This window comes from Thamnophis elegans, chromosome 7, assembly GCF_009769535.1.
Source record: "Thamnophis elegans isolate rThaEle1 chromosome 7, rThaEle1.pri, whole genome shotgun sequence".
NCBI lineage: Eukaryota > Metazoa > Chordata > Lepidosauria > Squamata > Colubridae > Thamnophis > Thamnophis elegans.
Window position 1 is genome coordinate 85,780,394 of NC_045547.1, and position 144,179 is coordinate 85,924,572.

The 144,179-nt window shown below is 46.1% G+C and overlaps 2 protein-coding genes across 2 annotated transcripts in view; both read left to right on the forward strand.

The window, feature by feature from the left end:
- Nucleotides 1-5,660: 5,660 nt before the first annotated feature.
- SEMA3E (semaphorin 3E) lies at nucleotides 5,661-101,085 on the forward strand. Its single transcript, XM_032220606.1, has 17 exons — nucleotides 5,661-6,037; nucleotides 56,208-56,368; nucleotides 61,075-61,134; nucleotides 62,514-62,633; nucleotides 81,763-81,856; nucleotides 86,915-87,034; nucleotides 87,524-87,666; nucleotides 88,572-88,686; nucleotides 89,290-89,359; nucleotides 90,592-90,736; nucleotides 94,157-94,379; nucleotides 94,875-94,966; nucleotides 95,695-95,736; nucleotides 97,585-97,751; nucleotides 98,047-98,114; nucleotides 98,672-98,811; nucleotides 99,774-101,085. The coding sequence occupies exons 1-17, from the start codon at nucleotides 5,824-5,826 to the stop codon at nucleotides 100,227-100,229; spliced, it is 2,430 nt and encodes an 809-aa protein (XP_032076497.1). The 5' UTR covers nucleotides 5,661-5,823; the 3' UTR covers nucleotides 100,230-101,085.
- Nucleotides 101,086-126,580: 25,495 nt separating this feature from the next.
- Nucleotides 126,581-144,179, forward strand: part of PCLO (piccolo presynaptic cytomatrix protein) — a gene marked incomplete at its 3' end in the record, with an annotated part of 80,047 nt that continues 62,448 nt past the window's right edge. The window contains 2 exon segments of the mRNA XM_032221901.1: nucleotides 126,581-126,786; nucleotides 136,845-137,988. Of these exon segments, the coding sequence (XP_032077792.1) occupies nucleotides 126,581-126,786; nucleotides 136,845-137,988 (1,350 nt within the window).

The window sequence follows — 144,179 nt, forward strand, 5'->3', positions numbered from 1 at the left end:
TCAGCCCTGGATGGCTGGGGGATCCTGGGAATTGAAGTCCACCCATCTCAGAATTGCCAGGAAAGGACAGACCCCCCTTCCTCCCCCCTGGCCTGACCGGGTGCAGGCTCTGCCAAAGCCTTTCGAAGAGGTGGAAGCCTCAGCCTGAAGACCTTCTGGGGGGGGGGGGCAACATGCCACGTCACGAAGCAGCAGCCAACTCTCCCTCCTCTCGGAGCCTGGCCCTGTGCTCCGGGCTCCCTTCAGGCCTCCTGGCGACGCTCTCCTTCCGCCTGGCCTTCCCAAGAGGTTCCTTCCTTCGGGAGTTCCTGCAGTTTCTCCACCAGAAGAGAGAATCGGTTAAGATCTCAGGGATAACATTCCAGGACAGCTGGTAACAGCCAGTATAGTTTTATGGGTAAAATAAGATGATGGATTACGATTTTTTTCCCCCTTTCAAAAAGAGGCACAAAATGGAAAGTGCAGCTCTAATGCTGTCTGGAGTTGGAAGTGGAGAAAAAAAAAATCACAATTCTGCCCCCAAACTCATGAAAGTATTTTTGCATGGCACGGACAATCGTAGGCCAGAGAGCATTGGGGGGAGGATAAGAATTCAGCCACTGAGATTATTAGGCACCTTCCGATGCTGTTTGACCAGGAGGGGTGGGGGAGGGTCTCAAAGTGGCCTGAGTTGGAACCAGGCTGGCCTGCCGATGACACTGAGATGCCCCAGGGGACCCTTCCCCATCAAGGGCACTTAGTGGCGGAGGCTCATCTAATGCTGGGAACTTTTAAATCTCCTGTTTACTGCTTTAACCGACTGGTTTGCATTGCTTCTGTTACGTTCAAATTCCTCAGCATTCTTTTACTCCAGCAATTAGAAGTGCTTATAAAAAAATAATTTAATATCCAATAATGTAAGTTATTCACAATCTGCCTCAAAGCAACAAAGCAATAAAACAAACCAATTATAACAGTTTCAAGGAACATTAAATTAAAAAATAATTAATGCTGCAGGGACAAATTCTTCCCCAGAGAGAGACTGTAAAATTGTAATGGCAGCCCCTGAAAAGCCACTTTTTCAAGCCAGCCAGTCTGTTCCGTGAGTCTTTTAAAGGGCAGAGAGGAAGGAGGGAGGGAGGGGGGGGTCATTGCCCGAGATCACCGCTTCTCAGAATCTCTTTCCGAAACAGGCCGCATCCCTCTTCCTGGCACTTAAACCCAAGGGGAGAGCAAAAGTTTTTCTGCAGGTGGGTCTCCCTCCAGCACCCCAAGGGGGACTGGCAGCACGGCTGATCAAAACACACAGGGCCACCACACAGCCTTACTTCCCTTTGGTTCATTAAGCAAAGGCAAGGTCGCTAAGCGAAAAATCACATAACCATGACCATGATGTTTCTTCTCTCCGTTAACTCTGCTGTGACTCAGTCGTATCTCTTGCCAGGAGTGCTGTGAATGGCGTCCACAGGATGCCGCGATGGTCATAAATGCAAGTCTCCAATGCTGTTTTTCTTTTGTGTGTGTGTACTTGTGAGTAGCAAGTGGGGAAGACTATGTTGTCCTTCTCACAAGGCTCTTCCGTTTACGAGAGCAGAAGGGGACTCGCTCCCACCGTCACAAAATGGATCCAGCCACAGGATTACCAACTTCTTAGGCCGGTTTCCTGCACGGTAGCAACTCCGGAGGAGCAGAAGGTCTGCCTGCCTGAAGGCTGCTAAGATTGAGAAGCTCCGACAGGCAAATCCTTGGTGGCTTCACAATTTCACGGTGGCCAATGCCTCCAATCTCCATTCTTTGGCCAAGACGTCACTGCTTTGCTCCATTGGACGCTGAGGACTCCCTACAGCTTGTCTTATATCCAGCTCTTGTATTTAGAGTTCTTGGGCCTCTTAAATTCACCTGGAGAGCAAACTGTATTTAGGCCGTTTGGATTCAGGATGAGAATCAAAACGAGGGAGCAGCTAATGATGACGATTGCCAGAGCAAAGCAGCTTTCCAGAGCCATAAAACAAAACGAATCATCGGTTTAGGAGTGACGCTTCCGATTCACATTGACAGCAAGGCGAGGAAAGTGTTGTTTTCATTCAAACCTTTTCATGTTTTGGAAGTCTCCTATAGGAGAAGATGGAATTTCCTAACGACAGGACCAGAACTGGGGATGATTTTCCAAGTGGCTTCTGCTACTATGAGATCAATATGTTTTCTTTCCCCTCCCTTGTGAGTCAGTTTGCATTTATGGGCCAATTAAAATTTAATAAGAGATGCAGGAAGGCTTAAACGTTTTACTGTCACGGAAAGTTGCCTTCTTTGTCTTGGGCTGAAGCCGCCCCTCCGGAGATCACTGTACCCGTGTTTCACCCATGTTCACGCAGTGGAGCAAGATTGGAACCCGGGTCTGGGGGCAGCCCATCCCTCCCTCCCTCCCTCCATGCAGCATGTGGGGGTTAGCAGAATATCTGGAGCGCAGCCCCTTTGGGCTCCAAAGAAATTTATGGCGATTCTCACCTAGAGAGCAGTTTGTTGTTGTTTTTAATTTGGGGCGGAGGAATGAATGAAGGGGGGGGAGGGAGACATCATCATACATCTTTCATCCAACATCAATGCCAAGGCTGAATTCAACAGGCCCATCCCAATCCACAGAGGTGCAGATGGAGGCAGGCGTCATGGCTGGGGGGGGGGGGCACAGACTCCCAACAATTCCTGGTGCTGCTCACAGTTTACAGAAATGGTTTCTTTGGGAACTTTTTCTTCAAACTCCCGAGCCTGGTGCAGCTGTGGCTGTCCATGGAGAAATCCCACCCAAATGCTAATTAGCACTGGCCCGTCTTAGCTCCCGGGGTGACAATTCCCTGATCGTATTAGCCCTCATCCGACTGTGCAATTTCACCTGGCTGGTTCACCTGGGCCAGACTCATCCGTCCATTCCAGAGGCTTTCTGCTATCCAGTTGCATAAATTGCTCAGGCCAAGGCACCAGACAATTAACCTGGGAATTAACATGAATATAACGCCAGCCTTTTAAAAAAATAACAACAACACAGGATGAGACCCACGCATACGAAGCAAGGGTCACTGTATGTGGGCACTTTGTCTCTCCCAGCGCCTACGATTGGTCTCATGTATGCTCGAGTATCAGCTGAGGAAAACACCCAGGAAGCACCGTGACTAAGTAGGAGAGGAATGCCGAAGACACCCTTCCTTCCTTCCATCCAGCCAGCCCACTTCTGCCAAGATTCCTTGCAATATTTTTTGGAAAGAACTGATCTAACTCTTCAAGTGGTGAGTTGCAAACTATAAATCAGCCCATGAGCGAAAATGAGTCAACAGAATTCGAACAGCCCTGGAATGACAGTAACCGAGGTCACATTGTCTTCAGTGGTGGGATTCAGCCAGTTCGCACCACTTCGGGAGACCCGGCTGTTAACTTTCTGAGCTGTCTGGTGAACTGGTGGTTGGAAGAAATCATTAGGGCAGAGAACCAGTTGCCAATCCCACTGCTGATGGTTTTGGCTCTGTGGAAAACAGGCGACTGTTGCGGCAAGCGTGATGCTTCACAGGGAGATCCTGAATTCACCGTCTCCTGAGAAGCGGACAGCAAGGAAAGGGGCAATTAGAAGACGGTCAATCTGAACAGCTGCTTCTTGAAGGGATCCGAGGCAAATCTGATGAGAGCCTAGGAAAGCGGAATTCAGATTTGCCCTCCTTAAGGCCGTCCACAGGTGCCTGAGACCAGCTAATGGAAGGCTGGCCAGTCCCCGTCCCCCGCCCCCAACTTCCTCTGGGCCCTTCCTCCCAGCCCCAAGGAAGTCTGACCCCCCGGAGCATGCTTGCATTTCAGCTGGGAAAGCCCTACTCATTATTAACTATTATCACTTTTTAAAGGAAGAAACTAATCAGCGGGAGAGGCCTCCACTCAGTCCCTCCTCAGAGTCCCCCCTCCTTTCCCATATTCCCCCTCCAGTTTCATTTCGTATGGAGAAACTAAACCAAGAGATGGGACACGCAGGTTGAAAAGTCGGTCACTGCTATTTGAAACCCAAAGGGCAAATAAAGCAGACACTGAAACTTCTAAGTGGATTGTAACCAGTTAGTAGTTACAAGTGGTAGCTGAAGTTAAAGAGTTTTAGCTCTCACTCCCATTGAGTTCCCAACTTCATGTAATGATTACGTTTCTATCACTTAAAGCAATAAATGAGGCATCTGTCAATCAGGGCTTCTTCCAATTCTCCCAATGGAATTTAGCTTGGGACCGAGGGACGGAATCGGAAAAAGCAAGAACGGTGAAAAATGATTTAAAATGATTCCCATGCATGTGCCAGTGTCTAGCTAGTTAGATGGTTCAGCTGTTATTCTTATAACTCCCTGCCTACTACATCTAGGGGGGCATAACTAAAATCTTAGAACAGGTTGAACACCTGGGTGGAGGAAACTGACGAAAAACTTCCAATATTCCTTCAGGTAGAGGTGATCTCTGGCAACCATTGCTGGGTTAAATTAAACCGAGGCTCACTTCTATTGCTTGGGCTAAATAATGTTTCAAGCTAGTTGTTCTGAAAATGTAAAACACAAATGTCCCGGTAAGTCAATCTCTTCAAAATCAAAAGAGGCTCAGCTGTTGGGTTATTACATTTCTCTTCTCCAGTTTAATTTTAAAAATAAGGCATTTTAGTGGGTGTTTTTAAGGCCTTACAGTGTATAAAAACTAAAATGAAAAATGGATATCATCTAAACTGACATGGTGAGGAAATAGCATCACAACTTAGAAATAAAATATTATCATTTGACCAATTAAAAAGATTATTCTCTAACTATTTATCCATCTAGGCCTGAGGAAATAATTTTAATGGCAGCTGCTTCTGGAGGGGTTTTGTGGGTGGGGGGGGGGTCTCCGCCCAGCCCACCTGGCTGGCATGAACGTCGTGGGCGCCGTCTGGAGTTACGCACAAATAGAGGCCCGGTAAAAGCCTAGGAAATGGCCGAAGCGGAGCCCTTCAGCTGCAGGCCAACCAGGGTCCGTTTTCACTGCCACTTCGGCCTCCAAGCTACCCTCCTGGGATCTCCAAGCGGATCGATTAGACGAAGGGCCCTCGAAGCGTCCTCTCCGTCCTCCCCCTGAAGGTCCCTCCTGGACCGGTGGGCGCCCCCGTCATCGCCCCCTTCGCTCTCCTGCCATTCGGATGAGGCTCGGTTGGATGTAACTGGGAAGACCAAAGCGGAGGGGCGCAGGGCAGGGGAAAGGACGGGCGCCTCTCCACCGCGCGCCACCCGGACCTGCCTCTCCGCCAGCCTTTTCCCAGCCAAGCCCTCCTCGCCACCCCGGGGAGGCTCCCTTCGCCGGGCTCCGTCCCGTCCCGCCAGCCTTTCTGCTGCGGGCGCGCAGAGGCGGGGGAAGGTCGGCGGGTCGGAGGCGCCGGTCCTCCTCCTCCTCCCCCTCCGCCTGCGGCGCCGTCCCCGGGGGAGAGCCGGGCAGGGAGGCTCCCGGGCCGGCCCTCGGGCGGGCGTCTCGGCACGTGGCTGCGAGGGCGGCCGCCCGGGCCAACTTCGGCGGGGAGGACGGCGCGGGGGGCGGGGAGAGCGGCGGGCAGCCCCCGGCAGGTCCCGGCGAGCGCCCGCGTCTTCTCTCCTCCTCCTCCCGCGGGCTCGGCTGCGCGGCGGAGGAGCTGCCGGAGCGAGCCGGGGATAAGCAGCGCCGGAGACGCCGGGCTTTGTCTCTCCAGACGGGGCTCGCACGCAAGGCGCCCCGCGCCCGCCCTCCTTCCCCTCTGCAGGAGGCGGCCAGAGGAGCCGGCAGGGATGCTGGCTGCGCGGCGCCCCCCCGACGTCCTCCGCCGGCCTCGCCCGCGCCATGCCTAGGAGTCCGGGCCGCCGCCAGCGGGACCTTGCCCTCCCTCCGCCGGCCGGAGAGCCCCCTTGGGCGGCCGGGCGGCCGGGCTGCTGCGGGGTCGGCATGGCCCGCCGAGACCTCCTCCTGCTGACCTTGGCCGGGCTGCTGCTGGAGGCCTGGAGTGGAGGCCACGCGGCGGGCACCAGGCAGCCCCGCTTGCGCCTGGCGCACAGAGGTAAGGCGGCGCGGCGCTTCCCGAGGGGGGCGAGGGGCGCTGGGCGCTCGGCAGAGCCGCTTCTCCAGGCTCCGTCCCGCCCGAGGGCGAAGGCGCCTCTCTGCGGGCTGCGCACCGTCGCTCCGGATGCCTCGGGAGACGCCGAGGGGGAAGCGCAGCGCTTCTTCCCCGCTTAGCGGGGCTCTTTCCACCGCCCGCCAACCTCGGCTGCTGTGCCGGAGGGGGGGCGCCGCTTGGGCCGAAGGAGCAGGTGCGGGGAGGGGGCCGGGACCCTTGGAGCGGAGGAGCGGGGGGCTCCGGGGACGAAGAAGCTGCCAGAGGGGAAACGGGGGACAGAGGGGGGAAGGAACGGAGCTCCCTGCCTCTACGGAGCTGGCGGTTTTCTCCTTTCCCCTTCTTGGGGGATTCGCCCTGCTCTTCTCCCCCGGCAGCTTCTTGCTGAGTCCGGGGCTTTGAAATCTCCCGGTGCCCAACCTCGATTTCATGCCAGGGATTTGACGTCATTTGACAAGGGGCTTCTCTGACCCCCCCCCCTTTGCTTATTTAGTCATCTTGGCTTCTAACCTCGCAGGTAACTGTGTCCCCCTTGCCCCTTGCGACGCTTCGCCTGTTTTAGCTTTACCTTTTTCATTCCTTGGAGTCCCATTGAAGCCCCCCACCCCCCCCTGGTGTTCTGGGGAGGGGGGAATTGCATGGATGTTGGTTCGGTCCGTGAGGACAACAGGTGGGACTCAAAGGTCCAAAGAGCAGAGCTTCATTGGGAAGCCCCCCCCTCCCATCCCCGTGAATATTGTCCTGGGAAGATGCAGACCAGGGAGGGGAGTTGGCTGCCGGAGGGGTCAGGAGGGGCGTCCACTGTCTTCAGGGTCCCAAAGAGAGAAGGCAGAGCCTGAGCCTCTTCAACGGCAGTGCTGGGTATATTATTTGAGGGCCTTGCCTGGTTCTTGGCTTTGCATCCAGAAGAGTTTCGGCTGTTCTGGCTGCAGTTCTTTGCGCATGAAGCGGGGGGGGGGGGGAGAGAGCTGGGGGCTTCAATCTGAGGATAAAATGGTGTGGGATGCATTCCAGGAAGGGCTGCCCCAGTGCGGTAGTTGGACGGTACTCGGTGCAGGTGGGACCCTTTGGGCATAATTGTTGATGATGGCAACGTGACCTTGGCTTGTTTTTCAGAGTTTGTCAGCAACTGGGAGGGAGGCGGCTGCGTTCACAATACGTCCGGCTTCTTTTGCCCCTCCCGGAGGGTCTTTTGGCCCTTGGCACCTGCCTGGGCAACTCCCTGCACTTTTGGAAGTGGTTTGCCCTTGCCGTTTTCCTGGGGCTGAGAGAGAACGGCTGGCCCAGGGCACCCGGCTGACTTTCTAAAATTGAGCTCATGGTCTCCCACTTTCTAACCTGATGCCTTAACAACTATGCCCAGCCCGTTCTATTACGGATGTTACCAAAGAGGAATAATATATTCTTTTATAAAGAGATAAAAAGTATTCTTCGCTTTATATCGCAGCCTTTACAATAAGATTGTCATCTGAAGACTGTAGAAACTGCTAAGCGTTCCCCATACAAATGTAGAGTAATTGCTATCTACTTTCGCTTCTCCACTAAGAAATTAAAAAAAACTTCACTTAGTAACTAGGCTGTGCCGTGGTTTTGTTGGAAGTGCTGTATGCACCAGTGTAGACTGGCTGTGACTGGCAAAGCCTTGGTGAGCTCCCTTGTATCCTGGTAGGCAGCCTGACTCCTCCAGATCAGAGGGGAGCCTGGGGCGGCCGGAGCAGCGTTCCTTTGGGGCTGATTCTGCCCTCCATGGCAGAGTTTGTCCCTGGGAAGAAGGCGGTCAGATTGACCCCCCTCCCTGCCTCTCTTCACCTCCATAACTCCTGATCTCTACATTCGCAGGGGCTCCAAAATACCCCAGCAGCCATTCAGAGCTTCCCACCCTTGCTGGGAATAATAGCTGCAATCAGATGATTCACAAAAACGATTGATTTCGACTCCGGTGCCGTCGTGATGTTCAACAATCAGTTCCAATTAGAGAGCTGAACGGACTCTATTTTCGCTCTTTTCTCCTTGGGCTGCAAATGGAGATGGAAACGGAATAAAATCTCTCTTAGCATTTTTGCATTCTGCCCGGTTGTCTGCCAGGCCTGGCTGGCTCCCTGTGAAGCACCCTTGACTAGCTGAACGGTTACACAACCGTGTGTGAGATGAGTTGGGGCGAGAAAGTTACCCAGATGGCTTTCATGGCTAAGGGGGGGCTAGAACTCCCACTCTCCCAGTTCATAGCCCGATGACGTCCTAACCACTCTAGCAGTGGCTCTCATTAGAGTTCGGCGCATGTCTTCGTGCCTAACATTAATAAAAGCTTGTAGATTAACAGTCATTAACCAAAGGAAAGGGAAGTTGACCCATTCCCAAGTTGGCTGTTCCTTCGTTCTGCATCAGGGAGGCAGAAGAAGAGGCTCCTTCAGGATAACCCCTGCTGGTTATCCACCCGGTGGCTACCTGACCACGGAGGCCAGGCCACCCCGGAAGCTGCCTGAAGGGTCCCATCCTTGTCCGGCTGCTGTGAAGACGGAGGGTGGGGGGGGTTAGGGCCACTTACGGTGGTGAGGGATTGGGCCCTGGTGGCTGAGCTGCTGCACCTGGCCAGGCCCCTGCCCGGCCCCAGGGAGGGTTGGCTCAGGGGGCTCGTCCTGCTTCTCAGGGCTGCCCAAGCTCTTCCTGTTGTCGAGGGCTGTGGAGAATCAGGATTCCACCTTCTTTTTTAATCGAGTGAGGGGGATTTTCTTCCTCACTGCAAAAAAAGGGGCTGGAGGGGAGGGGATGGAGAAGCCCTGGGGAAATGGAGAGTCTGAACCTCCCATTAAGGCCATCGGGGGTGGGGGGGGCTGGAGGAGTCACAGGAAGCCCCCAGCATCGACTGAGAGACCCTCCCAAGGCAGGAGGAGGGAGGCAATGCCTGGAGGCTGGCTTTGTTTATTGGGCTGTGTGGAAATATCCCTCCGGCCCACCCTTAAGCCTTGTGGGAAGCTTCTCTTGCCCAGGAAAATTCTCAGTTTCCTCCAAGGGATTCCCACTGCGGGAACTGGTTTGCCTAAGAGGCTTCCATAAATCTGCTTGATTGGAACTGCACATCTGCTCTGTCTTTCCAGGAGGAGAGAATAAAGGCGCATATTGACTTATCTTTTGGACGCAGCATTCAGACGAAGCGTCCGTGGTGCACTTCATTTCTCCAAAAGGTGCTTGAAGGGGCGTTCAGCTCCAGATGATTTCAGCTATGCATCTGGCTGATCTAACAAGGCCGGCTAGAGTTTGAATGGGAGACCACTCGGCAATCACAAGGTTGCTGATTGGATTGGCGGTGTTTTGTTTTTTTTAACAAACAAACATCTTGGGGGAAGCAGGCTCGCAGGAAGTGGGTTGTGCTGTTGTCACCAAAGCAACAAGGAATCTGGCAATCTGGCACCCGTTTAACACAGGGAGCCTCCGATATGGTGGCTGAATATTTCAGTCCGTGTGTTTTCAAAAACAGGGCAAGGAATGTAAAACAAAGTCTTCTGTTTGATGATAAAATGGTTCTTTTGCTTTGACTTTTTAACGTAATAGTTGATGTCCAGTCACCTATTACTGGAACTTGCTTCGTTGACAATGAATTGTAAAATGTGAGATACTCATTCCGAACTAAAGTACTTTTGTCACATGTAATTTTTTAAACTATTGTTTTAAATTTGTTTTATGTAGATATAAGGACTGTAGAGTGTTAACTGTGAGATGGGAAAAGGCCCATTAGCTGTCCAGCTATTGTTTCTCAGTTTCCTTGAGAGCTCTTGGCAATGAATTTGTAAATATTAGACGTTTTTGGAAATAACTTTAAGTTCCTTCTTGTCGCGACTCTTTCCCTAACCGTTGCCTTGGGCGATTATCTAGGATTAATGGGTGGTATTGAATTTACACGCCCGGACGTGTCAATGGCAGCATAACCCATGCAAACTGATCTAGGTGTAGCAGGAACCTCGGGGGGCTGATCTGCCTTCACCCGATCACCTTTTTAGAAAGACGGCATGCGAGGCCTCCGGGCTGAAGGCTCAGCTCCCGTAATTGGTCTGCAGTGAGGCTCTCGTGTTTTACGCACAACTCCGCTCATCCTAACATTCTTTGGCCATCACATGTATGCATGGAGGGATGCAGTGTGCTTGTTTTGATCTCTGCTGAGGCCGTAATAGTAAGCGGTGTTTACACTGACGTAAGGCTCAGGAGGACGTTGTTAGGGGAGGTGCCCTGTCATTTGCACCCAGGCCTCCTTACTCTTGCCCCGTCAAACAGCGGCATCTTCAGGCGAGGCCCTGTGGGCACTTTTTGAAGAGAAGGAGACGTGGAAACCGCATGGTTGGTTGGGATCTGCTGCATCAAACCAGAGGCCATTCTGACCCGGGGGGGGGGGTGTAGCCGCAGGGGCGAGGCAGTTTGGTGAAACTGATATATGGCCTTGACTTCGAAACTTAATGGGTCATATATGGGGCTCAGTAAAGACGAAGCCTGAGGCTAGTGTGTGTGTGTGTGTGTGTGTGCATATACACAACCCAGTTTTTTGGAGGGAACTGAGTAGGGTCTACGCGCAAGAAGGAATGCAGAGCCAAAGCAGCCAGTGGTGGCCCTGGAAGAGCAAGCTGAAGACCCTCCAGAGGGTCAGGAAAGGGGCTCCGGCTACAGAGGCAGCTCTGAATCCTGGGACACTGTGAACCAAATCACTCAGGCAAGGACTTACGACAGGAAAGCCGTAAATCAAATGCTGCACTGCCCTTAGGGGTTTGGAAACTCTTTCTGCATTTGAGTGTGTGAATGAGTGAGTGAGTGTGAGTGTGAGTGTGTGTGTGTGTAGCCTGTGTGAAAAAAGTCAAGATGGTGGCCAGAACCACGTGGCCAAAACCCTTAACTCTTAAGGAACGAAACGGAGGAGGGTTTAAAAGGGAAAAAAGGGCCTGGTTGGTGTGTGAGGTTCAGCCGTGCCTAAAAGGAGTTTCCCGGATTGTATATTTCAAGCAGCTGAAGAGCCGGGGCTGTTTTTCCCACTGCCGAATGGGCCAACTTCTGAATCAGCTCCTTGTGTGGGGCCTTGGCAGCTCCCTGTGCATTTAACACATCAGAAGCTCTGTGGGAGCAGCTCCGTTGCGTCTAATCGGTGGAAGAGGCCCAGAAGCGCCGGGCCAAGGACTCAGGGACTCGCGGATGGAGGGACTCTCTCTGCTTGTGCCAGGCTTTGGCCGGGGGTCCTTTTTCCCTGACTGCAGGGCACGTTTGACTCATGAGACCACCGAGAAGTTAAAGCTCTGGGACCACAGTCCTGGCAGACCCCTGCGCTCCCTGCGGACATTGGGGGAGTCGCCTTGACAACGTCGGACAAAAGGCAGGTAGGAGAAAAAGGGGGCTGCACTTCCCACACAATGGTTAACCTCGGACACTAAGCAGGTCGCCCCTGATTAAACCTCAAACGGGGATTACCTGGGAATTGGGCTGTTGGCTAAACAGAGAAGTTGGGGGAAAAAAAATACCAGAAAGCAAGAAAGCAGCAATAAACAAAGTCACCAACGCTGCTCACCAAAGTGCATGGATGCCGGAACCCAGGAACGGAGCCCGACCGGAGGGCGTCTCTGACGTTGTGTTGGAAGGGAGACCCGTGGCAGGCACCTCCCAGCCCCGTCCTTTGGGGTCTCCGGGCCATTGTTTCCTGGTTTCCCGAGAGAGAAAACCCTGGAATTCTCAGGCCTTTATAAGAGCCTGGAAGTGGCACAAAATGCTGGGTATTATGTTCGAGGAACCTGCTGTGACAAATTCTAATTCTACTTTGGCAGTTCAGTCAATTACTGATGGCTTCTACACATTATAATTATTCACACGGCTTATGCAGACAATTGCACATTTATTTACAGTATCCTAATTTACACTGAGTTGGTGGTTCACATGTGTGCCTGCAGATGTAGACTTCGTCTGCACACACACACACATGCACTCACACTCGCATGCATGCTACATACACACACACACAGACACAGACACAGGTGTTTGAGAATGGGACGTTTTATGACAATCTGCATGCAAACAAGAAAGACATTTAGAATCTTGAGAAGGATCCAAACAATTTTTCTTTCTAACATTTTAAAAAATCAACTGAGAAGACAAACTGTGTTCTTAACCTGGCTTACGATGGGATTTTCAAAAGGGAAAAGGGAATCTTTGCCACAGTTCATTGAACTTACAAAACGTTCTATGATTTTCTGGTTATAATCTGTTCCTTTGACTATGTAGGGAAATATAGGGGAGTTTTTCTCCAGGGAATTCCAGAAGAGACGTCCATATGGAATTTGGTCATAACAATTGTTAATAAGTTATCATCTTATTTTATCTACCGTTTCTTTTGTTCTAATGACAGATATGACAATGAAATATGGTCCTTGGTTTTATGGATCTGAAAACCAGCCCAGCTCCTACAGAGTCCTGCTTTTCAGACAATAAACCCACAGGCCGTTTGAGTGGGAAGGAGAGGTGGGTGAAGGAAAGACCTTCCCTCCCGCATGAATCAGTCCAATGGTTTTTCCTCTGTAATGGAAATGACTTTCGTGATATTCATAAGAGCCTCCCAAGCTCTCGAGAGGAGGAGAAGAAGAAGAAGAAGTTCTGTGCCAGTTCCTTCCAACTGCTAAAACATCCACCCACGGTCTTCCTGCAGCCCATCTGTCCCTTTGTCCTAGAGGACGACGCAGCAGGCAACCCCCCCCCACCAGAGGGTGTGTGTGCGTGTGCGTCCCCATGTGCTTTTCCTGCACCCTGTGGCATCTACTGGTTTTAACGAAGGAAGCTCCTCTGGAAATGGTGGAGATCTTCTCTGGCTCACAGTCCCAATCCAAACCAGTTGAAGCCTATGGGAGTTTTGCATCCCCACTGAAATCTGGTAGCTCCTGCAGTTAGGATCGTCTTTTCACTGGATTTTCAGAACTCCTGCATTTCTTCTATTATCTTTTTTGGGGGGGAATGTGAGTGGAGAATATTACACCTCCCTCACAGCCCTGTTTATGTCCTTAGCCCAGTTTTCCCTGGTGGTGAAGAGGAAGAAGGGCCGAACATCAATTGCAATTACACTTGGCCATATATATTGCCCCATAGTGCTTTTACAGCCCTCTCTAAGTGGTTTAGAGAGCATATACCCCCCCTCAAACAATCTGGACCCTCATTTAACCCACCTTGGAAGGGCGGAAGGCTGAGTCAACCTTGAGCCGGTCAGGATCAAACTGCTGGCAGGGGGCAGAGTCAGCCTGCAATGCTGCCCTCTCACCACTGGGCCACACCAGGGCTCCTGGTGGCCTGTCCACATCCTTAAAGTAGGAGAAGTGGAAAAGTAGCCAGGACCCATCAGCCATCAGGATGGGACGTTTTGTGCTGCAACATCGAGGCCAAAAGAGAAATAAATAGGTTATCTTTTGACTTGAAGACTTGGTCACAAATAATTCAAACAGCTGCTGGCTTGTAAGTTTGTGACATGGACTTCCAGCTGACGCTTCCAAGTTTGGGAATGTTATTTTTCCTGCTGATGAGGGATATTGGGACTATGTGGTCATTTTGGACAAAAATCTTCTTTAGCGCCTTTCTCCAGTTCATCTCTTCAGAAGATTCCTCCCTCCTTTTGGCAAATAGGACTCGAAATGGGTTGAAGGTGTTTGACTTACAGAACAGGGCATCAGGGTCTGATGATGGTGACGATGATGATGGTGACAATGACCATGATGGTGATGATGATGGTTTTAGAAGAAGTGAGCATTACACCTGAACCCTGAATCTTTTTCCCATTTTCCTTTCTCGCAGGTGGAACCACCTGGTGGAAACTTTTACTTGGCCTTTACTAGAAAGAACTCCTGCTAGCGAAGGCTTGATACTCTCAGCCTGAGTGACGATGAGCTCCTCCTCGGCCTCCGTCGGCTCCCTCCCTTCCCATGAGCCTGAGCTGGGCAGGGTCGTCGCAGAGAGCTCCCCCGGGGGCTGCTGTGAGGCCTGATTGAATCTGGGCTCCTGCTTCTCCTCATTCTGCAGGCAAAGGAGGCCGGGCAGCACTTTGCAGCCATTAAGGCATGCTGGGTTTTTTTAAGAAATGGGTTTCCCCGGGAGAAGGAAAGGATGGAAAACCACTTTGGCTCCCTTGAAGCATTTGCTCCCTTATTAGGGGCTCTTTTCCTTTCAGGGAGGAAAAATATTCCTTGGCCACATGGCCCGTTTTCTGCAAACCCCAGGAGTCAGACCTTTGGGCTGCAGAAACAACACGGAAGACAAAGAGGCCATGGAGCAGCTCCCTGCGTGACAGTTGTGACTTATTGCGCAGCTGCTGTGCAGCTCCTGATGTATTTATTCTGCTTGTACCAGTTCAGTGGGGAGAGTTGGCGCATCTGACCGAGAGCAGCTATGGAGAACGGGTTGCATTGGACGGTCCCCGCAGCTGCTAATTAAATCTTTCAAATATTTTTTAAATATCGGGATGAAATGTTGAAGCTTTGCACTGATGCCAAGGAACCAGTGGTAGTTGAAACAGAAGATCATCTCAGATTAAGTTTGAAATAGATACTTTGAACCGTATCGCACATATTATGTTATCAGCCCAAATTGATGTGTCTGCAGGATGAGGCCTCTTTATTGGAGGTTATGGGTCCTAAGCAACCTCAGGTCCATTGCGGGTTGGTGGAGGGATGGATTAGTTGTTACTTCACAGCGTAGGGCTGAAAGGAAGAAGGAGAGATGGAGACCCCCAACTGGCTTTGATGCCTAAGGAAGGACTAGAACTTCTAGGGTTCTCCTGACCCTCATCTTAATCCCCAACACACTGGCTCTCATTGCACACACAGCCTGATCAAACTCATGAAATCACAACTTCAAACTGCCTCTTGAGTGGTTTGCACACATACTTGTGAAGTGTGCGGGTGGATTGTCTAGATACACTTTCCTGAATGCTTGTCTCTTTGTAGGGTTCTGCCTAAATACTCCTGACTGGTTTTGCTCATCGTTGATAATAGCTGGAATATCAAACGTGGATACAGATTTCCGGTCTAATACGGCTTGTAGGGCTGTTCAGTCTGCCCTCTGAGAGCTCTTGACGAGTCCAGGGCCATCGTTCCACAGTACTTTTTGTTCCTCCTTTACAGAAATAAAGGCAGACTCTAATTATCTAATGTTCCAAATTGCCTTGTGGTGGAACTCAGGGGTGGATTCCGAGAGGCACTACTACCGGTTCACTCATGCGCGTGCTTTGCCTGCATACACGGGCTTGATGTGCACTGTGCACACATGCACAGTGGAATTAAAATTGTTCTGCACATGGGCAGAACTGAAAAACAAGATGGTGACGCCAATGGTGCCGACCAGAGAACCGGTTCGGGGCGTGGCAGGCCCGGATCACTGCCGGTTCCAGCCAAACCACTATCACTTCAGCCAAACCGGTCCAAACCGCTAAGAACCCACCACTGGTAGAACGGGGAGAAATCTACTCCTCCTTCTCTGGTGACTTGTGTGGCCGGAGCAGCCTTTGCAGAGAAGGGGTCTGCTGGGCGCCTGGGGGGCTTCTCTTCTGCAGATGGTGCCTGAAGCCCCCCGGAGGGCGGCCAGTCTCCAGGGGGCCTCTGCAGAATTTCCCTTCCGGCACCTTCGCTCACTTGTGGCTCAGAGGCTTCCCTGGGATCTCTGCGTCCTCCCTGGGCCTTTTACGGAGAGGCTCACGGGAAGAAGCTTCCCTAAGTCGGGTGTTTGTCAATATCAATAAGTTTGACAGATGTGCATGAAAGGCAGATGAGACATGCAGAGAGTTATCCAATTAGAGGACAGAAAAACCCCCCCTGGAGAATGGTAGCTAAAGAATTATAGACGCTTCCTCCAGATGCTGGTAGATTTAAAATAAAGATTTATCTGTTTGGTTACTGAGTTTATATGCCACATCAATTGAAAGTGGCTGTGAGCAATTTATATATTGTACATAAGTCAGGTTGAAAAGTGCAAGGGACAAATACAAATAACTGCATAATACAAATCGTAGCCCCAGAGAACAGAGATGCTCCTTATTACAAAGGAAGCCGTTTGCAAAAACCCCGCACACCCAACACAAATATACATGCGCATTATACTAGTCTAATATCTCTCTGTGTGTGTGTGTGACCGAGGCAATGCACCTTAGGATAGAACTGGTGCTCCCATCTTCTCTCTTGCTCCCATCCAGGTTTGCTTTCTTTGCCATGGTGGTTGTTCTGTCTTGTGTTGTTCTTTGTGGTTTTTAAGCTGTTCTCTATTCACACATGTTTTTAACCAGGGTCAATTGCCAGGGTTGCTGGGAGTTGGGTAGCGTATCAATTTAATAAATGATGTGATACAGGATTACTAAACTGACCCAAATTGTATGCCCTGTTTCAGAGCCTTTTCCCTTCCTCTGATCGGCTTTCATGGCGGAGGGGGGGGGGAGATGAGCCCGCATGCCTCCGGGTGGCTCCGATGTGCCCTACCTGCTTTGTAGTCCACCCTTGTTCCTTAATTTATTCTCCTCGCGAGTCTTTCTCAGTTAAGTCCATCTTGCAATTCTCACTTATTTCCGACCGAGACGCCTGCGGATGCCGGCAGCTTCCCAAATGGAACACAGTGTGAATTATTCGCCCTAAAAGCCGTGAGCAGCCGGAAACATGAGATAGGTGGAAATTGCAGTTTGTGTCAGGAAACAAGGATCATTCACTACATAATATATTGGCGTATATCCTTAGCCGATAAGTTTGGAGAGCCCCCTCCCCTCCCTCCCTCCCTCCCTCCCTCCCTGTAGGTCGGAGTATGTGATGCTGGAGGCTGGCCAATATCCGAGCAGGGAGGGGGGAGGGGGGGCGTGCAGCCCTGGCTTGAATTCTTGGGCTCCAGTAAATGGGCAGCTGTTGGGGAAAAGAAATTTCACAGTGAATATGTAAAACTTACAATTGGGTTGCTCGTTTTTCTTTTAAGGAGGGCTTGGGGATGATTAAGGCAGGAACAGCAAAATGTGCAGGCATTTCAAGTATCCTGAAAGTATTTAGCATTTGAACTTCTTTTATTTACCTCTTTTCCAAATTTCTCAGAAAATGAATACGTTTGCTACTTCAGCTATCAGGACTCTTTATATGGTGTGGATTAGGCTTGAGAAGCAGTTAATCTACCTCAGTCTCCTGTTCTTAAGGTTAATTATTCCTGATTCCTTCGATTTCTTCAACCTTGTTTCTAGGCCCCGACAATCCTCATGTTTTGAACTTATTTCCAGCATCTTCAAAGTTTTTTTAAAAAACGTGGTACCTAAATTGGACATAGTCCTTGAAGTGGGAACAACATTCCCGTTGGCCAATAGATGGCAGCAAAGCAACGCAGAATCCTCTGCTGACATCTGCTGGTCTCCTCTTGTTTGAAACCTACGGTAATAGTGGAAACTGAGCAATTTATAAATGGTAGAATTATTTACTTCCCATGAATGAGAAATTATATTTGTATTGATGTGGCCTGAAATTGTATTTAACTTTTTCATAGAGAGGGCTGCCTCATATTTAGCTTATGAACTCCATGGTCCCTTTCTTGGAATGATTAATGGTCACAAACGTAACAATACTGTGGGAGATGACCCGAGGGACGGGTCAAGCACGTCATCCGCCTTGAGTCCCTTCAGGGCCACGAGAATCTCACTCCAGCCCACCTTGAATTCCGTTGACTCTTATCTCTTGACCGTTAAAGGTTCAGATTCTTGTAGAGACTGTGAGCAAGCAATAAAGCTGGGGCCACTTGAACCCCCTTGGCTCCTGATCTGCTCTTCCTAGTGACAGATACAGGGCCACCGTCCGTCACCTTTGGAGATGGATAGTGACATGGGATTCTTTTTCTCCTGCCTGGACAACTGGGGGCTGAATGGGGAATAGACTGGAAGCCTTTTTCCTTTTTCCCCTGTCCCAGGCCCTGTAAAGTTTCTCCGCCTCTTTCTGCTACTTCAGAGGCCTCGGAGCCATTTGAGCAGGTCTTTGGGTTTGAGGGAGTGCTGTTGGCCGCCATTCAATTGGAAGTGGGAGTGGAAGAAGAAATGAATAAAAGCTAAAGGCCTGCATTTTCTCCCCCTTTCCTCCTCATTCCGAGGCAGCCATGATGTGGTTTGCCCCTGGTTTTTGAGAGAGAGAGACAAGGAAGCCGGGCTGCCCATCCCTCTCCTTCGGGTGAGACAACCACAGGGAGAGACCATTTCTGCCCATCCAGGGGCCTTGGAGGTCAAAGATCCACTAGAGGATGACGGGAGGGAATCTATCCATCTCATTCTCCAATTGGTGGGTCGGAAGAGAAAGGGCTGCCCGCTGAGCTCTGTGCACCAGGAAGGTCCTGGAACGTTCCCCAGTCTCAGAATAGAAGGTGGCTCTCGTAAGCACCAGGGCTGGGCAAGCTTAGAAGCAACGGGAGTGCTTTAGAGCTTGAGGGGAAGCACAGCCGCTTTCGAAAGGTGTGGAGTTTGGAATCCGAAGTGGGCAGAAGGTCTTCTTTTTCCTTGGAGTTCCCTGGCTCAGGAAAACATCTACTTAGGGGGGGGGAGGAGGAGGAGGAGGAGGAGGAGGCAGTGAAAGGCAACCGCCAGCCTTCCTCCTCCACCACTCCCCTCCGTGTATCCGTGTGAGCAACTTTCATGTTGAATTTTCAAATGTTTACGTCTCCATCTGCCATCCACCCATCGTTTTTGTTAGGATTGTTGATTATACTAGTAAATTCTCCAAAGTTGGTGGAGACAGCGGCCGTGCCTGGGTTACCTCAGCCAGCAACCCATAGAACTGGGTCTGCCAAAGTGATGTCATCGCCTCTGAGGAGGGTCCCCCCCCTGCTTTTTTAGACTCTGATAATTGCTCTTTCCTCAACTTATTTACTTAAAAATACTAATTGGCTACTCTAATTGGCTTTAATCGGACTTTTCTCTAAAATTTGAACTTCTGAATTACTGGAGGAAGACGGATGGCTCCCCTTGGAGCCAGGGCTCTCTCCTGGCCCCGGGGCTTCTTGAGAGGGACTGGCAGGGTTTCTTCGAGGCTTCAACCTTGTTGTCAGCTTATAGTGCCGTCCCGGATGCAGTGCTGCCCAGCACTAGCGGTTGGAGGCTCCGCTTAGCGCTGCCTAACACCGCTAAATGCTGCCCCCACCGCTATTTAGCACTCCCGCCGTCGTTTGTCTGCCGCAGCTGGCATTCACTTCCGCAGCCTCTCCTCAGGACCACCAACCTTCCGGGGCCTTTGGAGAATGGGGCCTTGGTTCTTACTTGATACGCCCCTTCTCTGGGCAGGCGGAGACAGCGGTCATCCCCACCCTTTCCGGTCCTGGCCTAATTCGCAGAAGGCGTTCTGGGAGGAATATTGGATCATCAAGGGAGCAATCGAATAGCGCAGAGCAGTCTACTTACCTCCTTCGCCAAGAAAAGCGGGGGGACCCTGCTCAGAGGCGATGACATCACTTTGTTTTCATTTTCATTTCATACAGTCACATATATACTGTGCATGACTGGGGCCATATAACATTGAACAATAAACACAACCATCCTTATCAAAAATACTCCCCAAAATACAAAACCAATATACCACTTCAACACTCCATACACCTTTTCTTTCACCCCCCTCCAACTTTCCTTTCTCCCCTCCAACATTCCCCCCTACCCTACTTCCCCTCCCCCTCTATCACTCCTCTCTCCCAATACACTCCCTCCCTTCCATCTCACCCTCCCTCCCATCCTCTCTCCCACCCTCTCTACCCCTCTTTCTTCTTTCCCTCTGCTCCTCCCTCCCCCTCTATCACTCCTTTCTCCCAATACACTCCCTCCCTTCCATACCCTCCTTCCGATCCTCTCTCCCACCCTCTCTACCCCTCTTTCTTCTTTCCCTCTGCTCCTCCCTTCGGTGTATTTCTGCTATCTATCAATATATTCAGTTTCTTATTTTTACACTAGAATTAAAAAGGCAACAGTATACAAGTGCAATCATGTTACTTTAAAATCTGGCACATACTATATTTCCCCCCTCCCCCCTCCCCCCTATGACCCCCCCGTACCCCCCCGACTTCCCAGAGCCCGTACACGGTATAGCTTTTTATCAAGCACAGTCTAAGATATATTAAAACCAAGGAGATTTAAAAAAAAAAAATAATCAGTAAAATCTCTGCGTTGAACTCGGCTTCTTACCATTACACAAACTTTGGTACATCACTTTGGTAGACTCAGTTCTATTGGTTACTGGCTGAGTTAACCCATGCATGACCGCTGTCTCCACCTGCCCAGAGAAGGGGTGTATCAGGTAAGAACCAACGCCTAATAGGAATTAAAGTTAAAGAAATAAAATAGAAAGGAGTAAAAATGCAAGGAAAAGGGGGGAAAAGAAGAAATATTTCAGGTCTATAGCAATAGCCATTAGACTTATATATACCACTTCACAGTTCTTTTCAGCCCTCTCTAAGTCGTTTACAGAGTCGGCCTGTTGTCCCCAAAAATCTGGGTCCTCATTTTACTGACCTCGGGAGGCTGAGTCAACCTTGAGCCTGGTGAGATTTGAACTGCCAACCTTCTGGCAGCCGGCAGGTCAGCAGAAGGAGCCTGCGCCACTGCATTCTAACCACTGCACCACCACAGCTCGTCTGTAGTAGCTTAGAGGTAGTTAACAAGCAATTTCCAAGAGGGATTAGAGTGTTACCTCGTTAGGTGCTGTTAATTGGTTCCAGGAGGAGCATCAAAAAGGGCCAGGAGTCCCAAGCAAACCAGGTGACCCAGGTACACCCCCCGGGGGGGGGGTTGTTTCAGCCGGGAAGAACTTCCTGTCCGTCCCTTCCCTTATGCTGGCACGGCTGACTTCCTGTCCTCCTTTCCTTGTGTAGTGACCTTCCCTGCAGATTCCCTGGCTGCTGCCCGTGAATTAGAATTCTGTCTCTTTTCCTCAGAAACCCTCTTGCCCTGCATTTCCACCTAGCCCCATTTTCCAGCAAAACCAAAGGACGGCTCGCTAGGTGTTGAAGAAGGCAAAACATCTGCATCCCAAATACCTGTGGGTGGGGAGAGGGGAGGGCTAGCTTGGCCCATTCTGGCGGTCCACCCACCCACTCCCCACGCACCACCTGGGGCCGGCGAGTCAAGCTGGCTTCCTTGGACCTCCACGCGTCCATTTGGTCTTGTGCCTCGGTAGCCCCGCCGTACTCGGGGCAGCCTCCCTTCCAGCCCTGGGTACCAGTGCAGCTGCCACACCAGTGCCCCATGGGTCACCGGAAAGGCCTTTGCTGTCCCCAGCACACTAGAGCAGGGTGACGAAGGCGGCCGGAGGGCTGTTAAGAGGAGAAATGGAGAAAAGTAGCTATTTCTAGAGAAGGGCAGGTCATTATTGCATCAAACCTTCTGCTGTAGCTGGTTCTACTATCTTGCTAGCAGGTTGCTGTGACTGTTTGTGTGTTTCCCAAGCAGCTGTGAGGTTAATTTCAAAGACAAATGATACAGCAAATAGTGAAATTTACGCATTTTGAATAAGTTGTTACTCTGAAAATGAGATCTCTTGAGTGCAAAAAATGTTCACGCTTGCAGTTGTTTGAACTGCTGATGATTTGACATGCAGCTGTCATTTAGAATTAAGCTGGTTGTTTCAATGTGGGTGGGGAGATTAAGCCAGGCTAAGAGAGTGTGTAAAAAGGCGTATATTTATTTCTCATGACTCAGCGCAGCTGGCAGAGGATGTCAGGGTGCTGAACACAGGGACAGGGAGCTTAGGACAGAACAAAACAAATGAGACCCATATTGACGCTGTCAGTTTAGGAATCCAGTTTAGTTCCTGTTAGACATTCCGGCTGCCTCTCTCTCTCTCCAGATTGTGCGTGGATGCTTAGTATCAATCGTGATTTCTGAGACTTTCGCTCCCATGTGTGGGTTTAACACGCTATATTACTTTTCATTCATAAAACATTGAAACTTTTAAAATACTGCTATAGCGATATTTAATGGTGCTTATGAATAAATTGCATGCATTTCCTTAGATAGCCAAAGGGTTGAAACTGCAAATCGGGTTAGATATGAGTGGCTTCCACAGGGTGGTCTTCTGCTGCTCCCATCTGCTCATAGGATTCGATTGAACAGGGTCACTTTCCCACCATCTATCTAAGCATGCCAACTCCCTGGCTGGGAATTCTGGGACTTGAAGTCCACACATTTTAAAGTTCCCAAGGTTGAGAAGTTCTGGGTTAGACTGACGGTCCATTCAAGTCCCTAGAAAGTGGTTGCTGATTGTATGATTTCTTTTGATTTGAAAATGTGCCTCCTCTCTGGAAAGAAAGGGGAGGGGTGGTCCTGGGGGAGACCTTCCCATCATTACTTAGCTACTCCTGTCCTGGGACCATTTGGAAGACGCGTCCCTTGGTGGCCACCATGCGCAGAGCACCCAGGACTCATCCCCAAAATTCAGCCCAGGAGTCTCTCCTATTGCCTCTCACCGTCATCCGTCAGTTTCAGGCAGGACAAAGGCCCCGGAGTATTTGCTTTTTGTGTAGAATGTCTGCTTATCCCTTTATCCCAAAGGGATAAAAAGTAAAGAGAGCTCATTAAAGTGATGCTGCCCGGGGGGGAGGGGGGGCTGGCAGAATGAGTGGGTGACTTGGCACTGAGGTGCTCTCGCTCGCACCCGGCTTCTTCCGATTGACCTCTCTGTCCTGGGGGCGAGAGGGGTGGGCCTGAACCGAAGGCAAAGCAGGACTCTTCCCAGATTGGACCCTGATTTTCCTCCGTCAATGTCAGGCCTTCAGAAATGGATCTCATGTGCAGCACATGGAACAAAATGTGAGGCAGGTCCCGATTTCTGAATCCATCTCTCTGCTAATAACTAGGATTCCCTCTCCTCTGGTCTCTGTTGGGAAGGCAGTGGATTCACAGAGGTAGGGATCTGATTTCTCAAATCCACCCTATAGTACATGGTATAGATGACATAGATTCAGCAAGTGAGCCTTCCCCCCCCCTGCATTCTGCTTTTATTAGCTTCTGTTCCCCTTTTGATCCCCCCCCTTTTCTCTCCAGTATCATTTTTCACTCCTGTAACTGTCCTGCCACAAGCCTCCTATTATTCTCTACCTTGGAATTTATATTCCGAGATTTGCCCCGCTTCGTCTTCCTGCCTCAAAGGGCTCCATTCATGATGTACACCAGGCCAGACTAAATATTGCTGGAGGCTCCCAAGGAAAGCGGAGAGAAATGCGTCACTCAGTAGCTGGAGGCCCATCAGGCACTCCGAGGGATCCCAGCTCTCTCTGGCCCACCTATTTCTGTTATTTCTTCTGGGGGTCTTACTTGGGTTTCCAGTAACAGTAATTCTCGGGGGAGGATTCATTGCTTCATCAGTTATTCTTGCATGGCAGACTTTATTTTAATGGCATTGTGAGCTGCGGTGGCGCAGTGGTTAAAGAGTGCAGTACTGCAGGCGGCTACTGCTGTTCACCGGCTGCCAGCAATTCGGCAGATCGAATCTCACCAGGCTCAAGGTTGACTCACAGCCTTCCATCCGTTCGAGATGGGTAAAATGAGGACCCAGATGGTTGGGGGCAAGAGGCTGACTCTATGAACTGCTTAGAGATCCATTATATTTGAATGGAAGCAGTAAAGCCCAGCCAAAACTCACTAATTCTTTGGCCTTCAGGATCTTGAGACACATTGAGTAGGCTGCAGGATTGGGTGTTGTGCTTGTCTTGTGGAGTTTGTCTGACCAAGAGGCTTCTTCACCTGGTGATGAATTCTTGGAGCAGCCCAGAGGAGGCCTGACTGCTCTCACCGTCACAAGAAAGGGTTGGGGGGTTTTCCCCTCATCCTCACTGGCAGAGTGCAGCGTTCCTTGATGCTTTGCCAAGGGCTATTGGTTTGGTGTGAAGGAAAAAATTATCTCTCTCTCTCTGTCTCTCTGTCTCTGTCTCTCTCTGTCTCTCTCTCTCTCTCTCATCTATCTCTCCATCCTGTCTGTCTGTCTATCTATCTATCTATCTATCTATCTATCTATCTATCTATCTATTCTATCATATCCCACATTTGCAGAGGAGCTTGTGGGGGAGGGGAGGTACGCAGTGCTTGGTCCTCTCTTATTCTCCCCCACGAAAGCAACCTGCACATCAAGTTGGGCTGAGAGAAAAGGCCTGGACCAGAATCACTGGATGGCGCTTCGTGACTGAAGGAGGGGATGAGAGCCCCCCCCCTCTCTCTTAGTCCAGGGCTTTAACCAGTCTAGGGAGTTTTAAAAAAAAATCAGTTGAGACATTCTTTATTCCTCGAGGCCTCTGGAGTGGCCAAAAAGCTGCTCTGCAGAGCCACAGTTTATTTAATTATGGTTCGTGCAGTTTATTTAAGCCACAGTTTGTTCATTTCATTTATTTATCAAAACATTGCGCAAGTTCGTCATTGAAAGCAATGCCAAAGTGGGATACAATGAATTAAAAATAAATAATACGTCGTATTAAATATTGAGAATAATTTTCTGTACTCGGGAGAAATTGAGCTCTCTTAGGCACCCAAGCCAGACCGGAAGCCAGACGGTTTAGTCCAAAGCGCACGGAAGAGGCCCTAGGCAGCCCTCCGCTTAAAGCCACAACTGGCACCAGAATTTCCATCATTAAGTTGGCACGGCCATAAAGAGAGCCACCATGTGAGCGAACCCAATTTGATGACCATTTTTATGGCTGTCGTTAAGTAAATCATGTGATTAAGTGAATCACAGTCATTGGATGAATCGGCCTTCCGCAATTGACTTATTGGAAAGGTCGCAATCATAGTCACATCACTGCAAGACGCAGCAGTTGTCACAGATGTGAATCAGTTGCTATGCATCCAGATGTGATCCCATGAGTGTGTGTGTGTGTGTGTGTGTGTGTGATGGCCATCACTTCAAGGACAGTCACTTTCCCCAAGGCGGCCATAAGAGCCACCTGCTTATTAAAGGAACAGGGTGTAAGACACCCCCCCCCCCGCTCCCTGTCTGTGGCCATGTTGAGGCCTTCAGCACTCACAGCCAGCGGGCAGAGAGAGAAGGGGGGGCGCTTGAGTTTGAGGGGGGGCCCTCCCTGTTTGCCACGTCTTGTCCGGTGGTGATTGCCCGGCTGACATGGTGGCAGGCCTCAGTCTCAGCTGGGAAGCCGGTGCCCCCGGGGGGGGGAGGCGGGGGGGTGAGGAATAAGCAGGTTTGCTGGGAAGGTTTCCTGGGGACCCAGGGGTGGAGGGAGGCTCCGTCCTGCTGCTCTATTTGCCTCTCCTCCTTTTTATTTCTTAAGGATTGCATTTCGGGGCCCGACTCCTTTGGGGTACGTACGACAGGGCCTGTTGCAAGCGACGCCTCCAGAGCCCCTGCGTAAAGTGGGGGTGCAACGACCCAGAAGGCCAGGTTTCAGTCGGACAAACGTTCAGCCTCCCAAAGGCAGTTTGGCTGTTTTGAAATCCTGAGAATGTGCTTTTATGTGACTCATGCGAGGAGGAGAAGCGAAAGGGGTGACGGGGGAAAACGTCATTGTGAATCACACCTCGGTATATTTATTATGTGCCCCACCCCCCCACCCCCACCCCCCCCCATATGACTGTACTTGTTTCCTTTCCTTAAAGGAGGCTTGGAGCCTGAGCCCTTCACAAAAGAGTTTCCATGGCGACTGATCCCACACCGTTTTGAGTACTTCTACTCTCACATCCAATAAATCTGTGTATACTTGGAAACAAAAAAGAAGAATCCCCCCCCGTGATGCAGGACTTTAAGGCGTCTCCCAAATTCCTGGTGGTTTCTGTCAAACGTGGGATCCGGTCTGAGAGTTTCGTGGTGCCCCAACAGTTGCCACTTGGAAGGGATTGACCAGATTTGGCCAAGACTGAGGATGATTGGATGACAAGATAGGGCGAGCGCAAATATGAAGCTAAACTTTTTTTATTTTCAATGTTTGCATCCATATATAAGTATGTGGGTAAAAAGGAAGCTGTTTCTTGCTATAGGCACGTGCGGCCATCCTTACGAAGAGGGGCTTCCAGGGGCCTCCATTTCTGAGAAGATGCTCCTCGGCCGACGCAGCAGGAACATTCACGCTGGGACCTGACCCGAAGCCTTCAGCCGAACTGGCCATAATCATCCCTCCCCACCACCTGAACCGGCTCCCACATTCTCTGCTCCGTAAATGCTGCTCAGGGCGGATTTAGGAGCCTTTCGCAAAAATCCTCATTGCCAAATGAGCAGAATCCATTCCTTCTCATTCGCACACCGGCTTGCGCCAAAAGGTTTTGTCTGCGAAGCAGAACCTCCTTTCAGTGGGAGTTGCTGAGCACCAGAGCACCAGTTGTCCACCCCGAGGATTGTCTCTCTGGGCAGAGGCTGGCTAGTGGGTCCTTTTCAGAAGGCTGCTCCTTTGCGGGGAGGCTTTCCTTAGCCACGTCCTCCGTGCAGGTTTTCCTCTGTCTTCGGCAAAAGGACTGGAGGGAATCCAACGCGCTCCGTGTGCGCGTTCCTTTATAGCATTTCATGGCCTCGGCTTTCTCCCTTTCCTCCTCCTGAGCAGAGGGCACACGGCCCCAGCTGGACAGCTCCGTCCCTGCTCCCTTTGGGCTGCCAAGGAGGGAAGAGAGACTCCAGATGTGGTCGCAGCCACCTGGATCAGCTTCAGAGTCACTTTATATTGGAATCCAAAGGGCTGGGAGGCGGAAAGGCTGGGAGTCTGGGAAGCAAATTGCGAGAGAGCTTCAGAGCAGGTGGCTTCTCCTCCCCCTCGATGGGTTTCAAGGGGTTTCGAGGGCCCCGTTTCGCTTCTAAATGAAAACTGAGCTTGGAAGTGTCTCCTGTGGGGAAGCCCCACCGTACGGATGAGTGGCCCTCTTGCCGCGAAGTACCTGGCTGAACGGACTCCGCAGCTTCCATCACAACCGGGAAAGGCCTTCCCTGCCCCCTTTCCCTCCTCTGCCATTGGGCTTAACGGCGGGAGTGGGTCTGCTCTCAGCTTCCCCGGCTTCCCCTTTCCTCATCCAGGCTCTGCAGTGACCAACCAAAGAGGCTTCCAACCTCTGGCAGCTGCAGAAGGAGAGCCGAGGGCAGCCTCCTGGCCCTTCAGCCGAGCGCCATCTTTCCCACTTCTCTGAGGATTCATGAGAGGCTCTCGTTTGCCCTGAACCCACGGGGGGAGGTGGAGTAAACCCTCTGCTGTTGGGGTTTCATTATGTGCTACAACTCCTGCTTAGAATCCGAGCATGGTTGACCATAAGAATTACCCTGAGAGTTTAGCACATGCAGGGCAATGAAGCATAGAAGGCAACGGCTCGGTCTCCTCATTCCATCCTGCTCCTTTTATTTGCCTACATTCACTGCATTCCAAAGGAGAAAATTAGGATGTTTTTCCTAACCAAGTATATGGAAATACTAATTCTAAAAATCTGATGCTCAGCAAATCCTTAAGGACTGTGTCAAATAAGCATTAAGGAGACCCAGTTTCGAAGTACTTGATATACCTATGTCCGTATCTACTCTAAACTGAACCAAAGTTACTTTTGCAGGTATAAAAAAACTGGTTTTCCAGATCTAATTTAATAAATAAAGAGCATGTAATCACATTGCAGAGTCGGAATTAAATTATGGAACGATCTTCCCGTGGAGATCCAGACCCTTACTACCCTCCCGGCCTTTCGCAAAGTGACCAAGACCTGGCTGTTCCGGCAGGCCTGGGGCTGTTGATTTATCCAGCCCCATCCTAAGCTATATGAATGTTGTGGAATTTTAATGTGGTCTTTAATTTTTGTATCCCTTTTTATCTGTAAGCCACCCTGAGTCTCTCGAGAGTGGGCGGCATACAAACCCAATAAATGAATGGAATGAAATGAATGTATTTGGACTAATAATGCAAGTAAGACAGTGTGAAGGCAAAATTTAAAAATACATTTGTTGCTATAATTCATAGATTGCCTATGTAATATCAGTATTATGTTGAAACCATGATAATGTTGATATTACCAACATTTTATTCCGAAGCTAAAATAGCAGGGTTTGAAGCTCATCTCTCTTTTTGAAAGGTTGGTGCTTAACAAGAGTGACACCAACAATGTGGAATAATAAAACTATGAAGAAATTAAGTTAAAATCAGGGAGGTTAAAATCCTTCTCAACATCTTGTAATGTGGATGAAAAGGCACCTCTACTACACCAGTGTACTATCCCAGTGACCGATGTTGATGTATAGCAGCTATTGTGGAATATAATATATTGTGTTCTTAGATCAGATATGTGTAGCAGTAACAAAAATAGAAAAAATGATTGACTTGATAGACTAAGGCGAGAATTTATTAAGAGGCCTCTGGCTTTTTATGATCCATAATTCCCAAATGAAGCATTCGTGATAACAATCTGCTTGTAACGTATGTACAATATGTTGAACTATGCCGTGATCCTTTATTGGATTCTCTAGGTAATGGTATGTGTGATAAAAATATAGAGTCTTACATCCTCTATATAAACAGGATGAAATGTTTCTGGTGGAAAAACAAACAATCTCTCATTCATCAAATTCTGCCCAGTTTAAAAGGTCTCCAGAGATCATCACAAACAAAATGAGGAACCTTGAAAGCATGATAAGAGCCCTGGTGGCCAAGGGTTGGAATGCAGCACTGCGGGCTGACTCTGCTCACTGCCAGCAGTTCGATCCTAAGTGGCTCAAGGATGACTCCGCCTTCTGCCCTCCTGAGGTCAGCAAAATGAGGACTCTGATTGTTGGTGTGGGCAGGAGGCTGATCCTGTAAACTGCTTAGAGAGGGCTGCAAAGCACCGTGAAGCGGGATACGAGTCTGAGGGCTGTGGCTATCTCTGGTGATGCAGAAGGTACAGAAGCACCCTCCCAATGAGGTCGATGGGCGGAATGTGCTCCATGGGGAACTGCAGTGTCGATGGACCCGAAATGGGATGGTTCTGATGTGGTCCAAATGCCTAATTAAATCAGTGGATGGGACCTTTCAGGCTATCCGGATTTTGCTTCAGGTCCCTCTTGTCTCCGTTAAAATCCATGGCAATCGGGGCAGAAATCTACAAGCTGGATTGGTGGCTTAGAACCACGAGAGCCTCAGTGGGTGGGAGGTCAATGTTTGGGGCTTTTGCACCCAGTCACCGCATTATGTGGGGCGTTTGAGGGACACGGAGGGACACAGGTGCCAGTTGGATTGTGTGTGGGGGGGGGGGGGGTAATTGCTTTTGTTCCTTTGGTTTTGGGGATGTTCTTGGTTTGTTAGAAGCATTGAGCCTGTTTGCTCCTCAGCACTTTCCGGCTCTGGAGAATCGCTTCCCATATAAAAGAATGCATAGTTGACAGCTGGGGCTTCATTCGAACAATTGAGCACCTCCACTTAAAATAACTTTCCCCCTCTTCTCACTAAAGTGTCTTCTTATCTTATAGAAATATTTAAGCAATTCCGTGCAGCTTTCTCTCTCCCATCTTGCCCCCCCCCAAAAAAAATAACCAGTGGCAGCAAACTATGCTCTGAACCCATGTGTCCTCTGTGCCGTGCAAACCCAGCGGGGGAGCCTCGTGGTCCGCCTGAGGAGGTCCAAGAAAGGCACCCATCTTCACATTCCTCTTCCGCCGTGAAGCTCTCTGGATGAGGGTGGCCAGCAGGGCCTTCAACCAGCTCCGGGCCGTGTGCTTGTTGCTCCTCCATCAGCGTCTGATTTGGGCACCTGCAATGCACCGAGCGAGAAGATGGTTTTTCCTCTAGTGCAGGGCTATGGGGAAACCTGTGCTGCGGTTTGGAAAGGGCCTTGTTGAGCAATCACAAAGGGTGGCAACTCTGGTGTGTTAAAGTCCCTTTCACAATGCTCTTCACCCGCTGCATTGCACAACAGAGAAGGAAACTGCATCTCCAAATGAACCATTAAAATATTTCTGTCATTTAGCAGCTTCTGGTCTGCAAAAACAAACTTTTACACCCATGAAAAGAATTCCACCTATTTTTAGTGCAGAGCACCTCCTTCATGGCCCAAATCATTCCATCCGCCTGAACAGGCTGGTTTACTGCTGGCAAGTCGGAGCCATCCAGCGCTTGGATTTGGCTGCGATCGTGCCTGAGACTTGGGCTGGGCTGGGATTGGGGAGCTGAACGTGAGTGGGGGGGGGCGGAGGATGCTGCTTTTCGGATTCCCATAAAAAGCGGGCCTGGCTTCAGCCTGAGGCCTCCGGTGAGGAGGCTCCTCCTGGGCCTTCTCTCCCCATGGACGTTGGCAACTGGTGTGCATTGGCCTTGGCTGCCATGTCCTGGGATCGTAGAGTTGCCATTTCCATGGATCACACAAGGATCCACTTCACAGCAGTGTGTGATTCACTTAATGACCAATGGCAAAAAAGGTCATAAAATCAGGCATGACTCACTTGGAAAAGCACCTTGCTTAGCAATGAACATTCTGGTCCCAGAATTATATGTGGTCATAATTGGTGGCCTGCCTGTGTACATTAGTGGGGAAAATTCTCTGAGCCTCCACTGACTGAGTTAAACCAAGTCCGGAAGGCCCATCGGTCGGTGCTCCCCATGGGATTCGGAATCCTCCGAGAGCCCTGGAGCTCCAAGGGGGTCTCTGTTCCCCCTGCCTCCCTCCCCCCCTGCGCCTCTCTCAAAGCCGTGTCCGAAAGGGAGGATTTCTAGCCGTTTCTTCCAGAGGCCTTGAGCTGGCTTGTCTGACCTCAAGAGAGCTAGGCAGAATCAGGCTCAGCTAGTTCTGGGCCAGATGCCCCCAAAGCCTCCAGGACTCATCAGGAAACACCCCACCAAAAGGCAACCAGCGGCTGCTTCCGGGTTGGGGCCCAAATACAGATGTGTTTGTGTAAACATCGGGACCTCACTTTGAACCTTGAGGCATCTTTCCAGGTGTTGCTGAAGCTAACCATGGGGGGGCTTCATACGGGGAGGGCAATCAGGGTTAGATGGTCCCTGAGGAAGCGGCTCAGTCTGGTACTTACAGGGCAAAGCAGGAGCGGCTGGTGAGGTTCCTTTGAGGAAGCCACCTTTGCTACACCTCGCCCTCAGCAGCGGAAGGGCTGCACGCTCTCACACAGGGAGAAGAACGAAATAAAGGCCAGGGAAAGGATTTAAAGGGGGCCTTTGACTAGTTGGAGCTGCCCTTTCATTTGAGATCTATATAAATATATTGAAGAACATACACAATTTATTTTGCCCAGATGTGCTCAATTATTATATATATATATAGAGAGAGAGAGGGAGGGAGGGAGGGAGGGAGAGAGAGAGAGACAGAGAGAGACAGAGAGAGAGGGAGGGAGGGAGAGAGAGAGAGAGAGAGAGAGAGAGAGAGAGAGAGAGAGAGAGAGAGAGAGAGAGAGAGACTGGTCTGATGGAGATGTTAGGGACTTTTTAGCCCAAACACTCTTCTTCTTTAGTTTATATCATTAGCATAACTTCACTTAAGTAAGTTGGGATGATTCCCGTTTCAGCTCTCCAACTTAGCTTCGGTTTCTTGCGGTGGAGAAAGCTTTGTGGCTATTTCAGCAGAAATGTGCAGTGTGGAACATTTTCCTCAACCTCTTGGCTTAGAATCATCTACTAACCTAATTGCCTCCAACTCAGCGCAGCTCCTTTCCAATCTCAGGTTCGCATGTTGAAACCTTTGCTCTCTCCAGAAATTGTAACTTCCATCTTAATAATTTAAATTTTAAATGCAGAACAAGAGATCAAAACAAAACGTTCTGGAACAATTAATAAAAAGACATGGATGCCACCCAACGTCTGCATGCCGTAGCTATTGCAAAAGAATTGGCAACTCTCTTAATTAACTAGTAGTGCATAAAAACATCTTGCAATTCGCCTATTGGACCTGATTTTTTGGTACACTATCTATACATGGATTATAAGTAACATTATGTATTGAGTTCTTATGCTATGTGATAGTGACATGCGCAGCATCAGAGTAAGATAATGTGCATAAAGAATAGCAATGATATCATAGTTTGTAGTGGCCCCTCTCTCGTGACGTTGTTTATTCAGCCTGAGAAATTTTATTGCAATCGTGACAGTTGAATTTATACAGAAGTTTCTTCTGTTTCTTTGCTAAATCTGCATTTGCTACTGTTTGAAACATCTTGAATCCTCTATTTCACTACATTTGGGGGGGGGGGGAGAGAAAAATCCTTCTGTTTCCTTCTTAATGGTGCCAACTTGTAACAATGGCCAATTCTTGGTATTGTCCACTTTATTTTCAGCTTATAGTATGCACAGTTAATCTTATACTAATGAACTGAAGATGAGAATGAGACGTTTCTAAATGTTATTGTGCAATAATTCAATTTTGTAGTCATTTTTTTCCCCCTTCTGCTGTTTTTAGGATGCTTTCTATACAAGCTGTGACAAGCGTTTCGTCTTTCCTTCCACATTTTTCTTGAATTTCCAACGTTTTGTGCTAAGGATAAGTCAGTCGGCATCACTTCACAGGTAGAATGCGTAATACATTACAATCAGTGGCGCAGTGGTTAGAGTGCAGCACTGCAGGCTGTTTCTGCTGACTGCTCCCTCTGTAAACCTCTTAGAGAGGCTGTAAAGCACTATAAAGCAGAATATAAGTCTAAGTGTTCTTGCTATAAATTTCCCAATTCAAGCTGCGTATATTTTACTATATTTTTTCACTGTTTTGACAGTTCATATCCAAGTTTTATTGTATTCAGGATATGAGTGAAAGATATGAGTGACGTGGTGAAAAGCCATGGAAACAGTGAATCCCACGGAAGAATTCCTTTCCTGGTTTTTGAGTTTTCAGCTTCTTCACCAGATAACGAGTGTTTGCCAATCTCTTGGTTGGCAGCATTGCTGGCAGAGCCATATTTTGCAATCTTGTCTGAAGTGGCCCTTGGACGATGCCAGAATAATGAGAGAAACAGTAAAAAGCAGAGCCTGTGTCCTGTCTGGTTGGTGGTGAAGAAAACCTGCCCCAATTATTATTATATACTTTATTCATTAAACATGAAACTCAGCCAACCGAACATTCAAAAATGCACTTCAAATACCAGTGACTGGTGCTAATGGTTGATACGGTTTGCTGCCAGCATCCTAGGTATCAAGCAAGGACCTTCTTCAAATATAAGGTGTTCCAAGTAGCGCAGTTTTTTGCAGTTCCGCTGGTGTCATTGCAGGAAGCTGCCATTTGTGGATGTACCTTGTATAATTCTTGGATATGGTGCCAAGTGCCCTGATGACAATGGGTATCACTGTTACATGCTTCATCCATAGCCGTGTGGTTTCGATGGCCAGGTCGCCATATTTCATTATTCTTTCTAGTTCTTTTTCTTCGACTCTGGCATCTCCAGGAACAGCGATATCAATAAACTGTACACTTCGGCCCTCTACAGCCGCGATATCTGGCGTGTTCTGCTCCAAATGACGATCTGTTTGTATTCGAAGGTCCCACAAGATCTTCACCTTCTCATTTTCGATAACTTTTTCCACTTTATGTTCCCATGACCTTCTGGATACAGGTAAATCATATTTTTTTACATAATGACCAGTGGATTAATTTAGCAACTCAGTCATGTCTAGCTTTGTAATCAGTTTGTGCGATTTTGCTGCATTCACATCTTAAGTGTGAAACAGTTTCGACTCTGTTATTGCAAAAGTCGGCAGTTTGGGTTGTCAGTGGATTTTTGTATCTTCGCTTTCATGGCCTTAGTTTGCAGTGCTTGTTCTTGAGCAGCCGGGATTAAACCTTCCGTTTCTTTCTTGATGGTTCCCATCTTAAAATCTGCCATTATTATTGTTGTTGTTGTTGTTGTTAATTAATACTATTATCCGTCTTTCCTGTTTCATCCCTCCAATGTTAGTTCTGCCTCTGGTCTGTGCCTGGCTAAAGGTCTGGAAAAGCAGAGAACTCCAAGGCAGAAGGAATGTTTGAAGGGGTCTCAAAGTTTCCCAACTGATCCCCGGAGCTGAATTAAGATGTAGTTCCATTTTCTCACCCAGGGGACCCTTTCTATAGATTATATTCTGCAAAAGAAACAGGGACAAAGTTATAAATAGCACATATGCCTTATGGAAGCCGGTTATAACTGCTGAGAAGATGGTTTTTAAAAAATGAGGATCCGTAGGCCTGAGCTATCATAATTGCATCACAAGCTGCGTTTGAACCTCCAAACAGATACAGATGAATGTCAGGACCTATTTTAATTTTGTAATCATCTTAATATTTTTGCATGTCAGTTCATTCCTGTCCTAAATCTTCTTTCCCATATTTTGCAAAAGAAGGGATTAAAACCGCAAGTTTAAAAATCAACCCGAATTACATTGTAACTTGTACACTACACTTTAAAATACGTGGCAGCTTAATCTGACATTCGAGGGGGGGGGGAATGCAGCCCCTTTAATTGCTTTCTTTCGCACTCTCAGCCCGATTTATCCGAGCGCTGCCTCCCCTTGGGGTTTAGGGATTTTTTCTGGGGAAAGCTGCTACTTTCCACACGGATGGACTCCGGGGCCGGCTGATCCGTTCTGAGTAGGGAGATGTTTTTGCCTCTGGACCCGTCTTCCCTAAGTGCCTCCCTCGTGTGTGTTAGACTAACACCCAGTGTTGTCACTGGGCACAACTTGGGGAAGAGAGACGCAGCCTAGGAAGGTCACTCAAGGCGGCCTTTCCCATGAGGAGAAGCTGGGCATCTTTTGCCTACCACCAGGACGAGGGCTTGAGGGGATGGGGCAGGAAATCTGCAGATGGCACAGAATCAGGAGGAGAGGATAATGCTTTAGAAAAAGAAGAGGAAGAGACCTGGAGTGGCTTGAACCGGGGACTGAAGTAAAACCACCTAATGTTTATCCGGATGAGCCACCAACAACAGGGTGACATGGTTGCTAAAGAGGCTAAGCCTCAAAATCCCTAGGAGCCATCGTCCCACTGCAGCCGTAGCCAGGACAGGCTTGGCATAGAGTGGGGCCCCTTTCATGGAAGAGCCAGAGGGAGGGGAGCTGGAAGGCGAATCCCACGGGGCCTGGTCCCTGCAGGAGAACCCCTGGCCCCCTTGGGTCCTCCTTGCAGAGACGCTTCCTTCTCTAAGCAGAAGGGCAGAATCAGCGCAGGCAGGTTGCTCCTGCGTTAACTCAGCCTCTCTCACCGTCCATCTCGGCAGCCGTGTCGACCGTGTATTGTGGGGAAAGACCTCTTCCTCCTACGAGGCTGTTCAGCCCTTCATTCGATGTGCATAGGGACGCCCGGCTCTTACTTTCCGGTTGTTCGTCGTGTGGGGCTGAGGGGAAGAAAAGAGCAGCCATCCAAATACCTTCCCCAGGTCCGGAGTTCACTCGCGCGGTCGGCTTAAGCAGGTTCTTGGGGGCAATGCTGACACGACGGGTGGAAGGCGGAGCGGTTGTGGGGCTGGTTGGAGGCCAGCTGAATGCAAAGGAGCAGATGGGGGGGGAGACGGATCAAACGACACCAGACAAACCCAGCGTGTCTGTTTTCAAGGAACTGTCTCTGTCTTCCATTTATAAGAACACAAAGTTTCACATCTGCCCGCTAAACGGTTTCATCAGTGGCTTGGTGGTTTACAACACATTATTGCAACAACAAAGAAACGAAACCTCCAATCAGTCTTTGCAGTGGATCATTACTGTAATTCAGAGCAAGCTTGCTATTTTTTTTGCGGGGGGGGGGGAGGGCACAGCACACCAACAACTGTGACAGAGAAGCCGGTGCTGAGTGCCAGGTCAGGCCGTTCTCTGCTCTGTGTCGCCTGGCTTCATGGCCTTCATGGCCCCAATTAGCCGAGTCTCTGGCTCTTGAAGGAGGGCCTCCAAGAGGCCGGTGCTGCCCTCGGACGTTGATCCGTGTCACTGCGAGGCAGGCAGCCCAGCTGGGCAAAGAAAGGGCTTCATGGACTCACAACGCTGGCGGCTCAGCCGTGGCTCTGATCTGGGTAACCCAACATACAGAAGAAAGTCAGCTGTGTTTATTCCGCCTCAGCTCCCTCTATTGACTCTCTAACCGCTAATTGTCCCCAAACTGTTGTGTTCCTGTTACTAAATTCTCTTGTTCTTCTTACGAACTAAGGAGTTGCTTTGTCTCCAGCTGAGCCCAGAACGTATGCTTATAATTAAAGCAAAACATTTTGGTCCTTGCGTTATAAGATTATTTCCCACAGAATGAACTGCAAACCCTAATAAAAGGCAGACTGGAACACAGACTCAGTTTTTTTGAAAAGTGGAAGGTGTTCAAGATTTCATAAAAAGTAAAATAAATGATTGTCGCTTAAGCAAATCTTCTCACCAGACAGGGGTGAACAGAAGTTAACGATTCCACTGAGACCTCAGTAATTTACTAGAATTTTTCCAAAGTTTGTCCCTCCTGCTGGGAGGAATTTAAAACGCCGGTCTCAGAAGTAGGTGCAACAAGCAAAAAAGTCCAGTCTCTTTGAGTGATGAGGAGGAGGAGGAGGAGGATGATGATGATGAGGATGTCCATTCTCTGGTGATTCCTTGGGCCTCTCCACCTCTTCCAATCTGACCCTGCTTGTTGGAGTTTTTCTGTGCCATCAGCTGTGGTGGTGTCCTCCCATTGATTCCTTTGGTTTCCTTTTACTGCTAGCTCTTCCCAATGAAGCACTTTCTCCGGGGAATTTCCCCACGTGACGTGGCCAAGAGAAGCAACTTTCGTGAGTCTTTAAATCTTTGAATGCTCCTCTCAATCGGCAATGGATGCGTTGCTGTTAGTAGATTGTGCAACCCACCATCCGATAAGTCGGCACTTGAGAGCAGGCGGGGGATGCTCTGAAGTGGAAGTGGACACATCGCACCCGGCTGAGTTCCTTCAACAACCTGCATCGTCTTTTGCCAGGATCGGCTGGGAAGAGCAGCTGCTCGCTTCCAGAAAAAGAGGCAGCTACTTGAAGGAGGTGGGGGGGGGTTGCTGCCTCTGCACCCCCGTGGGTCTCTCTCTTGCTTCTGAATGTGCAAGTAGATATGAAACAGTTTCATTTCCTGATGCCAAATGGCTTTATCGAGATTATTCAGCCCTTGATTGGAGAATAGGGGATGCGAGAGAGCCAAATGGCGGCAGAGACCATCAAGTTGAAAAGATACAGCAGGTGCAGTTCGAGTCAAACGCCGAAATTTGACCTAAAGCTGTACTACTATTTGATTTGGTCAAAAATGGATACCAAGGAGTTGTGTGCTGTTAATACATTTGACTTTGTTACTGGATCCTACGAGCTTCCCACACATGGAGCAAATTGTCTCTCTAAATGCCCCTTTTCCAGCTCATTAATGCCCCTGAATAAAATGAACAAAGCAGACCGCATTTTCTTTGTAATTATAGCGTTTATCTTTTCTAGAACATTGGAAAAAGCATGTGTTTATTTTCATCTCTATTCACTAGTCTCTTTATTCTGCTATAGTTTATAAGAAGGAAAGGTGGGCAGCTATTCAAAGAAGTAAAATATAAAATTCCCCCGTCAGGTCCTCGGTCCTCGGGGGTGTTTCAAGTAGCAGCCAAAAGCCAAACTTGACATTTGGGAAATTAAGTCAATCTAGGTCATTTTGATTGTCTTGGGATCTGAAGAGAGGCTGCAGCAGGTCTATAAATTCACCTGTTCCCCAAAGCAGCTGAGCTGTTGGCCCTTTCATGCCCAGGCTGAAGGGCATATGGGGGCCCCCAGCCACGCCGACTGATGGAGCTTCCTTCCTTCCGCCAATAGAAAGGTTTGCGTTGGCGGAATCATTTGGGAGAGAGCGACGCGGGACTCACCTGGGAGACGACCTGCAAACCACCAAAAACATTCAGGATAAGACATTAGCTAGCTGCTTCCATAATGTTGTCAGGAAAGCTACATGGACATATCCATCTAGTCACCAGGAGTTAAGTGTGTTTTGCAACCTCTCTTATCTTTTCTCCTTGCTTTCACAAAATACCCTCCTGTTCCCCCCCAAAGGCTGGGATCACCATCATCATCATCCCATCATACACGACTAATAAGAGGTTGGCCAGATGTGAACACCAGCCGAGGAAGCATTCAGTGTGTCATACCTTAGATATTCCTGACCCTGTGCCAAGATTCCTCCTCCAGTTTTCCAGGCCTTTCTTTTTCCTCTTCCTCTGGTTCATTCCCAGGGGGCCAGGTTGCGTTTCCTTCGGGCTTACTTTGTCTCCTGGAGGTGACAGAAGGCGCTGACAATCTCTGAGTGATTCCCAAGAATTTATGGTGCAGTTAAATCCTTCCCTATTAAGAACATCTTTTCTTAATTGCCCTTGTCCCATCAGTGCAATCAGTCATGACATCTTTCTCGGCTGTCCTTTCCAGATAATTCCCACCGTTTATGTTGGCACTAGATTAATATCCCAGCTCTGAAAAGCCACTCATGCACAGAGAGCGAGGAATTCTGTCTTTCTTTCACTCCTTCCCTTGCTTAACCCTTGCTAATTAAGCACCCCATAATCACCCATTTCACAACTGTCGTGAAAGGCAGGAGGTGGACATGAGCCTCAGGAAAACTCCCCCTTTTCAGAGAGAACAAAATCAGCTCCGTCAAAGGGAGAAAGAAGAGCCGAGAGCCATGCAGGCATTTTGGACTCACCACTGGATGCCCCCAATGATTCCTCCCTGCCACGTACTGGTCTCCCAGTTGGAGGGGGGGGCTTCTCTTCCCGACATGAATTGATCTCCCAAAGTCAGTGGGAAAGTTGCTCTTTCTGGCACTGGATGATCTCTGCTTTCTTGCTTTCTCCACCAGTCAAGGCCTTTAGCATGGGCCTCTTTTGGGGCTGGGGAACTGGGTTCTGCTCTGGGATGAGCCTGCTTTCGTGGCCCCAGACTGATGCCCTCCTAACCACCTTGGCACTTCTCAAAAGTATACCCCTTGGAAAGGGATAGTCTTAAGATTCTGCCAGTAAGTCAATTATAATCTGAGATAATTTCTCATTTTTAGGGGGGGTTCTCCGGTTGTTAAAAATGAGATTGGAGCACAGACCCAACTTGTGAACCGCAGACTGTGAATTGCAAGTATTTTAGATTGTTTCGCTAGATATCTTTTGCGGCAAAGAGGAAAAGCCTGTATTTGAGGCTGACGTTTAATGGCAACAAATGACCAATTTGTTGAAAAACAGCCTGGCTGTTTGATGTATTGATGCCAACTCGGTTGAAAACCAGTCAAATTTATGGGCCGTGTCACAATCCTAAATCTTATGGGAAGGGTATTAAAACCCATAGAATCCGCTGCTGTTTCCAAACTGCTTTAAAATTAGGAATATTTTCTCCTGCTCACATTGTAAAAAGTGAAACTTTGGGGAAAGATGGAACTCTGTCTAACCCTTTAAGTGTGTAGGTCATCTTTCTGACAGGGCTTTTGGGGAAGCAATAGCATTAAAAGCTTCGGCTTAGAAGCATTATTTCAGAACCTGTCAGCAAGAATTTTAACATGCCCTCAGGCAAAAGATCTTGCTAATGGAAAACAAGCTAATAATAATGGGCTGCAGCTTATCCGGTAAGCAAAATGGAGAAAAGTGGCTGAATTTGATGTTTTTGGAAATCCCACGTATTTCTTTAGGTCTATTTAGCCTTACAGAGTTGTGAAAAACTGTCACAAAGGAAAAGGACCTTTAAGAGTGTGCATGGTGTGGTGAGCTGCTTGGAGGAATGTGGCTGTTTGCAAAGGCAACAGCTGGAATAATGTCCCTTGGGGTCAAAATATCTTGAATAGACAGACATGATATTCTTTGAACTAAACTTCCTGTCATACCTATGGGCTTGTTTTGGGGTTTGGAGAATGCTGAGCCCCACTGAGCTCTGCTTATTGTTGCCTGCTCGTATGGTGATGGGATCTGTTTTGACAGATCCCATTGTGTCCCTTCCACTGAAATCCATGGTGGATTTATTTTGGGTTCCTGTTTTGTCCTGCATGGTTTATTCTGCTTCTGCTACCCCTAAGAGGGGACGGCCTTGGGCCCTCTTGGTGGGGAAAGAGGCTTCCCCAATGCAAGGAATCCTCATGCTGCAAAACGTTTCCCACCCCTCCATCTGTCTCTCTCTGGTCATACTCCGTGTAAACAAGAATAGGCACGTACAGGTGGTCCTCGTGTTATGACCACAACCGAGCTCTGCAATTGTGGCTATGATCAAATCGTGGTTATCAAAACAGTGAAAAGATAACAGGCTACCCCTCAAAAGAAGTGGGGGGGGGAAAGGGGGCTAGAATTTAGCCGGCCTCCTTGGAAGACTTTGCACTGCAACCTTCTCCTTCTCCTTACTGGCCAGCAGTATGAATTGGGAGTCTCGGTCCTGACTTAACTGTCTCCAATCGACATCAGGAGGTGTTTGATAGCTTTCTCATTTTGTTTAAATGTTTACAGATCGTTCTTTTACAGTTTCCTCTCTGGGACGGTGTAGATGGGACTGCAATTATTTATAGTCTTATTCCATCAGACTTGAGACATGAAAGGATGCCTGTAGTTTTTGCCTCATTTCTTTGGGTGGTCTGCAAAGGGTCCCTGCTCCTCCTCTCACTGCAGAGGCAGAGCACGCTTGCTCAAGGTTCAAGAGCCCTGCTTCCGGGTGGGTCTCCTTGGGGCAGCTCTCTCGCCTGGACCTCCAGGGCCCCTCCGGGGCTGCTCTGCTGTCCCCCTTGCCTCCCAGAGCCACTGACGGGCGCCACAAGCTGGGCGGGGCTCAGATTAAATTATCTCCCACCTTCATTCGGGATTCTGCAGTTGTCAGTTGTGAGAAGGTTTGAGAAGAGAAAGGATCGGCCCAGTCAGAAGGGCCAGGGGGTCATCGGAACAAGCCACCGGCAATCTGTCGGCTCCATCAGCATCGGTGGCCCAGGTGGTTGAAAGGAAAAAGATTGCAAGCAATATAGTCAGGCAGGGTTTGTTTGTCAGTTTTTGTTTTCAGTTCTACACACAGCATAATTTTTCAGAGCTCTTTTAACTATCCCTTTCATCCATCTTCCTCTTCTTGCTAAAATTAATACTGTTCTTTGTATTCTTTTTCAATTGTTAACTGGCTTTATATAAATCAGAACGTTAAAAGAATAGTCATTCAATTTACAAAACGGGTAGCTGTCTGGAACATAGTCTGTATTTTCCTTTGCAATGAAACGTGGTGTCTTGAACTTTAGGGATCAGTTTAGTAGGTGGTGGAAAAGAGATCAGCCCCCATTTCTAGAGAGCTGTTTGTAGCTAAGAAGGGTTGACGTTAAACTTTTAGACGTGATCTCCCTGGGCTGCTAACATCTGAACCCCATAAAGGTTTTCCAGGAGCTCTTTAGTTGTTAAATTAGTTGTTATATTTCCATGAGAAACAGTGGAAATATGAATCTGGGAAGTTCCTGGAGGTAACAGAAAATCTTCTCAGTGAAATATTCCCCAGAGAGGCAGGAATGAACAGAAACATTCAAGCACAAGTTACCCAAGGACCATTTTAACATGGGAGGAGAGAGTGAGATGTGTTGAGCTGTCAATCAATTTCCAACCCCAAACCACCCATTTCACCCTCTAGGTGAGCCTGGTTTTCAGATGGTTTGAGTGTCAAGTCTTTTGCCCAACTCTGATTACAGATAATGGCAATCTGAATACGGCAGTAATATTGCATCCCCAGTTGCCATGATGCAGCTTTAAAAGTATTTTGCCTTTGTCTGCTTTCAAAGTCAGCAAAAAAAAGATATTGCTAACCGGCGTGATTCTTCTGCAAAAATTGAATTGATCTGTCTGCATGATTATGGTGGAAAATCTGCCTGCTTTATTGCAAAGAGGATTGTTTGGGGGGTCCTTTGCTTAAACGTTGCCCTTCTGAAAAGAGACGGCTGAGCCCCTGAGCCTGGCTCCTGGGGTCTCTCGCTGCCCTCAGGCCTGAAGCCCACTTGAGGAAAGTCTGGGACTGACGGTTCAGATCAGGACTAATGGAAGGCGGTGAAATGCCCTTGTAAGTCGCACGGCTAATTTGCTCTTTTCCTGTTGCTGCCTGCAGCTCCCAGGATCAAAAGCCCTCCCATCCCCCCCCCACCCTCTCTGGATCTTGGTAAAATAATGAAAACCGACAAATTTCAGAGAATAAAAAGCTACTTCAAGCCTAACCTAGAACCTGAACTGAAAGAAAATGGGTTTTCCTCCTCCTCTATTTGCCTTTCCGTTGCTGTCAGCTTTGGGAAGGAAAGAGAGAGCAGGAGAGGAGTCGGCAGGGACTCTCTCCTTGCTGGGTTGGGTGGCTGTGATGGGGGATCCCAGGGAAGCGATTTGAGGTGCTGAGGTGGAATTCATGGGTGTTGGTGCTCTGCTGAAACTATTGATCACAGACATCGGCCCCTGCCCCCCCACAAAAAAAAATGTACAAGCAAAGTTTATTTATGCCTTTCCCCAGTTTGGTCCTAAATCCACAGCCTGGGATTTAATCTCCTTCAGGGTAGGTAAGGATGCTCTGGGCGAATGCCAGATTGCAAATAACCGAAGCACAAGGTCAGGAATAATTCTCAAAGAAATGTCTGTCTTCTTAGGATGCCTTTCAGGTCAGACAATCAGAAAGATACTTTATGCATGTCCTCTGGCCGGATTCTGTTTCCTTTCAAATTAACTTTTGTTTATTTAAAATCCTTTAATCAACCATATTGGCTTTCCCCCTCTTGTTTCCCATACAATGCCAGAGCCTTCTCTTAACACCACGGAAAGCACCATATATTTACCTGGGACCAAGGAGGCCCAGGTGCTGCTGGGTGAAACGAAGGCCTGTCATTTCTTTGGGATGATAACACTCGAAAGAGCAAAGGGACTGATGAGCTCAAATCTTTATTGCAGGAAGCAGACCTGGCCAGAAAGTCATCCTTAGCCATCCATTCTAATACACACACATAGGCACATTATAATTTAAATGCATGAAATAAACGGTAAAAAGATTCTTAAAACTCCAAGAGTAGTGAGACAGTTTCTAAAGAGGAAATGCATTTAAAGTTGTCTGCGTCGACTGAAATGTTCAGGAGAACTAAAACGTCTTGTCTGAAAGAGGCAAAATCTCTGTTGGGTCCAGAGGTGGGTTGCTCCCGGATCGGCCGTGGTGGTATTGGTGGCGTCGGGAGGCTCCGCCCACCCACCCGGGTGCTTCTGTGCAGGCACCTCTGGTTGGGTCACCATCTGGGTGCTTTAACGTCCTTCCGCCGTCCACCAGGGCAAGAGGAGGTGCATTTGGGCTGCTGAATGTCTCCATGCACCTTCTCCATCCAAGGTGGGGAAGAATCATCCAAGGTGCTCCTTCCAAAACAAGGCAGCTGGGCTGGGGCTGCTGCTTGGAGCCGGGCTGGCCAGGCACCTGCCCTCCCGGCCCCCACTGCAGTGAAGGGACTTTAAAGAGCTTCTGCAGATCCACCGCACTGGGCTTCAGCCCCTCCCCTGCCTCTTCCCCACAAGACTGGGGGGGGGGGGCGCTTTGGCCTAAGTAGCCGCCTCTTCCTTGTGCTCTTATCCACTTACACGGTTTTCTCTTCACTTAGCGGCTTCCATAATTCGATGCAGGCCTGGGGCCACTTATGGAAGGCCAGCTACCCTTGGAAGAAAAAAACCCCGATGCTTCTGGCTGCAAATCACTGAATCTGATCGGTGTTGAAAACCTCTGCAGTTGTGAGGCTGTTGTTAATTTTCCTTTGTGGCTATTGGGGAGTTTGAGCCGGGCCGGTGGAATCCCTATTTCGGAGAGTGTTAAATGAAGTGTTTGCGGCCTTTAAAATAACTACTTGCAGGAAGCCATCTGGGATTCATTTCAATTCATATTATCCAGGCTTTATTATTTTTAAGTACAGTTTGACATCCAAGGAAACACAGACATAAGAGACACCCCTGAACAGAAGGATGTAATTAAGGTTTTTTTGAAGAAGGGATTTCAAAACGTTATGCTCAGAGCTGCATCTTTTTAGCCTCTTGACACTGGAGGAGACGGACGAGCGAAAGGACAGAAGAAGCGGTCAAAGCTCCCTGGGACAGGTTATCCCCGAAAGAATTCCCAGGCAACAGCCAGGATCCCCGATTTTTATATGGGAAGGGTGAACCCTAGTAGCAGCAGCAGGGCAATATTTATGCAAGAAACAGGAACCACTGCATTTTATCATCCAGAACCATAGATTATTGTACTGTACTGTAACTTTAATTGTTGATTTTGAATTGTAAGTCGACCAGAATCACTCTTGCAAATTGGACAGCCAGAAAAATCTTCTTTTTAAATAACCGTAAAATGTGTCCTCTCTTGTACGTTGTTGCTCAAGGCAGTTTCAATGGCCAGACTCGGAGCAAGGACTGCAAAGTTTAGGCTGAGCTCTTCCGCCCTGTCCCAGTCTCACACCGAGGAAGGCTGGGGGAAGCAGGCAGCAGCGGCTGGACGGAGGCAGGGGATGGGGGTGGGGGGGGTTCGGCTGAGAAAGGGAGCCCTGCTTACAATCCCTTCATTTCCCTGAGTCCCAGCCGCATCTCCTTCACCACATTGGTGAAGTTTTCCAAAGTCCAGTGGGCCCTTTTGTGCTCTTGGGGGACGGAAGAGCAAAGTGCGTTTGTGTTTTGGGTGGCTGGGAGGTGGGAGCAGAGCGCAGCAGCCGGAAGACCCCCCAGGGGCTTCAGGGTGGCTGTGACCCAGACAGCGGATCCCAGCAGAAGCAGGTGGCAGCTCCTGAATAAGGTCGCTTCATTGTGGAAACTCTTTGAACGAAAGAGACTCTGGGTCTTTTCTCTGGTGCTGGAAAAGAGTTTTATGAGCAGTGTGGATGCCAGGGTCCCAATGCGTGCAATCCGGTGGGTAGGTAGGCAGGCAGGCAGGCAGGCAGGCAGGCAGGCAGGCAGACAGACAGACAGACAGACAGACAGATCTTTAAATCTGAGCTGAGGGACGCTGCCCTTTTGAGGACAGCCATGGCGAGGAACAGTCGGCCTCCTCCTGATAAATCATGTTTTAGTGCAAAGGAGGGATAGTCCTGGACAGCAGGGAGGATCATGTCCAGGTGTTTATTCAGGCCAGGAGGGGAGCTTCATGAAGGCCGCTAAAAGGAGCGTTGGGCTGCCCCGTTTGTTTTGCTTCCTATCTTCCTATCCCGTCCAGTTAACGCTGACAAATGTTTTCTTAGTTCCCGGCTGTTTTGAGCCAGGGAATTGAACGGTGCCTGCATTTTTCCCACTCGAGGCAGGGAGCGGCTGGTGTTTACGTCTCCTCCCGAGGGCCGCGATGATCCTCTTCGTGCTGGAGCAAGGATCCTTCTCCCAGGGCTGCAAGGGAGGCTTTTCCTACTCCGAGTTGAAGCACGAACGCTGTGGAAGACGCAGGGCCTGTAATGGAAACCAAAGCCTGAAGCAGACAGCGGGGGTGGGGGGGGGATAATTATTAGCAGTCATGCAAACAAAAATATACCCAAGACGTTTTAAATGTGGCAACGTGAAAGAAAAGTCGAGGAAAGTTTACCCCGTGCTTAATTTCTAACCTATTATTTTCTTTTAAGCCAACCAAATACAGGATTCCACCATCAGGTCTTTGAAAAAAAGGATTATTTTTCAATGCATATGAATATTTAATTAGATGCCTAATCAGCATTACTCATATTGATTATGGGCCAATATTCAGAGATTGTAGCATTTATCTGAGCATTTGAAACTCGGCAGTAGTTGCCTGTAATGGTAGTTATAGGAGTTGCCTATGTCTTTTTGCTAATAACAAAATGGCTCTTTCAAGAAGAGCCCAACTATATAAAACACTTCTCTTTCCTTCGCTCCATCCCATTCCTCCTTCTTTCCCTCCCTCCCTCCCTCCCTCCCTCCCTCTCTCTCTCTCTCTCTCTCTCTCTCTCTCTCCCCATCCTGATATTCCTAGTCTCCATCTCCAATGAGATTTGGCCCCCTCTTTATAGAACGCAACAGGCAAGGTAATAATATACTTCTTCAGTTCCAGCCTTAGGGATATTTTCATGAAAGATTCTGAACTTCATAGGTTTATTTAAAAAAACCTGTTTATAGGATTTCTGCTGTCCTTGATGCACCCATATCTTGAGATAGTTTAGTGATCTCCTTACATCAAATATAAAAAGTCTTAATAAGCAACGTAAGTAAACATGTGGGTAGAAGAGAATATTTGCAGCTCAAAGTTAAACTATGAGGTCCTTGGTCTTTGCTGACCTTGGTGGTTTTCTTGCAGACGTTTCATTACCCAACTAGGCAACATCATCCATGCTGGTAGGGAGTGGGGTTTGCTTTCTGCCTACCAGTGGCTTTCCCCATCGGTGTTCGTGGAAGCGTTCTTGGTGGTTCCTTGATTGGGCTGCTGTGAGCTTGTTGATCTGAATTGGTAGTTCCTTGATTGGAGTATTGTTTGCTTCTTGATTATTGGTCTAGTGTTAATCTTGGTTTAATCTTTGCTTATCTGGGTGTTGATTGCTGGAGAGGAAGTTTTTTTGGTCTTTTTGTTTCCTTTTCAGAGTTTGGATTGTCTCTTTTGAATGGTAGGCATAAACATGGAGATAAACAACATTCTTACTCTGAGGTCAGTTCACGTTATGTGAATCCTCTGTCTTATTCTTAATTTCTCCCTATTGCAAAGGAGGCAAGGAAACGAAATCAGATCAGATATTTGGACATTGATTCATAAGCCATGAGAGAGAGAGAGAGAGAGATGACCCCTTTCTTTGATTATCTCTGGTATAAAAGGGGAAAGAAGTTCCAATATCTAAAATCCATTTTGATTAGGCCAATTCAGTTAGAAGGTCATTTAGTCCTTTTTTCCAATATTGCCATGCAGACATCATAATTTATATTAAGTAACATAATAGGTCTATTTGGCTCTAGACAAGCCAAGTCTTTTTTATAAATCAAAGAAATTAAGGCTTCCTTCTAGGAAGAAGGAATTACCTGATGTTGTTGAATCTCATTCATTATTTGAGTTAATGAGTTAAACAGTTTCCTGGAAGGTCAGTTTGTGTGTCCGATGTGTCCAGGATAGTTGCTCAATTGCAATTTTTGTTATCGCTCCTTTTATTTCTTCTTTAGTTGGTTCGTGAAGAGCTACCTTTTTTTTAATCTGTGAGTTTTTACAACTTCCTGTGGTCAGCATCAATTCAAAGATCCTGGTCCATCACTTTTGCCCTCCCAAATAATCCGCCATCAAGGCTGCTTTGGTTTTTACTCTTATCCAAGGGCTCTCAACAAGGTTCCCGTGCAGCAATAAGACATGCTGTGACTTTTCTGTATTTACGTAGCCGTCATTTCTTGCCTTTCTGCCATGGCTCTTTCCAATCCATGGCCCAACCGTGTGTGCTGCCGCCAAATTCCACTGCTGTGATTTCAAGTTCTCCTTGTGTGTTTCGCACTCTCAGTTTGTTGTTGACGGAGAAATATCTGACCTTGTGAGTGGCACTCCCTTGCTGGCCAATCACTCCTTAGTGCAACCTCAACCGTTACCTTCCTCCACCCTCTTCCTCCTTACCTCCCAAACTAAATTTACACAATTTAGCTTACATGAATTTCCTAGATTGGTCAGTGTTGTATAGAATGAATATCATTTCAACTTTGTGAGCAGGGAGAGCTGATTTATCAAACTCTACCACTTTGGCTACAAATGAAAATTAATTTGGGATATCACTTCACAGCGAGCTATGGAAGAATAATGGGGGAGAATCCAAATTTATTAACCTCTGCATTATCTTTATTTAACTATATAATTTACTGAAGAAGAATATTACACAATAATTGCAGACACTTAACAGAAAAATAGAAGAAATAAAAAGTATAAAAAATTAAAAAGTGAAGGACAGCAAAACACAAAAAGAGAGGAAGGAAGGAAGGAAGGAAGGAAGGAAGTATTTAAAGATTCCTCTTCCCCCTTATGATAATTGGTGCGTAAAGTTGGATATCCTCTGTTTACCAATTGTGCTGATGGGCCAGAAACTGAATTAGCTAATTTTCTACTTTTAAACTTTTCACTGAAGATGTTCAGGCCCATTGCCAAGTTCTGCTCAGTTACTCCTGGCATTAGAGGAGTTGGGGCCATATGGATAGTTTCAACTAGATCATTTTCTTCAGGGTTGCTTCCATTGGATTCTTTCTTATATTGTAGTATTACGTTGTTTGTTTTCTTCTTATTTCCTTGGTCTTTGATGATAAATCAGTACAACAGAGTCCGAATGAAGTCCTGGTTCTGAGGGTGAAGGTGGCTGAGATCCCGGGGTGTGAGAGATTGTTAAGGAGTATTTTGTCATCATGAACACATCCAACACCAGATGAATCTCTCTCTGCCTTGCCTGGGATTTTTGAAACTGATGGAGGAGAACTGATGGAAGGCGCAAAGATGTGGAGACGGAGGCCACCACCAAGATACAGACATAGGTCGACAGGCTGAACAATGGGCAGAAGTCAAATTTCATTGTGAACATGTGAATTTTGGTAAAAAAAATAATCAAGGGCATTAATATGGAACAGGGAAAATCTTACAGAGCAACAGGACACACAACAGCCACAACAATCCTGGTGTCTTGACCTATCGCAAGCTGACCAAGAGGCAACCGGGCAATGCACTAGACTAGAGTAATGGGGACCTACCTGCCTCCGTGGAAGGGTCCAGATCAGAATAAGCCATTTTTCTTCTTCTCTGCCCTGCAGTGCTCAGAAGAGAAGAGCGCAACTTCTTCCCAGAGGGGGGCCAGAGGCCCTGCGTGCGCTTAGCCTGGAGAGGGGAGGGCTGTGGGCAGATACAATATTTGAAAGGCTGTGATGTAGAAGGAAAGGCATATTTTTTTCAGAGAAGAAACTTAAAATCACAATGAAGAACATTTGAACTGGATGTTTCCTAACACTAAGCATTGCTTAACAATTCACCAGGCTAATGTAAGGAGGTCTTGGAGGAAAACTATTTATGTGGTTGCTAAGAGTTGAAAATGATTTTGATGGCACATTGTCATCACCATAAAATTACTTAAAATCGTAATACTTCAAATCATCTACTTGATCTTATAGTTGTTTTGGTCTCCCGGATTATTTATTGCATATAGGATTGATAGATAATTTTCACATTTTGTACATCCACAGAACATTCCCAAGAAGTAGCCTCTGTCTCCACACATACAAAGTGCTTTGTAAAAACATAAATTAATTCATTTAAATTCACCCCAGCAAATAAAGTAAATATTTAATAGAAGTTACTTGTCACTAAGCTGCAGGGCTTAACTGAAATTTACCTCTAAATCTGGTATTTCAAGAAACATAAACAATATGGTTTCTGCTTATAGTAGAGAATGTGAATATATGCAATGAAACATCTGATATAGAGTCAGAATATGATAAAGAATTTGGACTAAGGAGAAAGGTTTAAAATGTTTTTCCCCCCCCAAAATATATCAGAATAACAGAGTTGGAAGGGATCTTGGAGACTTGTAGTCCAATCCTCTGCTCAAGAATTTCTGTTTTGAAAGTAATCTTTGAATTTTCCATAAATTGGAGTGTTACCAGTTTCTGTATATTTAATAGTTTCAACCACGGCATAAAAACCAATGCTCTACACAAAACTACACAAAACATACTTGGTAAGTTACTGCAGCTTCAAATCTATCACCCGATTGCTTTGCCTGCTAGAATTGATGGAGACAAATCCAAAGGCATCCATTCTGGATTTTTCTTGTGGGAAACTGCATTTGCTTTGAATTTGTTTAAAAAAAGGCTTTAGTAATCGGATAGTAGGGGAACTTTACAATGAAAGGAGAAAAATAGTCAAATTCTATTTACTAATACAGAAGGAAGCAAAGCATTTTAGACATATTGATGGATATTTTTGAACAATGGGCCCAGAGGTTAATTTAAGAGTGTTTGTCTATGCAGATAGACCTTGTTTAAAAGATGATGGAAAAGCAACAAGCATTGCCTGATGTGAGAGAGAATATTTTGAAAGTGGATTTAAGAATGACAAGCTAGGAGAATGACGTGCAAATATTGTTACCCAGTAAATGCAAAATGATGTGTCAATAATGAAAAGGAATTTACAAATAATAGACCAAGAGAGTGACTTGAAGAATTTTCCTCTATTGGATTTACATAAGAGGCTTGTTAACCATTTGAAGAATTTCGTGAGAAAGCACAAAGAAAAAAATGAAATCAACGTTTGGACCTTGTTTGAAGGGACTAAAGGCCGAGATTGTTAAAAGCAAAAGGGAAAGGATAAAAAAGTAAGTATCTCCATCTCTCTTGAGGGGCTGATTTACCTGAATGCCCGGCTTCCAGGATTACCTGGTGTTTTTAGATCTAGCTTAGTGTGGGATGCTCATTGTTTCGCAGCTGAAACTAGAGTTGTGCCTGTCCATGTATTCTGGGACGAAGAGGTTTCCATGGTGCCTTTGGACATCCTGTTGGTGTTGGTGGATGCGCTCAGCTAAACCAGAACTGGCCGACGTCTGGGCTTCCCATGTGGTGCCTGTGGGCTGGGCATTACAGCCTTGTATTTTGGTTGAAAGGCAGGTTCAGGTGACAGACAACGCCGTGCAAAGCTAAAGAGGGCAGAGGAAACCAACCTTACCAGTTTTGTCTGGTAAAAAGGTTTTTTTGGGGATCCCTCGTCTCTATTTCAACAGCTTTTCTATGAGATTCCCTCGAAGAGGATCTTAAAATTCCACGTGTTTAGCTGCCCAATATGGAGTGCAGCATTTTACAAAGCCACAATCTACGGAAGATGCTAGTTGTATCAAAAATGAAGAAGACACACAGAACGCATCGGTGCACTGACCTGGAAAGTCATATACGGAGCACAGAGCGGCAAAGCAGAATTTCCAGCTTCTGGTTTAATTTCAGCTTTGGAAAGTGACAGAACATGCCTCACCTTGGTTGACCTCTGAAAAAGTAATAAACAGGCTCCAACCTTGTCAGTACTTAGGTGGGAAGCAACTGGGGAATTGCCCAATTGGCTAAACCTACAAGCCAAACAGAAGAAAGGGGGGAAATAGCAAGGCACATCTGTACGGTTGCCCAGAGAACTTCATAAACGATGGTCACCAGGACCACAGCTGGAGAGAGACTATTCTCCTTGCTTAGATGGTTGTTCTGCAGTCTCACTGCAGATATATCCTTAAATTCCACTTTCCTAGCTGCAAGACGACATACCTGTATATAGCTGTAGTCAGATGACCTCACCATTGGAGACATTCTTCAGAGTTGTAATTTTCATGTCTTTTTCCAGCAATCCTTACTTAAGTTAAATTATAAGGTGATCTTACATTTTGAGAACGTTCAGGTGGTTTCACAACTGAGTCATCCTTAGCGATTCTATTATTAGAGTTGAGACCGAAGACATCTACACTTCCGCAAAGGCCACTGACACCCAGGCGTCCAACCTGGTGATTTTTGGAAAACCCCAAATGCAGCTCTCTTTCTTTTACTTCCCAATAGGGGCGAAGCGTGGAACGAAAGCTTCCTTCTTTCCTCGTGAAGTTGGCTCCACAGGGAAACTGCTCCGCTTCCTCCTCCTCCTCTTCCTCCTGCCTGCCTGCCTGCAAGTAAACAGAAGCTTTCAGAGGAAGGGAAAATGGCAGCAATCGAAGTCTTGGATCCCTCTCCTTCCTGGCAGGCCTCAAATATTGCAGGAATAAAGCCACTAAAAGTCGTTACAGTTAAATACTAAGTGGTTACATATTTCGTATGTTTGGCCAGTGGAGGAGGCTGCCTCACATGTCTCTCTTGCTTCTGATCTGTTATTAAATAAGAACAAGTCGCTTCCTTTCCGTATCTGCCGTGTGGTGTAATCTTGCTGCCTATAGAATGCAGATCTCCTTTGAACCTCTATGAAATTGAACCAACTTACCTTAAGGAAACAATAATTTCCAGCAAGCGATCAAAGTCTGCATCCAGACCAGTGGCGTTGTGTTCTGTGTTTCACATGTTTTTGGCAACACGGGGCAGAGAGGCAAGGATGCCAGTCTAGCCAGCTTTAAGTGGCATTTGGTTGCTCCTTTGGTGCCTGAGGTTCCAGCAGCCGTTCTCCAAGTCTTCCAGACAGGCCTAACCCGTCCATTAAGTTTAGGCACTTGCTCCGAACCATTTCAATGAATAAATATCTCAGTTCTCAATAAGACACATTCTGATTTCATTAGCACTCCTGAGAATATGCAAACCCCATGAAAGCATGTCTTAAATCAGGCAATAAAGCCACAAACTCTTTCATTTTAAGGCACAGTAGAGCATTAAAGAAAAAATTGGGGGAGGGGGGGAGGGGGCTGTGGACCTGGTACTGTCCTGTAACAGACGGGCAAACTCTGATGGCCCTTCGTCCACATCAGGGCAGATGTTCGTTCTTAATACCAACCAGGATACTCAAGATTGTAGGAGTCGCATTTTAAGGGATTAAAATAAGGGGTACAAATCTCAGATTCCTCGTGGTTAAGAGAAGGAGGCTAAATCTGAGATTTCCTTGGCATCTGTTAAGATACCTGGCACTGCGTGATTCTCTACAAATATGTGTCTCTACCTGGCCATGACTTGGGAATTTTGACCCAGTCAAATCACCTTCATCCTGCTCTTCTTTATAAAAAGGCAGGCGGAAAATAGACCCATCTAACCCTTTTAATAATGGGCTTCTCATTCTTAAAATGGAGCAATAGAGACATTGGTCTCATGGCCATTATTCCTACCAGCCCCAGTGGGGCATCGGCCTTTAAAAACAAGAACGTCTTTTCAAAAGATTCTCGGTAAGGGATGTTTTCAGAATATTCCATAGGCCACCTGTGAAGGTCTCTCTGTAAGTCATATTGGTCCCCTGTTATTTCTGCACCAGGGTGCTACCCACGATAGCAGCTTAAGTCCTTTTTCATAAGGAAAAGATGGTTACCACCTAGCAGCTGGATTATTCAAAGCATTTTGAGCATCGGGCAGTCAAAAGGACAACTGGTTTTCTTCCTTTAAAAAATGCAATCTTTGCTTAGCTTAATCTCCTGGTAAGACTCATTCTCACATCTCTGCTTATAGTTACCAGGATTGTGCCATGCATCGGATTTAAAGTGACAAATGTGTTTCTGAGTAAAACTGGGTACTGGTTTAACAAGGATGATCTACATCTCTGTAAAGCAGCTGCAATTTTCCCCAGGAATGTGCAGCTGCAATGAAATCCTGGGAAAATGTGACAATTGACAATTAAAGAAAGATTGCAAAAACAATGTACAAAGAACAAATGGATCCTGCGATGTGCAGCTCCTTCATGTACCCTGGGGAAAATGACAATTAAATTTTAATGGACTTTGGCAACGGGAGATTATTCTTTGGATGCAACTACAATTCCTGCTAATAATCTGCCGAATGTTTGCATATCCAAAGAAAGAAAGAAACTGCAATTTATGCCAACTGTTAAATTTTTGTTGGCTGTTTGAGATAAGAAACATGACCTTATCTATCACAAGTCAATACATTCCTGTATTTTGGAATAAGTGATATTTTTGTGGTGGTTACATCAATTGAAATCTCAGTCCGTGTCTGGTTTTTTTCTACAGATTACATATATCAAAAATTATTTTTTCTGCACGAAAGGCTGACCTTGGTTTGACAAGGTAAAAAGATAAAGATCCCCTTGAGTCAGGCTTGATTTCTGGCACACGCACACACACACACACACACACACACACACACATATATATATGCAGACACTCCCCAGTCCAAATAATAACCAAGCCCACACCTGCTTGGTTTGCCAGTCCAGACAAAGTCAGATGCTTGCAAAGAAATGACATTTTCACTCCTGATTTATGTGTTGTTTCTTTTTTATCCACTCTGGATTCAGTTTTTCAAAGTTGCTCTGCATTCGCCCTCCCACGTCTTGGGCTCCCTGCAGAGTGTATCCTTTGGGCTCCCTCAGTCCCACCCAGAACCTTCCTTCTGAAAGAAGAAGGAGCTTTGCTTGCTTGTCAAAATGCTGTGGAAAGGACGCCCCTCGGTCTCAGCTAGCAATAAGCATTTTCTGACTAAATCCTGACTGAATAAATCGTTTTCCCCAAGGATTTGTCTGCCTGCATAAGTAGAAGACTGAACTGCATTTTATGAACCACGTTTTTCCTAAAATTTAGTAAAATGCATAATGTGAGCTTTTACTACAATTGTATTTGATGTTTATTATATGTTCATTATATTATTGGCAAATAGTGGGAATGTTGTCCTTTTATTATATATTACAGAAAGCCAGTCTGGTTAAGGCATCAGGTTAGAAACCAGGAGACGTTGAATTCTAGTCCTGCTTTAGGTGTAAAATCAGCTGGGTCACCTTGGGCCAGTCACTTGTTTCGCTCAACCCCAAGGAAGAAGAGGCAGTGACAAAATCTTGCCAAGAAAACTCAGGGACTTTGTCCAGGCAGGCTCTGAGAATTTCACATGACTAAATGGAAGCAGAAGAAGAAAAAATAATATTACAGTACAAGGTTTCCTTTTTCCCACATGTCGATATTTATTTCATACAGCTAAATGTCCAGACGAAATAGATTTGACGATGGATGGATGTGGAGGTGTAAGTGAGCTCTCAGCTATTTTCAGAGGGTTAGGGGCGCATTGTGCAGTCATGAAGCAGAGCGACAAAAGATAAATGGTTCTGAAATAAAAGACTTTTTCTGCACATAAATTAGATACACAATGAACGCAATAGTATGTTGTATGCCGAGTAAAAACTGGGGATGGCAAAGTTGGTATTCCGTTAAAAAAGGCCTGTACATTCCAGGTGCCAATATTCCAGAAGGCGGAAATGCCCTTCAGGATCCAAAAAGTATTTCAGACGTATCTTCTTATCAGGAGTAGGTTTTCTGGATCTAGTGATGCAGTATGCCGAATGTTTTGCAATGCAGAGATTCCTGGAATCGTGAAACCAATTTGAGCGTCAACTCTAAACTGTTCCTCCTTGCAGGAATAGCTATGAAAGCCTCCTCTGTCTCTGCCTGGTGCCATCCAGCCCAGCAGTTTCCTGGGCAATTAGTCCCCTTGCCAAAATGTTCTGACATTTAACCAGAAATTCCCTTCCCAAACTACATCCATTATTCCTCCCCCCCCCCTTGCTCTGGAATAAGAGAGAAGAGGGTTTCTGTGTCCTTGAACTCGGAGATGACCAATTCCATCCACCTTGTTCCCTCCTGGGACTTCACTTCTTGACCCCCTGATTTCTTCCCTGGTGTTATAAGAGGGAAGCAGTGGTACAGGAAGAAGGTGGCAAGAGGATGATGCCAGGTTCATACGTTGAGGTACCCCAAACTAAGTACAATTCTGGTTTTAAAATCAAGAGGCTTTCAATGGTAGTTTTAAAATCAACTTTCAAAAGGTTGTAATTGATCATGGCAGAGCCAGGACAATCTGGCGAATGTTAAATCAGTTGTAAGTAATTGTTTTATTGACATGGATAAAATGAGATTTCGTTGCAATGACGCTTTAGAGATTAGAGTATTTCCCAAATCTTGTTTCCTTCCCCCCCCCCCCTCCTTTTTCTACCTGTTTATTTCTTTGGTAATAATATTCATTTTTAAAGGATTGTTAATTCCTTTTTTTTGTTCACTCCTCCATTAGGCATTTAAAAAATCCGGCTTTGCTAACATGAGGGCTGGCACAGTGGGAAAGGGATCTGGAAGGATGGGATGATGGAAAGGGGGATGGGCCCGCAGCGCCCAGCCGCAGCTTTAAAACTTCTCTCTCTCAAAGCCGAGCCTTTGGGTGACCATCCTCCTCCTCCTCTTGCAACCACAGCTGGCCAGAGAGAGACATAGGAAGACAGAGAGATACAGAGAGGGGGGGAGATAGAAGGCGGGGAGAGAGAGACACACACACAGAGGGAGAGGGGGAGAGAGAGACATGGACACAAAGAGATACAGAGAGGGGGAGAGAAATACACAGAGAGATACAGATACAGAGAGGGGGGAGAAAGAGACAGACAGAGGGGGGAGAGGGGAAAAGAGAGAGATGTCAAAAGGGTTTTGTGGTTCTGGATGTTTTTTAACAACGGTTCTCTGCCTTAATGACCAGCCTGGTAGGCGTGGCTAGAGTGTCATGTGACTGGGTGGGAGTGAGTGGTGTCGAGTTGGCCATGCCCACTCGGGTTTTGTGCCCCCCCCCGTGTTCTTTTCCGTGGGAAATGGGTCCAAATGGCTCTTGGGGTGTCTAAGGTTGCAGGGGGCTGCAGAGCCTTCCAAGAGCCCCCCAGTGTTCGTAACGCCCTGTTTGGTTCTGTTTCAGAGCTGTGGGATATGAACCGGACGTCGGTCTTTCATAGTCCGTCTGGATCGCTTGGCCTTCATGTGATGCTAGTGGACGAGTATCAAGATCGGCTCTTTATTGGAGGAAAAAACCTGATCTATTCCCTCAGCTTAGACCGAGTCAGTGAAAATTACAGAGAGGTACAGTACAATTTACCTATCCTACGCAAACCGAGGACCGGAGGAGGCTTTGAAGCGGGAGGAAAGGGGGGGGAGGGGGGGTTTCCGAGTGCTCAGAGGTGGCCTGTAAGGAGCAATGCCCTCGAGAGCGTTGGCTGAGTGGGGCCATTCCAAAATACTCATTTTATGGAGGCCCCTTACCCTGGCAGGTAACTTTTCCACTGAATTCCACTGTAGTTGAAAGAGGGGTGGCTGTTTTATTTTTTGTCTTTGGCATCATCTTGCTTGGCCTCCTCCATGGGCCCATTGTTGTGAGAGACAAGAGTGCCACTCCCTTCTGCAGAGCGGATCCCCACGTGCCAAGAGTCAAAGGCCCTTCTGCCCCAAACCAGGTACAGATAGGGGGCAGAGGTGGCCTAAGTTCAGCTACTTCGGAAGCAGCGCTTTACCCCATGGATTAGCCAACTAATTATTACTAAACTGAAGCTAGTTTATTAATTTGCATTGTGAATTGTTTAAAATTCCCAGTTTTTCCATTTACTATTAAAAAGTATGAAAGGCTTTAAAGAAAGATCTTTAACAGGTTTGCAGGAGACGTGGCTTCGAGATCAATGGGCAGCTGCAGCTGTAAACACTCGAATAAATAAATGAGATACAAAATCAATTTGCACACGGAGTTCACTTTGGTGGTGCCACTCAGCAGGACCCCAGTGTAATATTGAAGAAATAGGGAATAGTACAAAATCCTCCGAAATCCCACGTGGCCCGTGGGGCTCAGCCACTCAGTGGCACCTGAAAACAGGGGAGGTCACTGGAGTTCCCAAACTGCCGCCGACCCCTTTGATCTCCGTTGTAGCCACGAAGAGAAAGAGCCCGAGAACAGCAGCCGTTGCAAGCGGTTTCCACTGAGTGAATTGGAGTGAACTAAATAAGCAGGGGATGCATTAAATATTGTGGGATTAATCATGCTTAGTCTAGTTAATTGAATTAATAACGGTTAACTGATGGGAATGGGATGGGACAGAGCAGACGGAGGGGGAATTAAATGCATCAGAAATAATCATACCAAACCTATTTCATTAATGGAATGAGAGCAGGAGGAAGGGAGGAAGGAAGGAAGCACAGAGGGGAAATGGGCGCACGAGAACTTGCCTCATTAATGGGTCCTGATAAGGTTCAATTTGTTTGTTCAATGTGTTTTCTTTAGAACCTGCAGGCCTTTCCCCCTTTTCTGCTCCAATCCTGCCTCTTTTGTGGGGCTTGGGAATCCACACAGACACAGCTTGTGAATTGCCTGCTTCACTATCACCCAGCTCTGTTCTATGGGGCCTCAGATTTCCCTACTGGATCATTTTTAATTATTTGTATCCCACCTTTATTATTTTATAAGCAATAAATAATATTCAGGACAGTGAACATATCCAACACATCTTCCTCCTATTTTCCACACAACGACAGCTCTGTGAGGTGGGCTGGGCTGAGAGAGAGTGACTGGCCCAAAGTGGCCCAGCTGGCTTTCACGGTGAAGGCGGGACTAGAACTCACCACCTCCTAGTGGTTGGCCCAAAGTCCCCAGCTGTTTTTTTCATTCCTAAAGTGGGATTTGAACTCACCATCTCCCACTTTGTAGCCTTCACCACTAGACCAAACTGGCTGTCCTCATAAGATGGAGAGTTGGAAAGGAGTTGGACATCATTTGGCACAAAATCCGCAGCCTCTCCGGTAGAGAACCTGCCTCCTCCCCCAAGGTCCCCGGTTCCGCTGCTGAACAGCTTTAACCACTAGGCCAGCGTTCCTGATCCTTCTCCTTGGAGCAATGGAGCAATTCAGTTCTGTCCCATCATCTACCTGACCGCTGACCCGGTGTCCACGCAGTCTTTCCTTCCGTTAGCTAAAGAGACCTCTGTCTTCCTGGGCCAAGAATTAAAAGTTCCCTTCTGAAGTCTTCACCACCGGCCTTAATCTCAGGGTCGCCCAGCAGGAGTGTTGGGAGTCCAGGAAAAGCAAACTATCCGAGGTTCCATGCAGACAAATCCAAGATCCGGGAATCAGAGCGGAGACTCACACCAGGCCAACGGTCTGCCAGAGGATAAGGAGGAAGGAAGGCCCAAGGGTGGAGAGTGGGTTGCCCACCCAAGGTTGCCTCCCAAGCCCTGGGTTTGTAACCCTGACTCCAGCATGCCGGTTCCCCACGGAGGAGCCTCCGTGCTCATACGTTTCTCTTCGTGCAGAGGCTGCGGTGGGATTTCCTCCTCGGGCTCTGCATCGTCTTCTGCGACGGGAGACTTTTCATCCTTCAGGAAGCCCTCTTCCCTCTGACATCCCCTGGCCAGTATCTGAGAGCCCCTTGGATCCTCAGGTCACAACCCCCTCCCCCGTCCTGTGGTGTGACTCCTGACAACCTCCAGCTAAGTGTACCAAGAAAGATGCCCTCACGTATTTTGCCTTCATTATCACCCCGGTTCCTCTCCCTGGACCAGCCCCGTTTCCTAATATCCTTGTTCTAATGCAGCCCTCGGAATCAGAGACCATATTCTATTCCGATCAAAAGAAGACTAGGCAGGGATGATGACTTGTCTTGATTCTGACAGCCCAGCTCTCTCGATGGAGCCCAGGACTGTCCCCGGAGGGGGTTGCTTCTCCTTCTGTTGCATCAGGTTCAGGTTGTGGCCTGAAAGGAAACTCACTCCGTCCCCTTCCACCTCTGGCCCAGCCAGCAGACCAGGCAGCTCCCCTTGCTTCAACATACGTATATCAAAGCATACATTATTTATCTTCCTTTGTTCACTTCAAAATATAAACTATGGCGGATGCCACACAATCACTCATGGAATTTAGAAAGTACTTCAGACTGATTCTGTAAACTGTTATGATTGACAGCTAGCCAAAAGGTTTCTATCCTGGCAAGTACTCAATGCCAAGGCATGGATGTAGTCATTCTGAGTCATTTTCAAGAGTTAGTATGTCTTGCAGGGAAAATCATTGGCGGGAGGGGGACATTTATAATCAATTAGTTTCTGGCTTTATATGTAGTACGAACTCATCTTGCATTCTCTATGTGGAAAATATTTAGCAATTAAGCACCAGCAATCAAGAAAAAGCAATGCTTTATGGAAGAACTGTAAATTTATTTTTGGGCCGTCTGTATATTTGTGCAAAAGAAAGTTAGCCAAGTAACTTTCTTCAAGTAGAAGATGAATTTATCCTTGATAAAATACATTTGTTGGCTCCATATTTTGCTGGTGAGTTTGCAAGATATTTAACTCCATACTCTTTGGCAAAGAGAAAGTGAAGATTGGTGAATCTAGAATATGTGTCAGGCAGGACTATTAATAGATTGGTCTGATTCCCATCAGTAAAATAAAATCATGCACGTAGATAGAGTTATTTATAAATATATATTTTTCAAAACGTTTGCATATCACAAAAGCAATACACATCCAAATACATTTACATCAGATGCCTACCATAACAATACAAAATGATATTTTTTGCCCATCCCATGCCAAACCTCTGGAGGTGGGAATCTGGAGAAGATACTTCCAGATGTTCTCTATAAATCAACACACACATACACACACACGCATACACACACACACACACACACATTTCCAAGAAGAGCTGAGAAAACTGATTTTGTCACAACTGAAACTGATTAATCTAGCCCTGTGAACCTGGATTAAGATTTTCAGATTTTTAGAACACTCTAATGGGACATATAATTTGGCACTATTTTTCCTCTGTTAATATTTTGTATTTATTTTTTGTCTGTTAGTTCAGATTCTTCTTTGCTCAGTTTATTAGCAGATCCTACAAGAGTTCATTGGCTCCCGTTGCACTTAGAGTTCATCACTGTATGAAGGGGAAGCTACCATATTCCTCCCCTGCTTGCTGTATGCTCATTGGTTGAGTATCCAGGTGCAGAATTAGATAAATGCCCAAATGTACATTAATACTTATTCCTCTAAGCCATCCATGTAAAGAACATACATCCATGTAATATTTATTCCTCTAAGCCAAACCATGAGTGAGCTGGGAGACCATATAAATTGCGTAGATGGGAGTGGGGGGGGGGGAGAATGGGAGAGAGACTAGATTGGATGGATGGATGGATAATAGGAGTGATTAAATATTGCTTCTACTACATAGATATTTTTGTCATCCCATACTGGAGTCAAATGCTAGTTTCCAATGTTAGTTCTTGATCATCAAAAGAAACCCACCAACTGGGCTCATGTAACAAAGCAGAATTTTGCAGCTTAGTTGTGGCAACGTGGAAATGGTGCAGAAACCGAAGGCCGAACACTGCCACTGGGCAAGGGGGCATCTTGAATTATGAAATGAAAGGGAGGAGGGACTCCTGTTCCTCCCAGGGCAGCATAATCAAGCATTCCGGTGGGTATTATGAATGGATTTGCGTTTAGTGGCACTTATAACAAAGGAGAGAGGTTTGCTCCTTCATTACGCAAAGTGCTCCATGCAGGGAAGAAGGATGGTTTGGTGCATAATTTTGCCTTATTAATCCGTCCAGCATTCGACTGCAGTTGTCTAGAGCAGGGTGCTTATTTTTAACCTTAGCGAGTTTAAGATCTGCAGACTTCAACTCCAGCCTTCGCCAGTAACGCCAATAGCAATAACAACCCTTCGAAGTAGGAGAAGCCTTTTGAAAAGCAAGCATTGCATTTGATGAGAAACCAGCTTCTAAACGGAGCCCCGTTTTCTTGCAGATTCACTGGCCCAGCAGCTCCCAGCAGGTGGAAGAATGCACCATCAAAGGGAGATCTACGGTTTGTCTTCTCTTTGGATTTTTGCCTGCTAGTTAGAGTCCAACCTTTGAGCCACCTGCCCAGCCTCTGAGGCTGGGAAAGAGCTTCTGTCCGAGGTGGGGCGGAAGAGCCGGTTCTCCTTCCAGCTGAAGGTTTGGGTTATTTAACTGCTAAAAACAACATAGGGAAACGGCAGAGATTCGTCCCTAGGAAGCGTAACAAATGGGGTAATTGTGAATGTCCATTTGGGTCCTTTGCTCCCATCTCTGCATCGGTGATCTTGCACCGAGCGTCCGATAGAGATGCTGGCTCTCCTTCCTTTGGTGCCTATTCCCTACTCCCCCCCCCCCCCGTGAGACTCAGGGAAGGGATCCAGCTCCCCTTTCTCCATTGGCTGAGGGGTCACGAACAGACAATGACCTCCCACGGCTGAGGGTGGATTTCCGTCAGGGATTCCCCTTCAGCACCTGGATTGCTACAGCAACACATTGCTTTGTATCCCTTCTCTCCCCCCCCCCCCTTCTAATCCCCTGAAGCAGAGAGAAGCCGGATTGACAGCAGAGGGATTAAAAACAGGCAGAACAGCCTGGAATCGGTTCCTCTTCTTGACTAGCCAGCTCCAGATTACTCAGGAAGCCCCAGACCAGATCCATGAATCGCGTCCCTTAGCCAGCCAACTGACAAGGGGGGGACAGCAGCTGCCCTCCGCCTGTCTTGGGAGAGTTGCAAAGGGGTCTTGAAGACCCTCAAACCAGGCCAATATTGTCCCGGCAGTGGAGCAGTGTCGGCACTTCATTTCATTTCATTTATTAAAATTTATAGGCCGCCCTTTTCCCTGAGGGGACTCAGGGCGGCTTACAACCACAAGGGAGGGGGGTGCAGTATCAAAAAAACAAAACAAAATGTGAACAAAGAAAAATAATAAAACACAACTTTCGTTCAGCAATCAAACACTCGGGCGGGTGAATTGGGAGCCTATCCCCAGGCCTGCTGGGAGAGCCAGGTCTTGAGGGCTGCGCGGAAGGTCTGGATGGTGGTGAGGGTACGGATCTCGACGGGGAGGTCGTTCCATAGGGTCGGGGCAGCAACAGAAAAGGCTCTCCTCCGTGTGGTCGCCAGTCGGCATTGACTGGCAGATGGGATTCGGAGGAGGCCCAGTCTGTGCGATCTAATTGGTCGATTTAGGGAGGTAATCGGCAGAAGGCGTTCTCTCAAGCACTGACTCCTGCAGTTCTGCTGTTTGCCCCCGAGGGCTTTTAACGCAGGCTTTGACTCCGACTGGCATCGTGCCTTTCTATAAGCTTGGCCCAAACTGAAAACTTCACGGTATCACTGGAATAGAATTGCTTTAAAATACACCCGCCTACGTTTTACCTGGGTGTCTTTACTTCCCTCTGTAGGAGGAATGTGCAAATCACATCTGTGCTTTACACCGATACAACCGAACACACCTGCTGGCCTGTGGAACGGGAGCCTTCGACCCCGTCTGCGCCTTCGTCAGAGCCGGCCATCAGTCGGAGGTAAGGGATGCCCACACACACAGAGAGACACGGTGGGACCGTGTGTGGGCGATCTGTTTCCCTGCGGGATGGAAAACGTGGAAGGGATCCCCACTCAGCAAAGTGTCTCAGAAAACAGACCGGTTCCTGCAGGCTGGGTGTTTATGTCTGGGAAGAAAGCCCCGCAGGGGAAGGGTGGGGAGAGGTGGGGTGGGGCCTGAAATATCAGAAAAGTTGAAGAAAACCGATGGAGACCCCTGCTCTGCTTCAGTCGGAGGATATTAGATTTGTCTTGGCGTCCTTTACGTTTGGAAAGGCCGTTTCCTGCCACTGCCGTATTGCTGAATGGTTTCTATTCTGAGCCAGTTTTCACTGTGGTGCCTCCTGTTTTGCCATCCAACGGAAGAAAATTTTATTTATGGTTGCATTTTTTTTCCCTTGCGAGGGGGAAATGTAACCAGCCAGATGCATCGTTCAAGGGTGTCCTGGTGCTTAATTAAGAAAAAACAAAATTGTGAACGCCTTTTGACTTACTGTAGGTCTCGACAGTCATCTGATCATTATTACCGCTTACAAAAATAACCTGTGCAATAATTGTACAGGTCTGTATTTATTACGAGATCACATATGACGTATGGCTCAGAGCGAGATTGATATGGTTCTCATTTTAATGTAGCCTTCTCTAACTCATATCTACAAAGTAATACATGGGTTGGACTGCGATTCCCCTTCAGTTTCCACATTTTTCTTTAGGTGTGTCTTCTACAAAAGCTATTTATGATGCCTCGAAGCTAGCTGAGTTAAAATGCTTGCTAAATCCCTAACATTTATCCCGTGTGAGGACTGTCCCTCCCCTGCTTTCCAAACTGCCCTTCTAACCAGGGATTCCTTAGTTACCAACCACAGTGAATTCTACATGATTTGATTGTGTTATCACACTTTTCCTGATAATAAGCTAGAAGAAACAGATTTGGGGAAAGCATAACCAGAATTAGTTGGCATCCATGTTAAATTGCGCGAGAGAGACATAGGATTAACCCGCAACTAATTTTCCTTAGCCACAACTGCCAATGCAAAAAAGAGCATAATTCATGAATAATTTATCTGCGAAATATTTTGAAAAGGATCTTTTATTTTTTAAGGTTTTGGAAAAACTCCTAGTTGCTTGGAGCGCAACCCAGGGGTGATATTTAAATTAATGTAGAAATGCTTCATGCGGATCATGTATTTTTGTCAGCAGTTATTCCGTGGTTTGAAAGCCCGGTCTGAATTGGAGACATAATTGTAAAAATGCCATTTATGTTTATGCCTGCACCCTTAATCTGAATAGATCTTATTCCTAGGTTATGGATGCATGCTTACTCTTAAGTAAACTGTGAGAATGCCTTCCCCTGCCACTATAAGGCTGCCCTTGGCTCCTAGTTGTAGGTGGTCAGCAGTGATAAAGGCTTGTGTAGGTAAAACCCTGCACTCCCTCGTGTGGGGCAAAATTAAAGAAACGGTTCCATGGGTTAGCATTACGGGACTAATCCCTCAGGCAATCCAAGATAAACGTTACAGGTCCAAATCCTTGGGGGGGTCAAACGTGCGTGTCTGGGTATTAAAAGCTAAGAGAAAGCCGTCTTTGACTCAACCCCTGTGGGCAGCTGGGCAGTTTTCTTAGAACAGTGACGCAGAAATTGTCCACCGTGATTCTTCCACTTTCCATCTCGTCTCTTTCCTTGAGATGCCACTGAAGCTTTGACCAGGCCTGACCTTCGCCATTTCAAAGGCCCCGGAAGGCCTGCCAGGTGCTGCCCTCTGCTTCTCAGATCAGATGAATAAGTCAACACACAGAGAAGTATAGTGCAATTATCTCCTGTCCAGATAATATTTTGCTATTCTTCGGAATACGTTTTGCTTCTATAAAATTCCTGGTTTGCCAACTGGAACTTCCAGGTGTATTCGGCACAGTTATTCTCCGAGTAAAACTCCCTGGTAACGAGACACGCCTGCTTAATGGCGCTCGATGTCACCCACACTCTTTGTAACGTCACACCATGCCGCACCTCAGACATTGTGGCCCAGCAGTGCTTATTCTTATTTTGTAGGGAAGAAAAACATGAAGACACCCAGATAATAACCCTGGCTATATAATCAAATTAATGAGCGTGTGAGAGCAAATTTGAGTGGGAAGAACTGAGGCGGTGGCTGATCCCAGCCGAACAGAAGGATGGGCTGACGGTGTGCCAGCTCGGCTTTAAAGGCAGGCAGGTGGGACGAAGGTTGGAGGTCCAGCATTGGTCCCGCCTGCCCGCCTGTCTGTGTGAGCTGATACACTGGGAGCGCCAGATGTCTCCACTGTGCCTGGACGTACCGTATTTCTTCAGCTCTTCCCTTCTTGTTGTGCTTGGGCTTTGGCCTCAGGTGAGGCTCCTTAGGAGGAAACGGGTAGAGAAGAGGCTGGCGTCTTGCCCTGCTGTCCTTCGGCTGATCCAGGGACTCTGCTCGCTTTGCCCAGCCGGAGGGCCTTGGCCTTCAGGGCGAAAGCGGGCAGGGCTCCCCCTCTGGCGGCCGTTTCCTGCACTGCTCTCTTGCCCCTGTGCTCAGTCAAGGCCAGGCCCAAAGCCAGTCAGGTCATTTGGGGGTGGGGGGTGGGACCCGGAGCCCCCCTCCATGAAAGGGACTAACCTGCAGGCCTTCTTCCTCCCTGGTATCCCAAGGGGGCTGCCTGAGACTCTCGTAGGGGATGATGGGCTGGAGAGAGAGCCAACGCAGACCCTCTCCAGGTGACCTTCTGACCAAACACCTTCAGGGACCGTCTGTGTGTGGGGATTCACCGACAAAAGGGCAAACGACAAAACCGGGCCCGACTAAACCGCGTCGCTGATGTCATCAACAGGGCGACAACAGCGCGGAGACAGAAGCATGCTGTAAACCCTAAACCTAAACTTAATCCCTAAACCTAAACCTAACCCCCCTAAACCTAATCCTAAAGCTAATCCTAAAGCTAATCCTAAACCTAATCCTAAACCTAATCCTAAACCTAATCCTAAACCTAATCCTAACCCTAAACCTAACCCTTAATCTAACCCTAAACCTAACCCTAAACCTAACCCTTACCTTAAGTTGAATCGGCTTTCCCTCAAAGCGCTATTTAAAGCGCCCTTCTTTCTCCGCGCTGGTTGTTGTTGCCCTGTTGATGACGTCAGCGACGCGGTTTAGTCGGGCGCGGTTTTGTCATTCGCCCTTTTGACGGGTCACAATGTGTGTGGGGGGGTTGCTGCTCCTCGCCTGCCTTAATGCTCCGGCTAAGGAAGAAGCAGGGCCGGTGAGGGCCAGAATCTTCCCCAGGCCAGGAGCAGAGCAGACGGTTTCTGGGTGGGGACGGTGTGGTTAAAGGCCACCCTGGTCCTTCGGCCGAGGGGCCTTTAGACACCGGGCATCTTCTCAGTCCTTTCCACAGGATGATGGCTGCACGGGCAGATTTCCCCGGCTTCCTCAGGGGAACCGTGCAGTCAACTGATAACAGCTGTTGGAGGACCCATCTGTGTACTATGGGATGTCAGCGCCACATGTGCGTATGTGTGTATATAGAAAGGGAAATAAAACTGACAAGGTGGAAAGCTCCATATTAATTGTCCCCCTAAGCCATGTTGTTCCTCACTCGCTCCATCTGACGAAGAAAGGAGACGCAGATAAATGAACATGGCCGTATTAATAAGACATCTGTCACCTGTTGGGTGAGTCGTCAGCCGGAGGAATTGAGAAATGGGGTTTCCCTCCTAGAAGGGTGCAAAGCGATGGCACAGATCCATCAGCTGAGCATGGGAACGAAGGGTGGAGCCAGCCAGGGGCACCTGCCGCCTGAGGAGAGTTTCCTGAAGGAGGAGGAGGAGGAGCAGAGGAGAAATACTTGGCTTGCTCCCTTTTCACGAAAAAGGAAGCAAAAGGGGCCCAGAAAACGGCCTCCAGGTAAATGAGCATCAGATTGGGATCGTTGTCTCTTCCCTGCTAGGAGGAAAAAGCTACCGGAGGAGAAAGCGCAAGGCAAGACCCCCACGCATCGTCCCATTCAGAGGACGCTCCTAAACGGGGACCGTAACCCTCTCTCAACGCTTTGCTTTTTCTTTCCCTGTTTACAAAACGTCTCCTCTTTTAATTTCATCAGTGCCAAATCTGCAGTGTTTCATTTCTAAGGAATCCCAGCTCTGGATGCACCTGGGTGGGTCCTCCACCCCCCACCCCACCCCCCTTCCAAGAGATGCTTCCGAGCGCTTGGAGAAACGGAGGCTCTCCGTGCTGCCCTCCGGCTGCTGGGATTGACCTGAGGGAGGGTGGAATGGCTTCCTCTGTGGGCTCCGATCCCTCTTTTCTCTCCAGAGAAGCTCCCACAAACGCCAAACGTTTTATAATACGGAGGTGGAGGGTGTTGTAAGTCAAAAGGTAAACACAGTGGGCTTTCATTTGCTGATATTCATTTTTATTTAATAAAGGTTATTTGATTAAAATTTAATATAAGGTAGTTTTCTGATTAGACCCTTGTTCATTTTTACTCAGTTTTTGGCTTGATTTAAAGTATTACATTTAAAATTATTTACCTTCTTTCCAAAATTTATAAACAAAAGCGTTTGTGAAAAGCCATTTATCTGATACAGGGTCTATCTGAGTCCATATCAGTTAAACGGAGGGATCAAATTCGTCTTAATCAACCAGCCACCTCCAGGGCGAAGCTCCCCCACTGGGCCCCCAGGCCATGGGGCAGAGCCAGGGCAGGAGGGTGGGAGCTCATCTCACCTCGGGGGGGGGGGAGCCAAGGCCTCCTCCTCCCCCTCCCCCTCCTGGAACCCACCAGCCCAAATCCCCTGACTGACGGGGCCCACAGCAAGCCCCCTCTGCCAGAATGGGCGGGAGAGGCCGACCCCTTGGGGCTGAGAAATCAATTTGGTGTAAAAAAAAAAAAAAGATTTCCCTTTCCAGTCAAATTACATCTGCAGATAAGAATGAGCACCAGATACTGATGGCTGCAGACTCAAATGCTGGACAATCATGGTCTGGAGATGGTTCGACAGGCGGTCCCTTTGTTTCCCTCCCTCCCCTCCCTCCCGTCCTCCCCTCTTTTGCCTGTCTTGGCCTCCTGCCCCCCCCCCCTCCCCACTGCCTTTGACGCCACCTCCGACTTTGTGCTTTTTCTCCTTTTTTTGCAACTTTTCATCAACTCAATGGAAAAATAATAGGTCCAATTGGCAAATGACGCAAATCATGTTGTCATACAAATAGCTAATGTTAGAAGCAGCAATGAAATTTGAAATGATTTTGAGAGAGGAAATTGAATGGAACCAAGTAGAAAATAAATGCAGGTAACTCCTAAATTCCAAGGACAGGCCTCAAATGTTTTCCCGGCTTTTAAAAGAAGTCAGAAAAGATGCAGAGAAGGGCAGTGAGACTGGAAATTGAGCACTACAAGGAGAAGGTGAGGACAGAGAGATGTTTAGTTTGGAAAGAGAAATGGCAAAGAGAATATACGATAGCGTTCTTCGGTTACCTGATGAGAAGCCAGGCAGGAGAAAAGAGATTCCCTAATTCCCTCTGGTCCCAGCGTGCAGGATATGGAACAAGGCCTGGAGTTATAGGGAGGCCGACTGCCGTTGAACGGTAAAAGTATTTCCCAACAGAAAGAAGACCTGAAGAGCGGAGCCAAAGATTTAGGAAGGTTGTAGATGCAGGTTGGATTAATCGTCTTTATGCTTCTACTATTTTCATTGAAAATAAGTCAGGCTAAAGCAATGAATCAACAAGAGGCAGTTTTGGCTTTTAAGGATTTTGGTTTACTTACTAGTTTATTTACTTCCTATTTTCTTCTTTTATTTCTTTTCCATTTGCAGACCACTCGTTCCCTGGCAGCAAACTAGAGAAGGCCGGGAGTTATCGCTCCTTTGCTCCAAACATCATTATAAATACTTAGATAATGCCAAAATTTGACAGAAATGGGACTTTTTCTTTGCTGCTATTAATGTCTCTACAGTCATAGATTAGAAATTAAGATAAAAATCAGAACAAGATGCTTCAAGGCAAATTAATAGGTGGAAATATCATTAAAAATGGAGCAACATGCTTATCATCCAGCATCCTTTATCCAAACCTACTAACAATCATACAGAGAATCTTTTCGTAGCAGGAAATGTTGCAAATTTTTCCAGAGATTCTGATATAGCAACCCTTTAATTAAAAATCTTAAAATCCATGAGTGGAGTCGATTCACACAATTGCTAATATTGGGAAAAACTAATGCACTCTGCTAGATAAAGGACAGCCCTTTGCGCTTGTCTAGGTGCTCAAACAGACAGCTGTCACTTATGAGAGACGTTATTTGATTTCCCCTCCAAGACCTCGGCAGAGAAGGGCATCCCAGAACGTCCTTCTTGGGGGAGCAGGAAGGGTGTTATAAAAGTACTTTGGGACGGTCTAAGGGAGCCACTGATGTCATATTAATGATGATTGAATGTTTGAAATCTGTTGTCCTGTAAATTGAGACAATAATTTATCAATTTATAAATTATGTGCATGAATTCTAAACTGAGATGAATTCTCTAGCAAGTAAACAATTAAAATAGAAACTAGCCGTGCATATTTGATTATAAAACTGGAATTGTGTATCAAAATAGCTCAGAAAGTCTTAATTGGTAGTTTTCTGGTTGGCTGGCTTCTTGACCAGACACGACATACTTAAGCATGAATACACCCTGACTTTGGGCAAATGTTTCCAGGGAACAAATCGGTCACACTTTATGACGAGGGAGAGGGAGGGAGGGAGGGCTGACTCCCGTTTGATCAGCAAAACCAGATGTTCCCTCCCTTCCCTTGGACTGCAGCAGGGATGAGGTCACTGGGAAGCGGATCCAGGGGAAATAATTGCACAGGGCTGCGTTTGTTTGGACTGCAAGACGATACCTCCAAAAAGATAGTTTCAAATAGCAAAAATAAACATTTGTACGATCCTTGCCTTCAGTTGGATCGTGGCCTGGGTGGGTCACGTTGCTGAGAAGCCACTAGGGAAGCAGGCAGAGCCCGTTGAGAAAGAAGGGGGGAAACACCACCATTTCCATCTTGTCCAGACGGCAGCATCTAAACACGAAGGCCCCCTCCGTAGGCGACTGCGCCCCCCCACCCCCCAGGCATCTCGGGGGGGGGGGCTTCTTTGCAGGGCTTCTCTGAGTAAGTTTGCTCACTGGAATTGCAACCTGACGGTTCCTTCCAAGGCCTTCCGACGGGCGGCCCAGAGGGGGCTCCGGTTCTCCTGACTCCGTTGGCAAAAACCAAAAAAATGCTGTAGAAGGTCCCCACCGAATCCCCCGCTGGTTGTTCATCAGCTCCAAAATAGGCTGATCCCAAATAGCTGAAAGGTTGTTTTCTTACAGTGGGTTCATCCATACAAATCTTTTTTAAAACAGAACTTTTTTATTTTTCTTTAAAAAAAACACAAATATGTCATTTGTCAATCATTAAAACATTGAAGTACAATTTTTTTGTGTGTGTGTGTGCCCCTCCCTCCCTCCACCCCCCCACCCCCCCTCCTCCTTCCCCCCCCCCCCCCGACTTCCCAGAACCCGTACCCGGTATGGATTTTTAACTAACACAGTCTAAAATCTATTGAGAAAAAGGAAATAAAGAAATTAATGACATTCTAGATTGACCTTAGCTTCTTCTTACTGAACTGACTTTTAACAGTTTAAATCATTTCTGATCTTAAGCATAGGCTAACTGGAATTTCTTAGTCCCGTATTTATTTTGTATATAGTCAATCCATTTTTTCCAGTCTCGTTTATATCTCTCATTTGAATGATCTTTGAGATATGCCGATATTTTAGCCATTTCAGCTAAGTTTGTTACTTTCAATGTCCATTCTTGGATTGTAGGCAAGTCTTCCTTCTTCCAATATTGCGCCACCAACAGTCTTGCTGCAGTTATCAGGTGCAGAGTCAAATTGGTCTCTACCACTGTAAAGTCAGTACATATACCTAGTAAAAATAACTGAGGACTAAACTTTATCCTTCTTTTAAAAACATTTTGCATGACCCACCATATTTTTATCCAAAATGCCTTAACCTTTTGGCAAGTCCACCATATATGATAATATGTAGCATCGAGAGAACCACACCTCCAACATTTAGGCTGTACATTCGGATACATAGAAGCCAACTTTTTAGGATCTAAATGCCATCTATAGAACATCTTGTAAAAATTTTCTCTCAGATTTTGAGCTTGTGTAAATTTCACATTTCTTACCCAGATTCTTTCCCATGTATCCAACATTATTGGTTCCTCAATATTTTGAGCCCATTTTATCATACAATCTTTAACTAATTCTGTTTCTGAATCCATCTGTATTAATACATTATATATCCTCTTTATATGCATTAAGCTTTGATCTCTTATTTGTTTAAACAGATTATCCTCAACTTGAATAAAACCAATTTTTTGATCTATTTTCCACCTAGCCTGTAATTGCCCATACTGGAACCATGTTTGAACTACCTTCTCCTCTTTTAATACCTCTAAAGATTTTAATTGTAATACCCCCCTTTCCGAGGTAAGAAGCTGTCTGTAAGTAATTCTGTCCTGTTTTTGTGCTGTATTCATATTTTCAATTGCGTGTCTAGGAATTGCCCACATGGGTATCTTGTCATTTAATTTATATTGGTATTTCTTCCAGACCCGCAATAAAGCATTTCTTAAAATATGACTTTTAAAGTTCTTATCCAATTTTTTGTTGAATGACAGGTAAGCATGCCAACCAAATAGCAGATCGTGTCCCTCAATGTTCAATATTCTATCATTGGTTAAGTGAATCCAATCACTAATTACAGATAATGCCACTGCATCATAATATAGTTTTAAATTAGGTAGTTTCAATCCTCCTCTCTCACGTGCATCTTGCATTATTTTCATCTTTACCCTCGGCTTCTTTCCTGCCCACACAAATTTGTTAATACCCTTCTGCCATTCTAAAAGGTTCGCATCTTTTTTTAGTATAGGTAACATTTGGAAGAGAAATAAAAATTTTGGTAGAATGTTCATTTTCACTGCCGCTATCCTACCCAGCAAAGATAGGTGCAATTTCTCCCATTTTTTCATCTCTGTCTGTATGCTATGCCAAAGTGGTTCATAATTATGCTTATATAATTTCCCATTTGAAGTTAAAATGTTAACTCCAAGATATTTGACTTTTTTAACTACCTCACATCCTAGCATCACTCCTAATTCTTCCTTTTGTTTAATATTCATATTTATAGCTAATATTTTGGTTTTTCCTAAGTTTATTTTAAAGCCCGACACTTGACCATATTGATTAATCATATTCATTAAAACCATACTGGATTCCTGCGGTTGTTCCAATATTATAACCAAATCATCCGCAAAAGCGCGGACTCTATATTCTTGCTGCCTAATCTTGATCCCTTTTAAACCATCCAAGCCCCGTATTTTATTCAACAATACTTCCAAAGTTATAATAAACAATAATGGGGACAAAGGACAGCCCTGTCTTGTACCTTTTCCAATTTGAAAAGAGTCTGTTAGACTTCCATTGACTATGATTTGTGCTGTTTGCTGTTGGTATATTGCTTTAATTGACTGTAAAAAATTATCTCCTATCTGCATTTTTTGCAATATCATCAACAGAAATTGCCAGTTAACTCGATCAAAGGCCTTCTCAGCATCCAAAAATATAAACGCAGCAGGGATCTGGTTGTTCTTTCCCAAATATTCTAATGCATTAATAATTAATCTAACATTACTTTTCATCTGTCTCCCTTGTATAAAACCTGTTTGGTCCGTATGTATCAATTGTTGAGTGACCAACATTAACCTATTTGCTAATATTTTAGTAAAAATTTTATAATCTACATTCAGTAATGAAATAGGTCTATAATTTTTGGGTTGAGTAGTATCCTGATCTTCTTTGGGTATCAAAGATATAAACGCTGTCTTCCAAGATGGAGGGACTTTACCTTCCGTTTGAATCATATTAAATAATTCTCTAAGAGGTTCTACCATTTCTAACTGTAAGTTTTTATAGTAAACCGCTGTCAAGCCATCTGTACCTGGTGCTTTCCCTGACTTTAATTGCTTAATTACCTGCAGGATTTCCCCCGAGGTTATTGGTTGATTCAATTTTTGCCTGTGTTCTTCTCTAACTGAAGGTATTTTCTCTTTGTCTAAATATTTATCTATGTCTAAACCATTAATTTTATCCCCTTTATACAGTTCTGTAAAAAATTCCCAGAAAGCCTTTTGAATCTCTTCCTGTTGAAACACCTCCTTCCCTCTGTAAATCAGTTTAGATATATTTCGAGTTTTCCTTTTTTTCCTAATCTGATAAGCTAACCATCTGCCAGGTTTGTTTGCATTACAAAAAGTATTGTGTTTTGCATATAATAGATTAGTAGCCACCTGGTCAGAGATCAACATGTCAAATTGAGATTTTAATATGTTAATAGCTTCCTTAACCTTTGTATCATCTGGGTTCATTGTTAACTCCAGCTCTTTTCTCTTAATTTCCTCTTCCAGTTCTGTTCGTTTTAACCCTTGCTTATTTCTATGTGTTTTATTTATATTCATCAAAACTCCTCTCATATACGCTTTGCTTGCGTCCCATACAAATTCCATAGATGTACCCTTATTCATATTCAAAACAAAATATTCAGATAGTAATTTTTTACAATCATTAATATACTTTTCATATCTAAATAAGTTTTCATTCAATCTCCAAGACCTTCTTGCCTGCACTACCCTTCCCAACTCCATCCAAACTGGGTTGTGGTCCGAAAGGACCCTAGCTGCAATCTTTGTTTTCTTGACCCTAGAAAGCAAATCATTAGTGGTTAGGATAAAATCAATCCTTGAAAGGGATTGATGCCTGTCCGAGAAGAAAGTGAAGTCATATTCCTCTGCATTTCTTTCTCGCCAAATGTCTCTCAATTCAAAATCATCCATAATGTCAAAGAAAGATTTGGGTAACTTTGCTCGCATCTTGGTATTTAGGCGGGAAATCTTCTTATCTCTCTTAGTGTCTATCACTCCATTCCAGTCACCCAATAGTATACAGGAACTATAGTCCCACTGTACTAATTTAGCATGAAGATTTCTATAGAATCTATCTTGCTGTTGATTGGGAGCATAAATTCCCAAAAGTAATGTCTTTTTCCCTTCTAAGATTAAGTCTAAAGCAATATATCTTCCGAAGGGATCTGCTTCTATTAATTCAGCTTTCATATCTTTTCTTAAGTATACAACTATACCATTCTTCTTTTCCATAGCAGAAGCTGCAAAATGTTGACCAAGTTTTGAGTTGATCAAATATTTTTGATCAGTTGACTTGATATGAGTTTCTTGCAAACAAATTACATCGTTCTTAAACTGTTTGAGATAATGAAATATTTTCTTCCTCTTCTGTGGAGAGTTCAGTCCGTTGACATTCCATGTTAAAATCTTAGTTGTCATCTTTGGTTGGTTGAAGCATTTTTAGAGCTTCCTGCACAGCCTGTTTAACCTTAGGTCTAGCTCCTCCCATTGCTTCCAGATTTGTTGTTGTAGATCCTTGATCGATGGCCGATGATTGTTGATGCTGTTGCTTTTTAGCTTGTTTCTCCATACGTCTAGTAGTCATGCGGCTAGGTCTTGGTTCCATAGCACCTTGCACTTCTAGAGAAGAGAGATGCTCCATCTTGTCTGGTGGTTGTGTAGTTTGCTGTCTATCCTGTCCTTCTTGTGGTCTTTCTCTAGGTCCAGATGGTGCAGGGTGTCCGGCCTTCAATATATTATAATAAAAATCTTGGGCTTTCCATACAGAGTTGAGGCGGTATCTTTGCTTATCAAATGTAAATATGATGCCAAATGGTGCATCCCATCTATACTGTATCTGACGATTTCTGAGTTCTTCGACCAAAAAAGTGTAGTCCCTCCTGGCTCTTAACATTTGAGGTGGTATCTCTTTCAAAACAGCCAGGTCTTGACCGCCAATTTGAAGCTTAGTATTATAAGATGCTTGCAGTACCATATTTCTAAACTCTCTTGTAGTAAAATATATAACGATGTCTCGAGGAAGCTGCTTCTGCTTTGCCAGCCAGGAGTTAACGCGGTAAGCTTTGTCAATTCGCCAGTCTTGATTGGTCCCTGGTCTTCCCATCAGGCGGTCAAAGGCTTCCGATAGGATCTGTTTCAGGTTCTCCTGTTTCTCCTCACGCAGCCCCCTTACTCTTAATGCGAACTCCATTTGTCGGTACTGTATCATAATAATTTCTTTTTCAGCTTTTTCCACTTTTTGTTCCACCACCTCTGTTTTCAATGTCAAGTTAGCATTGGCATCATTAAGAACCTCTAGAGTATCTTCCACTCCAGAAATATGTTCTGTTAATACAGTTACAAGACTCAGCACGTCATCTCTAATTTTATCAACCTTAGCATCAAATTTCTCATACAGCTCCTGTTTAAGTCCTTTTATTTCACTTTTAATTTCTTCTTTCATTTCTTTCATTTCCTCTTTTCTCTCCTGCTTTACCACCTCTCTATTATCTCTAAACTTATCTTCCATTTTAATTGTCTGTGCATTGAGAGCCTCGCTTAGATTACTCAGGAAAAATTCTTTCGTTAACACATCCCCAGCAGGGGGTGTAGGAAGCGGAGGCTGCAGCTTTGTGCCAGGCACTGAGGATGTGCCCCTGGAAGTAGAGGGTGACGACTTCAAGTTAATATTTGGTTTTGAAGCCATTTCAAAATTTATCTGCCTGCAGTTAATAAAACTCTATTGCCTGAGTTTGCAGCTTTAAGTAAAGAGGCTTTTATTTTGAAGTTTAAGGCTTGGCAAAACTTTCAGTGAGTAAACATTGTAACAAGACCATTCAACAGATTCATCACCATTTAACTTCCAAATAAGCAAGGTTAATGAAGGAGTAAAATTCTTCTATTGTGAAACCAAAACAAATGATAAGCAATCTCTTTTGTTTTGAATTTTTGTGAGAGTTAGCAAAAAGTGTTCGTTATTACCGGAGAGGCCAGCCTGCTCGGCGCCATTTTAGAAGCCTCTGAGTAAATAATTTTTCGGAGGAGAAAAAGAAAAGAAGCTAAAATGTTGATAAGCAATTATTGTCCACAGTAAACGGATCCAGCTCGTGATAAGAATAAATCAAACAAAGCTTAGAGCAGAGTGGGAGAGACCTACTTTGTCCTGCACAAGGCAGTTTGAAGTTCCCAGCACGGACAGCCGTTCTGCCTTGGGCTAGCCCCCCTTTCCTGCAAGCACAAAAGCTGCAAAAATCGAAGAGCATTTGCCAGCAAAATAGCAGTAGACTTATATACCGCTTCATAGGCCTTTCAGGCCTCTCTAAGCGGTTTACAGAGAGTCAGCATATTGCCCCCAACAATCTGGGTCCTCATTTTACCCACCTCGGAAGGATGGAAGGCTGAGTCAACCCTGAGCCGGTGAGATTTGAACCGCTGACCTGCTGATCTAGCAGTAGCCTGCAGTGCTGCATTTAACCACTGCGCCACCTTGGCCCTTCTTGCCTGAAGGATAAGAAAACCTGATAAGACGTCAGATGGAAGATCCTCTAAACAGGTACGTAGCCAGGAATTCGGAGGCAGCTGATTTTTTGCTGCCCCCACCAGTAGGCTCCTCCCAGGAAGCCTCCATCCATACAAATCTTTACAGGGGTTTTTTTTTTTTAAATCCTTAAACAACTTTCTGTTAAGTCCTCGACCTGCGACCGGCCACAGGTCCTCGACTCACGACTGACAGCCGGCTACTGCCAAGCCGGGCCTGATTGGCTAAGGCGCGGCTGGCTGAGGCTGTTCTACTGTCCCTACTGGCCGCCCTGCTTGATGGCTCCTCAATATAAATAGCTGCCAGGCAGGGCCAAGGGGTTCGATTCCACGGTTCCTAGTTGCCGTTTGCCTTGCTAAGGTCAATAACTCCGTTCTGCATTTACCTCAGCTGCCTGGGCCTCTTCCCTGCCGCCTCAGAATCCAATGCTTCCTTATCCAGATCTGTATAAATACAAATACGGATATTTATACAGATATAGATACAGATATTTATGTGTCTGTTCCTTCCAAATCCCTCCCTGTGGGCAGTTGTTATGGGCCCCGGAGGAAATCCTATTCCCCATCATCCCCACTCAGACACAAAGCAGGAGGATCCCCCTTTTCCCACAGCGAGAAGCCCTGGGAGAGGGCTGTCCCTCTCTCTGGCTGGGAAGAGAGGCAGCGGCGTCCCTCGCCATCCCGAGGGTATCCAAATGGATTTGGATTTGGATTTGGATTTATTAAATTTATAGGCCGCCCAATCCCAAAGGACTCCGGGCGGCTTACAATGGATGTGATGCCCCAGGCCGCCTCCCTGATGCCTCCTTTTCTCCCTGGCCCTCTGGCATCCTTGGGGGTGTGTGTGCAATATGGGCACTTCCATTATTGGGTGGTCTCGAGGGGATACCCTCAATTACTTCAGAGCACAACGTTGCCATTAACATGATTATAATTTCATTCAACAATTATGAAATGTTTCATTAGAAGCTCTGTGTGTTTGGGGTATAATGATGATAATCCAGATCTCCTCTTAAAAAAATGTAATTGAGAAATACAACCGAGTTAAGGTGGTGACGTGTTTATGAAACCCTGTTGCTTTAAAAGCTTCATGGTATTAAACAGAGGATTACAGCCAACGCCTCCTTGGGCTCAGTTGCAAATATATTGTATCTCATGCTGCAGGACAGTTAGCCCCATTCCCCTTATCTCCAGGGACCATCTTCAATAGGCTTGGTGGAAGCTTTACTGCACAAGGGCTCATCCCTTGGACTTTGACTTGAGCTTGGCGTTTATGAGCCTGAAACACCACCACACACCCCACACCCCCTGTCCTGTCCATAAGTCACCCTAACCCTTTCAGGGTTGGCTTTTAATGCCCACTCTGGCTCTCCTACTGAAGGACCCTGGGAAGCGGAATATTCTAGCCCTTTCAGGTGAAACCAACGGAGGGTGCCTGTTGATCCAGGATGAATCTTTCCAATGAAAGAAAACTCAAAAGTCATCCAATAGGGGGGAAAGTCCTTCAGGAGAGAATTGACTTGGGAGAATCTCTGCAGATGTAAAACAGGCTAGCAGGAATGTGGTCCAGGGGGCTTTGAGGTCAACAAGGAAGATCTGCAGGATGAAACCCAAAATATCTGTAGCTGAATGGAATATTTTACACTTCCATGATATTTGTGATAATGAGGGGTGTTTTTTTAAAATAAGTATTGGCAGTCTATGCCGATACTTCTCTGCATAAGACAATGGAAATATTTGGATGCTAAAACTTAGTAAAATAGTCCCAGTTAGAGTAAAGCTTCAATTAAGTGAACCATCTGAGAAGATTTGTCACTTTAAATATTTTTTTTATGATTTCTTGATTATGCAAATGACTTGATCCGGAAATACTACTGTAATTGGCCTAAATTTGCACTAATTCTTCTAGTATTGTGTTCTGAGCATTTTTGGGGCCTGCTCAGTTGCTAAGTAACAAAAGAAACAAGAATAACTTTAAAAACCATGAAGGACCTGGCAGTTTCCATACACAACTTATTCCTCTTAATTTAGAGGTACCATAAATCTCTATCTCTGTCTCTGCCTCTCTAGGGAAGACAGAGGGAGAGGGAGGGAGATGGGGCGGGGAGACTCAACATGACTAATGGCACTAGGAATGGGTCAATTTTCCTTCCACATTTCCTTCTAAATGGCCAAGAAGGGCTAAATCACAGCATGAAGCAGATCTGGACTGCAAAAATTCAGCCGGGCAGGAGATGGCGAAGAAACTCCGCAAACTTTCAACATTTTGCTGTCCCCTTGTAGTCATTTTACAGTAGTCACCCAGCGTTTTGCAGTTCAGATCTGATACCCCTGATATTGAGAGAACATCAACACAGATAAATCATCCGTCCTTGGGGGGGTGGGGGGGTGGAGAACAGCAACCCCACTGTGGATTGTATCACAGCCATCCAATGCTGTTTCTCACCCTGTTCTGGAAGGCCAGTATGGAAAATCTCTAAAAAGAGGAAAAACTGTTGAAATTTTGCAGACGGCTTCCCTGATGAATGTCTACATCTGCAAATGGTTATGAAGTAGATGCTTTGCTCTCTTGTCCAATTGGGGAAAAATTCTGCCAAAGAAACATCTCACAATTTTAGAGAAATGTAAATTTGTGGTCCACCTTAACTTCGAAGGGTTCCTTGAAAATGTAAGCCGTGTTATTCAATTAGTAATTGCAGCTGTGCAAACACCCTGTAGATAACAAAAGATGGCAAAACTGCTGCTGGCTTGTCTTTTAGGTCTGAGCCAAACGCAACAGGTATTTTGCATACAGCAGGCGTAAATTGGACAAAGGGTGAGAGTTTTATTGAATAGGAGTGAAACTTAAAGAAAACTCTTCTCTATAGGAAAATCACTGAATCAGTTTTTGGGCTTTATTAAGTGAAAATATCACTATATTTTGGGGAAAATAAAATCTCTGCTCCAGAATATCTGTCTTCTCCTCAAATTGTTTTTCTAAAATCCAATCTTTGGCATAACCACATAGTTCACCCTTCCATATGCTAACTGGGAGACGGATACTACAGTAGAACGTAGAATAAGAGAGTTCGAAGGGACCTTGAAGGTCTTCTAGTTCAAACCCCGGCCAAGCAGAAGACCCTGAACCATTCTGGCTGTCCAGTCTCTTCTTAAAAGCCTCCACAACCCCTGGAGGGAAGCCCTTCTACGGCCAAGGAATTTCTCCTTGGAAGGAAGGAAGTTCTAGGTTGCTGCTGTCCTTGATGCGGAGCCTCCACCTGTTACTTCCAGTCCTGCCTTCAGGTGCTTTGGAGAACAGGTTGAACCCCCCCCCCTCTTCTCTGTGAAAAGGGCTATCAAACATATTTGAGTCAAACATTTCTCAGGGGTGCTTCATTGGAGCAAATCTGCTTTGATCTATTACACCACCATTCTTTATTTCCATCCCATCCTCTTTGTGTGGCTTCTGCATCCTTTAACATTTAACACACCAAGACACTGGAAAATGACAACAGCAGACATGGGAACTCCGGCTTCCTTACAAGCTGGGGTAAGACACACGCTCCCCTTGACACAGTCTCGGTCTTTCTCCTTTCCTATTGACTTTACGACTATTTATTAACAATAAGATCTAAGAAAGAGAATGCATTTCTCTCCTGGTCTTTGTTCTTTGTGACAAGGAAAAGAAACTATCCAATTAGAGTTATAATTAAAAATCCCAAGTGTTTCTAACAGGCAATAATCACTTTGTACCAAAACAAAATAACCAAACAGATTCTTAAGCACAAGCTTAAAAATAAACAAGGATTTTACATCTCCAGACAACTTGCCTGTCATTACCTTGACTTAATTTATAGGTTTGCTTTGTTTTTTAAAAGTAATGCTATTTTCTGACACAGGGAGTGAGTGTGCTTTGTGCTTTACAGCTCAGCTAGTGATATTTCAAAATTAAAGATGGGAATCTGTGATAGCTTCCTTCCTGGAGATGGAGAAGTGAAGGGCACCTATTAAAAATTGGCCTCCCTTTCATTCCCTTTGAGATAGACACGGCTTCATTCATTAGAGAGATCAAAGCAAATTCATCCAACTTTGATCCCGATTTATATAAACTCCCGGCTGGGTCATTGCAAACAGTGATACGGCTGGAAACGAAGAGCAATGCCACAAGGCAATTGTTATACACTATGGCTTTGTGCCACTTGGGTTGTTGTTTCCAAATTTGTGTGATGTCACAGCGTGGGCTGTTTAGGGAGGCTCCTGACTGTCTTCTGTTTTCTCCGGATTTGGAAATTGCAAAAAAAATTCCCCTTCCCCTTTGAATGGTTGAATCTGCAGCCCTTCTGAGTAGCTGATTCCCCCATCAGTGGAAACGTGGTCTCTCTGGGCCTCCATCTGCTGAGCTCCTAAAGCGCTCCGTGTGTCCCACCGTGTGTCCTTCTTATATATCAGGTTGACCACGGCTGCCTCTTTCTGCCTTACTCCGTTCCTTGAAAGTTTTCCTGCATTCTCAAGGGATAAAAATGTTTCAAAGTTACTAGAAAGTTTAATATTTTATGTTTCTTTAGTGGGGCGAAATGATAATAGGACCCACTTAGAACAGGCCCTTTAGTTTGGCTGGTTGTGGGTTCCCCGCCCGAGACAGCCTCCCCTTATGATGAGGGGAGGCTTCCAGAGGCTCAGGCAGTTCGTTTCCTTTCCCAAGGAAACGATGGATTTTGTACTGCAGGGCAAGTCTGTTGCTTCTTTTAGCCAAGGTGGGCTGTGCAGTTGCAATTGCAGAGATAACATCAGTGATTAACTTTTGCTGATTAAAGGATGCTGATGAGATAGTTTAGGCGTTTCTTGGGGACATAATCCTTGGTTGTAGCCTGTGCAGTTTGCAGATAGTTCAGTTTCATATTTACAAGAATATAATATAAATATTATTATATATGAATTATATACTCAAACTTTGGAAATTATCATAACAGGAAGTGGATTTATCGATCACTTGCAAAGGAATGTCTAATAGTCACTAAATCTATCGTTTGCGATAAATCATGGACTACAAGAGAAATTCCACTCCATCCCAGAGTTACCATCTTAGATTAATGGTGTGTCTTCATTTCCCCTTTAGGGAAGAAAAACCTGAGCAATCTTATTCTGTGAAGTCAAACTTTAATACTGTATTTTAAGATTGAGACTTTTTACATTTCTTTCTTTCTTTTCCTTTTTTCTTTCTCCCTTTTTTCCCCTGATCTGTTCCTTTTCATAGGAAATGAGCAAAGGTGGACTTAACATTATGTGTTTAACTACTAAATGATTTCCCTTAACAATGACATTTTTTTTTAAAAAAGTGGTGGTAATTTTTATAAAATTATTACATAATAAACTGGGCTTTCTGATTTTCTTTTTCTGCACGGGTGGAAATTAAGGCAAGAGATTTAATTCTCTACTTAAAATATCTGGATGACACATTTCAAGGCAATGGAGGGGGTGTAGATGCTTGATTATATTGTTCTGAATAGAAACCATTGACACATCTATTGCCTTTGATAGTTTTTTTTTAAATCTGCCTTTATCTCTTCTAATGATTTCTCTACTTTTTTTAAAGGGTCATCTCTTTCACCTGGAAGCTCACCGATTAGAGAAAGGAAGAGGCAGATGTCCATACGCGCCAAGTTCTTCCTTCATGTCCACTTTATATGGTAATATCCTAAGAACTCCTTTCCAGTTCGCGCCAACTATCTATTCCATCGACATCTGCATCAGTTTTCTTCCTGTTTACTTACGTCGGGTTCTGTCGGATTGACTCCTAGAGTCTCAGGGTTGGTCTGCCATCCGTCTTGCCTGTTGCCTCACACTGGGGAAACGTCAGGGGCTCTTCAGGCATTGTTATCCTCACTGACTGTGTTTTTGCCATCCATTATTGTTATCTGGCATGTAATCTGTTCTGAATGTGGGAGAAATCCCAGTTGTGCCAGCTCCTGCTGCCCCAGTTTCAAGAGTTATTCTCTTCTGGATATTCAGCCCAAAGCCTACAGAAAGGGACGCTACAGAGCTAAAGATGCTTCTCCATTCCTGCATTTTATGAGAGCTCATGCAGAACTCATTCACAGATCCATTCAGCAGACACAAACTGTAGTTTGGAAATGTTGATATGATCTCCATCCTATATTATACTGTATTAATATTGTCCAGGGCAAAAGCCATCTTTGGAACCTTGTTAGCTAAGATAAGATTTGTCCCATGCTATCAGAACAGGCAGGGCAGTGAACAGGCCTCCACTGATGGCCCATGTGCTAGAATCTAAACCAAGCTCAGAAAAAACATGGCCCAGTGAAAGCGGGATGTAGCCATGGTTGGGGCCGGGTGGCCTTCAGCCAGCATGGAATCCCCATCTCCAGGGGAGACCCCCAACTGCAGGAGACAGGAGAGCGGGCTTGAGCTAGACTTGCACAGGCTTTGTGATACCAAGTTCAAAATGGCTGTTCTTTTCGTGCTAGTCTAATTCCAGTACAAACAATTTAGAGCTTATCATGTTGTTTTCTCACAGAGAAGAACAGGGAGGAAAATGTGTCTTCACAGATGCTCCTAGAAATGGCTTCTCTTTTTTCATCCTAGTTTAGCACAGAAAGTCAACTCATAGAAGAGGGAACAGTTTTGTTTAATCTCATCTATCAGATTTTGTCCATTCAAGCCATCCATCCACACATCTGGATTCATTTCAGACCCTCGGAGCACACAGAAGCTGAATGCGGAGCCTCTGTGAAGCTCCTTCAAGCTTTTCCTGGGTTTTCACAATGTTTTCCAAATCGTAGTTGTTTCAAAGAGCTCCAGTCAGGTCCGTGTGTCCCAAGATATCATTTTGGAATTGAGTTCAAAGTACTCAACAGCATGACCATCCAAAGCCTCGTGGCACACTTTGGCAATTTAAAGTACATTGCATGTATTTATCATTTTTTCAGAACCCTCGTGATTCAGAGTAACTTTTACTGAAATGTCTGCATTGCAGCAGGAAAAATGCAGTATAATCTTTTGTGGTTTTGTGTGCATTAAATTAAAATATTGGGCAAACTCCAATCAAACTTAAGTTTTTCTAAAATGAAATTATTTTAATGGATGGAATTTAAGCACAAATTTTCCTCATTAACAGAGAAGACTTAAATTGTGCTCCTTCCCTGCCACTTTTTACTTTGTTTGGTTGCTCCTTTAAACATTTTCTTGTGAATCAGCTTCAGTTTTGGGAGAGATTATTTGATACTAAAGAAAAACAGTAAGGAACAATTCTACTTTTGAATGAATAAATTCCGAATGACAATCAGAAAACAGAATAAGCTTTCAACCATGGCTAATGCTATATAAAAATGTTAAATGATTGGGCATATTCCATAAATAATTTTATGAGTCAAATGTCTAAAATAAATGAATTCTCCCGCATGCTTTCAATAAAACAACTTCCCTCATTTTGGAAGTTTAACGTTACTTTGTAATGGAGCTGACTGGCGAGTTAACAAAGACCACACAGATTCTTGAAAGGAAGCCTGTTTTCTTTAGGCGTGTGGCTTTTGACAAATGCTGGGCCTCTCAACTGCCTCCTTTCTGCTCCAGAACGCTTCAGCCGATGTGCCTGGGGAGTAAGGGGGATCCTCCGGACCCTTCCTTTTCTCGGTTGACTCCCATTATTTCCAGTTACTCTGGGTGGGTGGGTGGGTGGGTGGGTGGGTGTTGATGGGGTGGGGGATGTTCTGGGGAGGGAGGAGCAAAGAGGTTGGGAGCATACATTCCTAGGGGGGTCGCTGAAGGCTTGAACCCCAATGCCCAGCTAAACCAACCAGGCACCCAGAGGAAGCACCCTCCATGCGGGAAGATGCTGGAGGGGGAATGTCACTCTAGCAACAACGCCAAAGGGCCCATTTCATGCTGGGAGGGAGGAGGCACTTCTGTATTTTCCCAGGGGGGGAGGCTGTATAAATTGACAGTCAGTCTAGTGCCAGGCAGTGTCGCCCATCAGTCAGATGTCGCTCAATCAGCGACCAAGAAAGAACCAAGGATCTCCCAGGGCCCTGAGGGGACTGGGATGCAGCTACATTCAAGTCTTCAAGTCAGCCGGGTCCTCCTCCTGTTGAAAGGCTGGGAAGGTGTAGCAAAGACCTATGGACTTTGAGAAGAGATCATCTCTTTTTGGCAAACGTTGCTGAATGAATCAGAGGCTGTGATCGCTACATCAAGATGTCATCGTTGAAGGGAGATCTAGTCGTGTACGAGGATTGTATTCCAGTGTTTTCTAGAAAATGCTGGATCAGACCATTCTAGCTGAGCACAAACATTCTCACTGAAAGTAGATTTACAGCCAAGTAAATCCAACATTATTAATGATAGACTTCTAAAAATCCTACTACTGAAAAAAAGCCGAGACTGCCTTGCAAGAAGGAAATTGTCAGTAAAAATGAGTTTGGAATACAGTTGCATCTTCTCTAAAGGGCTGATCTGCAGTTAAATTTCCCAATCGATCATTTAACACCATAGGTGTACAGTTATACAAATTCTCCAGCACATTTGCCAAGTTAATTCCACGCTTGAAATTAGTTATATTTTTATTAGCCAGCTATTTGTGGAAATGGATGCAGTTACTGAAAGGTTTCCAGAGATATTTGGTTTGTTGTCTTTGGGTTTCCCATCCCAGAAAGAAAAGGCAGATTCCTCCAGAAAACTCAGAATAAAGGTGGCCGCTTGTCAACCACAAAGGCCTTGAGGCCCTTTGAAGACACGGGGGCTGAAGCTCCTGAAAGGGGCCGGGGGGGGGGGCACGGAGAGCTCCCACCCCCAGGGAAGGCCAGGAACGTCAGATCAGACTCAAGAAGCCCCAAACTATGGAAGAGGAAAATCACAGCTATGCCACAGGGTAGATAATATAGATATCCAGAAAATTTTATTTTACAAACACACACCCACACAACCACAAAGACAAGTCTGGGCAGCAATACTGTAAGAAGGTAAGAATCTAGAACAGAGATAAAATGCAGAGACTGAAATAATGACAAGCACTTTCTGAATCTGTGGAAGCCTCGGAAAGACGCGGCTGCTTTCATGAGTCATAGAGAGAAGCTCCCGGCTCCTATGGAAACCAAGGTTTTTCTCTTACGTGGGCCTGTTTTCAAATGCCATGAAAAGCTGAGTCTGGGCGAGTCCAATGATTGGAGTCCTGCTGGCTAAACAATCTGGGTCATAAGGCTAAACACACACACACACACACACACACACGACTTCTGTATTTCTGTAGATGTCAAGGTTGTATCTTCTAAAGCTGAGAATTAGAGAATGTGATGACGTAATTATTTTGTAGATTCTGCCATGAAGTACCACATCAGTACGAGCTGCTAAAATTGATTTTATATGCTAATATTTTACTTAGCTTCAGGACATCATGAGTTTGAAATCAATATTTATTCAGTATTAAGCAAAATCTAAGAAATAATAACACTTCTCTTGTTGGAAACAGATTTCAGAGTTTACCTAGAAGAGAGTGTACATTATTCAAGTCAGTATTTAAAATCATAGCATAATTGTTTTCAAATGGATATAAACCAAAATTAAATCCATCCTTCTTGGCAAGTAAAAATTGTAAATCCTTGAGAAAATATACTAATAATCAAAATAATAGTATTACTCATGTTAATGGTGAAATATAAATTAGAAAACATGTTTGTTTTCTTTCAAGTTTAAAAAAGGAAGAAAATAAATATATTATTATGAGAGAAGACCATAATATGTTCTTTCCACTATTTTGTGGCTTGGCTGCCATCTCGTGGTGAATATATGCAAGTTGTTTTGATTCCACTGATATCTATATTTTAAGAAGTGAATTAGTGATATATGATCCTAATTGCCCTAACTTCTGTAAGGGAAAATATAGAGTCTAAATATTAGGTTACTGAATCTCTGCCTTATCTTTTGTAGAAGAGATAGAATACTCACTTGTATAATAATATCCCACTATTATATATTATATTATGTATTTGTTTGAAGCTCATACATACAGTATTTATATCAAAATCAAACAGGCTTTTCCACATCTGTAAAGTTTAGAATTACAAGATGGGCTTGACTCCTGTTCTCTGTTAAGAGAACCTGAAAACATAGAAGTAGAGTAGCAGGGAGGGAGAGGGAGGGAGGGAGGGAGGGAGGGAGAGAGGGTGGGGGAGTGTCTGTGATACAGGATTCCTAAATGTGAGTGTACCCTGCAAGCCACAGAAGTGCACACCGTCAGTGGCCAACTTCCTCTGAGGACGTCACTGCCACGCTGTGGTCAAGGAAAACGGCATAGCTGTGGTCATGTGAACCCACAGGCTAGGCTTCCTCCGGGTGCCGTCGACCGGACAATGCTGACTGGCGACCACTCGGGGGAGAGCCTTCTCTGTAGCTTCTCCGGCTCTGTGGAACGAGCTACCAGCAGAGATCTGGACCCTTCCCACCCTCGTGGCCTTCCAAAAAGCCACCAAAACCTGGCTGTTCCGACAGGCCTGGGGTTGCTGATTTTCAAATCAGGTTCAACCCCCAGTTAAACCGAATGTATGTTGTGCTTTTTTTAAATTGTTCGTATTCTCCCCCTGTGTGTATTTTATTTCATTTCGTATTTGTAAGCCGCCCGGAGGTCCCCCAGGATTGGGTGGCATATAAACCCATTAAATTGCGAATTAGGAATTGAGTTGGCCTTGCTGGAGGCTTTCCTTAACTCACTGTCCCTTTGTCCCTTTGGCCTTCAGGAAGCGAACTGTTTACTGGGCTGTACAGTGACTACTGGGGGAGAGACGCTGCCATCTTCCGCCTGATGGGCCGCCTGGCTCACATCCGGACCGAGCCTGACGATGAACGGCTGCTGAAAGGTACAAATGGCTCTAAGTAATAATGTCAACACTGATGAGGACCACGGTGGCAATCGCCAGCATGAAGCATCAGAAAGACCATTTCAGGGTCCTTGGCTAGCCTCCGCCGTAGGCCTTCCCCCACAAAGCATCGCCATGGAAGTGGGCCATGGTGCAAGTTGTTTTAGAGAGGTTCATCATCTCCTATGTGACAATGCAAATAAAAGTTACGCTTTGCAAAGTTTTGGTTAGGCGAGAAGTTATGCCCTTCCATAGTCCACCTAGCCAAACATCCTTTCCTGCCATGCTAGCTAGTTCTACAACAGAAGAAGACAGAAGAACAGAAGAGCTTTGAACTGGAAACGTTGCCTTAGAATCCGGAATTATTGTTTCGTATCCAAAATGAGCTCTTCTGATCTTCTTCAGACCTTGTTGTATGTCTTGAATGCAATTTTGCTGACATTGGAATTAATCAGTTTTATCAATGCCGTATCTCACTGTCTCTTTAAGAACCCAAATTTGTTAGTTCCCACGTGATTCCTGACAACGAAGACCGGGAAGATAACAAGGTGTATTTCTTCTTCACCGAGAAAGCCTTGGAGGCAGAAGCAGGGGCCCATGCGCTCTATGCCAGGGTGGGCCGGGTCTGTGCGGTAAGAAACACTTTTATTACCGTCTTCTGGGGATTGACTGCTTTTTTCTCCCTTTCTTCCTTTTTCTTCTGTGCATTTAATTCAGCTTTTGCCAACTGGACTCCCATCGGATGTGTTGGGCATCTTCATTCTAGAACTGATGAGCCTCCGTCCCAGAAGGTTTATGGGCGTGAGCCTGGAGGAGGCAGTTTTAGGAGAACTGGAATAAAATAAAATAAAACACACTCTCCCTCTCTCACAAGCCAAGCTTGAACTGGGAGTCCGGCCCCAGTCTCTGGATCCCCAGCCGCCCCTACGGCCGCCCACCTCAGTGTGACTCTGCCCCACTTAGGCTCGGAGGGGCAGAGGGAGGCCCCGAAGAAGACCCGAAGGGCAGCCTAAAAGGGAGCCCAGGGAAAGAGAGTGGAAAGAAAAAGCCACCCCCCTTGTGGGTAGATCTGAATACAAAGTTCGGGGCTGCTCCTTATTTTAATTCCAAAGCTCCATTTTGTATTGCGATGGTCCCACCACACGGGGCCCCTCCAGCGTCCCCTTAGTCCCACGAGAGATTAGAGGCTCCCCCTTTAGCTTTGAAGGTTCTAGAGCAGCACAAGCAGGGAACTCCTTCGCCTTGACCTGGGATCCTGCCGCGGGTCAGTCAAAATCCTTTGCCTGCAGGGCCTCCGCTCGGCTGTGATCAGGTGAGAGGTCGTCCGGGGGGGCTGGCCTCTCCTTTCATACAAGGCACTGACGGGAGGGCTGGTTTCCAACCTTCCTACAGGTGTGCAGCTTGGGTTAGTGTGTGGTCAGGTGCTTTGCGCTGAGCCGGAAGGCGGGTGGAGGGAGTCATGTTGTGTGAATGCACAGCTTAGCAGAGTCTAGCCTCCCTGGCTCTGAGAGAGGACCTTCTTGTCCCTTCTTCTCAGAACGACATGGGAGGGCAAAGGATGCTGGTGAATAAGTGGACCACGTTCCTCAAAGCCAGACTGGCGTGTTCTGTACCCGGGGTGAATGGCATCGACACGCATTTTGACGAGTTGGGTGAGTTACGTGGCTGCAAAGAGTTTGGAGGCAGAGCCCTCAGAAGGGCTCAGAGGGGGAAATAGTTGCATAGCTGCATTTAAATCTTCCATAGCAGGAAGGTCCTGTTAACAATAAACAATACACCATGATTTCATGCAGCCCCCACAGAGGCACGTTTCACACGTTGGGCGAGAATGTCACCTGCTTGGTTTTGTCTTGGCGTTCTGTGTGAATGGGGCCAGTGTGGCTTGTTCAACAAATATTTGTTGAAATAAATCCCAGTTTAGAATAATGTGCAAACCCGTTTCAATTTGCACATTTTCTTTTCATTTCTTCTTCCAGTTCAGTATCACAGAAGATTCAGGAAACTCTCACTTCTGTTTTTACTTAGCCACAGCAATAATAAATCCGTTCTCCTTGCAGTTCCAACAGAACAGGAGTCCGATACAGCATGAGGCCCAAACTGGCCCTTTGGGTCAGTAAGAACTCCACAGAATTAAGCATGCGAAATTATATTTCTTGGCTAGGTGGTATAAACAAGCCTATTTATCTATTTATGGATAATGTTAAAATATCTAATTGTAGTGCAAGTTAAACTGCCTCATGTTTCCATTTTTTCAGAGGACATATTTTTGCTCCAGACTCGGGATAACAAAAACCCGGTGATATTTGGACTCTTCAACACCACCAGGTAGGCAGGCATGATGTGGGAAGGTCATGGACACCCTGATGTACAGGCCACAAGTCCCCGTCCCACCCCCCACCCCCACCCCCCACGCCCTGTGAGCAAACCCGCGGGACAGTTGGGTGATCATGATGCAAAAATGAGCTGATATAATAAGCCAGCTTTTATTCCTAGAGGATAAAATGGTAGACATTGCGTTAACTGCTTCTAGTCCCTAGGCTGACTTCCATCTCCCCCCTGAAGGGGCTCAGGGAGGTCCAGATTGGATTCTCTATGTAGGCGATCACAGGTCCCTACAGATCCCTACAGATCAGCCAGCCCCACTCTGGTGCTTACCTTTCACATCAAAAGAAGGGAGCAGACCACTGGATTTAGGTGACTACATTGGATAGGATCAGGGCTGGGATTCTACCGGCCGGGGGAAGTTTGGGCGAACTGGTAGCGCCAAAGATTTGTGTTTTAGCCCAGCTGATAGGCGCCTCAGCCGGGCCTCAGCTGTTTTTTCCTGTGAACTGCCCACACGCACGTCAGGCACGCCCGCACACACACATACACATACACACACAGACACAAACACACTCAGCGAACCGGTTGTTAAACCAGTAGGATCCCACCCCTGGATGGGATGCACTGCAAAGCAATCTGCCGATTTGTCCCTGCTTCTCTTCTCTCCCTTCCTTCTTCTCAAGAATAAGACCAAGAGGCAAGAACTCGTCCCTTTGAGACCCTAAACAATTTTCATCGCAACCCAACATTGTTGCCTGAGAATTAACTGCCGACCGCCTGAGGAAGCCCTCGGGGCTGCCCCACTCACCGAGAGGGGAATCCTGGGACTAGGGACACTGTTGTCCTTGGTCGCCGCTTCTGGCCTCCCTCTCTTCCAGGAATGGAGGCTGCGTGCAAGAAGCAGCCCTGGGCACCGCGGAAGGGACGGGCATCCAGCAGCCTTCGCTTCCGAGAAGGCCTGAGCCCTGAGTCCTGAGCAAGGGGTCCCCGGGGTGGGGGTGGGGGGTGAAAACAAGAGTGACCCTGTTGTAACACCAACTGTTCTGCTCAGGTATTACAGGAGCAGCAGCTCCTTAAATGACGGGGGCACAAGGAGACTCGGGAATGGTGAAGGAGAGAGAGGGGGGGGGGAGAGCAAGGGCCGAAGCCTCCGGATCTACAAAGGGGTTTCGTAATGACAAGCTTTCCACGAAGAACTTTCACGGACTCCCTCTACCCTTTTTCTCTTGCAGCAACATATTCCACGGGTACGCCGTCTGTGTCTATCATATGGCCAGCATTCGGGCGGCTTTCAACGGGCCGTACGCTCACAAGGAAGGGCCCGAATACCACTGGTCTGTGTATGAAGGCAAAGTGCCTTACCCGAGGCCTGGATCGGTGAGCTTTACCCTTGGGGTCAGGCATTCGGTCCTGCTTTAAATGGCGGGGAGGGAAGCGCATCACGTGGCATTTCTGTGTCTCTTCCGTGCTTTGCTGACTGCGCTGAGATTGTCACGGTGCTTTTGAACAACGTGGCCCTAATCAGCGCAGCCTTTGCTGACCTTGCAAGCCAAGGTTTATTACAGGAGAAAGAAGCCACAGTGGCCGGTTGTACAATCGTAGGTTTGGTTAATTTTTTTTATTTTAAAAGATGTGTGAAACTACATTATATTTTATTCAACAAAGCACCATTTTAAATGAAATTGGAAGATTTATTTATCTCCTCGTTTTCCTAGTTTACGTACAAGAAAGCAGTGGGATGCATTTTCATCATCTTCTTTGAATTAAGGACCACTATTTTTCCTACTTTTTAATCGCATCCTTGCAGAAATACAGAGAAATTTTGCAACAGAAGGACTGTTTGCCCTGTCATTGTAGGTTCCACAAATCTTCTTTCTAAATCTTCTATCTAAATATCCCGTTCTTAGTTAAGAATTTCAATCACACCCTGACATTCACGTGAGACACGGGCCTCGGCCCAGTGAAGTTGAACAATGTTGGACCGAGGTGCGTAAGTGAGCAGAAACATTGGCAGTCCTGCAACTGATTCTAAGCATTGATCCCTTATTGAATAGAATCCTCACCAGAGCAGTTGTTGAAATCACTCAAACCCATCAGCATAATCATTTGAAGCCCAGAGTGGAGCTTTTGAAATTGCCTTAATGAATAATGTGAGAGCACTACCTATGTGGCATATGATGACCTAGTTATATTTTATAAAATATAGGCTATGTTTCTATCTATCTATCTATCTATCTATCTATCTATCTATCTATCTATCTATCTATCTATCTATCTATCTATCTATCTATCTATCTATCATATCTTTATATCTATCATCTCTCTCTCTCTCATCCTCTCCACACACACATATACACGCATCCCCAGCTCAATGCTACATGCTCCAATCTTGCTGGAGACAGACTTTTCCAGCAGGATTTGGCCTTCAACTGTCACTGACTGAGTCGATCTGCAGAAAACCAGGCCTTTGAACATCTGCTGAGAGCCACAACTTCTGCCTTTTGTGACAAGCAGCTGATGAAAATTCTGCTGCTGTCTGGTGAGAAAATGAATTTCCAAAGCATCATGGAGCAAATAGTTCAGAAGAGCCAAGTCCCAAGAAAAGAAAAATATCGTATTTTTCAGAATATAAGACGCATCTTTTTTCCTCAAAAAAGAGGCTGAAAATCTGGGTGCGTCTTTTACATTGAACACAGCATTTTTTGCCTCCCGAAGCACCTCCGCTTCACCAAAATGGCCATGCATACCCTTATGGAGACTTTCAGAGAGCTCCTGGGGGCTGGGGAGGGCAGAAATGAGCAAACAAAATAGTCCGTTTCTTCCCCCCACCCCCAGCCCCCAGCAGCACACTATAAGCCTCCATAAGGCTATGCATGCAATTTTTTTGACAAAAAACAGGCCCATTTTCGTGAAAAATGGGCCATTCCCCCCCCCCAGGAGCACTCTGCAAGTCCCCCAAGACTATTCATGCCTTTTAAAAAAATAAAATAAAACAAGCCCGTTTTCGCAAAAAATGGGCCATTTTTGGGAGGTTTGCAGAGTGCAAAAACTTTTTTTCCCCCTTTCGGAAAGCTCTTTAGTTAAAATGATTGATGAGAATTAGATTGATCAAGTGCTCTGCCAGCAGAAACAAGTCTTAGGTGCTGCAGATTGTCAGTGATTTCGTCCTCCAGCACATGGATAAATACACCTGGAAACATCTACCTACCTACTCTCTCTCTCTCCCTACTTACCTACTGTATTTCTCTCTCTCTCTATCTATCTATCTATCTACTTACCTACCCTCTCTCTCTTCCTCCCTCCCTTCCTACCTACCTACTGTATTTCTCTCTCTCTCCCCCTCTATCTACCTACCTACCTACCCTCTCTCTCCCTACCTATATATTGTATTTCTTTCTCTCTCTTTCTATTTCTCTCTCTCTATCCCTCTACCTACCTACCTACACCCTCTCTCTCTCTCTCCCTACCTATCTACTGTATTTCTTTCTCTCTTTCTCTTTCTACCTACCTATTCTCTCTACCTACCTACCTACTATATTTCTCTCTCTTTCTCTCCCTTTCTATCCCTCTATCTACCTACCTACTCTTTTTAAAATTTGCCTCTTCAAAACCTTGGTGCGTCTTATATTCCGGTGCATCTTATACTCCAAAAAATACTGCCCTGTTGGACAAGCATTGGCGTTTATGATTGTAGTCTTGCCGCAAGTTAAAAACGAATGTTTCCAGTAAACATAAAGAGTGTTTGATTTCACCGTATTGATTGAGAATCTAAATGGGGAGAGTCTGTGACTGTGGCTGGGCTTGGGAGGTTTCTGAAAACCTTCCCTGTTCTCAAGATCTGCGGAAGGAGCAAATGACCGCTCGGACGTTTCTAGCAGGATCTTAAACGGTTCCAATGAAAGGGCACGAGGCCACTTTGGAACGGGAGGCTCCAGAACCAGTTGGAGCCCATGATCCTCTCCGGTTGCTGAAGCAGTTAAAAGCTTCCTGTTCGGAAGAGCCCCTGATTTAGCTGCTCAGGAGGCCGGCATGCAAACAGACCTACTTGGGAGTCGGCCCCCAACACCCCCCCCCAACTGAATTATCTTTTAAGTCGACACACAAAAGACTGCAGTGCAAACTGATTTGATTTCGTCCCTCAGCTTCCTTGCTTGTTTATTATTTACTCATTAAATTCATGCCCACAGACTCCCAGTGGTCGACAGCAATTCAGAGCATCAAAGAAAGACAAGGGGAAGCCAATGAAAACACAAATTTCGTAAAAATGCAAAACCCCAAAGGAACCTCAGTCGTCCAGGGGGTCTTGTCGCCCCTGACTGCACCCTGAAACAGTTTCCTCAGGAAGCCTGGCCTGTGGGCCGGTCTGGTTTCTAAGGGGACTCCATCCCATAATAGAGGGGCAGAAAGGAAAGGATCCTTGCTTCAGGCCCGTAGGGGTACGAGCTCCTCAGGCTGCCTTTCTGTCTGAGTATCCCCAGGGGCCTAGAGTGGCTATTGCAGGTGACAGGTGCCTCTTTCCCCAACCTTGGCAAGCTTGACAGCCCGGCTGGCTACACCTTGAGGTGGAAGGGGTTGCTGAGAGTGGGGGGGGCTAACCCTGAGATTGTGGCCATGGGGGGGCTCCAGCACGGGAGCTGCAATCCAAACAGTTCGGCCAAAATGAAAGAACTCTTGCCTGGCCTGGGCCTCCCAGGAATGCCTTGATGCGGTACGCACCACTGCTTGATGGCAGGTGCAGTGCACACCTGGCAGAGAGAGCCCTCGGGGCACTCACCTCCCCTCCTTTTTGTTTGGCAGTGTGCCAGCAAAGTGAACGGGGGTCTGCACGGGAGCACCAAAGACTATCCGGACGAGGCCATCCGCTTCGCTCGAACCCACCCGCTGATGTATCAGACGGTCCGGCCGGTGCACAAGAGGCCAATCCTTGTGAAGACAAATGGGAAGTACAGACTCAAGCAGATAGCAGTGGACAGGGTGGAAGCAGAAGACGGCCAATACGACGTCTTGTTTATCGGGACAGGTAAGAGGGGAAGCGGGAGATTTAGGCCTCTCTCTCTCTCTCTCTCTGTGTCTGTGTCAGGGGGTGTCGGACTGGCTCCATTCGCCACCTGCCTGCCCTCCAACCCATCCGTGCTGTTTCGGGCCCCGTCCGACTCCTTGCTTGCTATTCCTAGCCAGGGAATTCTTCTTCCTGCTTTCCTCCTTCCCAACCGCTGTGCCTGGTAAGAGGAGAGAATCTTGACTCGATGCATATGGCGAGCAGGGAGGAATATACTATTCCGTTCCGTTCCCTTCTGTGGCTGTTAAACTTCGAACATTTGAAATTATCTAGATGTGGTTCCTGTTTCTGATGATTTGAATTTATGTACACTTACTTTTGAATGACTTGCACATTTAAATGTTGGCATGTTAGTTTCAAACATTTTTCTCTTAAATGATTGACATGGTTGCTTTTTTTTTTTTTTTTTACCAATTCCTAATTATCTGATAGACGTCTTTTCATGTTCACCCACAGATACTGGAATTGTCTTGAAAGTTATCACCATTTACAACCAAGAGACAGAATCTATGGAGGAGGTGATTCTTGAGGAGCTGCAGGTGTTCAAAGTAAGTGAGCCTTCGACCCCTGGCTTTTACCACCGACGCTTCCACACAGGGCACACATCACACCCGTGCTCTTCCTGACGTGGGACCATCTCCGCCACATCACTCACTGGCCTACCTGTGTAGACTGCTTGTCATCCATACTTATTTAGGCTCCCCTAATTAACCCTACATGGGGCTGCCCTTGAAGACTATCCAGGCTCTGTGTCCGTGCGTGTGTGTGTGTGTGTTGGATTTTGCTTCCTACAATGATGCCCAGGATGCCTTGGGAAATATGGCAGGCAGGAAAGGCTTGTTTAAATCTTATTCTCAGAACAAACTGTGCAGCCTCTCTTAATTCCTTGACGAAACGGCTCATTTCTTTGAGGCCGGAAGAGGCAAATAGAGGCCATTTCCAGCAGTTACGAAGCTCTTTGGGTCCTGGCTGCTGTTTTTCCTCTGCCTATTCATTCATGTTATTGGAAGGTGGGCCAAGAAGCTGGCAGGAGATGGGGTGGCAGGGGAGGGGCACAGGGCAAAACATTGGCCAGGGGTAAAGCTGCTCCCTGCTCATCCCAGAAGGCTTTGGGGGGGCCTGAAGGAAGGCCGAGAGGCAGAAGGAATCTACCTTTGCAGGAGATTGCTAAGTGATCTTGGCACAGAATGTGCAATTCTTGCGATCAGCAAGATTCGGCTGTCTTAACTGCCTGGATGGCCTCTTTCCTAATTAAGAAAAATGTTTTCCCTTTCAGGTGCCAGCTTCCATTATTTTTATGGAAATTTCTTCCAAAAGAGTAAGTGTTATTCCTTTTTTAAAGAAAATTATTTCATTATTCTTAGCTGCCTGTGAATATATCGAACATGTGGACACTCAGAGATCATAAAGTAGTTCTTCTAAACTCTTATCCCTCCCCCCCCACCCCCAATGGTCCCATCAGGATCCATGGCCCAAGAAAGAGGGAACTAAGGCACCCATTTTAAATCCTTTTCCTGGCAAGATGTCCAGGTTCTCCTCTGCTAGGAGAGCTTTGCAAACCAAGGGGCTCCTATCAGGCTTTAGGTTTTCAGGTCAGCCCCTGGCTTAAAAAAAACAACGAAGCAGCCAGGCAGACATTCCACAGGTGCAGATTCCCAGTATAGGCAGAGGTATCCCAAAGGATACATGGTGCATCTCTTCAGGGCATCCTATGTCTTAAAACATCTTGATTCATCCAACAGGAAGCAGCCCATAATCTTCCCACAAAGACTCTACGTTCTAGTCCCGCCTTAGGCGCCAAACCAGCTGGGTGACCCTGGGCCAGTCACTCTCCCTCAGCCCTAGAAAGTGGGCAAGGGTCAGCCACTTGTGGAAAAATCTGCAGCCAAGAAAACTGTCGGAGCTTCTCCAGGCAGCTGCGAGGAGTCAAGACTAACTCAGAGGCACCAAAAGCTAAAGCTTAGAAACACCCACCTTTTATTCGTAGCGTTTTTAGGTAGAACTGGTTTATATATCAGTTCAGTTCAGTCAAATAATATCCAGTTCAGGGCATTTACGTGAAATGGGGGGGCTGCTTCTACGTTTCCCTCTGCAAGGTCAGATTTGCTGCTTTCTTACCCCTCCTCGCCTTCCACTTCAAGAGAGCCTCGGCCTTAAAGCTCTTTGGCTACTGCAGTGCAACAAAATATGCGATATAAAATGAATTTTCAGGGAGTGGTCGAGAATGTTAAATATTAATGTACAGCCGTGCTCTACTTTCCAGAGAAGCGTTCAGAGACATACTTGCCTCTCTCCCTGTGTGTGTGTGTGTGTGTGTGCGTACACATACAGTAGATACATGTGTGACTGTGTATATTCCGCTCGATACAAGCTGTGTCGAATTTCCTTCAACTGCTACGTATCCGATCCCTTTTTCCTGATTCATAAAATGTGAAATGAGATCTTGCCGCAGCTATTGATAAATAGAGCCTGGTTCTGCTAAGAATAGCAGAATATTTGGAGGCATCTTAAGCGATTTAATACCAAATTCAGTTGATGCTCTGATTTTTATTTCTCTGAGCAGTGAAGAGATGGGTGAACCCTTTCACACCCGCTTGCCTCGTAAAGAAGTAAGGCTAGCTCAGCCTTGTTTAGCAAATTTTGTCCAGGATTCTACAATAATGTATCTTTGGCCAAGTCACGTCAAATCAACAAGTGCCCACCGTCCACCACAGGCCATAAAGGAGGTTCAAATTCATTATAACCTGTTGCAACATTGCAGCTTCATTGCAGAAGCAGGGAGTTCGATGAAGAGAGAGAGAGAGGGGCAGGCCGAGAGGTCTCAGGCCTCCCTTTGGCCGAAAGCTCCCTCCCGTCCTCCTCCACTGCACGAGGGAGGCTGAAGGGAGCCAGCCGGCGGTTCCCCTCAGAGGTCGGGCTGCAAGGCTAAAGGCCAGAGAGGGAAGCGGCCGCCCTCTTCCTTCACTTCCATGCTGAGTGGCGGCTTGAGGGGAGGCCATGCGTCTCCCAACCCAGCCTTGATCGTGTTCTTTCAGCCACAACAATGTGGGCCTTTCTTTCCACTGCATGTTTGTCGTGTACCTTCTCCCGCCCCCCCCCCCTTTGGACGCCACGGATCGTCCGCCCGAAGGAGGCCTTCACGGGAGATTTTGTGCTTTCCTTGCAGCAACAAATCTACGTTGGGTCGGAGTCTGCGGTTGCACAGGTGAAGTTCCACCAGTGTGACATGTATGGGTCGGCTTGCGCCGATTGCTGCCTGGCAAGAGATCCCTACTGTGCCTGGGATGGGATCTCCTGTTCCAGATATTATCCCACAGGGACACAGACGAAAAGGTAGGAATCTTACTTGGCCCGTGAAAGGGCCCGTCTGGTTGGCAGGAGGTCTTCATCGGAGGGGGCTCCACTGGCCCGCTTTCTTTGAGGACGGCCAGCCTCGATCCAATGACTGTGAGTCCCCCCTTGGGGGCCGGATTGACCGATGGAGGTGAACCAGATAATCCTCTAGTGACCCCCTTTCTGGCCAAAGTCTGGGGTCATGAAACCGGTGTACCCTGGTAATTGAAGGAGCCCATTTTCCAAATTCACAACACGTGGAAGCAAATTGCAAATTGTTTTTCCTTTTGCTCAGACGCTTCCGTAGACAAGATATCCGTCACGGAAACGCAGCTCAGCAGTGCTTCGGCCAGCAGTTGCTAGGTAATTGCTTCTCTTCTCTTCTGTGCCCAAGAGGAACGTGGGAAAGATGGTGGGGATGGAAGTTGGCAAGAGGCTGAGGGCAGCCCCGGGTTGCATCAGCAGAGGGAGGGAGTCCATTGTGGGTGGGTGGAGGAGCGGGGGGACCTTAGAAGCACCTGCAGTCATATATTTCCTACTTTGGGTCCCGGTTTCAGGCAGGGAAAACCAAGGCCTCGTCCTAATGTTGCTAACAGGAGGAGCTGCGCAGATTGTAACCTGGCTTGCCCCAACTCAGAGGTTATGTGCGGAGGGGGGGGGGAGGCGGGGCAATGTCTGCCTATAGGATTTTCTGTTAATTCTGTGATAGGAGAGAGGCGTGTAGTCGAAGTACCTGTGCAAAGGTGCTCACTGTTCATAAAGAAAACACCATGTGTAGAATCTATATTGGTCCTCCTGGTTGCATGCTTAGCGGCTGCCTAATGCGGGTGGGGGGGGGGTGTTGCTGTTCTCCTTTGCGTATTAAAAGCAAAGTTCCCCTTTGGAGGAGGGTGCTGATGGGTGCCTCCTCCCGTCTGCAGGAGACGCCTCGGGCAAAGCAGAGGAGCGGCTGGTGTACGGCATAGAGCACAACAGCACCCTCCTGGAGTGCGTCCCCAGGACCCTGCAGGCCAAAGTGATGTGGCTTGTGCAGAGAGCGCACGAAGCCCGGAAGGAAGAGGTAACTGGCCCTGCTCTGGCCTCCATGGGGTCTCCCTCTGCAGACCGCCTGGTGTCCAAGGGCAGCGCGGGGTTTGGGGTACAGGGGTACCAGGTGCAGGGGGGTTCCTGTCGGCAAGCATCTTCCTGAAGGACTTTTCTGGGAGATCCAGGGGTTCCCGACAGCTCCTCTGCTCTCCCACCCCCCTCCCCACTTTGCCCTTTGAAACAGAATCCCTGCACACCCCTAAGTCCTTCTATGCCCCCCCCCCTCACTACGTTCAGTGTTCTGTCGGTTTGTTTAGGTTCAAAGACACACACATAAACACAACACACACACACACACACCCCAAGCCCTGCTTCTGTTTCATGGAATATGGTTAGCGAAAGAAGCATTGCATGCCTTCCATTAGTCCCACTGAGTTGGTGATTCCACGCTTCCACTAATACTCCTCCCCAAATAGCATCATTCAAGGTCGCTAACTGAACCTAAGGAGCAACATATGTGTAGGAAGCCTTCTGCACGGACCGAAGATCGTCCAGGTCCCTCAGCCTCTCTGGAGAATTGGGTGCTGCTGCGGACTCCCAGATCCACTGTGATCGCATCTACTTTAAACAAGGAAGTTACATTCTCCCCGTTTTTCCCATGTTGAGGGCAACCTCAAGACCAAAAGGATAATCGGGGGGAAAAAACGACATACAAATAAATCAGTAAAACTAGCGATGCCTTCAAAAACTTAACTTTGGGGTATATTGTGCTTCAAGTTATTTGAATTTAACATCCCTGAATTTTATTCCAAATTTTCTAAATTTTACTAATACATTTATTAGACTCTTCCTCTAAACCCAATTCAGTTACACAAGTCTGCGATTATATCAGGAAATGTAATCATTTACTGCTAGTCGATCTTAGTTCTGCATGAGTCTGATTTTTGTTTTAACCTTCTTATGGATGAAACAGTTTCCTCTTTGACCCGCCCGCAGGTGAAGGCTGATGAGAGAATCCTTAAAATGGACATCGGGCTCTTGTTTTTAAGACTGCACCGGATGGATGCTGGGACGTATTTTTGCCAGACGGTGGAGCACAGCATTGTTCACACGGTGAGAAAAATCACCCTGGAAGTGGTGGAAGAGGAACGTGTAGATTACATGTTCAGCAAGGACTACGAAGAGGAGCTGGCTCAGAAAATGCCCTGCCCTGCCCAGAGCAGCATCTCCCACAGATCGAAGCCCTGGTACAAGGAGTTCCTGCAACTCATAGGATACAGCAATTTTCAGAGAGTGGAGGAATATTGCGAAAAAGTCTGGTGCACAGACAAGAAGAGGAAAAAGCTGAAAATGACTCCATCCAAGTGGAAGTATGCCAATCCACCAGAGAAAAAGGCGCGTGTCAAATCGGAGCATTTCCGAGTTCCCAGGCACACCCAGGCTGACTCCTGATGGGGGAGATCCCGTAATATCGTTCAGCCCCTCCCCCAAAACAAATCCATCCGGGAGACCTTTGTGGTGTTTGGACCCAGTGTGGGGTAGGGGATGTTGAGACTGGAAATGAGCTAAAGTGCTTTTAGTAAGTTATATACTTGATGTCTATTTAGATGCATTTTTTAAAAAGAAAACCTACTTAATTGTTGAATTTTAATTGTAGCATTATGAATCAAGCTTCAATTGAAAGACAATCTGACAATCTTCATATTCAGCATTTAGTCCAATTAATCACGGACTTGCTTGCACTGTATATTTTAGTGTACTTCGGGGTATTTAAGTGAGTTCAGATTGCTGATGTTTTGATAAGCAAAGCAACAGGGAATTGTATCGTTTGGGGATTTTTTATTTAAAACATAGCTATAATTGATTTCCATGTGGCGGATCCTAAAGCCTCGTTCTAAATTCTAGAAATTTTACAGTTTTACCTTCCGAAAAGCATGTTTCTAATTCTTGCTCGGTTTGCCTATGTGAGTTCATGGGAGGAGTGGAGAGCAGGAAGAAGGTAATCATAAATAAAAGCGGAAAAACAAAGGAAAAGCAAAACTATCTGGGCAGTGCAGCGGAGCACATCTGCGGAAGCCATGAGGAGGCGTCTTCCTTGCCATGGACACATTAGCAGGCGCGAAGAAAGCATTGCTGTCGAGCTTTCCTGAACTGAGCCCAACTATTCCACTGATGGCTTCCGGTGCCTTGTGCCAAGAAGGGGAGCAGACGATCCCAGGTCCACCCTGTGGGGACCATTTAAGAGCTCGAGAGGATCAGGATACAGGCTGACAAAACAAGGTTTAAAGTCAGCCATGTGTGTGAATATGATGGGTATATTAAAGAGAACATCTTGCCAGAAGCTACCACTTCTATCTTCTGTCCCTTCTAGGCCTGTTCTTACCATAAAGTCCTAAGAAAATTTGTACTAAGCAGAACGCCCTATTGCAGGGGTGTCCAAACTTGGGAACTTTAAGATTTGTGGACTTCAACTCCCAGAATTCCCCAGCCAGCCTGGACACCCCTGCCCTATTGGAATGCTTAATATTGGTCAAAGGTTAGCGAGTGCCTGCGATTTATTGCCACACTTGATATTATTCCCACCTGCTTCTCAACTACAGCCAAGGTGTGTCTTCCTTTTAAGAGGCTGAGATCTGCATCTGCACTGGGAGGAAGCCCCCCACCCCCGGTTAACCCCCACCCCCCTTGCAGCAAGAAGGCTCACAGCCCCCCCCCTCAGGCCCTCTCTGCAGGCGCCAACCTTGAACGGGAGATTGGAATGAGTGGACTTTCCAAACTTCATGAGTAAGTCCCGTTACACCTGGTGCTCCCAACAGCCGTCTCCTAACCGATTCGGTGATTTAGAAATACTTTTTTCTCACATTCCTTTCAATCGTTGGATTGGGGTGTCCATATTTGAAACTGAACTGGCTGTTTCAATGAAGTAATATATTCCTAATATGCATTTTAAATATCCGTAAAAGCTAAAAATAGGCAGGGCTGCACTAATGATGTTAAGGGATGATATGAAAAACCCTCCATTAAATGAGCACCCCTCAGTCGGGCTCTCCGAAGCTCCGCCTGTGGGTGAGAAGGACTCCCGCCCCATGGATTATTTCTCAGCATCTCCATGCTGGCCTGACGTTTCTTACAGCGTTGACTGTTAACTGCTGCGCCGACACTTCCTTCCACTTCGGCTCCCTGGCTTCAGTGTCCCCTCCCTGATTTGCCCCGACCGGCCCCGACCTCCCTCTTTCTGGCCTTGGGATTCTTCTGCAAAGGTGCCTCCTGTTGCATTGCCTCCTCTGGAGAGGCTTTAGCTCTTCCGAAGCCCAGGAGGCCAGGCTTGGTCCTCTGCTTTCTGAAGCTGAAACTAAAATTGCAAAGACGGACCCCGTGGCACCTGAGCTCGGAGGTCCAGATAGCCCCCCCCCCACCCCCCGTAGAGAACAAGAGAACAATGCAGGGAAGACCCTCAGGGACTCTGCCTGCTCTGTGCCCGGTGGCCGCTTTGGGCTCACTTTGCTGCGTGCGGTGTGGAGTGCAGGGCGTTAGACTCTCTTCCAAGGGAAGCGCCAGAGGCCGAGGTCTTGAATTGATTTCAAAGGAATAAATCCCTTTTCTGCTATAGTTATAAAAAGTGCTTCAGGGCTCAGAATTCCACTCTCAGCCATGCTTCTCCCACTCTCAGGGAGAAAGGATGCTACAGCCACCACGGGGTTAAACATCCCTATCTTCCAATGGTAAAAGCAAGAAGAATGGGAGTCCACAAAATGGAAAGTACAGTAGCTTTTCTTTGCTTTTCTTCTTCCAAACAGCATTTTTTGGGAACTGAAAATGCTTCTAGGTCAGAAAGAGGTGCTAATTTATTTTAGGAGCATTGGCAGGAAGGAAACAGTTATTGCAATTAATTAATTATGGAAGAAAAAAGTCTCACAAAGGCAGCGTTTGTAGCTGACCTAAATATAGAACCTGGAAGGCTTCTTATGCAAGGGAAGAGCTCCTTTGGTTTAAGCAACTGACACCCCCCCCCACCAGCCAAACTGTTTTAGGAGGCCGCAGAGTCTGGGGATCACAAAACCCTTCCTTCGTCCTGCGAACCCCCAACTTCAAGACTTAGCCTCCATCCTGCGGTGCCTCTTTAGAGATGATACACAAAAAGGGGGCGATCCAATATTGGGCCCCCGGGGAGATTGGAAGCCACGGCACTAACTGCTGCACCTTTCCTCCTGTGGCTCCAGTCCCACCGTCTTCATGGAAGAGCTGAACTACTTCGTGTCTGGATCCCCTTGGGAATCCGGCTTCCATTGGCAGGAGCTCCTGGGGCTCTAGTCGTCGTCCCCCCCCCCCCCCCGGCCCCAGCCCCTTGGCTCCTCTTGCCTGCCGTAGTGGCTACATCACCGGCAGGCTAACTTCCCCTTTTGGCAGACTTTCTACCTGAGCTTAAGGCAACCATTGTATTTATTTTATTTATTTGCCTTTATTTATGGAGATGAATTTGGAAAACTTCAAGAAGATGGCAGCACCTGCGTGGTTTCTAATATGTGTGGCGTGTTCAACTGCACAGCCGCAGCTGCCCTCTTGTGAAACCCCCTGCAGACCCTCCTCCTCCTCCCCATTCCAAAACATTTGTCAGAGCTTGAAGTATGCTGTCTCTCACATCTTCAGTCGGTTCTTCCAGAACTGCCTCAACCTCTGGCAAAACTCCTCCTCTCTTGCTTCCAGGAGTGCCAAAGGATCTCCAATAAGCAAGCATCTCTTTGATGGCCTCCTGCATCGTGGATCAACTGTGAAATTCCCCAGGATAAGAAATGCTCTAATTTAAAAAATAAACCTAATTTTAGAAAACCCTGTGCAGTTGTTCCTGCCTAAAACTAATGGTTTTACACCTGGCCTCTCAGATGTTGCAAGAAGATGGTGAGCACCTGACTTCTGCTTCCAAAGCTCACATGGAGCAAGGATGGCAGCTTTCTCGGGGACCAAAATGTCCTAGGAACTCCTCTCCCCTTAATTAATGTCTGGATCTTTTCAGTCTGGTTAAAAAGAGAGAATCCACTCATTCATTCCAAATTGAAACCAAGACTGTAAATTTAAAATGTAATGTCTCCTTCAGGTTGAGCTCAATTCCTATTCGGGTCTTTTCCCATGTAAGATTGAGATTGTCTTGGCAGTCCCACTGGCCATCCTCAGGCTGGTGTCTTCTTTTGTGTTGTAACGGCCTGGGTGGTGGGTGAGGCTCATTTCTTGACGAGGGCTGGTTTCCAGATGTCTGGTAGGCGGGAGGTATCGTCACGTTTATTCATGTTGTGGGGGTGTTTCTCTATTTCGATGGCTTCCATAATTATTCTCTTGTTGAAATGTTCTGTTTTGGAGATTAATTTGGTTCCTTCAAAATCATTTTCATGTCCTGTTGCTTTGAGGTGCTGGAAAAAAGAGGAAGTTTTTTTCTTTTTTTTCTGACTGCATTCTTGTGTTCTGCGATGTGTGCATTTATTCTCCTATTAGTTTGTCCAATGTATGCTGCAGGGCAGATTTTGCATGGTATTTCGTAGACTCCTTGGTTTTCTAGCTGGATCTTGTCTTTGGGGTTTCTTAAGATGTTGGCTGTTTTTTGGTCAGTGCTGAAGGCTGTCTTGCTATTCTGCTTGTGGAGAATTTTGCTGATTTTATCTGTGGTGCCTTTGATGTAAGGGAGGAGGGCGATGCCGTTGTCCTGTTCTGTGTCTCAGTTCTTGGCGGGAGTCTCCCTTTGGATTAGGTTGGTAATTGTGTTTTTTTGGAATCCGTTGGAGATTAATATGTTTGTGAGAGAGTGTAATTCAGTTTTCAGGTGGTCTTTGTCGGCCAGGCGTTTGGTTCTGGAGATGAGGGTCTTGGCTACAGAGTTGATCTGTGCAGGGGGATGATGGGATTGTGCGTTTAAGTAATGGTTGGTGTGTGTTTTTTTCTGGTAGATGGTGTGTCCTAGGGAGCCATTGGGATTTTTTGTAGATTAGGACGTCCAGAAAGGGAAGTTGGTTGTTTGCTTCTATTTCCATAGTGAATTGTATTTTGGGATGTAGGCTGTTGAGATGTGTGAGGAATATATGAAACAAACAAACAAACACACACACACACACACACACACACACACACACACACACATCTATATAATTAACATTGCTGGAAAAGAAAAATGCGATCTTCTTTGCATATGATGGATTTTATTGAATTCTGAGTTTATGGCTGAACTCGGATTATTGCCGCCGTTTCTGGGCGATGCGTTTTAGGAAGGGCCCTGGTGAAGAAGGCCATGTCGAGAGGAAAGGAAGGAAGCCAGGAAGGCAGACATAGGTGAAAGAATTGGAAATATTGGATGGATTTAACTTAGGCAAGAGGAGACACACAGAGAAACGTGACTTAAGTATTCAAGTACCTGGATGTCTCTCTTGTAGAAAATGGAGTAGGGTTATTCCGAATCGTTCCTCAATACTCTGTATTCTTTTCAATTGATCAAACTCATTTCCTCTAAAGTTCTTCTGGAACACAGGACAAGGCGGAAGGGATTAGATTTTGGATGGACACTTTTTAAAAAAATGTCTTGCTAAGAGCCTTTGAGAAATGGAGACGGCTCAGAGCCTGAATTTCCTCAGGAGGTCCTGAGCTCTGCTCCCTGGTGGGCTTCTGCCGGGATGCTGCTGTGGCGGGCAGAAGGGCAGACTAGATGGCCTCCAAAGTCCCTTTAGAGCTGGGAGAGGATTGTTGGCGTGCAAATAAAGAAGTGAAGCAGCAACGATGCCTGCTTCAGGTTCAGCTCTACTTCAAAACCAGAAATAAATTTGAAATCCTTTCTAATTGCTTGACTATGTTAGCTAGCACTAGCATTTTGAAATGATTGCATTTCAGCATAATTGATCTAATGATTAAATTTTTATTATAGCTAATAAAAATTCCCTTCTCCTTCTCCCCCCCCCTTCTCGGTGGGGGTGGGGGTGGGGTTTCCTTTAATCCTGGAAGACTAGATTCCCTTTTACGTAATAAATTCATTCCTCCTTTATTTTTACAGCCAGTAATGAAGGCAGAGATATTTCTGCCCCCGAGTCTCAAGGCTCATAAAGCCAGAGATGCTTTAGAAAGCTGCACTGTTCAGATAAGAGTTATCAAAAGGGAGGTTTTTTTTACAGTGGGCACCTGGAAGGCTCTGCAATTTCTATCAATCTTCTCAATTTACTTTAGTGCAAATGGCTGTGTTATTTGAGGCTTCAAAAGTATTGCGGAATGGAATCCAGTGACAAATTATTGGTGACCATGAAAATGGGTTTCTTAGCTTTTAGCTGACTGGTTCATAACTATATAGACACCATATTTTTCAGAGTATAAGACGCACCGAAAAAAGTTTTTGCACTCTGAAAACCTTCCCAAAACAGCCCGTTTTTCACAAAAACAGGCCCATTTTTTTTTTCAAAAAAGGCATGAATAACCCTTAGGAGGCTTGTAGAGTGTTCCTGGGGGGGCGGTAGGGGGGGGGCAAAGACAAGCAAAAAACATCCCATTTTTTGCAAAAACGGGTCCATTTCTTGTAAAAAAAAAAGGACATTAGGAAGCTTATAGTGGCAAAATTGAGCAAAAAAACGGCCCATTTTTCACTCATTTCTGCCCTCCCCAGCTCCCAGAAGCTCTCTAAAAACTTTCCTAGAGGCTATGCACGTCCATATTAGTGAAGGGGCGGGGTTTCAGGAGGCAAAAAATGCTGTATTCAGTGTATAAGACGCACCCAGATTTTCAGCCTCTTTTTTGAGGGGAAAAAGGTGCGTCTTATACTTTGGAAAATACGGTACTTGGTGTTTTCTCTCTCTCTCTCTCTCTCTCTCTCTCCCTCTCCCTCTCCCTCTCCCTCTCCCTCTCCCTCTCCCTCTCTGGGCAGGAGTGAGAATGTGGATGGGATCATCCCTCTCCTTCCAGTTGCTTGGGAGCATCTGCTGGGCTTTGATGGAAAGTGATGCTGGGCTGCAAGGCACAATTTCTCCATTCGGATTTGTGGGGGTGTCCATTCAGGCGTGTGTTTCGTCACGTGCACTCGGTTCATTGCATTAGGGGCTCCTCTAGTGAAGGGGCTTTAGCTGTAACAGGGTGGAGGAACTGTTGTCTGAAGGAGGAGGTGAAATGGCTCATATCTAACTTCCTCCATGCGATGCTAACTGAATCCTTTCCTCCAGGTATCCCATGTAAGTATATGCCAATTTGGCTTTTATCTAATGGGAAACACTCATGTGTGAACCGTTTCTTGATGAGGTGATATGGAAAACCTGTATTATTTTGTATTTTATTCAGCAGAAAGGACAGATGTTGAAATCTAAATGTTGCTTAGCATCACCCGAGAACAGGCCCGTCTTCTTCCTCCTCTCCTGCTGCCCTACAGCTAAAGTCTCAGCATTCAGGGCTGGTCCCAGCCTGGAGCAAAATGGAGCAGTCAGTTGAGACCTGCATTTCAAGCTGTTTGTAGAGCTGTGCAAAACATTCAAAAGAGCCGGTTGTGTGAACTGTTGAGATTTTATAAGTAAGGCTCTGCAGGGTTGGGGGCTGGGCTCCTCCAGGTTCAGAGCCTGCAGGTGCACATGCAGCCCCTAGCAATCACAGCAAGATGGGGGGGGGGGTGTCTCCCCCCATCCAGCTCCAGAGACGGCCTGGGAGGAGCCCGCGCCCTGCTGGCAGAAAAGAGATTTGGTCAGGCAAGGAGCACAATGAAAGACACCCAGTCTTGTCAACAACAGCCCTGCAAGCTGAACGAGTAGAAGCCAAACAGAGGAAAGCAGCCCATAATCTCATTGCATTGCACTTGAGTCAGAAGCCCCGAGGTTGGAAGGATTAGCCAGTGGCATTGCTGTTGCCCTGCGGACACCCAGTTAGGAGCAGCGTCCGTGTCCCTGAAGCTGAAGCAAAGGACGGGAGCTTACCCTGCCCCACGGCAGCACTCAGGTCTCGAACGCGGGCTTGCTGCTGGTCAACCAAGTGCCCTAAACATGGAGCAGGCCAAGGTGCTCCTTGTGAGGTTATCATAGGCTCTTAGGTTCCCATGGAAGCAGCACCCAATATTGGGTGGGCCTCTTCCTTATCTGTGTGTATTGCAACCAAATTATACCTCACCCAATGAGTAGCCTTTTCCAAGAGATGGAGAGATGATGGGCCCAGCTGCACTTCAATAAATCTCAATCCAACCCAATGGATTTGTAATCCTCCGCTCTCTCGGATTCCAAAACATACACTACCTATTTTGATATTGATTTGACACTTGGTAGCCTGATTCTAATAAAAACTGATATTTCGAAATTTAGCTCTTCTCTTAATACTGAATGGAAATCAGTTTGACTGAAGAAGTATTTCCCTGTAGGTCTGGCTTTGCCTTTCAAGTAGAAAGTCGGTTTAGTTCAAAGAGAAAAATCTTTAAGTGAAGCTACACATACAGTGTCTTGTTCTTAATCCTTTGAATATAAATTGCAGACAAAGCATTAGATATTTACATCCATTAACATCTGTGACCTTAAAGTATTTTTCCCACAAAAATACACCAAGTTTAGATCTTACTGGAGGAGTAATGCAGAATTTTCTACTTTTCATAGCATATCCAAGGAAATGCACTCGTCTAACAGAATATTTGGCTTTCAGATGTGCTTATGGGGTTAAGGAGACCCTCGTCACGGGTGCTGTGATTGTGCTCCCCCATGATTGTGTCCTAGAAGCATTTTGTCCTAACTGAGCAATGTAGAAACATTCCCGGTGTGGTACATGGGCACCAGGCCCTCCGCTCTGGATGGGTTCTGGATCATTTCCCTCTAGAGGAAATGTAGAGCCATAAGAACATATGACTATCCTGGGTGCATTGCAAAATGCTCTGGGTGGAGATCACCGCCCTTAATGAGAATCCACCCACTAAAATAGCCAATATTTTTGTGACAGTTGCCTTGGTCTAATTGATAGGCTCTTCGGACACAGCTTGTAGTCAGAAAGCAAACGGGGGACTCCATGGGGGGACTGGAAGGATCACCAGTCGAGATGAGCCTTGCTCTCTCTGATCCACTGATTCCACTGGTGATGATCTGACTTAAATAGCTCTTCACATGCTAGTTTAATATTCAAGTACTTTGGATTTACCTCCTGGTGACACATCCGTTTGCATAATGTTTTTAAAGCTAATTTCTTCTTTAAGCCAAAGGAAAAAGTGGAATTGTTGTAGAATGACTTGCTAACACTCTTCTATCATCTTCAGGGGTCTTTCGGCTGAGCTTTCTTGCTTACTAGTCCTCTTCTGGCAGTCAGCATGGATTTGTTGAAAGTAGGCTGTGCCAGACAAACCTTAACGCTTTGGGGGTCAAAGGGATTAGGAATGCGATGGATGTGATGTACCTGCATTTAAATTGGGCTCTTGATAAAGTTGACAATGGAGGGGGGGGGGAAGAGGAAAACGTCCATTTAGCAAACGGATCCCTAGTTGGTGAGTCCGCAGCCGCCCTTAATGGCCGGGCTGAGTAGGATTGAGAAGGAGTCGCCAGTGTGCCGGAGCTGCCAAAAGAGTCTCAAGACAGGGATAGCAGCCAGGTGGAGGTGAGAGGAAGCTCTGGGGCAGTTCTGGGCTACAGCAGCCAGCAATAGCAATAGCAATAGCAGTAGACTTATATACCGCTTCATAGGCCTTTCAGGCCTCTCTAAGCGGTTTACAGAGAGTCAGCATATTGCCCCCAACAATCTGGGTCCTCATTTTACCCACCTCGGAAGGATGGAAGGCTGAGTCAACCCTGAGCCAGTGAGATTTGAACCGCTGACCTGCTGATCTAGCAGTAGCCTGCAGTGCTGCATTTAACCACTGCGCCAGCCAGCCCACAACTGGACTACCATGTCCAGTTTTAGTTACCACGTTACAAGGAGAGCTTCTGTTTGCCCCATGGAAAGAGACTCGGTTTTTATGAACTGGTTGCTACTAATTTACTATAATATTCATTGCCGATTATTATATGGTTGAGATGTATGTGGATATGAGTTAGTTCAAGTGAAGCAGATTATATTAATTAATTTAGCTGCTAGCAAAAAATATACATTCATTTTTAAAGTAGCATACTATGTCCACCTTGGTAAATGATGATGTGGGGACACTTAAGTCATGTTTTGCTCTGTGGAACAGTGTCTGTTCCCAATTCAGCAGGTGGGGCTGTGGAAGGAGCTCCCCAGTGGGCCTCTGCACCGGAAGGGGAGGAGGCTCCCTGGAGGGCAGCCGGGAGCTGGCATTTAGCGGTCTCCCTTTGTGGCCCTGATGACACAGCCAAGGGCCCTTCGTCTTCCCACCTGGGTGGATCCTCTAGGCAACGCAGAGTCAAACTTGCATGTAAAAAAGGCCTCCCTGCATAATAAATAGGAATAGTTTCTTTATTTATATGTCATATTCCTTATCCTCTCCATCTCTCTCACATGGGCTCTGAGGGATACGCAATATAATCAATAAAAATAACATTAAAATCAGAAGTTACTAATTAAGTTATCATTAATTAATTATAATTAATAATGTAATTAATGATTACATCAAATTGCATAGGAGATAGATAGATAGATAGATAGATAGATAGATAGATAGATAGATAGATAGATAGATAGATAGATAGATGATAGCAATAGCAGACATGTGTACCGCTTCGTAGTGCTTTATAGCCCTTTCTAAGCACTTTTACAGAGTCAGCATATTGCCTCCAACAATCTGGGTCCTCATTTTACCAACCTCAGAAGGATGGGAGGCTGAGTCAGTCTTGAGCCTGGTGAGATTCAAACTGCTAAACTGCTGGCAGTCAGCAGAAGTACCGTATTTTTCAGAGTATAAGACGCACCTTTTTCTCTCAAAAAAGAGACTGAAAATCTGGGTGTGTCTTATACATCAAATACAGCATTTTTTGCCTCCCGAAGCCCCGTCCCTTCACCAAAATGGCCATGCATACCCTTATGGGGGCTTTCAGAGAGCTCCTGGGGGCTGGGAGGGCAGAAATGAGCAAAAAATGGACCGTTTTTTGCCCCCCGCCCCCCAGCCCCCAGCAGCACTCTATAAGCCTCCATAAGGCTATGCATGTAATTTTTTTGGACAAAAAACAGACCCGTTTTTGTGAAAAACGGGCTATATTTTGCTCATTTTTGCCACACACACCCCAGGAGCACTTTGCGCACACACACACCCTCCAGGCTATTCATGCCTTTTATTTGAAAAAAAAAACAGGCCCGTTTTCATGAAAAATGAGCCGTTTTGGGGAGGTTTGCAGAGTGCAAAAACTTTTTTTCCCCTTTTGGAAAGCTCTTTAGTTAAAGTGATTGATGAGAATTAGATTGATCAAGTGCTCTGCCAGCAGAAACAAGTCTTAGGTGCTGCAGATTGTCAGTGATTTCCTCCTCCAGCACATGGATAAATACTCCTGGAAACATCTACCTACCTACCTACCTACTATCTCCCTCTCCCTACCTACCTACTGTATTTCTCTCTCTCTCCCTCTCTCTCCCTCTATCTACCTACCTACTTTTTTTTTAAATTTGCCTCTTCAAAACCTTGGCGTGTCTTATACTCCGGTGCGTCTTATACTCCGAAAAATACGGTAGCTTGCAGTATGACATTCTAACCACTGCACCACCATAGATATAGATAGATAGATAGATAGATAGATAGATAGATAGATAGATAGATAGATAGATAGATAGATAGATAGATCTATCTTAAATGTTGATCTAGAAAGAGGGTAATCTCTATTCAGCAGAAATAATAATTTTTAAATAAACTTTATCATTAGGAGGATAAGCTTCCTCTTCTAGTCCAGGCAGTTACCGTTCTGCATGCTGAGCTCCCAAAATTACACGTAGAGACCTAGCATTTTATGGAAACCTGAACAGACGTGAGAAGGGATGGGAAAAGGCTAATGGTGCTTGTAACGTGTCCTCTGTCTTCCTCATGATTGGCAGCCATGAAACCATATTGGCTGGGACCCTTTACGGCTTCTGAAAGGGGTTGTGCTTTCTCAGCAGGTAAAAACAGCTCCTGCTTTTGGGGAAAGCCCAGGCACCATCCATGTAATAATACATCTCCACTTTGACATCAGGAGACCCACAGGCAGATTAGCAATCATGAAATACAGACAAAATACATCACCCCAATTCTCTAGAATGTAAAAGGATCATTGGGTGAGGTTAACTACAACAATGCTGAAATTATGGAAGTATGAAAGAGAAACTATAAAATTATATCCACCAAATCTTGATATGAAAGTCTCCATCTGTTTTTCTTTCCAGCCAGCTGGATTGCTCCCTTCTGGACAGATTTCTAAAATGCTGCGCCCAGAACCGGGAGGAGTATTTTCCGATAGAGCATAAAATGCAAGTGGAGGCTGAGTGATTGAGGCCCCTGAAAGTATGTAAGGTTTCTCTTCCTTAATTGTTTCTTTGGGAGCATTTCGCAGCACAAAGACCGCAGGTGCCCACACGTGCAGTGCTACTAGGCCTTATTCCCTCCAGCTTTTTCTGTCATAAAACTATTTTTCTCTTCACTGCCAGCCTTTAGTCTGCATCGGGCATTTTATTCAGGCATCCATCACTAGGCGAGCGGTAGATGGCTTCAGTCATAACTTTTTGTAAGTCACAAGTGTACAATGACAACGTCTTGCTATTATCTGAGATACGTCAAAGGAACGGAAGAAAACACATCGCCCCAAACATGTAGCAACTGAAATTGTTAAGGGACTGCAGGGAGCTTTGAGTACAAGATGCCTTCTGGTTTGTTGAGCTAAGGCCCCTGGAGAGTAGGAAAAGAAGGACAAATTCTTCACTTTACGAAGTTCACTTTAATTGTAAGAAGAGCGTGACCACCACCCCACCCCCCCCCCAACTGAATGAGTTCCTGTCCCTTTCCCACTCCTCTGGCAGTTCCTCTGGAAAGGCATCAAAGGCTCCAACCACTAGGTCCCTTGGCCCTCAAATAAGCGTTCATGGTCCCTCAGACCCAAGAGGAGGCTTTTATGTTCTGAAGTGCTGCGTGGGACGGAGAGAAGGGGGGAGGGAAAAGCCAGAGGCAGGAGGAGGAGGAGGCCATGGCAGAGGGGGGGACACAGAACTAGATACCATAATGAGAGTAAAATCGCTGTGGTTAGGATAACATCAGGTCCTCTTCCAGAAAAGCCACGTGCACAAAGCGATGGGTTCTTGCCACGGGTGCTCAGCAGAAACATTGGTGTTGTTGGCAGGAGCAAAAAATGGGAAGAAGTAAGAAAATGGCAAAGGGAGAATTGTACAAGGCTCTCAGATGGGATATCGACATTCAGGCACTGAAGGCTCATGTATATGCTTTGACCAAGTGCCTTGGTCAACTCTGATTCCACGTTGAATCTTCTAATGAATATCAACCTCCAGCCATGAAAAGTTTGCCCATAATTGCACACAAGCCACGTACGATATAATGCCATTATTCTTCTGCCGTTAAGTTCCCCTGATTCTTCTGCCATGTAAAGTTTCCTATCTTTTTTATGTATTCGGTACATGCAACTAAATTATAGGCAACATTGGACTTTTCTTTAGCAACTGATGCCATTTGCCTAGTTCAGCCTTGAGACGGCTGTTCAAAAGCTTTTTCTGGAGTTCAGATGGCCACATAAACCAATGTCCTTGGGGTGATTGAACTGTCTTTCTTGAGGCTAAAGCTCCTTTTGCTCCGCAAGAGCCTGACAGCCTCCTGGGCAGAGAAAACCCTCCAAAGGGACACAGAAGCCTTTCATCACCAACAGGGGTTCAGGTGAGCTGGCCTCCTGTTGTGGCTTAGAAATGCTGTGCTTCGTATTGCCCGGTAGAAAGCGGTGGAAATGTTTCCAGTGGAAAATTGCCCTACAAGCAGCCACATTCAGCCTCCGAGCAGCCTTTTCATCATTTTAATTAATATATACCGGTATATGTAACAATTGAATTGTGTACACCTTGACATGAAGTGCATTTTTAATGTTGTGCATGTCATAACCCACCAGTCAATCTGCCATTTATTGTTGCTTATGAACTTGTATGGAAACTTAAATCCTTCCTGATTCTTAAATATTAGACAGGGATCGTGCCTTCAGGAATTCCAGGTTCTGTTGGACACAAAACTCTTGAGGAACAGAGGGTAGAAAGAAGGCTCAGGCTTCCTCTCTCAAAGCTTTCTGGCTTCAGGTCTCGTCATACCTACTACTAAGTGTTTACAGAAATGGAGCCACCTAATGCTAAATGTCGAAGGAACCCTCACCCGCAAACTGCGTGGGGTTGGAGAAAGGGAGGCTCTCGTGTCTCGTGGTGCTTTTCTAACAATTAAAAGGGGGAAATTGAGTAATTTTTACCGTGAAACACCCAATGATGCAGAGTTGTGTAACTAGAGGGCTCGGGATTTCCTATGGGTGGTAGGCTTCTCACCACTGGTGCTCTGCATTCTTCTGGGCTGGGCTGGGCTGGGCTGGGCTGGGCTCTTGGGATCTCATAAATCATAATGAAAAAGAACAACAGTATAAACCCCCCCCCATCCTTTTAAAGGTAAGTGCTTGCATTCAATGTTGTAAAAAAAAGGAGCCTTTATCAAGATCAGCAGCTAACTAGAAAATCAAGGAGAAGAAGAAGAACGGAAGCAGTCTACTCAAACAAGAACTGCCCTGGCTGAATCCCAGCAGAGATGCTACAGCGAGCTCAACATCTGTATAAGCTAAAATAGGTTGGACCTGTTGCAACACCTGTTGCCAATACGGATTCTAGCCCCGTGCTCAGTTTGAAGGATGGAGCTCTAATGATGGAGAATCTATTTGTTCTCATGCAGAGTACGTTAGACTCTTAAATCGATTGGAATTATACTTGGCTATAAGAACAGAATCTGGAAACCATCTCCCCTCCCCTCCCTTTCCCTCCCCTCCCTCTTCTATCTCACTGAATTAGAATGACACCAACCGAGTTTCTTTCTAATGCCTTTTCGGGCCCCTGGGCTTAAAGCGTACTTTTCTTTGTGTCATCAAGCCCATCGTTCTGGTCCTCTACATGTTGTCCCCTGGTCTGCTCGGGAAATAAACAGCCTTGACTTCTATCTCTGGACTCTTCCTGTCTGTTCCTTTTCCCACAATCCCTCACATTGTCCGCCTATCCTTGAGTGGGCACAAAAAGATCTGGAGATAAATTTTACTGTGCATGTCGTGATTCGTCCGTCCAGCCTTTGTGATGTCTGCCAGTGGTGTTGCTGTGATTTGTGCCAGATGTTACAAGCGAATTGATCAGGGTCTCCTCTGGCTTTGCTGCCCTCCGTTTTCAACACATCCGCAACCAGTGGAGGAAAGATCAAGGCCCTACAATGGAAATAGGGCAGGCCGTTGTTATAAGCAATCCTAGTTGTCGTCTTCTCCCACATCCCTTTGAGCACTCCCCCATCCCCGCCCAAAAATAAGGTGAAAAAGAGTAAGGTGAAAAAACAGTAGGGCAGAAATAATCCCACAGCGGAGGGAAGCAGATCCTCAGGTGAATGAGTAACTAAGCAATTTCTGTAAATTTAGTTGACTGACATAATGTCTCCTGAGGGGCAGCAGTTGGAACTGAAAAATATAGGGAAAGCAGCAAATAAACCCCAGGCTGCCCTTCCTCCGCCCCAGACGAAGCTCTTCTCTTGGTTTTTCCTTCTTGGACCCTGGAGAAAGAGTCCAAACAGTCAAGATGATGGAGGGATGAATTCAGAAGGCGAAACGTGAAGAAAGAATGGAGGAGGAAGAAAATAAAAGTAACTGTATTGGAGGGGACAAGCTAAAATAGTGATATTTGTAGTGATAGTTCAGCTCAGCAGTTACATTCAGCCTTTGTCAGAGACAGCCAGAAAACCTGCAACTTGACTCATTATTTGCCGTGCATTGTAATATCAATATAAATAGCATAAGATGGGCTGGAGCAAAACCCCTGAGCTGCAATGTTAGAGCAATCTGTAATCTCAGTATGGCATGACTAGCATAGCGATTTTTGAAGTCTGCATGAACTTTGTGATTCTGTTGTACCATGGGTATTTATGGCACTGAAATCTAAGGCCATGCTCTGCTGAATTTCTCAACAACTCCTATTCTTTTATCCAAACCAAAAATACCATTTCGGATCAGGTGGGCCCAACCCTCCTCTTCCCTTTGCATATGGGGACGCCTTGCGTTTAACTTGTGGGGTTTTTCCCTCTGTGCCATCTGAGGGGGGTCTCCTTTTTTTGCCAGTCTTCCAAAACGGCGCAAGGGACAAGCTCCGCTTTGAGCCCGGAGAGGCGCTTGCTGCTTGCACCCAACCCATCCTTCGCTGGAGGATGAGACAAGATGTATCGATCTCCTGCTGAAAGTACTCAGGCACGTGGATGTTTCTTGTGGCAGGCTGCCACTTACGCTCTTTCTAAGCAAGTCTATTTATAAAACTGCATTTAATTGTGCATTAAAAAAGAAAAAAACCCACTTCAGTCTTCAACTAAGTGACCTTCTGAGCTGTGGCACTGTGAGGGAGGGCAGTAGTGCAGAAAGCATCATCTTTCTCTTTTTTCTTAGAATATCAGGTGGATTAAGGATTATTATTCAAAGATTAATAGCAAAGCCAGAGGCTAAACACAGATAAAAAATGGCATGCCAGCTAGTTTTGTTTAAAAAGATCTCAGCAGTACATGCCTGTAGATTTAGGAAAACACTTCATTTTTTGATGTTTTTCTGCTGCTACAGGCTGGAAAATTAATTCTTCAATGGAAAAGAAAGTGAGAAGAAGAAAAAAAACCATTGGCCTTTCTCGAACAGAAATTCTGAGATTTCCCACTTTAGACTGAAGGATGGATAATTAGGAGGGAGGTTCCTGTAATACAAAAGAAGGCAAATAATTCCTGCATCAGAAAAGTAGCATATCAAAATAAAGATTTTCAAATATCTAGAATCTTAGGATGCAATCTACGCATCTACAAGTATAATCTTGGTTTTGTATTTAGGGAAGGAACCCATTATTACCATTTGTGGGATTAATACATGCCGTCAGCACCTGGCTGTCAGATGGTGCACTTCTCACATTTTTTCTACAAATTCCTGACACAAAATTTGTACACAAAATCTATGTATTAGGAAGATTTGTTTAAATAAGAATATTAGAATTGAAAGAAAACATATAATTACAAGTGTGTGAGCATTTTTAATGCATTTTGATGTGGAAAACTGATTGAAAATATGTCTAAAATGCTAACAAGCTGTCAATATCCCCAAACATAGGTTTCTCCCCTTCACAAGCAAACTCAGGTATATGTATTTGTTCATAATCCACTTGGGTGGCCTACTGCCCTATATACATAATTATTACATCACCTTTTTTCTAATCGACAGTTACCATATTTAGTAACAAGGTACAAAGTTTACTTTATTATGGGGAAAAGAGCTAGTCGAATCCCCCATTTGTTCTTTAGGCAATCTTTTGTCTTTTGGAATATTGAATGTAGGAAAAATTCCCGTTTCTTTATTCCTGTCTGCCTGTCTGTCTATCGCGCACGGATACACTATTCCCATAGACACTTGCAGTGCTGTGTCCTCCTGCACAGGTCTATCACAACCTGATTATTCACAATGGGCTAAGAGTTCATGGTGGGCCAAGTCTGGAAATGATGGAGATTAGAGGAGTTCTTCTCTTTCTAGCAGCTTCAAAATTCACTTGGAGTCGTCAGCTTTTCCCTACTCTGATACAAAACTTCCTAAAGCTCTGGGGGAAATAGGTGTTCCAGAATGAACCCTTTACAAGGGTATTAAAGGCCCTCGGAAGAAGCACAGGAAGGGATCCAGAAAAACAAGGGCTTTTGATTCAGACCAGAGCCTAGGTGGCGCAGTGGTTAAATGCAGCACTGCAGGCTACTGCTAGATCAGCAGGTCAGCGGTTCAAATCTCACTGGCTCAGGGTTGACTCAGCCTTCCATCCTTCCGAGGTGGGTAAAATGAGGACCCAGATTGTTGGGGGCAATATGCTGACTCTCTGTAAACCGCTTAGAGAGGCCTGAAAGGCCTATGAAGCGGTATATAAGTCTACTGCTATTGCTATTGCTATTCCTGGATTCCAAATGCATCTTCGGGGTTGCATCCATGGATTTCTGAGCCAGAGCTCCACTCTGGAAGGTGGAAGAGGAGAGGAGCAGCTCCCTTCTGTTAGCATTAAAGCGGCTGCCAGAGCTGCAGGCGGGGGTGAAATCAGGTGAAATGTTTCCCGACTCGGACAAGGGGCTGCCCTAAAGTGGCTCATGGTGATATGGAATTCAACTCAGGTTCTCAACGCTTTTCCAAAAATAAGAGAAGCGCCTTCTGAATTGGGTGAGGCATCTCATCATTTAGCACACAAACTCATTTAGTATCTTTTTAGCCGTGCTTAGTTTCCTTGGCAAAAAGGCAGGTGTGATTAGCTCCCGCTTCCTTCCAGCTTCTTCCGGGGTAGTTGGCTTCCCTCGTGCCTGCAAAGACCCGCCTCCCTTCGTTCTCCCCGAGAATAAAGCTGAACTTTATCCCACAGCAGTAAAACTGATTTTCTAAGATGAACTGGAGAAATGCAGAAGACTTGGAGCTGTTGCTCTTACAATTATAGTTGCCTCACTGAAACTCGGATCAGTTGATCCAAGTAGAAACGGTGGGGATATTGAGACAAATGGGGGGGGGGGGCAATCAAGTGCAGCTCTTGAAATAGCTCAGTGATGATGAATATTCTGCCTCCCTCCCTCCTTCTGTCTGAATCAAATGAAGTTCTGGAAGAGAACAGATGTTGCTCCAGCGACCGTCAGGGAAGGCTCGCTCTGGAAGGGATGCACAGTTATCTGCCTTAACACCACCCTTTGAAGTGTAGCCCCCACCCACCCCGGGGATCCTGGATGTAATTTGGATCATAAACATGCATAAAGTAATTCTGAACATCTGAAGTAAAAATAGCATAATAATGTTCTGCCCGCTTTGATCCGTCCAAGTTCTAATTCAGCATTCTGCATCTTAACCTGTAACAGGCGATGCGTGTCTGTTGAAGACTGCTAAGATTCTTCCCTGCTGTTTACTGCTACCATCTTGTTCTCAGAAGCGTTTATACAATTAAATCTACTTATTCCATAAAGCTTGGTGTATGGTTTCCACCTATAAGCTCTACGACATAGATAGTGTCACCTACTCCCAAGGGAAAATGAATGAAGAGGGAGCGAGCAGTTCCTGCTGAGTGGAATTATTACGTTGCCTTTATCAGGATTCAGGTTTTTTAGAATTAATCTTCCCGATGCCATCGCTGCCAGTGTGCTTTGGCACCCATTTAAAATACCTGCCCTCTTTTTCTAAAAGTCCTTCGAATTAACTAGTTGTGATTATTTAAAGATGCTCCATTGTTCAAATTGTGCTTCCATTCTGGGTTATTGAAATAGCCAATATGGGTCTTCTGCCAGATCCTAAAAGGCAGTGGTTTAATGTTTCCAATTTGAAATTAGGCACCATATTAACTGCCATGGGTAAAAATTCAAAAGAATTTCGTGGAATCCCCTTTCTTATGTAAAAAACAGCTCGTCCCGTCCCCCCATGCTGACACATTGCATTAAATCTCCTTCTGTAGCAGCCATCCCAAGAGAGAGAGCTAAAAATAGATCATAGCGTTTTAGAGCTCCATAACTTCTCAAAATCTGCTGCGATTGCAGGAGTGAAACAAAGGAGCATTAGTCAAAATTGTTCCCCATACGGCATGCTTCAGATGAACTAGTAGTTGCACTCTATGGCTAGAAAGGATTCTAATTCTAAGAGATCTGCAGGGAGGAGAGTAGCAATCACAACAGCCACAGGAGAATTTTTTTCCCTTTGGTCAAAGGCCTGAAACTATCCTTAGTAGCGGGAATGCTGATGATTTAGTACCACTACATGTAAACCTTCGTTCTGACACTGTTTCAGATTATTTCCCCTTCTTGGCCATAAATTCTGTTGTGAGAAAGGATTAAAAATGATAGACTTTTCTGGCTCTCCTCTGCAAAAATCAAAACATTAACAAATAAATACCAGTGTAGTGAAATTAAATGGAAAATGCTATTTGTGTTTGCATGTCTAAACTCAGCAGAAGAGACAAATGCGTTTACCCTCTTGCATACAATCACAGAGAAAGGAATTAAGAATAAAAGCAGTGTGGAGCTAATACACTTTAATATTTGAGAATGATCCTGACACTTTATCTGAGAAACTACAGTCCTTGCTAGCTTTTCAGCATCATAAATAATGCTTGTTCTTGTCTATTACCTAGATGAAACGAAAGGAGGTTCCGTAATTCAGGGCTTCCCACAAATACCAGATTCTTTAGAACACGGGCGTCAAACTCGATTTCATTGAGGGCCGCATCAGGGTTGTGCTTGACCTTGGGGGACTCGAGTGGTGTGGCCAGGGTGGGCGTGGCCAGCCCGATGTCACTCGTGTTGGGTGGTCCGAGTGCTCCGCGAGAGAAAACTGGCTCCCAAGCTGCTTTCTCTGCTGCAATGGCCTCCTGCAACAGTGAGAATGGAGCTGGCAGGCGGCCCTCCTGAACTCTCTTCTGCTGGCAGAGGCACTGGGGGCCAGTGCTTCACTGTTTTCAGGGCAGTCCTGCGGGCCAGATCTAAGCACCGCACAAGCCCTATTTGGCCTGTGGGCCTTGAGTCTGACGTCCCTGCTTTAGACAATTTTAAGGGACAGTTGAATGGTGTTCGGGGGGACTCCTTGATGCCTTGAAGTCGTCTGACTGCTGATCTAAGCCAGGTGCAAGAGACCCATGTCAAGGAAAGCAGGATCAAGGATCTCCATTAAGCCTTATTTCTCCCAGATACCAAGAGCCCCAGCCCAGAAGAATGCAGAGCACCAGCGGTGAGAAGCCAGAAGGGAGTCAGGGGGGGCTGCAGGCCAGGAAAGGGTCCTAGGGAAAATGGGCCAGTGAGCTTCTGCCCAAATCAGCAAGTGGAGGAATACTTGTGTGGCATCCTGAGATACGGCGCACGGACTGATACTGACACCAGCTGCTAGTAGTGACGACAGGCGCTCGGCTGCTTTGCTCTCGTCTTCCAAGGAGCAAGTTCCTCACTTGCGGCCTGGTGTTGATTCCGTGATATCTGGGCTGGATTCAGCCACGGCATCAGGTGGAGGTGAAAGGGTGCCACAGCCAGACTGATTTATGCCTTTTGGACCAAATAGGATCTTAAGTGGACTGATTTATGACGACTCCGTTTGCTCTCTGTTGCATTAGACAGTGAAATAATGGTTTAGACAGCTGGAATAAAACATGGTATCCTTTTGCACTACATTTTTTTCTTCTTCAATATCGTCAAGCTTTTTATATAAAATCAAAATTCTGGTATGAATTTCTTGGCCCAGATAAAGGGCTGATTCTTTTGCGGTTTATCTGAAAGTGATCAAACTATTTGCTTCTCAGACACAATTCTTATGTGCTAATCTATAATGTATTTAATCAGGGTTTATTACATAAAAATTGGCTGCATTCACATAGCATCCTAAGATGAAACCCAGATCGAGACCACAGAGATTTATGCAAAACACAAGCGGGGGCCAATCAGACTATCTACCTTAAGACTGTGAGTGAAAATAGAATACAATTTTCTAATAATACCTACATTGTGTAGAGTAAGAAGGCATCATGGTAGCATACGCTTTATAGGTGTGAAAAATGATTTAAGTGGAGAAGATCAAGTTATTGGCTCCTTTATAAGCATTTTTGCTTAATAAACAGAACCGAAGAAAGTGCATGGAAAGCTGCAATCTTGATAAAAGGGTCAGATAAGGAAAAGGCCCTAATTAAGCAGCCTTTTCACCCTCCCAATTGTCCTTAAATGTTACATTGCAATTCACAGCAACCTGAGAGTATATTGTAGCGAGAAAACATAAAATGTCACTGATTCCTTCAAAATGAAGAAACACAGACTGAATCTATGTCATTGTAAGTTCAATACACTTTTTGTCCAGCTAATAGTCTGAGCAAACAAACATCTTTGGGTTCAGATATCCTCCATATTACGTATTTATTCAATTTATATAGCCATCCAGCCCAATCGAGTGACCCTGCGTGGCAAACAATCATAAGGCAATGAAAAATAGAATATAGGACAAAATTAAATAGCCACGCGGCCGCTGAGTCCAAAAAGATGCAGGAAAGTGGACTCTTCAGAAGGGCAGCCTCCCAGGCCCTGGGGGGGGGGGAGAGCAGAGTCAGGGCCACAGCCTGTCCTTTGAAGGGGGAGGGGTTTCCCAAGCTGTGGCAGGGAAGAGCCGTCCCCTAGTCTCCGCCAGCCAACCTTCCTTGACTCATGGCGCCCCCGGTAGGATGCCCGGCAGAAACCCCTAGGGAAAGAGGGCCCCCCAATGACCCGGTCCTGAGGTCACGGAGGGCTTTAAAAGTGGCAACTTTGAATTGCACACGCGCACGCACGACACACGCCATGTAGCTCCCAAAGCAGAAAAAAATGTCTTGTCTGGGATGGTCATAATTTTATGGAAGCCACCACAGTGAGAGCCTTCCAGAATGAAATTAAAACAGAGTTTTCTCAGAGGTTTTCCTCTGTTTATGATATTAATTCATTTTATTTATACAGTTTTAAATTTTAATCACTATTTAGAAATGTAAGAGAAATGGAAAGGAAGAAAAACTAAGAGACACACAAGCATCATAAGAAAAAAGTAAACATTTCAAAATAACATTAGGTATGTGCTGTATATTGTATCAATTTAGAACTTATGAACAATGTTAAATTCATTCAATATATAACGATTAATAACAATAAAAGTATAATATGAACAATAAATCAAACTGAGAATGTCTGCCTAATCTAAATCTAAGAATGCTACCCTTATTTAGCAAATGAAACAAAACCTTAGATAAGAAAGTCTTAGCTAAAAGAGCCCCAAATTTTTCTGTGTGCCTTTGACTCACGAAGAAAGAATTGAGCCTCAGAAAACTTTGGCTTTGTGCAAAAACATTAAATAAATACTCAGCCAGTCACTGCAGTGATGATATTCTACTTCTACGATGGCCAGTTCACTAACTGTCCTTTACAGATAAGTTAATATCTATTTCATGGTCATCTTAGCAGCTTTCTAATGTTAGGATAACTACGAGCTCATCCTCTGTTGTTGTTGTTTCTTCTTCTCCTTCTCCTTCTCCTTCTCCCTCCCTCTCTTAGATATGCTTAGAACAAGCAAAGTGGGAAAAATCTTAGGGATAAAGGAGTTCTACATACCATGGAATTCTGATTTTCTCCCTACTTTGCTTTGAAGGATGCTGCAAAGGTAGTTTAAAGGGATCAAAAGAGGACTTAAGCAGTTCGGCCTTCTCCCTGTTGTGAGTCAGGTGTTGTGGTGTGTGTGTGTGTGTGTGTGTGTTAAGGTTTCCTGCTTCGGTTTTGGGTCTGGGTTTTGGTCTTTCTCCTTCCCCAAGTTATTTTAAGGCCCACCAGATGACCTGATCGAGATGGCATCCAGCCTTGGAAATATATTAAGATGGTATAAATGCATCTTCATGCCACTTTTAGCAAAATGTGAGGAGACATTATGTGAAGTAAGAAGACATTAATTTTTCATGTTAATGTATTATATTGCATAAATCAATGCAGAGGTCTCCATGGAGGGGGGGGGGGGTGTCAAGATGGCAGCCACAATTGCAAGATCAAACCCCAGAATAAAAAACTGGCCATGTTCTCACAGAACACACTTCACAAGATAAATTGTCACCTTATTTCCAAACTAGACAAATCTGGGGCAGTTGAACCCAAACTGCACTGGAGCAATTGTCCTCTAACTAACTCTGAATTTGGCAAACTTTGGGAGAGCGATGGCACAAAGAGGGACCGTGGAGGAGCAGAAAAGCCAAAGTGCCCCCTATGGTTGAGCTACGAGGCAGCCACCACAGGTTACAACTCCAACCCCTTGGCTGGCTGCCCTTCGGAAAAGCTGCCGCCGCTGCTGCTGCCACAGAGCCCTCTGGTTGCACACGCAGGGCCCAGGCAGAGGAAGGGGAAAGGATTTTGCCCTGCCCTGAATGGCAGCTCCTGACCGAGTTAGCCCGGCCACCTGCTCTCGATCACCGAGTAAGGAAACACACAACTGGGTTGAGCAGGCTGTGTAAATGGAGCCACCGACTGCCGGCCTTCCTCTGTGGTGAAACGCCTGAGGTGCATGGAGCCCAAAGGAGAAGAAAATAGTGCCATTCCTCCTCTTTCACACACACAGAAACACCTATGTTTAAATTCATTGTTTATTTATATTTATTACACATTTTTCATAGCATAAAAGAACAATCAAATGAAGGAACATCCGTGTAAATTCATGTACACATTCGATTGATCTCTAACCGAAAGTCAGTTCTGGGTTCCTTCCAGTGCTGAGCAAAATGCTGAGCGGGAAGTCATAAGGGCAGCATCGTTTTTAATCTTCATGTGACTTTTTATTTAGATTTCTGATTTTCAAAATACACTCGTGAAGGCCCCCATTAACGAGGGTGCAGCTACGCTGCGTCCTGTAACTAATGTTAACAAGTCCAAAACGGTGACCGTTCAGAATTCCGGCCGCTGGGTTGGAAACTTTAGTTATGAAAGGTTCCATGCAGGTGAATCAGAATATTATTGTGTGGTTTTGCACCACGTGAGAATTCCTGCTCATCCCAAAGGAAACGTTTCCTCTAGGTTGTCTGCCACAGACAACACATGAAAAGAAATGCATTGGTTTATGTAAACTGGGTGCAGAATTTCCTTTTTGCTGGGTTTATTTTATTTCATCCAAAAGAGTCAGATGTGCAAAAGCAACACTCCTGAAATGCATTTAAAATGCAATGACTCACATTGAACCAAAGGGATTAAAAAGCAAGAATAGACAGCTATGCAAATTGAGAGGAAGACTAAAGGTGCTGGGAGGTGTCCCCCCCCCCCCGCAAGGAGAACTCTCTGTAATTGGGCTCCAACTTGGGCACTGGGGGATCTAAAGGTGGCCCAGCTGCCTGAACCCTGCACTTTAAAAGCACCTTCAAGTCACGACAATTCCAAAACCTCTCCTGGATACCAGGTTCCATGAAGCGTTTGTCTCAATGGGGGCTCCCAGTTGGAGGAATCTGACATTTTACTGAAAATGGTTCCTGTGCCCCCTTTTTCCCTGGATTGATGCTCCAGAACTTAACTCCTAGCTGCTTCTGGTATTACCTTCTGCTGTTGGTTTATTTATTTATTTTTATTTATTTCATCAAGCATGTATTAGATAACATACATAAGTATAAACATGATTTTGGATACATGAAAAAAAAAACATTAGGACAGGGATTCATGCGCCATGCCGAGTTTTGCTGGCTGGATTTGGGAGATGACTCTGCTCCTGAATGGCATTTTCCACGATTCTAAATGGGGAGGGGAAATGCAGGCTGCTGTCTGTTATAAAATACGGCTGCTCCTCCGCTTTCAGCCAAACGGAGGGACAGTGAGTCAGTAGAACAGGCAGGTGGGGATGTGGGGGGGGGGGGAGGCGTTTACTGTAAACTGATTCAGCCGTGCAAAGGGGCTGCAAAAAAGGCCCACTTAATTTTAGACTATCTCAACACAATTCCCAACCAGAGGAAGCAATCAATGTAATCACCACTGCGCATTAGTCACGCCTCAAATACTCTGCCCGGTTCAGGGTGCCACATTTTAAAGAAGGTCCAGAAAACCTGGACTTCCAGGAGCAGAAATCACTTCCTGCCAAGAGAGAGAAAAAAGAGACTGAAGAATTGAGGAGGCTTCACAGAGAGGGAGGGGGGGAGAGAGGGAGGGGCTGATGTGCTCCCATTCTTCAATAACCTGAAAGGCAGCTACAATTATGACAACATGATTGAGCACCACCACCCAAACATCACCACTAAGGTAGTTGAGTGCAATGCCACAACACAGATACCAAAGGTGGCCGTTCATCCCTTTATGCAGAGGCCAAGGGGGCCACGCACATCCGCACCATCCATGCCCACAGCAAGCGGTCAGCAGGCCAGCTGGAGGGGGGAAGCTGAGTGGTGGTGGGGGGGGGGAGTTCTCTGCCATGCTGGACCGCCGGAGGCAGAAAAGGCAGCTTCCCACTGAGCGTCAGGGCGAAAGGACGCTTGAGGGGCAGCAGGGCAACCGAGGGCCCAGAGCGGTGGCGCCCTTCCCGGGGGGCTTTCGGCGCACAGAAAACCAGCCGCCACCAGCCGACGGTTTGGTGTCCGTTCCGGCACTGAGCGGGGGCTCCCCTTATGAGCCCCTTCCTGACACGCATTTCGTGGAGATTTTCCTTAGCTGGGTCTTCCGTGTAGCCTGAAACTCCGCTCTGGGCTTTTGCTCTCCTGCCGCTTTTCTTCCCTTTGGGTGGAAAAAAGCAGCGCTGGGCCAGCGGGAGCCCCGCCGCCTTCCCCATCCCGCCCCAAGGCCACGCGCGGAAGAAGCCAGCCCCGCCAGCGAAGCGGGCGGCCTCCCCGGAGACGCCCGAGGCCTCCGCGCCGGCAAGGGGGGGGGGGCGCGGCTGGCTCCTCCCCGGCGGGCGCAGAAGCCCCCGCGCGGGCGAGGCTAAAAGCCACCCAGCGGACCCCCCGCCCGCCGTTGCCGGCGCATGCGCTGTGCGGCCGGAGCCGGGGAACTCTGGGATGTTTTCCCTGGGCTGCCTCTTTCTCCGCCAGCGCCGCAGCCGCAGCCACGGGAGGCGCCGGGCCGGCCGGCCATGGGGAGCCCCCTCGCGGAGGACTGAGCGCCCGGGCGGGAAGGGCCTCGGGGGCGCGCCCACCTGCCCCTCCGCTCTCCGGCCGCTGCCGCCCCTGCTCGCCCGCGACCGCTCTCGCCCACCATGGGCAACGAAGCCAGCCTGGAGGGCGGCGAAAGCCCGGTCGGGCTGCCCGAAGGCGTGGCCGGGGCCGCTGCCGGGGACCTGCCGGGAGACCTGAGCCGCTTGAGCCCGGAGGAGCGCCGGCAGATCGCCGCCGTCATGTCAAGGGCGCAGCAGGCGCTGCCCGCAGGAAAGACCGCCGGCCCGGAGCCGCCTCCCTCCACCAGGCACGCCCGGGGGGAGGGGGAGGCAGGGAGGGGGAGGGAGGGCCGGGTGGGGGGGAGGCAGGGAGGGGGAGGGAGGGCCGGGGGCGGGAGTGCAGTAAGCGAGGGCGAGGGAGCAGAGGGTCGCCCCGGGACGGGCCTGCCGCACGGGCCGCCTTTCCTTGGGGAGGGAGGGGGGGTCCGTCCCCGGCGTCCTTCCTCCGTGGGAAAGCCTTGCAGGGCTCCTCCGGGGTGGATGGGCTGAGCGTCGGCCTTTCTCCCCCCCCCCCGCGGTGTTTACCCCAGCCAAAATGGGAGCAGCTTCTGCTTCACGGGGGGGGGGAGGGGGTCGATTCTGGACCCGAAGCTCTGCAGCCCCCCCCCCCCCAGTTTGGTAGTGGTCTCCGTTTTTCCTGCGTTTAAGCATCCTCCCTCCCTCCCTCCCTCCCTCCCTCCGGCGCTGGGTTGCAGCAGTAGCCCTCGCCGGCCTTGGCTGTTTCTTGAGGCCGACGAGGAGGACGAAGAGAGGTTGGCGGGGCCACTGGGGTCGCTCTTCCCGTGGCTTCTCTCCCCCGCCGCCCTTCGCCCGGAGGCCGCCGGCAGCTCTCGCGGCCGGCAGGGCCCAGGCAGCTGTCCATGGTGCTGAAAGGGCCGCTTCTTCCGGGCGCCTCTCCCGCCGCTGCCCGCGGAGGCTTCTGAGTAGCCACCGGAGGCGGCCATGCTGCAATATGCTGTGTGGTGCGGGTGTGTGTGTGTGTGTGTATATGTTTATGTGTAGAGTGTAAAACGTGTAAAACGTTTTTGCCAAACTCACATTCTGCAAGGCTGACAAGGAAAGCCTTAAGTCACCATTAGATTTGTTGTAGGAATGGATATCGTTCTGTCTCAAAATCTCCTTATTAGAATACAACCAGAAAACACAGGAGATTTGTATGCTGTATTCAAAAACAGGAAAAGGCGGAAAAATGTAGGCTAAAGTGGCCAATGTTTGGTGTAAGAACAGCCTGCCACCCCTGGCTCCCCTCGGCCTGAATGGAAGGGAACCCTAAGTGCTTTCACTGCTGACACCTGTGTGGGTCCTGCTACGTCACACCAAAATGACAGCCGTGAAAAAAATGTCTGTTACACCAGGTTTGTGCAAGACACGCTTGAGTGTTACATACGGTACAGACACATGTTGTATGAGCCTGTGTGTATGTAATAGCACTTAGACTTAGATTTAGCACTTAGACTATATAAATAGTCTAAATCTATATAAGTAACATGATTTATACAAGAAAATGATGCAAGGATTGAAAAATGTTATCTGTTCAATTGATTTGCCATAACAGAGTTTGGATCTAAATTAATGTTTTTTTCCTACTGACACTGCACAGAATAATTTTAAGATTTTCCTGCATATGAAGATAAACATAATACATAAACAGATTGGTACATGTTCTCTGCAAACATGTATAGCTCTTTAAATGAAATATTTTTATACTTAGCACTAATTATCTGCCCCACTTGTTCAGTGACATTTTCTCCCTATTTCAATCTTAATGGAATTAACTCAGTCTAGAATAATGAGTTTTATGGATTGCAAACAGTAGAGAGATATCCCACATAAATGCAGCTTGGAGAATGTTTTACTTGATGTACTTAATGTTTTATATGCTCTCTAATGTCGCAGCAACTATATGCGTGGTACATCTATGGCCTACGATTTAGGCTGAATGAGATGGCTAAATCAACAGATGTTCTGCATCCTCTTAAATTAAAGCTTAGTATTCAATTTGTTCTACCTACTCACTGCCACATGCCTTGTATGTCTTGTGTTCTTTTTATCTTGACTTAGTTGACTGGAGACTTTCCCATTTTTTGTTGCATCTCAAGTTTCGCCTTATTTACTACTTTGTCTTACTTACTGCTACCAAGAGCATAAACTAATTACTAAACCATTTTTCATTCTTGTACCTATTTTTATTGAGGTTAATGTGTACCTTGGCCTATCTTTTGCAATAACTTATATCTATGCCTAAATACCTGTTGGCAGGTTGGCCTGTTTTTCTTCACTAAGAGGTATATGTTAATTAGATTTAAAAGTATGTTGACATCACTTACAATATTAATTTGTACCTAAAAACATTGTCAATTATCTCCATTTACAAAGTGGTTGAAATGCAAAATCTTTCTGCCCACCGACATTTATACAATATCAAACTGGTGCCTCATTTGGGGAAATTCATCCAGTGGGTTGAATGAGATGCATTCAACTTTATCTGTTAATTCGCAGGATCTTGAGCAAATCTAAATCTTTACAGTAAAGAAGGAGGGAGGTGCCAACATACTCAACCTTCCTGTACTCCCCTGTGCGGCTACTGTTGCTGCTTTTTTTTGTTCAGATAGTTTTCCACAAAAATGGCTAACCAGATGCTTAAAGGAAGCTCACAAAGAGGCTCTGATTCTGTAGGCAGCATGTAGCTCTTGTGCTAGCTGGCCATATGTCTGTCTAACATGTAAAGATTTGATAGCCACCATCACATCATATGGAAGTGACTTCTGTATTTCACTGTGCTCTATATGAGGAAATATTTTGCTTTGCTTGGCCTGAATCAGCCTGCATAGTATGATCCCAGAGTGGTTTTGATTCGTATATGTAATTGTTCATTTTATGAGTTAGTTTAATCAAAATTCTGAAATTGAACTGGAATTATATAGGACAAAATAAGGGTAGGCCTAATAGATACAACAGATTTGCAATAAATGAGAGAAATCTCCCCCAAAACAGATTCAGTTCCTGGTAACTCCACGAGCACAAACATAGATAGCTAGGAAACAGTATGAAAAATGTTTACCTGTGTAAAGGTTAAAACATTGTTTAATGTTGTAATAGCACAGCAAATCTCAGGCTTCATTTCTTCTAGTTCAGATTAATTAACATTTTGCATTAGGCCCAAATCCACAGTTTTAACTGTGGTTAGTTTAAACAAGCCAGCTTTGTAAATAAAGCCAGATCTGAAGGATACCTATTTCCATGAACTTAGTTGATCTGCCTAGTTCAAATGATGCAACAGCTCTGAAAAACATACCTTGGGTTTCTCCTTGTTGCAAGGAAAAGGGAAGAAGGAGAGAAATGTTCTTAGAGGAGTTCTGGGTGGCAAAGAGAAATAAAAATATAAACCAGAACCATGACAAAATAGATCAAGGACCTTACAAATGTTATTACTAGCATTAGAAGTCAGGACCTCTGCCAAGCTGTTTATAATTTTGTATCCTCAGTAAATATGTATGTGGCCATGTTGTTTTAATGTACTTTTTTAGTCTGTCCCTTAGTTTTTTTGAAGTCTGCTAGGGATGCAAGTGGTTGGTCTTGATAGCCCTAATAATCCCTTCCAATCTAAGATTCCTGATGGAAAGGTAAACTCATCTCTTTAGGATCCAATTCACAGATCATGCTAGGCCAAGACTTGCTTAATTATGGCTTACCAAATAAGCCACAATTAGCTGAATCCCCACAAATCCTAACCTGTGTTTAAATGACAGAACCTTTTAGTCTGAAGAGAAGGTTGGCTGCTTTCTTTAAAATGCCAACCTTTTGACATGCAGAAGTGTTAAACAGGTGAAAAAATATTGATAGGCAGCAAATGCCCTGTAGAGAGGCACTCTGTGTCTCCTCAGACCTAAACCATTTGGGGTATGTACACAGTTATTTTTCAGAATTCAGAAAGCTTTTAAATTACAATTCAACAACACTGTTACATGTATTAGCCAGATTAAAATACACACAGGTCAGTTGATGAAATGTTAAGAAATGCTGGTCTTTCTTGGGAGAAAAACAAAAGGAGGGTGAGTTTTTTTCAGGCATTTATTTTCGTGTAAGCAGGTTTAGTATGTGCATGTACATAAGTAGATGTGTGTGTGTGTGTGTATGTGTGTGTATATATATATATATGTATGTATGTGTGTGTGTGTACGTACGTACATACATACATACATACATACATACATACATCATACATCATACATATATATATATATACATATATATATATATATATATATATATATATATATATATATATATATATGTTTTCTGAGGTTTTCGCGGGTGTTAGTATGTAGGTCTCTAGTTGTTCGGGTTTTCTCCCGCGTAGAATTGGAGATGTCTTGGCGACGTTTCGACGAAGTCTCATTCGTCATCTTCAGGCGGCTTCAGTCTGACAACTAGAGACATATATATATATATATATATATATATATATATATATATATATATATATATACATATACATATACATATACATATACATATACATATACATCATATATATATATATATATATATATATATATATGTATATGTATATGTATATGTATATGTATATGTATATGTATATGTATATGTAGGTCTCTAGTTGTTCGGGTTTTCTTCAGGAGTACTCCTGGAAACACCAAACCTGAAGTAGTCAGCAGCAGCCTGAAGATGACGAATGTGACTTCGTCGAAACGTCGCCAAGACATCTCCAATTCTACGCGGGAGAAAACCCGAACAATTAGAGACCTACATACTAACACCCGCGAAAACCTCAGAAAACATATATATATATATATATATATATATATATATATATGTGTGTGTGTGTGTGTGTGTGTGTGTGTGTGTGTGTGTGTGGTTTTTTTTATTTGTGCTGATAAATAAATAAAGGGAGACTAGTATAGATCTATTTCAAGCTATTTAGCTCTCATCAGCTAGCCATACCCTTACTGGGATTTGAACCTGGGCATTTTTACATACTAGGCAGACTTCTTAGCCATTAGGCCACAGGCTCTTATCCGTTATCAGCGAAGCCAGGGTGAAAGGTATCTATTAGATTTTTACAACCCCTGGTAAGCCCCAATTATATATATATATTGTATTTGTGCTTTTTGTTGGGTTATTATTGTGTTTCTGCCTGGATGGTCTCTTGTGACGAGCCGAAGGACAGAGAATGGAAGTAGTGATCTTCCTCCCATATTTGGGCATACCGGGGGTTGTAAAAGAAATCTTATATGTGTGTGTGTGTGTGTGTGTGTGTGTCTGTCTGTCTGTCTGTCGGTCTGTCTATCTATCATCTATCTATCTATCTATCTATCTATCTATCTATCTATCTATCTATCTATAGGGACGCAGTGGCTCAGTGGCTAAGATGCTGAGCTTGTCGATCACAAAGGTCGGCAGTTCGGCAGTTTGAATCCCTAGCGCCACATATGGAGTGAGCTCCCGTTACTTATCCCAGCTTCTGCCAACCTAGCAGTTCAAAAGCACATAAAAATGCAAGTAGAAGAATAGGGACCACCTTTGGTGGGAAGGTAACAGTGTTCCGTGTGCTTTCAGCGTGGAGTCATGCTGGTCACATGACCACGGAGACGCCTTCAGACAGCGCTGGCTCTTTGGCTTTGAAATGGAGATGAGCGCCACCCCCCTAGAGTCGAGAGCACACATGTGCAAGGGGAACCTTTACCTTATATAAGTATGTACATGTATATATATATACATATACCTAAGATATGTCAGTCTTCCACCTGTAGAAATTTCTAATGTTAGTGTATAAGGTTCATTGGCTCTATGCATTCTATGAAATCAAAGTGCAATTTCCTTATGGGGGAATAACCCCAACTCTCTGCACTTCAAGGTTTGGCATCATGGCCATTTTCACATGGTCCATTCTTCAGGCCTTGGGATGACTTCTAGGTGGGGAAATGGGGTGGCTTGTTTTTAGAGGCCTCCTGTTCTTTTCTCCAGCTTTAATATCTGTTCCCATCCGTCCACATGGCTTCTGGTGGTAAGGAAAGTTTGAAGCTGGTTTCCAAACCTTACCCCTTTCCACTTCTGGTCATAGTGGTTTAATCACATCTGAAGTACATCTGGTTCCTTTAGGTGAGCCCTTCCAGAGACTTATCTTCCATCAGTTGACATAAATTTTATTTTATCTATGTAGACACTTTTATGTGCTTTTCTGAAGTGTAACCTTTGGTTATATATATATATTTTTAGCAAGTGGGGGCTTGCGTGGACAAGATACGTTGTGAGGGATCAAAACTTTTCTGCTCCTTAACACATCTCTTTGTGACAGATCCAATTGCATCTATTAATTCAATTCAATTCAATCTGATTATTACAGCCGTAAGGCCACATCAGGGGTGGGTTCTGGCGGCACTATGGCCGGTTCGCTTGTGTGTGTGCCGTGCCCACATGAGCGCATGCACAGTACAATGAAAACAAGTACAAAAACAAGATGGTGACGCCGCCTGGGCCACTGCCTTTTCCCGCCACCCAGGCCGCCAAACCACTAACAATATGGGTTAAAAAACCGCTATCGATAATCTAAAACGATAGCAGTTTTTTAACCCATATTCTTTTCTACGGTGTTTGTCATATTATTTTCTAGAAGGATTGTTTTTATGGTACATTGTTGTAAGTGATGATTTTGAAATAGTTATAGTGCACCTTTGTAGGATATTACTGGCTCATCCAAAGGTCTCTGGAGGAGAATGTGGCAGTCTTGCTTGTTCATTCTTCCTGCACTGGTTTTTCCTTCTTTAATCTGGTTTGGTTTACCTATGCAACAAGTAGCTTGTTTTTAATTGGTATGTGTCCTCTTCAGTTAGGACTTAGTAGTCTGTGTTTCTCACCATTGATGGAGATTTTTTAAGCTAATAATTAAAATATTTTGTTATTTATAGTTTATTTGAAGAGGGGGGGAATAGAGGGGGGGAGAGAGAGAAGAAGAAGGAAGAAGAGGGGGAGGGGGGAGGAGAAGCATTAGTTTCACACAGAGAATCCTGCCCCCCCCCCCAAAAAAAAATTGCTGGGAACTAATTTACGGGGAAGAAAACTGTGGGTCCTACAAAATGACTTTATGGCTTTAATTTCAATTTATTGGCAAGTAAAGTGGAGAAAATCGGAAGTAACTGTGATAATTGTGATACTGACTGTCACTGTACCAGCATAAGTTTTCATAATTTTGCTTCCATGTCACCCTGTACAGGAATTTTATGATGTCTACCTCTATAAATTTGATATGCAAGATTCACTAAACATTATTTCTAAAAAGGGGGAAAAAAACACTTTACAGCAACAGTTAAAATGTAAAAATTTAAATCATGATTCATTTAAATGTTAAGACAGCTTGGGAATCAACACTAGGCTGCTCTTTGTACATCTTGCAATAATATATATATATATTAAATTTTGTAAATATATGTGTTCGCTCTATATTTCAAAACTGTAGAAATGAGTTTCAAAGAAATGAAATTAATATCTTAAAAAGAAAGGCTGGTAGAATGGCAATATGCTTGTAACCTTCTTTTTATGGTTATTTTTACATGGTAGATTTCCTAAGAAGCTTATGCAGGAAAGCTATTCTTTCCCTGTATAGGCATGATATTTTTACGTAATCATGGTGAGAGGGCCTATGAGCCTTACCTTCCTGACTGGCATGAAGAAAGGCCTGGTCTACATTATGTAATGTCTTTTCTGCTCTGATCTCAAGTGTTGAAAGCAAAGTTACAATGGACGTAGTGGATTATCTGTCTCGTTCTAACAACCTGTTGACCTGGCATGCTAGTTTCTTCTTTGCAGATCATCCCTGAGATGTATCCGCTTTAACCGATCCAGCCAATAAGCTCTGCATTCAGCACTTCATAGTAGAGCCAGATATAGGGATCAAAGATCATAATTTAGAAAGAAAGGGAAATCTTTCCAAATTTGATATCCTCCCGGTGTGTTGATACTGCAGCTCTGTGAAATTTCAGCCATCGAGGGCAAAGGCTATTTCTTGCCAAGATGTTCCAGCATGAAGACATTTGCAGGGTAACCAATGTGGGAAAACTATCTTAGTTATAACTCGGTTCATATTTTTCCTGGCTATGACTGGCAGCAGTTATGTATGGAGAACATATTAACCAGTTAAAATAACTTATAAATAAATCCAATTTAGTACTGTAGGTTCCTAATATTTACACAAAAAAGCAATTCGTTTCTGATGAAGCTCTTGATTAAACATTATTGCAAGGTCACTTTATTTTTATTATTCTCAGAGCAGAGAAATTTTAATGGGTTAAATGTCATGAGTAATGCATTTTAAAATTAATGTGCAGCAGGGAATAATGTCTGTAGACACTAGGACTTTTAATGGTTGATTCTGAAGACTGAAACACGTAACTCAAAGCAGAGTAGAAGAGTTGGGGAACAAACTATTCTTCAGAGGGAGAGAGAGAGAAATGTATCTCAGCCATTCACCAACACGCTGCTGAAGAGAGCGGAATTTCACTCTGACATTTTTCCAAAATAGTGGCAGCACAGAGATTAGAATTAAAAGTTGAGTCTTTTATTGATTTTTGCTTTATGCACGTTATTAGCATTTTACCTGACATATATTCAGGGATAAAAATCTTGACTTTTGATGCGTTCCTTGCGCAATGTTGTTTCTGAAATATTACAGGCATGCACAAATTATGATCATTCATCAAGTCAGATGAAAAAAATGTCCCATCCGTCCTGGTCCTAAAACTAGACCGGCCACTTCAGTCCTTGGTTGGTGGGATTCATTTGACTTTTGAATTATATATTCATATCTCAACCACATGTGATGCCTGGTAAAAGGTTGGACAAAAATTGTCCAAAGTGAGTATTCAGTTTAGTCTTTTGCTCCACTAGGTAATCTCTTCAAGGACTTTTAAACAGTGGAAGAGTTTCTTGTCTGATGAAGTGGTGGTTGTCTCATTCACTGAGTGTTTTGAAGTGAAGGTTGGAAAGCTGTTGGCCTGAGGTCGTGTGAGGTTTTCCTGGTCTTGAAGACCTTCAAGATTCCTTCCAATCCTAGGATGAGAATTTTCCCAGGTTAAATAATATTCATCTGTTGCTGGTCCCACTAATAAACATACTCAACCCTGACAAGACCGAGTGGCTATGGATGCTGCCCCCCAAGGATAGTCCAGATACTCCATCTTTAAGCCTGGGGGGGGTGAAATCTTACACCCCTCAGAGAGGGCCCGCAACTTGGGTGTCCTCCTGGACCCGCAGCTGACACCATTTGTCAGCTGTGACCAGGGGAGCTTTTGCCCAGGTTCGCCTGGTGCACCAGTTGCGGCCCTACATGAACTGGGAGGCACTTCAAATGGTCACTCACGCCCTCGTCACCTCAAGACTTGACTACTGTAACGTGCTCTACATGGGGCTGCCCCTGAAAAGTGTTCGGAGACTACAATTGGTCCAGAATGCAGCCGCGCAAGCGATACTGGGTGTACCGAGATACACCCATGTTACACCCATCCTCCGCGAGCTGCACTGGCTCCCTATCGGTCTCCGAACGCGCTTCAAGGTGCTGGTTATCACCTTTAAAGCCCTACATGGCTTAGGACCTGGATATCTACGAGACCGTCTTCTGCCACATACATCCCAGCGTCCGATAAGATCACACAGGATGGGCCTTCTCCGGGTGCCGTCGACTAGACAATGTCGTCTGGCGGCTCCTTGGGGGAGGGCCTTCTCTGTAGCTGCCCCAGCCCTATGGAACGATCTACCCCCAGAGATCCGGACCCTCCCCACTCTCTTGGCCTTCCGAAAGACCTGGCTATTCCGGCAGGCCTGGGACTGTTGACCTCTTGAATGAGGTCCAGCCCCACTAAGGTTGAGTGCATGTTGCGTCTTTTTAACTTGCCTTGTCTCTCTATTTTAAATTTTTTAGTATTCTTTTAAAATTGTTTTTATGTAAGCCGCCCGGAGTCCTTCGAGATTGGGTGGCATATAAATTCATTAAACTTTGAACTTTGAACTATAGTGAAAGTCAGAAATATAGCCAATATAACAATATAACAATCACCGCTAATAAAATTCATCAGCCCCAGCGGGAAATGTCATATATAATTTTGCATCACCTACCTGTCACCTATCACCTATACTCTGAATTTGGAAAATGGCCTCTGGGTGTGAAAGATAAGAAATGAGAAGGACATCTTTACTTAAATTAAAACATTGAATTCATTTTCTTGTTTTGGTTTCTAATATTCAGAGGTCATTGCATTGGGTTAACTTTGCTTATATCGTGATATCTTTACAGACCTGCTCCACCGGATGGCAGTGATCACCCAAAGCAGCTGGGCAAGCCTCCAGATCCTCAGGGCAAGCCACCAGATCACGGGCTCCCTACGCTAAGTAAAAGCAAAACAGTCGATGCCCTGAAAACAGAGCAACAGGTCCCCGGAAGAAGCCCATCGTCCATGAGTTTGAGGGAATCTAAATCGAAGGCTGATTTAAAAGATGACCAGAAGCCAACTATGATGCCCAGCTTTCTCTCGGATGCCAACCCGTTTGGTGCAGTCACATCCGTTGTCAATAAATTCAGTCCTTTTGATTTGATATCTGACTCGGATACAAAGCAGAACGAAGGCTCCAAGAAAGGGAAGCCCACCCAAAGGGACCAGGAGAGACCCGAGCAACAGGAGGGGCTCTCCAGGCAGCCCCTGCAGCATTCAGCTCCCAAGCCAAGCAGTCCACATCATGGGCCCGTCAAGCCGGCCCCACAAAAGGCAGGACCTCCCACGCAGGCACTGCAGCAGCAGCAGCAGCTGCAAACTGGGGTGCCTAAGCAGAGGCAGAGGCCGGGCTCTGGCCAAGCGACAGAAGGAGCAAAGCAGCCTCCAGAACCAGCCACCTCTCCCTCCGTCCCAAAACAAGAACCTACGAAACCTGCAAAACCTTCCCCACAACAGTCGGGAGCTGAAAAGGCGGCTAGTGTGGGCCTTGCTAAAACGGCCCCCCAACCCCCCGCTCTCAAAAAGCCAGCACTGCAGCAGGGGGCGCCTCCTTCCAAGCAGAAGGCCCAGCAGCCGGAGGGCCCTGCAAAGGCCGAGCCAGCAGCCTCCAGCCAGCAACCGTTGCAACGTTCGGACGGCCCCGCGAAAGCAGCCCTTCCCCCGCCTGGAGCGCCTGGAAAACAGCCCCCCCGGCAGCCCCCCGCAAGGCCTCCCGCCCAGCAGGCTACGAAGCCTGGCCCTCCCCTGCCTGGGCCTCCCCAGCCTTCGCAGCCTGGGACTCCCTCACAAGCTGGATTACAAGCCAGAAAGAAAACGTTCTGCCCGCTTTGCACAAAGACTGAGCTCCTCCTGCAGGTCCCCCAGGAGGCCAACTACAACACCTGCACCCAGTGTCAAACTCTGGTCTGCAGTTTATGCGGCTTTGATCCTAACCCCCACATAACAGAGGTGAGTACGTTCAGGATACAAATGTACGGGCCCTTTTAAAAACAAAACAAAACACATTATTGAAAGGAAGCTAAATTTCTGACAAGTTGAGAATTTATCAGCATAGGATTAGTATTTGTCAGATGTCGGTTTGCTCCCCTGTGATCAGCAGGTTTCTGGAATGTCATGGAAGATTCATTCATTCATTCATTCATTCATTCATTCATTCATTCATTCATTCATTCATTCATTCATTCATTCATTTATTAGACTTATATACTGCTTCATAGGGCTTTCAGCCCTCTCTAAGCGGTTTACAATTTTTTTAGCAAATTGAGTCAGCACATCACCCCCAACAACAATCCGGGTCCTCATTTCACCCACCTCGGAAGGATGGAAGGCTGAGTCGACCTTGAGCCGGTGAGATTTGAACCGCTGAACTGCAGCTTAGCAGTCAGCTGAAGTGGCCTGCAGTGGCCTGCAGTACTGCACCCTAACCGCTGCGCCACCTCGCTTCTTGAGGGTTTCTCCATAACAAGACTGATAATGGCAAAATTGCTGTCCTTCTCTGTTCAAAGGTCGGTCACCCTCCCCAGCGGCTTGGGATGAGTCAGCTGGGCATGCTGGCCTTGGTGTCCCATCTGACTTGGAAGGTGCTGTGGCTGTTGCATTTTTCCTTTGGCAGCTGCTTTCTTTTTTCATACAACTTATAGATTCTAAATATTCCCAGTTTCCCCAATAATGATTAAAATGACATGTCTGCGTTTAATTTTACTTACCAGAAGGGTAGAAAGACATGAGAAGGTGCAATAAGCAGCCTTGGCCTAAGCTGGATTTGGTGAGAATTCCTTCTTTGGGTGGCCTGGAGTTGCCTCCCCCAAAGGGAACACAGATAAGCCAGATAAGTTATGCAGGTGTAAGTATCTCTACCAAAGCACATTCATTAAGCAAGGCAGCATGTTTACTTTCGTGTTTACATTACGCACCTTAGGTTCCTTGTACAACAGTTCAGAATACAGAAGAAAAACTAGAATTAAAAACAGCAATTAAAAATGTAATACAAGCAGCAGCTGGTGGTAACTCACACAAGCTGAAAGCTGACCATATATTTGAAATATATGACGTATTTGAACGGTCCAGGACGGGCCCAATCTGCAGATTACCTTCCCTTGTTTCTGCTGCCTCAAAGTATCTGGGGTTAGATCTGATAAAAGGAAGTTGACATAAAATCTGTGGGTGGGAATTTCAGAGGGAGAGACCCAAGCTCAGCAGGGCGGGAGCTCCTGAGCCATGGAAGAGTCTGCCTCATAAGGCGGTGGGTGCTCCATCACTGGAGGCTTCCCAGACTGAACAGGCCTTTATCCAGAATGGCCTGAGGATGCCTGCCCTGGACAAGAGCCAGCGGAAGGAGCCAGCCCTGGGAGTCCCTTCTGTCCGGTCCGTCTGTATCAACCAGCAAATGCCCTTTGTAGAAAGCCCGGAAGGACCACATGTGGGGCGCATTGAAATGAGCCAAAGCAAAGGCTTTGGGCCGCTCAGCCCAAGGGGTTGCCCTTGGGCAGTTCTCCCTAAGCACTGGGCCTTTAACTGAGGAGGCCCACCCTATGAAGGGAGTTGCGTGAGACTGGCAGCCATAGAAGCATGTGCGACTCTCTAGTCTGAATGGGTTTTTTATTTCTATTTCAGTTAGATCACAAAACATCTGTTTTTTCCATTCGTCTTAGCTGCTCACTGTGGATTCTGTCTTCAAGTCTGCCTGTGCCCACGGAGTGCCCTAAGCCTCTAAGGAGGAACAGGCGGGGCTCCACCGTTGGCACAAGGCGCTTGATGACCTGTCTATGCAGGGGGGCATTTGGAGTTTAAGGACATGTGTATATATTTATTTAGAAAATTTATATTGCTGCCACACGGCGACTCAAGGTGGCTTACAAGGATATAAAACCCCACATAAAAGAAATAAAAAGAATTAAAAGAAATATAATAAAATAATAACCCCATCCACCCGGCCCAGCGACAGCACACGTTCACACTAGCCAATTAATGGGCTCCAACCCGTTCTGGGTTGCCCAGGCCCACTGGCAGAACCAGGTCTTCAGGGCCTCCCAAAAGAGTGTGAGAGGGAGCGGGGCACTCTAATCTCCGGGCGGGTGATGTTCCCGAGGGAGGGAGCCACCACACAGAAGGCCCTTCTTCTGGGTCCTGCCAGATGTATCTCCCTAGGGGTCGTGACCTGCAACATTCCCTGCCTCCCCACTCTAGTGGGTCGGGTAGATGTGACCAGCAAGAGACTGTCCCTCAGACAACCTGGTGCCAAGCCACGAAGGGCTTTAAAGGTGACAACCAGCACATCGTTTTGCACCCGGAAGGAAATATATATATATATATTTCATGCCCTTGTAAGGTACTTACAAAGTTCAAATACATTCTTATGGTGGTCCCTATTTTGCCGTGTTTGCTTAGAAATCATGACCGCCTGTCATTGATGCGGTTTGCACAAGGTCATCATGGTGGTTTCCAGAAATGAAATCTTATTAACTAATTAAGGAAATTCCAAAAAAACCTGTCAGTTTCAGGCATTGTACTGTAATAAGAGGGGATAAACAATCTGGCTGTTTTTCTAGGGTGGAAGTAAGATTAAATGCAATACTTTCTAGCTATGTTGTTTGCAGATCTGCTCCAAATTTCTTTTGGATAGACTGTGCATTTTTCTGTGAAGTTAAACAAGGTCCTGTGATCTGGTTCTGCTTCCTTCCACTCTTAGTTTTACACGTTTCAGGACGGACCCAAAGTTCTACCTTTGTATATCCATGCCCAGGTTTGTTTTGGGTTGTTTATACATCAAGGTTCATATTAGGTGTTTGCATGTTAATCTGTAATCTGTAGAGACCTGCAGGAGGATTACCAGTATCTTTGCAAAATAAAATTTATCTGTTCATCTACTTGCATATAAGTAAAATTACGACTAGCAAAAAGTACTTTAATATGCCATGTATTTAAAACTGAAAAGAATTTAAAAGGAAAACTATTTGTCCGTAATACCTCTCTATCTGAATGTAACATTTAATTGTAACACCAAAAATACACGGATCCAACAAAACACTACTAGCCCTTGTCTGCGTTTTGCTCCCTCATCACAGCAGTTCTCCTCTTGCTAATTTCTGTTGTCTGCCATGCAATAAGGCTCCTGCATCCCCACAGATTTGTAAATCGAGAACTCAACTGTGGCTAAGATGCCCTTTTCTCCACCTGCTGCATAACTCCATTTCGGCTGGCCTCTTCCTTTTGAATAAAGAGCATCCTTGAATCCTTGCATTCTATCCACCAGCTTCATCTGACCAGGTGTTGGTGATGCCTCCTAAATCATCTATCTATCTCCCATTGCAAAGTCTTCCAGCTCCACTTTGTTCTGGCTGTGCTGAGGGGGGTTCTGCAGAGGCAGCGGGGCAGCTGTGGCCCTGGTCTCTTGGGCCCTCTTCTTTCCTGCATTTGTTCTGGCCGTCGTGGGATTCCTTCTCATCCCAAACGTGCCTCCGGGTCCCATTCTCAGACTCCTTGGTGGCTCCCCGTTCCTTGGGCTTCCTTCCCCTTCCCTGCACAGCCCTCACACTAAAGCTCCTAAAATCATCCCCTTGCAGCGCACGATTTTTCCAGATTTAGTTAGGGGCAGCCAATCTCTTGCTAAGAGTCTCCTGTCTCAGAAACAGGCCCCATTATTTATTTTGTTTGTAATAATTTATTTTTTACAAATTTTAAATTTCTTCTACGAACAAAGTGTTGTCCGGGTCCCCCCCCCCCCCCCCCGTTACATTATCCCTTACACAAAATTTGTTTTGCATCACATTACCATTCTAATTTCAGCCCCATTATTTTCTTCCCATATTTCCATCTTAATTTCAATTTTTCTTAACATATAGACCATATCAATTTTTCGCCCTTTCAGAAAAATATACCACATTTACCATTTCATTTTCCATCTGTTATTCTAATTTCTATATGTAGCATATATCGTCAAATCAACTTTAAAAGAAACAAACATTTTACTTAATTGGTTATCCACAATTAACGTTATTTTATTTAACTATATATCATTAGCAATATTAACATATTTCATTTTCTACTAATACATCTTTCCCTTCCTCCTTTCCTAGCCATTTTCTCTTAACTCATCTCTTGCTCTCTTTGATGTTCCATTTTTCATCAGTTTTCTATTTGTACTTCTATCCGCTACTCTAGAGTTCCTTTTTCCCCCTCTTTTATATGTATTGTATCTTTTCTTTTGGATTTTTCCTGTCATTCTCCTATGAGTTATTTCAGTAACCCTCCCTAGGATTTCTCTTTTTTGCTTCCCACAGAAAAAGGTCCCCTTATTAAAGAGTCTTCAAACCATTTTTTTTTTCTGGTTTATCAGTTCATTTATTTTGAACAAATCTCTTAAAGCATGTAATTGTATCATCGCTATCAAAATTCACATCAGTTCTCTTCACCCAAGCAAATTGCACATCAAATCTGCATCCCTAAAGATAGCAAATTCAGATCCTCATCGGCACCAGTATCAATGTTGCCTGGCAACCACGACTTGCTGGTGAAACAGAGTCACATGACGTGAGATGTTTTCTAGGGAATAGACTGGCAGGAAGTGTGGCTGATTCCATTTTAGGTCAGACAGGCTAATCCTCTCTCAGAAGGCCATAATATTATACTCCATCTGACACAACAGAAGATAAAATGTCCTTTGGCACTACAGTTGGTATATACGCTGATTAGATTGTTTTCTCTCTGATTTTCCACGTGCGAGAGCGTAACACACTTGGGTGACAAGAGGAGATGATGCGATGCTCTTTCGGTTAGAACTTGCACAGGGACTTCACCTGTTGGGGTAGCTGGCCTAATGGGAGTTCCGTGTATATGTGTACACACACATGCGTACCAGTAGTGGGTTCCGGATTCCGTTCCAACCGTACCGGTTGGAACGGGCCTGGCAGCGTCCAAATGGACGCGTGCACACACGCACAGCGCATGCATGCAACTTACTGTCCAGCGATGCTTCCATGAGCCTCCGCAATGCTCCAGATGCTCAGCGGAGCATCGCACAGGCACTGCACGTACTGTGCGCGGAAGCGCCAAAGATTTTAAAGACAGGTAAGTAGTGCTGGCGGGCGGGTGGGTCCTCCGGAGCATCATACTGAGTTGGTACCCGGTGCTCCGGGCAGGCTCCAGTACGCCCGCACCAGGGCGTACTTCCTGCAACCCACCCGCTGATGCCTGATGTCTCAGCTGATGCCTGATGTCTATAAGGGCCGTACAGGGTACTTCTTTGTCCTTATAAACAATGTTAAGGTAATGCATTTTGCTTCAATAATCTTTAGAATTTGAACTCTTCAGTTCTCCCACAGAAGTATTTGAGAGAAATTATATGCCAAAAGTGAAGAGTTTACTGGGATTTTTTTATGATGCTGATGTCCCAAATCTTGAATCAATATTGCTTTACTTACAAGTTTCTCATGCATATTAAACTACTAACTTTCTTATAAGTTCATTTAAAAACCAGAAACAGATGCTGCAAGCCTTCAAAAAATGAAGTATGCATGTAGCTTAGGTTTCAATGAGTTCCTGATTGTACCGCGTTTCCCTGAAAATAAGACAGGGTCTAATTTTCTTTTGACCCCTGAATTAAACACTTGGCCTTATTTTGGGGGAGGTCTTATTATTTTTGAGGTGCAGGAGGCGGTGAGCGTAGTCATCTCATGACTGCTGCTGCGTTGCAATATTTTCGGGGAGGGCTTATTTTAGTCCATTTGCTAAACAGGCCGATTGGGCTTATTATCCAGGGGGGGCTTATTTTCGGGGAAACTGGGTGATACGTCAAAGCTACTTGATGTGTACATTTCTGCCCCCTTAGCCAGTAGAGCATGCTGCCGCATGAAATGTATAAATTAAGTAATGTTGCAAAAGGGTAACACTTTAAATAGTATAAGACAGGTCTCCCTGGCTAGGCTGAATTGCTGCAACCGACTGTGGTGTCACGGCCCAATTTCTTCCACTGGGGTTTCTCGCTGTGCTGTAACTACAAAGCTCTGCATAATGAACCGAAAACTTAGGGAGTCTCCAGTTGCAGACAGATTCTTCGGAGTGGTGAGAATCTGACTGCCTAAGCAAACATTGCAAGGCTGACATGGCTACTGCTGATGTACGCTGGCCCGCTTATCTTCACC

Coding starts and splice junctions, on each gene's coding strand:
- SEMA3E (XM_032220606.1), top strand. CDS start 5,824: ATGCCTAGGAGTCCGGGCCGCCGCCAGCGGGACCTTGCCCTCCCTCCG. Junction 87,035..87,523: donor CGATGAACGGCTGCTGAAAG/GTACAAATGGCT, acceptor TGTCTCTTTAAG/AACCCAAATTTGTTAGTTCC. Junction 94,967..95,694: donor AGGAGCTGCAGGTGTTCAAA/GTAAGTGAGCCT, acceptor TTTCCCTTTCAG/GTGCCAGCTTCCATTATTTT.